Source organism: Hyperoodon ampullatus (genome assembly GCF_949752795.1).
Source record: "Hyperoodon ampullatus genome assembly, chromosome: 15".
Classification (NCBI taxonomy): domain Eukaryota; kingdom Metazoa; phylum Chordata; class Mammalia; order Artiodactyla; family Ziphiidae; genus Hyperoodon; species Hyperoodon ampullatus.
The window spans coordinates 81099547-81231532 of NC_136928.1; the positions used below are offsets into that span (position 1 = coordinate 81099547).

Sequence of the window (131986 nt, forward strand, 5' to 3'; positions counted from 1 at the left end):
TCATACTGTGGTCAAAATTCACTCAGATCATCACCTGCATGTTCCAGCCCGGAGGACAGGCAGTAAGAGGACGGGATGGTGTTCGGGGAGGCACACAATCTCCTAATAAAAATGTGATCTGGGGCTTCCCTGGTGGCGCAGTGGTTGAGAGTCCACCTGCCGATGCAGGGGACACGGGTTCATGCCCTGGTCTGGGAAGATGCCACATGCCATGGAGCGGCTGGGCCCGTGAGCCATGGCTGCTGAGCTTGCGCATCCGGAGCCTGTGCTCCGCAACGGGAGAGGCCACAACAGTGAGAGGCCCGTGTACCGCAAAAAAACAAACAAACCACAAAACAAAAAAATGTGATCTGGAAATGGTACACATCACTTCTGTGCATACTCCATTGGCTACTTCTTAGTCATATGGTCACATGGGCTGCAAGAGTAGCTGGGGAAAATTGCCTTTATTTAGGTAGCCACGTGTGCCAAAAAAAACTTCGTGAGGTTCTATTACTAAGAGGAAGAAATGGAGAATGGATCCCAGGTGTGGAAGTAAGCAGGTAAATAGCCAGACAGCACACATACCTGGTCCTCTGGAGCCTGTTTATTGAGGGGACTCATGGAGCAGTAGCAGGGCATCAGAATCTGGGGGAGGGATGGACAGTGGCCCTTGGGCTGTGAGGCTTTTTAGCTGCATAGTTAGAGGCGTGCTGGTCCCTCTCTAGCCAGATCAGAGACTAGGATCCAACATCAGTATGTCATGGTGGGATTTTGGCTCCATTTCAGCATCCATAGTTAGGAGACCACCAGCCCCTCCCATGTCATTATCAGGGGATGGAGTGGAAGCCCTACCATTACAGCTTTTATGACATGGCCACCTCAGGAATCTACCAGAATTGACTGCCTCAAGCTCTTGGCTTTTGCTAGTCTCCATGAGTTTTGCAGGAGATCAACTTGCAGAAAATCAATCTAGGACAAATTTACTCCTACCTGTAAAGAGGACAATTAGCAGTGAGGGTCACAACAGGCTCACACTCTAATAGAAGCTGTCAACAAGCTAAAGCAAATTCAGCAAATTCATAGAAGCTCTAATGGAAGTCTAGGAGTTCTCTGTATGGAAGGCCGTCAGTGCAGAGAGCAAACACTTAAAGTGCGTCATAAGGAAAGAGGGGGCTTTTTAGTGCACAGGGGAAAGGACATGCATGGCAGGGGCATAGCACGGGCAAGGCAGCAAGAGGTGTGACGGTGGGTATAATAAGCCCCTTAACAAACACACAAACGAGCAAAGATTAACTGTACATAGGGGAAGAAACACAATAAAAAGAACCTTATGGTAACATAGGTTTATTATAGTAAGCATTAAATTTACCCGGCTCTAACTTTCCTGGAAGTCAAAGCATGCAGGAAATTCGCCAGATTATATAACTTTCAGTGCCTGATCTAAGTAAGGACACAAGCTTGTCAAGAATTATATCTTCCAAAATTGCTACCTGGCATATACTTAGTTTTAACATTAAAAGGAATTCAAAATTATAAGCAAGATGGGTAGAATTTGTCCACTGTGATATCTTAGGAAGTCTTTGCAACCTACGTATGTTAGGGGTAGCAATAAATAATATAATTCTAAACAGCATCCAGCATAGAACCATATTACAGATAACTAGATGCCTAACCACACCTTAACTCTGCTAACATGTAAATTATTTTGGGTTTAGTCTATACTGCTGTGTCAGAGGCCCCCAAATACAGGGACTTAAAATAGACATGTGTTTCTCTTTCACATAACGGTCTGAATGCGGGCAGTGGGCCAAGACTGGCAGGTATCTCTGCTCAGTGAGGTCCTTTAGGGACCCAAATTCCTTGCCTTGTGCTCTGCCATCCCCGAGGCTGTCATCACTGTCCACGTGGTGAACCCTGGCTCCTCAGAACCCCCTCAACTTCCCAGCCCAGGAAAGATGGAAAGAGTGGGCAGGGCAAGCAGCTTACATACTTAAAAAAGTACGTTGATCTTCTAGATAATACAAACTATTAATATAAAAATAGTAATCTGGTTTCAAAATCATAATAATTTGGAAATGGCACGCACCACTTCCTTTCCCATCCTATTGGCCGAAAGTTAATCATATGGACACAGTTAGCTGCAAGGGAAGCTAGGAAATGCAGTCTGCGGTTAGGGTTAGGGTTAAGGCTGATGTATGTCTGCTTAAAACTCAGGAGCTCCTGTTGCCAAAAGAAAGAAGGGCATCTTGCTGCCTCTGCCCCAGCGTCTAAATACAGGTGTTCACAGAGATAAAGTAACGAAATAGCAAAGGAGTAAGGAGCTCACTAAGGCAGCAAGCTCACCAGTCCCAGGGCTTTTTTTCTATTTCTTTCAAAGAAAAAATCTGTTTGTTGCTGACCCTCACTTACGGGTAAGGAGGAGAGAGTATCAGGACAATTCAGGGAGGCCTCCGTAAACTCTCCAGGCAACGGTTCAAATTTCTACTCCATTAAGCCCTCTGCCAAGATAAAGGCCAACCTAAGCAGGTAGTCAAGGTGACAAACTTATGTCCCCTTTTCTCAGTTTTGCCAAAGCTGGGTGATGCCAAATCTGGCCTCACACCACCTGACCCATCCCTTGCATTCTGCAGACTATGAGACCCTCAGCGCCACCAAGAGGGTAGAAACTTGCAATCATTGTGCAAAGGTAGTATCAGTAACCGAGGATCCTCGTTCCCGGGAACGTGTTCTTTATAGATGGAATGCTCTTCCTCACTGTGAGCAGGGTGACTCACGGAGACCCGCAGTGGCTGCCCCGAAGACACAAAAACAGGAGACGATCGATCGATCGAGAGGGCTCGCATAGCTGCAAGCTGAGCTGGCATGTGATGAGGTGCCACGGACTTAGGGCAGGAATGCCGGCACTCTCCCACCCGGGGCCCCTCCCCTGGAAGGGATGAGCCCGAGGGACCTAAGGGTGACCCCTCTGGAGGACGCCGTCTATGCCGCAGCAGGCCCTCGCCAGGTGGGTCCGGGCCCAAGACCAGAGACACAAGCCTTTGTGATAATCTGGTTCACGTCTCCCTTCTCCCCAAATACTCTAAGCTCTGTAAGAGCAGGGGCCATGCCTGTCTTTTGCACTGTTATGTCCCTAGTGCCTGGCACATAGTAAATGCTCAATAAATCTTTGTGGACTGACATCCTCCCAACTCAGGCCTCACCTGGAGCCACGGTGCAAGAACATTTATTGGGTATCTTCTACCTGCTGAGAACTGAATTAGGTATTTCACCAGGTGGTATCTTAGCTCATCTTAACAACCTCGACAGGTATTATTACCCTCATTGGGATGGAACAGAGCCTGGGGCCCCTCCTAGACACTGTGTTCTCGTCTCAGGATTACAGGCTTCCAGAATGGGGAGCAGAGGCAGACTCTAAAGATAGCTCAACTTCTTCAACGTGCAGTCAGTCCCTTGCCTAATCCTTACACAAGCCCTGGGAGCTAGGATCCCATTTTCCACATTTTAAAGAAGAGGAAACAGGCTCGGAAGGATTAATAACTTGCCCAAACCCCTCAGCTACAGGCACTAGAGCTGGGTTTGAACCCAGATCATTCTGACTCTTAAGCCCCAGCTCCTTCCACTTACGTGGACTCAACACTTGTCCTTGGCTGTGGACTGAATTGTGTCCCTCCCCCAGAATTCATGTGTGGAAGCCCATGTAACTGTACTGGAGACAGGGCCTTAAAGGAGGTGATGAAAGTTAAATGAGGTCATAGGGTGGGCCCTGACCAGATAGGATTAGTGCCCTAGTAAGAAGAGGAAGAGACACAGGCACCCTCTCTCCATCATGTGAGGACACAGCAGGAGATCTGCAAGCCAGGAAAAGGGTCCTCACCAGAAACTGACCGTGCTGGCACCCTGATCTCAGATTTTCAACCTCCAGTACTATGAGAAAATAATTTCTGGTGTTTAAACCAGACAGTTTAGGGTATTTTGTTATGGCAGCCTGAGCAGACTAATACAAGATTTTTCTAACACCAGATAACTCAGAGTTCAGTGAAGCAACCGCATAAGGATTCTCTTCCTCATTGTTCAATATTTTAGGGGAAAAAATTGCTTTAATATCTCCCAAGGACATCACAGAGTGTATAAAAGAACTGGGAATTGCTGTAGCGCCAGACCTGCTGGCTTAACTTCCTCATAAAGAATTTATGGGGCACAAGTACTCCCCAGGAGCTTCCAGAAACTCTTAAAGCAATTCTTCCCAGTCTGAAGATCCTGCCTTGTAAACGCCTGGCCCTCATCACTCCTCTCCAGGGGGCAACTGCCCTTTCCCTCTGGAAGGCATCTGTTCTACCAAGCACCCCTCACAGCTTCCCAGTTAACACAGAGCATTCAGAACGCCGAGGAGGAGGATTGGCATCTCCCCATTTCCCAGGAGGGAAGATGGAGTTCGATGGGGGGCAGGTCCCCAGACTTACTGAGTAACAGTCCTTGAACTCCATCCAGGGTCTTCCGACATGAAAACCACAGCTCCCATGTCAAAGTACAATGTAAGAAAGTACATCTGAATAAACTGTGTTAAATACGTGAATCGATTCACGGGCAAACCTTTACATTCAAAATGACAACTAAATAATTAGAGCTGTTTGAACACCATGTCAGCCAGAGAGAGAAGTAACACAAAGATAAAGAGGAGTGAGGGATGGACGAAGGAGGAGGCAGAAAAGGGGAGATGTGCATTTTCCTCTCTCTGTTCCTCTGAGGCTCCTTCAGTCCCCCTTCCAATTCAGTCTGTCCGGCAGTTATTGACGGAGGCCACGGGCCAGGCAGGGGGCGAGGAAGGGCTGAGACTCAGAAATAACTCCACTGAAGCCCCCTCAAGGCTCATTACACTCTGTCACATCTCCACTAAATTGTGCGGAGCAAAGCAGCCTCTGGGAGTGGGAGGGTCTTGTCTCTGGGCTAAGCCAGCAGTCTGTCACCATCAACACGTGACATGAGAGTTCAGGGTCCTCCAGTGCTCTGATAGCACCCCCTTGGGGACACGGCAGGTTTGCTAGTAAACTCCAAGTTAGGGCTTCCACTGACTTCCTATGTCTTATTTATGCCTCCTAACACCCTTAAGAAGAAGGTATTGTAACCAGCTCTTTTTTACAGGAAAGGAAAATAAGGCTCAGAGAGGCTAATTAACTTGCCCAAGGTCAAGTATCTAGTGAGTGGCCGAGCCAGGTTTGAACTCAGATCTTCCTGGCTCCAATCCATTGCTCCTGCCACCCTTCCAAGTTGCCTCCGGTCCTGTGTCTGATCCCTCATTTATACACGCATACGTAGGTCTAACTTGGCACTTAGAGTCCAGACAAATTGGAGCTGGGCACAACTCAAATTCACCCTCACTCTGAGTGTGTGAGCAATGCATACCCTTGGAAGGAAACTATTTGCACCTGTTTCTGAGGGGGATCTAAAACCAGGGAAGTAATGCCTGAGAATGAGCCTGGTAAATTTCCGAGCCACCCAAATGTGGGTTGATGTCAAGGTCAAGGTCCCTCGCTCTGTGTCTGCCAGCAGGAAACAAGACTGGGAGCCCAAGTTCACACCACAAGGCCTCCTTGAGCTCTTACCAGACCCTTCCCTGGGGGAGAGTCCCCCACCCTGCTCCCTTCCACATCCCACCATAACCAAAAGCCTCCACTTCTCCATCAACAAAAACATAACTTAAAATACATTTGATGATTCACAGCACAGAATAGAAAGGCATCCCAGGGTCCTAGTGGGTATTGGCTCTGCCAAAGCAAATCCTCATGGCTTTCCACAGCATCACATGCTTCTTCAAAGGCGAAAAATGATTTTAGCCTTCTCAGTAGATGTTGAACCAGAAATGGAGTTTCAGATCTACATTTTGAAGTGTTTCATAAGCATTCCTCTGGAAATAGAAATGAGTTTGCTTTTTACCACAATGCATGAACTAGCTCGTTTCTGAGCTCTTTGAGTGATCCAATTTTTTTCATGGATGTGGTACAAGGGGGTAATGCGTGAGATTTATATGTAATTCTCTTACAAATGTTTTTCTCCCAATATCTAATTATCCCATTCAAACCCAAATACATTGTCTTCTAAATTTCTAAGTGGTTTCATTAACTCTGATACATGCTCAGGAATCAAGCAAAAAAATTACAGAAGAGATAGAAAAACATGCAGCTGCAGACACGTGCACATCTGGGTTCTAAACACTCATGGACTCGGCAGCTGAGGCGTGCTATCGAAAAGTCATTAGTGGGAGTCCTTTGGTTGCCAAGGTCTTAAAAGGATTGTCCTACTGTCTCTGCCTCTTCCCTTCCTTACAAGGCCATCCTTGGGAGGCCATCTGGTCCCTCCCATCCATTCTCTCCTGCTTTCTTCCCACCGTGAGCAAACTGGGGCTCCACTCTCCTGGATAATAAATGCACAGAACCGGGAAGACGTCTTGGAGGCCTCCCTCCTGCCCCTACATCCTGTCCGTGACTATGACCCGTTTAGATTTCTTTTCCATCTCATGCATAGAGGCCCAGGGTCATGGGGATCGCTGTGTCTCTCCACTTTGTTTGCAATGAGAAAATAAGAACGTGGAGAGGAGAAATGACTTGACTAAGGTGACGTCCACGAAGGGGTCAAACCAGGACTAGGATGCAGGCACTTCAGCTCCGCACCTCCTTCACTCCCCGGTAGCCCTCACGTGGATGCCCGCAGATGCCCGACTGGTCTCCCGCTTTCACAACTCCCTCAACTCATCTGTCCCACAACAGCCTCGACAATGATGTCTCAGCCTCCCACTGGAACCCCTTCAAAGTCTTCCCAGGCCAAATAAAGTCCCCAATCTTTCACCCGGCATTTGGGGACCTGACGATTCACACTCACTCTACCATTCCCACTACTTTGGAAACAAACTTCCAGATGGGTGATCCTCCAGCCCAACCTGCTTTTGGCCACCCCCAGTCTCATCCCCTTGCAACTCAAACAACCAGTCAACATCCCACCTCCCCCCCACCTTCTGTGGCCCCTCCCCGGCCAAGTCGCCCCGACAGCACAGTGCTGGACACCCCTCACAGCACCTGTGGCCCTCTGCTACCTGGCAGAGCCCTCTGTGGGCATGCATCCTCTCCGCTGGGCTGCCAGAGTAGGAGCTACATCCTAACTATTTTTGTATAACGCTCCCTTTGAGCCCAAAGCTTAGCACAAACCAGACATTTAACAATCAGGCACTTAATAAGGGTGAATAGAGTGCCGGTCCTTTTTAAGAGTGATAGCTTTCTTTCTGCATATTAACTTCCTCCAAATCGGGATTATGATCATTGTCTATACTGTGAAGGATTTCCAACTGAAAGAGTTTCCGACACAAGTCTACCCTCCGAAGGTGCTGAGTTGGACAATACTTGTGCTTCAACGGTAAGACCCAAGCTGAGGACCCAAGCTAAGACCTTTTGCAGAGAGTCACCAGGGAGTCCCCCACGAAAGGGGGTACAGATAACTCCCACTAGGGATCCCCAAGTCAGGAGAACCAGCCCTGCCCCCAATGACTTCCCCACCAGCTCTTCTACTATGTAGAAACTGGACTGGGGGTGGGGGAAGTTGAGGGACAAACGTCCAGGACCAGGGGGCTCACAGCCCAGCGGAACTGGAAGGACACATCTGAAGAGAGCCTAACTGCAGAGCAGGAGGCCATAGGTGCAGTCAAAGGGATGCAAGATGATCCCTTTGACTGCACCTAGATGAACAAGATGCTACCAGATGGAGGGGGCCTGGCTTCGAGAAGAGGAGACCTCTCAGAGCCAGACCAAGGGATTTCCACCCTTCCACTTGGCCATCACCAGCAACGTACCTCCTCGTGGCCATCAAATAGGCTCCATCCCATGCAAAGGGACGCAGGCCTAGAGGAGGGGCATTGCCTCCTGGTAATTTCGTTCCTTAGAGAACTACCGCCCCGCAGACTTATCCCACCTCCACTGGCCGAGGCTGGGTCACATTCTGCATTTCAACAATCACTAGCAAGGGAGATAGAATTACCACCACAACTAATCAACCTCAACTTCCTGGGAGATCAGGGAAGCATGGAGGCCCCCCACCTGAACAAAATTGGGGTTCAGTTGGCGAGGAAGAAGGGGGGTAGTGGCCGTATCAGCTACAAAAGTAGAACCTCAGCCCAACACATTCAAACCTTCCCAGTTGACTCCATCTCACAGCCCTCTCTTGTAGGGTAACAGGACTTCAGCCGGGAGAGGCAGCATGTGGGCCATCAACGGCCTCAGAAAAATCTGGACTTTCCATTCAGTTCTGAAACCGGAGAGTCATCTGGCATTGGGCAAGTCACTTAACCTCTCCGAGAATGTTTTGTCGTCTGAAAAATGGGGATCACCCAGCTATGGTAAAGACCTGCTGAGGAACGGTTGGTGTGCTCTGTAAAATCTTATTCCATGAAAAGGGGCCTCCCTGCCTGCTCCTCAAAACAGTGTAAAAGATGATTGTGATACAGGATGCAGTTGGCTGGCTGGCACCAATGGTGGCTATTTTGGGAGGAGTGGTTACCAAGAGACACGAGGCTCTGGTAACCTTGGCAACTATAGGTAAGACAGCACGATGGTGCATCGACTTTCTGGATCCCATTCTTATCTCCTCCTCACCAAGCTTGGTATCTGGTGATTTGTCTGTCAGATGAAGCATCTGCCAGGGCCAAGCAGGGCCTAGCATCAGCTTGGCTAGGCTACTCTCAGACAAAATGGTCCAGACGGGCTCTGGAAGGACACAGACAACTCCCCGCTTCTAAGGTCTTTGTGGAAAGTGCCCGTTTTCCGCCTCGGTCCTTTTGCGGTCCTTGACACCATCCTCACTCCAGAAGTCCAGACTACACCAAACACTGTGTGTGGGAGCAGAGATCGTACAGAGTAGACGCTGGTTAGCAATTCCAAGCTCAGACAGCAGCTATAAGGTGCAGGCACGGCCGCCCAAGAAGAGGCAACAGTGAGACTCCCTCATAAACTCAAAGTGTTTGAACCGCTGCTTTCATTGAGTAGATATAGAAGATATTAGTAGATATAAATAGACATAGAAGCATATTTATAACCTGTGTGTAGCATGTAAAGACTACCAGGGCTACAGGCACCCACATACCCACAACCCAGCTGAAGAATCAGAATGTGGCTGGCACCTTGGCAGCCACATGTGCCCTTCCCCATCACGTCCCCGCCCCCAGCATCTGGGTACCTCTATCATGAATTGTCTGTTTACATTTCCTTGCTGTGCTTCATAGTTACCGTGTTTGTATCCCTGAAAATGTATTTAGTTTTGCATATTTTTGAACTTCACATAAATGGAATGATATAGATTAATATAGACTCATTCTTTTCCCACCGCTTTTTTCTTTTTTTTGGATGCACCATAAATTCCTGAGACTCGCCCTTCTTTTTTTTTTTTAAGATTTTTTTCCCTTTTTAAATTAATTAATGAATTAATTTTATTTTTGGCTGCATTGGGTCTTCGTTGCTGCGCGTGGGCTTTCTCTAACCGTGGCGAGCGAGGGCTCTTCTTCATTGCGTTGCGCAAGCTTCTCATTGCAGTGGCTTCTCTTGTTGTGGAGCACAGGCTCTAGGCACGTGGGCTTCAGTAGTTGTGGCACACAGGCTTGGTTGCTCCGCGGCATGTAGGATCTTCCCGGGCCAGGGCTCGAACCCATGCCCCCTGCATTGGCATGTGGATTCTTAACCACTGCGCCACAAGGGAAGTCCCGAGACTCACCCTTTTTGAGACACACTTATTTGTAGTGCACTTGTTGTCATTGCAGTATAGTGTTCCATTGCATAAACACACCAGGAACTTATTTATCCCTTCTCCTGACAATGAACACTTAGGTTGTTTCCAATTTTATGCCACTAGGCACAATGCTGCCGTGAGCATTCTTCATAAGATTTACTCTAGAACACGTACCTAGGAGGATGACTCCGCTGGGTCCTAAGGTATAGGCATCTTTAGCTTTGCTAGGTAATGCCAACTTGTTTTCCAAAGTACTTGTGCCAATTTACATTCCCGCCAGAAATGGACAGATTCATGAATTCTCTTCAAATCTCTTTAATGAACAAAATTTTTTATTTTTAATGTTATCTGATTTATCCATCTTTACCTTTACGATCTGTACATTAAGTCCCCTACATACAAACAAGTTCTGTTCCAAGAGTGCATTCATAAATTCAGTTTATTCATAAGTCCAACAAAGTTAGCCTAGGTACCAAACTAACACAATCAGCTGTATAGTACCATACTGTAATAGGTTTATAATACTTCTCACACTAATAATACATAAAAACAAACACAAAAAATAAAGAAATATTTTTAATCTTACAGTACAGTACCTTGTAAAGTACAGCAGTACAGCACAACAGCTGGCATCTAGGGGCTGGCATCAAGTGAACAGGCAAGAAGAGTCACTGACTGGAGGAGGGAGAGGAGGTGGGAGGTGGTAGAGCTGAGGGATCGTCAGCAACAGGAGATGGAGGGCGAGCTGCCATTTCACTCACGCCTGATGTTGATGGCACAGGTTCTGGTTCCTTGCTGGATTCAGTTCTATCTACCCTCTTGAAAAAACGATCCAGTGCTGGCTGGGTAGTAGCATGTTCACATCTTTGAAAGTTCTCTACTTAAAGGTTCATATAGGGGACTTACTGTACTTTTTTGTATATTGTATCTTGTTACTTCACTTCAGGTCATAAAGATAAATACCATATTATCTTCTTAAAATTTTATAATTCTGACTTTCATAGCTAGGTCTTTAATCTGCCTGGAATTGATTTTTGTAAATGGTGTGGCAAAGGATTCCATTTCATTTTTATTCTATATTGCTATGTTTTGCTGAGCAACGTTAATGAAAAGTACATTTCCCCCACTAATCTACACTGCCTTGTTTAGTCATAAATCAAGTTTAAATGCACATCTGTTTCTGGGCCTGCATTTTGCTCCATTGGTTTATTTTTATATCCCTGTGCCAATGCCACATCATCTTAATTACTACAACTTTGTATAAGTACTGTTATGTCGTAAGGCTAGTCCCCATCTTGTTCTTCTCGGGTATTTTAGTTATACTTGGCCAATTGCTCTTCTGTATATATTCTGGAATCAGCTTGTCAAGGTCCACACACACACATACACACACACAAAATGGTTGGGGCTTTGAGTAGCATAGAATTGAATGTGTAGGTTAGTTCACAAAAAATTAACATCTATATGATTTTGACTATTTTGTATCAATAAACATGATACATATTCCCATTTCTTTCTTAATGCTTTTCAGTAAAAATTATATCATTTTTCTCAACCTTGCCATTACATACTTTTAAATTTATTTCTATGCACTTATTATTATTTATACTCTAAGTGCTATTTTTAATATCATTCTCTTTAATAGACTGTTGGAGTATTAAAGTGCATTTGACTTTGTCCTGCCTTTCCTCTACAAACTGTATGCCTGGTTGGTGAGGACAAGTTGATGAGGATAAGTTTATTTTTACACCCGTATTCTAGCTGATAATTGAGGGAATTATAGAATTAAACTATCAGCATTTCACAATTCCTAATGGATTAATGGATATAAGTAATGATCATCAATAGCTACTAACATCCCCCCAAAACAAAGAACCAGTCATTATGTGCCTCTTAATTGAAGAATACAAGAATACCCTATGAATGAAAAAAAAATGAAAAAGAAAAAAATAAACAAACAAAAATAAAAACTTAAAAAAAAAAGAATACCCTATGAAGTAGCCTTGCCTAAAAAAATTCAGTCTAAAACTGATCAAGCCTTTAGATCCAATTAATAATTTACAGGAAAAACAGAGTATAGAAGAACATGTTAAACACCATGGGCATGCAATAGGCAAAATCCACAACAAACAAACCAGTTTGTTCAACAAAGAATTTGCAAGGAAAAATAAGAAACCACAGAGACGTATCTATAGATTACAAGAGACCCAAGAGACACATTAACAAATCACACTGTGAGTCGAACAAACTATATGTATGAGAATTGGAGAAATTTGAACTCTGACTACATAATAAGGATTCATTGTTAACATCTGTTTTTAAGTGTGATAACGGTATTATGATTATATTTTTAGACTGTCTCTATCTTTTAAAGGTACATACTGAAGTACTTATGGGTAAAATTGTAAGCTGCCTGGGATTTGCTTCAAAAATAATCCAGGATAGAGGAGTGGGTGGGGATGTATGAACAGGACTGTTCATGAGTTCATAAATCGTTTAAGCTGGTGATATGCACATGAGAGCTTAATAAGCTATTTTCTCCACTTCCGTACATTTAAAAAATTTTCCATAGTATAAAGCTTTTTTAAAAAGCTAAAAGAGGGCCTCCCTGGTGGCGCAGTGGTTGAGAGTCCGCCTGCCGATGCAGGGGATACGGGTTCGTGTCCCGGTCTGGGAGGATCCCATATGCCGCGGAGCGGCTGGGCCCGTGAGCCATGGCCGCTGAGCCTGCGCGTCCGGAGCCTGTGCTCCGCAACGGGAGAGGCCACAGCAGTGGGAGGCCCGCGTACCGCAAAAAAAAAAAAAAAAAAAAAAAAAAAAAAAAAAAAAAAAAAAAAAAAAAAAAAAAGCTAAAAGAAAATAATGTCATTTATCCATTGGATGCAATTTTCTATATATATTACATCAAGCTTTCTAAATGTATTTTTTCAAATTTTCTATGTACAGACTGAATCTTTTATCTGCTTTCCCTATCAGTTAATGAGAGAGGTACAGTTAAATCTTCCAATTTGATGGTAGACTCGTCAACTTCCTCTTATAGTTCTTTTCTTAAACCAACTTTTGCTTTATATATTTTAAGGCAATATTACTAGGTAAATACAAGTTTAGAGTTATAATATCTTTCTGATGAATTTTTTTATTAATATGCAATAATCCTCTTTATCTCCAGTAATTCCTTAACCTCTATCTTGCCTGCAATTAGATTATATTGTATACCTGCTACTTACATAATATTGTACATCAACTATACTTCAATAAGGATAATCAAAAAAAGAAAAACAAACAAAAAATCTAGTACACTAAAAAATGCATACTTAATAAAACCTGAAGATAATAATTGTATCTTCCTTCCAAACAAAAGAACCTTATAAATCATATGCTAAATTTTCTAGTATATTTGTTCTAACTCATTTCTTTAATCTTGTAAATTAGTAATTATTATTATTATTGCTGTTGTTGTTTTGGTATAACCAAAGGCTGCTTGGATTTACATACTTACCAACTTCTTTGCCCTCCACCTCTTTTTACATTTCAGATCTTCCATCTAGAATGAGCCCTCTGCTTTCAGAATTTCCTTTAATGAGATCGTGTTTGTGATAAACTCTCCATTTTTGTCTTGAGATGTCTGTATTTTACCCTTATTCTTGTAAAATAATGTTTCTGCATGTAACACTCTAGATTTCCAGCTATATTTCCCAGTTATATATTACAGATATATAGTGCCCTTTGAAAGTACACTCTCTTCTGGCTTCCACTGTTGCTATTAAGAAGTTAGCTGTACTGCCTTTCTACGAATAGTACTGAGAGCGAAAAATGAAAGCCCTACACCTCCAGAAAAGGAAGTCAAAGCAAAGCCAAGAAAGCAAAACAGAAAAGGTGCCCATAGTCACTAACAACAACAAAAAAATGATGAAAGGAACGAAGGAGAACTTGTTCCACGTCACCCACATTCGGGCAGCCCAAGACACTGCAACTCTGAGGTAGCCTAGTACCCTGAAAAAAATGCACCCTGAATAATCAGCTTGACCCACATGCTGTCATCAGGTTTCCCCGGCCACAGAGTCCGCCATGAAGATGGAGAAGAGCTGCACACCGGTGTTCACCACGGACATCAAGGCCAACAAGCATCAGATCAGATGAGCTGTGAAGAGGCTCTCTGACGCTGCTGTGGCCAAGGCCGTGCCCTCACCTGGCCTGACGGAGAGAAGGCGGCACTGGAACTGGCCTTGACTTTGGCTTTGGGTGCGGCCAACGAGATTGGGGGATTATCTAAACAGGGCAGAGCTGGTAAGTTCTCAATAGAATAAGCTTTTCCACCATCCACAAAAGGAAGGGGGCTTCCCTGGTGGCGCAGTGGTTGAGGGTCCGCCTGCCAATGCAGGGGACGCGGGTTCGTGCCCCGGTCCGGGAAGATCCCACATGCCGCGGAGCGGCTGGGCCCGTGAGCCATGGCCGCTGAGCCTGCGCGTCCGGAGCCTGTGCTCCACAACGGTGAGAGGCCCGCGTACCGCAAAAATAAATAAATAAATAAATAAAAAAGGAAGGAGGAGGAGGAGAAAGAAAAGGAGGAGAAAGAGAAGAAACCTCCTAGTAGAAATTGTCATTCCTTTGAAAGCGATCTGACTCTCCGCTTGTTGCCTTTAATGTCTTCTTGTCCTTGATGTCCTGTAGATTCAGTCTGATGTGATACCAGCTCTTTTTTATTCTTTACAACAGCCCGTTGAGGCAGGCAAGACAGTTACTTGGGAAAAGCCCAAACAGACTTTTTGGCCAGCCCAATATCACTTGAAAGATGCAGAAGCTAAGGCTGAGAGGTCAAGGGTTACAAGGGAGAGAAAGACTAGAAGGCACTTTCAACCATGAAATGTCCTGCTCTTTATAATAAAGGATGAAGAAATGGCTAAGTTAGATGTAGGTTCTGTCAGAACTAGAAGCAGAGACCTCAAAGAATGTCAGAAATCTCCCTGAGGGAGTCAGGCTGGCCCTTAGGACTGCACATGTGTGACAGGAAGGTGGTGAAAGTAGAGAGGCTAGTTCTCAGCTTCTCAGACCCAGAAGCTCCAACCTCCTGATCTCCCAACTGCTAGCACCCAAGCTCTTGAGAGGCTGATTGGGATGATAAGAAAGGATTTCTGAGAATTAATTTGCAACTCAAAATAGAATGACCAGAGGGCTCAGACAGTCCAGAGCAGTGATCTCCCCATTTTTTTAATGTGCCACCCACCAGTAAAATATTTAGAGTATGCATCCTCAGTAAATGCGCTTTTATCTTTTATAGATTGTTAAGTAGTGAATAAGACTAAACTACCACATTATGTACACGGTAACAAGTAAACTGAAAATAGAATGGGGGTGGAGGTGGTGGGATGAACTGGGAGATTGGGATTGACATACATGCACTAGTATGTATAAAACAGATAACTAATAAGAAACTGCTGTATAAAAAAATTAAAATAAATTAAAAAAAGAAAATAGAATGTCAGAAAAGGTGAAATATAAATACACATGGAAGTTCTAATATTTGTCCCCAGTCTCCAGTGAACCATCTTGTCTCTCAAAGCAGCCATAACAAAACAATAACAGCAAGGTTCCTGCTGAATACCTTATGAGCTACAAATGTTTTCTTTACATCTGAGGAAACCAAGGATAAGTAAGGTCACAACCTTGATCTGCATCACACCAAGTGGGGGACACAGCCAGGACTTGAACTTGGGTCTGCCTGGCTTCACGTCCTGAGTATGATCTTTTCCCCCATTGTCTTTGCCCCAGTTTCAGGGGCAAGTTAGCTAAGACAGGAGCCTTAGCAGGAGTGGAATCAGCAGTGCTCTCGTGGTCAGTAATTACAAGCCAAAACAGCCGTGACTTCAATACCATATTTAATTTTTATAAATACTTGGCTTTCTGACTATATATGACTAAAAATGCCCATTACACTAACCAGATACCCAGAATTAGAAAATAAGCCATTTTTAAACCACCAAAACATCTAGCGGTATATAATTATTCACTGCCTACAGACTTTATATTTTTAAAAGAGTTGCAAAGAGCAGGAATAATGAAGCTGGCATTATTATTCCATCATTAGATCACCATTGTGTTTTAGTCACGTGATTAACAAATTTCCCTCCTGATTGAAACTGAAATGCCAGTCAGGATTAGCTGGATTTCGGGGTCAGTCATGGGAAAATATAAAATGGAAGTGGGGGTTTTGATTACACAAGCCTAGAAACTGGCAGGGTGCAGCCTCAGACACTGGTCTGCTGTCCTGGACAATCTACCAAGTAACAGTGTGAGCTCCCTTTGATGCCACTGATTTGATGCAGCTGGAAGGAAATTCCTGTCAAGATGGCAAACTGTCACTGCCTGGTGCCCCCTCCCCTAAAATCGACCTGGAGAAATTACAAAGCAAGAGAAGCACGGGTCAGAGGAGCAAACACCAAGCAACAACGAGATCAGGAGGTTCCGAAAACCAGAGAACGGCGTAAGCAATGCCCGGCATCAAAGGTGCCTCCCAAACGTCACCCACACAACCTGCTGAGATGACCGGGCTTTGCCCACCACAGCCAAGGGGAGCATCACCCTCCCAAGGTCTGGCAGCGTCTCAGAGCGGGCAGAACACCGTCAAAACTAACTGAGAATTGGAAGCTGGTTTCAGGCGGGTCTTCCGAATGGGGAAAGCTTGACTAGGACCACGCAGGGGCCATGACTCTGATTCTGAGGCCCAGGGTTCAACGAATCTGAGGGCACAAACCAGCTGCTGATGTTTTCCATCGAAAAGTTGATAGTCTTTCTGGAAATTTCTATAAGAACAACCAAGCAATTACCTGGAAAAATAAAGTTAGTGAAGACAGAGAAATAACACAGGGTCATACTAGTGTAGGCAGTAGGTGCAGTCCAGGCCTGGTGTGGGTAGACCTCTGTTCTTACTGGTTGGAGTGGGGCTGGCGCTGGGGTGCTGGAAGACCCCCAGAGATGGCAGTGAGAGGGAAGGTTAGGGCACTTTTAAGTTCCGCTCCGGCCGCCATTCTGCCATCCTTAGAACAGTCATTGTGGGCCCATCAGGCTAGGCCCCTGCCCCTAGTCTCTGTGAAATAAGCAGAGCAGTACGTGATCCTCGCTGGGGTGAAGATATGAGAAAAACAGGTGAGGACAGACCCCCAGCCCCAGGCAGCACCCCCAAGCACCTACAGCATGGGGGCCTGAGGAGACTGGCTCTTTCCAAAGCTGCTGAGGGTCAGAGATACAACCCCGACCAGAGCTTCAGGGAGGGAAACCAAAAATGGGAGTGAGTCTCTGGGATCTGGGTTCTATAGACAAAGGGAGAATTCCTTTTCATTCTCTCCTCCTAGGTTCTCCAGCTGCACCTCTGAACCGGACAGGTTGACAAAGAGGAGAATTTATTAGCTTGTGCATCACGTATACACATGGGAGTACCCAGAAGTGAATAACTCAAAGGGGGTTAGAATTTGGGGTCTCTTCATCTAATTTAGTAGGGGAAAGGGATGGGGAGAAAGGACATCTTGGGAAAAGCAAATGACTTTTTGGAAAGATAAATGGGCCTTTAGGGGAATAGATGGAGATATGACCGTTTGTGACAGTGTCTGGATGGGTGGTGCAGACTCCGAGAAAAATAATCCCGGAGGGGATTTATGACAACTGAGTTCTTTTTGGAGACTCTGCTTTCAGGCAGATAAGGGATTTCAGGAACTCAAATGCCTTCAGCTCAAAATAATTCTTATGTCTACATGGCAGATTTCGGGTGGCAAATCCTGATCCCTTGAGCTCCACCCCTCCCCTCCCGTTAGACTCTGGGATTGACACAGGCCTGGCCTTTGACATTCCTATGGGGTCCTGAACCCACAGGCCAAAGTAGCCAGATTCCTGAGAAGGACAGCCATTCTGAAATAAAGACGGCCGAATAAACATCATTTACACCCTGAAGCAGAATGATCGAAAGAGGGGGACAAAAAATTTTAAAGAGCATAATAATAAAAATACTTAGGATAAGGGAAGAATTGGCAAAAACCATCTGTAAGAATAAGAAAACATTTTTTTTAAAGAAGAGGAAGGGCAAAGAACTTGAGGAGACATTTCGCCAAAGAAGATAACACAGACGGCCAGTGAGCACAGGAGAAGAAGCTGAACACCATTAGTCATTAAGGAAATGCAAATCAAAACCACAGTGAGGTACCACTTCACACTCATCAGGATGGCTATGATGCAGGGGGAAAAAAACAGAAAATAACAAAAGTTGAGGAGGTTATGAAGAAATTGCAACGCTTGCTGATGGAAATGGAGCACCTACTGTGGAAAACGGTACAGCGGTTCCTCAAAAAGTGAATCATAGAATCACCATTTGACCCAGCAAATGAGTATAATCCCGAAAGAACTGGAATCCGGGACTTGAACAGATATTTGTACACCCATCGTCATAGCAGCATTGTTCACAGCAGCCAAAAGGTGGAAGCAGCCCCAGTGTCTACTGACAGATGAATGAATAAACAAAACATGGTATATACATACAACGGAATATTATTCAGCCTTAAAAAGGAAGGAGAGGAGGGATAAATTAGGAATATGGGATTAACAGATACAAACTACATAAAATAACTAAGCAACAAGGATTTACAGTGTAGTATAGGGAACTATATTCAATATCGTGTAATAACCTATAATGGAAAATAATCTGAAAAAAAATATATAACTGAATCACTTTGCTACACACCTGAAACTAATGCAATACTGCAAATCAACTATATTTCAGTTACAAAAAAGATAACTAAAAAAAAGAAAAGGAAGGAAATCCCAGCACATGTTATAACATGGTTGCCAGAGGAGGGAGGAAATGGGAAGTTATTTTCTCAGTTTGGGATGATGAAAAAGTCCTGGTGGCGGCGGTGATGGTGGCACAAGAATGTACTTAATGCAACTGAACTGTACACTTAAAGTGGTTACAATGGTTAATTTTATGTTATGCATATTTTACTATGATTTTTTTAAAGCTTCCATCCACTTATCTCCATTGAGACAAGACTCTTCTCTCCCTGTAATCTGAGCATCCCTAGGAAGCTGCAGTGTCCCTGGCGGGGACATTTCCTGGCATCCTGAGCCTCAAGCCACGTGTCCAGAGGTGTCGCTCTTTAAGGAAGAGACCAACCGCACGCCGGCCCTCTCTCCACACCTGTCTCATAAAGCAGTTTTGAGGATAAAATGAGTAACGCCTCTAATGTGCCTAAAACCACAGCTGGCTCACAGTAACCCCCGATATTTTAATTAATACTACGATTTCGAACATCTTCACAGAACTTAAAGTGTTTTAGTTTCTCGTTTAAAGTAGAATTGCAGATCTTTTGTCTTGCTTCTCCAGAATCGGCCTCATCCCCAGCGCAGATGAGAACCATGCTAAGTGAAAGCCCCAGAGCATCCCCAGAAGCTACCAAGAAGTTGCCCTTATGCAGTTGGTCTTTATGCTTCCCTGAGAATCAGAAACTTTAGCTTACATCCCAGGTCCACATTGTCGGCGCCGTGACCCCAGTCGGGCAAGTGGTTGAGCCTGCTGAGGCCTCAGCTTGTGCGCGTGAAGGTGAGCTGGGCCCAGCAGCAGAGCTCTGGGCTCGGATGTGTTGTGGGTCGCGGAGGGCGGGGGGTGCCCAGATCAGGGCACTCGGGCTTGCTCGGGGAAGCATGTACGCAGGCGCACTGGCAGATGCAGGAGGCCTCAGGTCTTGGGAGGGCTGACTCGGTCATCAGATGGAGCCAGCCTGGCCTCACGCCCAGAGAGCAGCTCGGGGCCAGTAGCTCAGGGTTCAAGGCCTGAAGAGCTTCTGGCTCCAGTAGAAGGGGCTGCCCGGAGGCCCAGGTGCAGCAGGAAGGTTGTCACACAGCCAGAGGCACCTGGCAGGCCACCAGGTCCCTCGCCTGGGGCTTCACTGGGCCCACTCACTGCCTCTCCATTCCTGGGCGACTTCCTGAGACCAGCATCCAGGCTTCGCGGGTCCATCTCCAAGCCCTCTGGCCACCTGCTCTCACCACCAGGCCTCCCTCCACCTCCTTTAGCACCCCACCAGCCTTACCACACCACCACTGCTGCCCACACCCCAAAATCTTGCTTTTTCACAGTACACCTTAGTGGTGCAACTGAAATATTGGTTCCTCCTCCTTCCAGGACAGAGACAGCTTAATTTCCTGACTGTGTTATAAGGCAGGGGATAATTACATCCCATTCTTCTAGCACAGAAAAGATAAGATTTTTTTGTTTCCTATTAAAACAGGCTGAATATTTATATTCTGCCATAATTTCAATGCATCACCTTCTAATGAGCGAGCTGTGGCCCCTGCCTTGAGATTCTGGTCAGCCAGCAGCAAGGTGTCAAGGACAGCGCCCTCTGGTGAGAGAACTGGGGGACAGTTAGGGTGGCAGCAAGCAGTGCAAAAAGATGTCCAGATAGCAGCCTGGGCGCGGGACTACTGTGACCTAGGACAGCCACTCGAGAATCAGGGTTTGGGCTGGGCAGAGATGGGACTGCAGAAAGTGTGGAGCATTGTAAGAGCAAGCTGGCAGCAGAGGGGACATCTGGGTGGTCTGGAACCAGCTGGTGCTTCAGGGCCATTTCCCAGGAGCCCTTTGACTGGTCCGAGGGGGCTCGCTTGGAGGACTTGGAAAAAGGCAGGGATAGAAGGGCTACAGTAGTCCTAGGAAGCAGGATTCCCATCAACTGAGGGAGTCAGTCAGTGCTGCCTCGAGCCTCTGAATTCAAGCAATGATACCCAACACTGCGACAGACCCAGAGTGCCCTGACAAGGAACGTGTAAGTTTGCAAGGCACCCTCCTGGCCAGCAGCAAGCTGCTGCCCAAGTCCGCTGCTAGTGTAAGTGGAGTCTGGGATTTGGGGCACAGAGCAGCTGATGGACGATGGATGGAACACTCTTGTCGACGGTGGGCAGCTCAGAGCATCCTTTCTTCTCTGTATCCTCAGGGCACAGGTAGGCACCCTCTAAGAGTCTGCTGATTGGAGCAGACTTCTGGCAGTCTGTCTTTGATGCATGCTCACCTCAAAACAGGCTTTGCTTTCTCTTTTAGTTCCTGTCTCTCAGAGGTCTGGCCTGAGTCCCCACCTGCCAAGCCTGGACAGGAACTAGTTGTGTGTTTACGTGCTTGCTTGCTTGTGTTTCTTCCTTGCCTCCTTCCTAAAAGGATCTGAGATAACTTTCCACGATATGAACGAGATAGAAAGTGGATACGTTTGAAAATCAGGGTGTTGGATAACAGTTGGTTAGTTTCTTACAAACTAAATATATTCTTACCATATCATCCAGCAATCACAGTCCTTGGTATTTACCCAGATGAGTTGGAAACATCCCCACACTAAAACCTGCACACGGATGTTTATAGCAGCTTTACTCATAATTGCCAAAAGTTGAAAGCAACCAATATCCTTCAGTGGGTAAATGGACAAGCTGGGGTATATCCAGGCAATGGAACATTATTCAGCACTAAAAAGAAATAAGCCATCAAGCCATAAACAGACATGGCAGAAACTTAAATGCATATTGCTAAGTGAAAGAAGCCAATCTGAAAAGGCTACGTATTGTATGATTCCAACTACATATATGACATCCTGGAGAAAGCAAAACTATGGAGACAGTAAAAAGATAAGTGGTTTCTAGGGCTTGGGGGGAGGGAGGGATAGGCGAGAACAGAGGATTCTTAGGGTAGTGAAAACTATGCTGTGTGATGCTATGATGTTAGAGACACGTCAGTATTCATTTGTTAAAACTCATAGAATCCACAGCAGCAAGAGTAAACTGTAAACTATGGACTCTGGGTGATGAGGTGTGTGATGTGTGGTCATCATTTGTAACAAATGTACCCTCTGCGGTGGGATGTGGATAGAGGGGAGGCTGTGCGTGTGTGGGGCAGGGCGTGTAGGACAAATCTCTGTACCCTCCCCTCAGTTCTGCTTTGAACCTAAAACTGCTCTAAAAACAAAAATCGATTTTTTTAAAATCTGGGCAATGAAAAATACTAGTAAAGTGGAAAGATAATGCCTGGGACGTCCCTGGTGGCACAGTGGTTACGAATCCGCCTGCCAGTGTGGGGGACACGGGTTCGAGCGTCTGCGCCCAGCCCTGCCTCGGAGACCAGCTCACTGTCTGTCTATTGGGAGATGGTGTTCATAGAACAAATATCAGACCTCGGGTGGGCTAAGTGCTCTCCCTGAGGTGTGCGAGGTGCCCAGAGGGAGCACCCGCAGGGGAACGGCAGCCTTGGAGGTCTAATACCCCTCCCCCATTTTCTGCTCATCAGTAAAAGCTGCTGAAACTGAGCTTTGGGTCGCATCAGCCACCACTGCTGCAGGAGGATCCACAGGGGGAGGGAAAAAGGGCACCGCCAGTGTCTCAGGGGAGCTTACGGCCCCACAGAGAATTCGTAAGAACACTTAGTGACGTTCAACTCCCGAGGTGACAGAGTCCAACGCGCAGCTCACTTCCCTGCTGGGACCCTGCTCTTATCCTGTTCCCCCGCTCAGGTTAACTTTGCATGCAGGGAGGTGACCCTGGCAAAGCACTTAAGTTCTATTAGGCTGTAAGAGCCTAATAAATGCCTGTCATCCACTACCTGGAAATTTAGAGGAACGTTGGGGTAATTTTTACCAATCTCTAAGTACCTCTAAGTAGGAAATTGGCTGACAAACCCATGCAGACATTCTAGAACGTCGTGTTCTTGTGTAATTTGGTCTCACTTTCTAGAACACTTATCCCTGTTGAGAACACGCTGTTGCTAGGTTACGACCAGTGAGTAAACACCCTGACTTTCTATTATTGTTTCATAGAATCCCAGCCCCTGTCGCTTTATTAAAATGGCTCTGCTAAGGGCGCCCGTGACCTCCGACTCGGTCTCTCTAATGGACACTTTCTAGTCCCTACCTTGCCAGACCTGTGGCCCACGAACTTGGGTATTTATCTCTGTGGCCTCTGGAACATTCCTTGGGCCTCTCTGCTCCTTCCCCTGTGCCCCTCCCCGCAGCCTGCCCCTTAAATACGGCTGATCCCCAAGCTCCTCCACCACGGCCGGAATAGGGTGAGGCGACAAGGCCCAGGCAGCAATTCTCAAGAGTGCAGAGGGCTTCCCTGGCGGCGCAGTGGTTGAGAGTCCGCCTGCCGATGCAGGGGACACGGGTTCGTGCCCCGGTCCGGGAAGATCCCACGTGCCGCGGAGCAGCTGGGCCCGTGAGCCATGGCCGCTGAGCCTGCGCGTCCGGAGCCTGTGCTCCGCAACGGGAGAGGCCACGACAGTGAGAGGCCCGCGTACCGCTAAAAAAAAAAAAAAAAAAAAAAAGAGTGCAGGGCCTGTGCCCGAGATGGAGGGCCTCCTGCAATCTGCATCCCAGGCCCCCAGCTGGCCTCTTCCCTCTGATGCTGTCTCCCCAGGTACACTGGTCCAGGCCGCCCCATAGGCACAGGCCTCACCTCCCACATCTACTGGGGCTTCTCCCCGAGCTTTTCCCCAGCCTCAGGCCCACGTGTCCACCTTCCTTCTGACGTCTCCACCAGGATGTCCTCGGCTCCCCCAAAGCAACCTCCCTCACCTTCCCAGGAGACTGCAGCCCCCATCGCAGTGAATAAGGTCACCTTTCTCCTTCAGTTACCCAAGCTAGGGAAGTGAAAGTCATCCCCCCACCAAGAAAACCCCACATCTCTATCACCTGGGCACGATGACTTCGTGCGTTTCTCCAAATCACCCCCCTGTGACTACCTTACATCAGACCCTCACGTCTCTCTCCTGGACGGTTGCAAAATTCACCTAGTCACTCGCCTTGCCTCCACCTGGATAACGTACCTCGCCCAGTCATCCGAGACTCAGTGCATTCCTGCCGTAATCAATAGCCTCATGCACAGGAATTTGTGCGTAGAATGAACTCCCTTCCAATAGAGGACAGCTTGGCAATATTTGTCAAAAATTTAAATGCAAACGCCCTTTGACTTAGCAATCCCACTTCAGGGAATTCATGCTCCGCCCACATTCCTATGTAGGAGGATATTAATTGCAGCCTTGTTTATCATAGCGAGACACCGGAAACAACCTCAATGCCCATTCATAGGGTAAATGTTGAGTACAGCATGCTGGGTCCATGGAACATTTTACAGCCCACAGAAAGGCCATGGCAGCTCTACGTGTACTAATACAGGATGACTCACAATGCAAAGAGTAGAACAGTGTTGTATCACGTGCTACCGCTGTGCTCAAAGGGGGGTATATCTATATACGCTCTTATATTTGGATTCTGTCGGGCATAAAACACCAAAAAGGGGCAGTGATTGCTTTTGAGATGAAGACTCGGGGATAAAGTCCAGGGGAGACTTGTCACTACATACTTTTTGCACCGTCAAAAATTCTTTACGCTGACCATGTTTTACCTTTTCAAATAAAAATACGTTCAACGCGTCTTGCACGCTGCAGTCAGCAACCTTTGCAAAGTGCAAATCTGATCACGTCACGCTCCCGCTTCAAACTCTTCAGGGGCTCTCCACGATGGGGTATCTGGGACGGTCACAGTTGATACCTGTCATAGAGTCATTAACATCTGTAAGGTATTTTTAGCACCTTTTCACTCCCAAAAGTGTCCTGAGTGGTTGATACATTATATCCTTTCTCCATCGGTGGCACTAAAGATATAGTCTACCCTCCATAACTGGAGTTGCACATCCTCCTCATCTGGCCCATCTCCCCAGCCCCGCCCAAGGTGGCCCCTGGATAGCTTTTTAAACTCCAGAAACCATTTACTGAAGCTCCCCTGCACACAGGCTATTTTTAGCCCCCTTTGTACCCTCTACTGGGGAAACCTAGGTCCCCACCCAGCCCCAGGCACAGCCAGCCACTCGGCCCTCCAGCCTCGGCCCCAGGCATCGCCTCCTGTCACTGCACTGTTCTGAAAGCCACACAGAGCCCAAAGCCTCCAGCACAGCATGAAGCTTTTACATTCCTGATTTCTCTGCTATTCTTGAGGGCTCAAACTGTGTCCTGTTTGAAATCAAAGAAAACGGTAAAGCACTGAATTCCAGCCCAGCTCCAGAGTCAGAAACACTTGATTTGAATCGGGAGTCTGCCACTTAGCTGTACATCCTTGGACCAGTTACTTCAACTCCCTGAGTTTTCCTTTCTTCATCTGTTTTTCCACTCAACCTCCAATTTTTTTTTGAGATCTATGAATGTGGATGCATGTAGTGCTAGTTGGTTTATTTCACCTGGTGTAGTAAACACGTTAATTGATGGAGTTTCTCTGTTTTCGCTCTTAGGAATCTCTGCCCTGACTAACTGAATGTACACACTTTAACTTTCCTGTGGGCATTCTCTTTCTACTTTACCTATTTTTCTTCGCCCAGATTTTTTAATGTATCCACTTTTCATCTCGTTTGTATTTAGGTACACTGTCTCAAGCCCTTCTGGGGATGAGCAGGAAGGACACATAAGCAAGAAAGCACACTAACAACACCAGGCCAGACCCCCCCCGGGGGAAGACCCAGAAGAAAAGGGGAGCCTGTCATGAGGTGAACAAGCATCAAACAACAGACAACCAGAAACTGCTAGAATGGAGTCTCCCCACAGTGCTGCTGAGTGGCCCATGAACATACTTGAGCCTCAGTTTCCTCATCTGTAAAATGGGGGCAACAAGGGTTCCTACTTCACAGAGTTGTAAAGATGAAATAATTCAGGGAGTTCCCTGGTGGCTTAGTGGTTAGGATTCAGAGCGTTCACTGCAGGGGGCACAGGTTCGATGCCCGGCGGAGAAACTAGGATCCCACATGCCGTGTTGTGCGGCCAAAATAATACTACTAATTCATGAAAGACCTTACTACAGTGCCTGGCACATAGTAGGGACAATCAATGTTGGCAACACATGAACTGATACAGGATGTGGAAGCACTCTCAGAGCTCACCTAGAGAAATCCAGTCCCCCTCACTCAGGACTCAGAAAGAAGTTACTGGAGCTGTCCTACCATGCTCGCAGGCTTTCCCCATGGAACTCTGACTCCGTCTAGGAAGATCATCTTCCTGCCTGGAAGACAGGACAACTGACCCGAGCTGGCATGTAGCCGGGTCCTGTCTGCATCGGGCAAGCTTGTCCTCACTCGTTCCTGCTATCAAGAACCCAAAGGAGAAGGCATTCTGCGGGAAGGGGTGCTCAGGGATGTCAGAGGTTTTCTCTTCAAAAGAGAAAACCTGCCATTTTTAGAAGGCAGAAAGATTTTTAAGTGGTAGTTGAGAGAGTCAGTTGAAAACCAGACTGTGCCCTCTTAGTGATGAGACATCTGCTCTTACATAGCCTGTGTGCACAGGGTCACAGGCTTTCGCAGACCTGATCAAGGCCGGGTTCTAATACTGGCGCTTCTGAGGCCAGGGCATCCCTGGGGCCTGGGGGTACAGAAGGCAGTGTTTCCATGGCCAGGACCCACGTGGTCAGCAGACGGCTAAGTGGTGAAAGAAGGACAAAGCGAGGGTGAGCACTGAGCTCTGGGAGCAGAATCCAGCAGGGATTCCAGATCTCGTGAGGGATGCGCTAGAAGGAACGCAAGGGGCAGATGAATACCTCTTACTAGCAGCGTGACTTCAAACATGGTATTTAACGTCTCTGAGCCTCTTATTTACTTACCTGTGCAGCAGGGGTGATGATAACCGTGTAGATTAAGAATACGGATGACAACGGGGTGGCACAGATGACACAGTTAAGTAGTACTGGGTTTCATCCCTCTCACAATACTTTTTAAATGCAGTCTTGCAACATCACAGAACTTTGAAAATCTGTGCGGGAGACACACTCTTACCCCTCACACAGCCCGCCATCCTTCTGGCCCCTAACTGTGTCAGCTGTCACTTTATTATCTCTCAGCTCCAAATTCACCCTGTTTGCCCGCCTTGGGGATACGGGAGCTGGACCCTGGAAACATTTCCCCTTGCCAGCTGGTGCAAGGTTAGGCTCTGTCCCTAGAGGGCGCTGGAGGGACTCTGCAAGGCCACTCGGGGAAAGGGCTTCCCTCCCGGCTCCCAGGCCGCCAGGAGGACTGGTGTGCTGCAGTCGTGGAGGCATTCCTTCTCTGGCAAACCTCACCACCACCCAGCAAGCCACTTTCACTTTCGAGGACTAGCTCCAGCCTGCCCTCCCAGCCCAACAGCTAGGCCCTGGAGACTGCTCTGGCCCCCATTCTGGCAGGTTTTGTGTTCCTGCAGGGGCCACGCCCTCTCCTAAAGGTCTGAGTCCCATCCTGGGGACTCCAAGTCCACAGTCCCTTCCTTGTCTACTCCCCGTCGGCCCCCACGGGGGCAGCGGCTCCCCGCACCTGCTATTCCTGTGTGTGTGTGCCCTCGAGGACTCTTTTGCCCTTTTAGTGGTGAACCACATGGATAAGTGTTCTAGGGCTGCCATAACCAACTGGTGGCTTTAAACAACAGAAATGTATTCTCTCACGGTTCTGGAGACGAGAAGTCCAAAAGCAACGTATCCACCAGGGCTCATTCCTTCTGGAGGCTCTGCGGGAGCAGCCACGCCACACCTGTCTCGGCTTCTGGTGTCGCCAGCCATCCTCCGCATCCCTTGGTTTACAGCTGCACCACTCCAATCTCGGCCTCTGTCGTCAGATGGCGTTCTCCTGTGCATCTGCGTCCAAATTTCCCTCTTCCTATAAGGACACGAGCCATATTGGATTAGGGCCCATCCTCATCTTAACTTGATTACATCTGCAAAGACCCTATTTCCAAATAAGGTCAGGCTTACAAGTACCATAGATTACGGCTTCAACACATCTTCTGGGGGGAGATACAATCCAGCCGATAACACCCCCTTTTGCTAGCTGATCATTCCTTTTATGACATTTCCCCCATGCAAATTACTGCTGTGGTCTCTGCTTCCTGACTCACTCAAGTCACCGTGCCTCTCATCTCTACCCCTCCAGCACCCTGACCCGCTCACTGCCTCTGCGCTCACCCGCCTGCAGCCCCATCCAGAAGGCAGCACACAAGACCACGTCACTTTGTTGCTGACAACCCTCCAGAGACTTCTTAGCCAGGATAAAATCCATGTCCTGCCCCGGCTTGCTGCCCTCACTCATTCTATACCTGCAGCTCCCTGCTCACTCGCCATGCGCCAAGCCCACTGACCTAGTTTTAGGCCTCGAACCTGCCAACGCCATTCCCATCTCAGGGTCTTAGCTGTGCTGCTCCTTCGGCTGGGCCTGCTGTCACCCCCCAAGACATTCGCCCGCTGCCTCCTGGTTGTTCAGGCCTCTGCTCAGCATCTGCTCCAAGGAGAAGCCCTTTCTGAGCAGCTGGACTGTCCTCCTGGTCACCCTGTGCCACAAGGCCTCATCTGATAATCTTTCCCACATATATCTGTACCTAAGATCACTGTATTTGTTTGTTCTGTGTCTGTAAAATGTAAACCCCTGGGATGAGGACTCTGGCTTTGTCCTTGCCTACTGTCTCCGGCACCAAGTATGTGCCCAGCACATAGTAGGTGCTCACTAAATATCTGATGACTGACTATTGACATTTTAGAGTTTATTAGGACTGGAGTCTGAAGAATACTGTTATTACTCACCCAGTGTTTTCAAAAATCAGACTTTTACAAATAACAACAACCTAAAAGAAACTTTGCATTTTCTGTTTCCTTCTTAAAACTCAGCACCTTTGTCCTCTCCCCTTGGTGCTCTGGAAAATGCCGTATGGTCAGGCCTGCAGCTGACTGAGGTCATATTCCGCTTTAGTGACCTTTAGTGACCCTGTGTGACTTCCAGGTGGACAAGGCCCATCCTGCCAAGAAGAACTTCCACACAGGCCTGTCCAGAAGCAAGGCCAGAAACTAGAAGGTTCTCCGAGTACAGGTGCTGATTTCTGAGAAGCAGTACTTTCAAGTACAGAGAAGATGGACAGTCGGTCGTGGCTAGGGCTTTGTTTCCCAATTTGTCACCTCTGTGTCCTTGGGGCACACCTTTCACCCCGGTCAGTCATAGATCTCCTCCTGGAAATAAGTCCATATTCTCCGTCTGGGTTGGGTCAGGAGACCCTGCTTTGAGGGAAATGTACCCAGTCAAGAGATCACCTACAATCTTGCAGTGTTCCAACTGTGATAAATTTACTGCCAATTAAGCTATTTTCTAATACAAACCAACATAATCATTAAGAGAACAATCTTGATGGAATTAGCATTTGCTTAAACTCCTGGGAACTGTTCACAAGATAAAAACCTACAAATGATTAAAGCAAATTGCCTGGAGCCTGCTTCCTCGGTTGGGGGCCTCCACCCAAATCAGCCTCCTGTATGAAACCTGAGAGGTTTCCAAATGGAGCTGTCTTGCCTGGAGGCTTGGCATGTGTGTCAGATCCCAGCAGACACGGATCCCAAGGAGATTCCATTCCTGCCTTCTCCACTTTGGGAGCTCGAGAGAAGCACATCCAAGTGGTGGGAGAGTGGCCAGTTCTGGGCAAAAGAGCCTCCGTGTGGACCTCGGCACCGACTTTCACACGAACTTTCTGAGCCTCTGTTTTTCCTTTGTGAAATGGGGGTTCTAATCCCTACCTTTCCGGAGTATAAGGATTAGCAGTACGATATGCAAAGTGCCTGGCACAGCGGGGGCTGCCATCAGCGGTGCTGCTACATCATCATCTTTAGGGCCCGCGCAGGGGAGGGATCAAGGCCACAGCCCAGCGGCCGCCCAGCTGTCCAGTCAGAACCCCTCAGCCCCTTGCTTCTCACAACCCCATTCCTGGAACACAAGGTGGGCAAGGCAACCTGTTTGTTCTCAGCCGCCTCCCTGGCACCCAGAACCTGTGTGCGCATGCTGGGACCTCCATAAACATCTGTAGAATGACCACGTGAGTGAACGAGCAGCACCTCCCAACACTAACCACCATCTTCGCTGATATGCCTCTCACCTCGAGAAGTTTCTAGAGGGTCTCAGATGTCATCCCTGGGTCCCTCCGTTCCTGAGATCCATACCAGTCTATCCAAGTGGTCCCCTTAGCTCTCAAGAGAAGCTCCTGTACAGTCTCTACCCCTCCAAACCCCTAGAGGTGATGACACCCGCACCAGTAGAGCAGGTCTGGGCTCCCGGCAAAGATGGTCCACTGACCTCTTGCCCTTCGGTCAGCATCCTTCAGGGTCTCAGTTGAAACTCAGACAGAATAAAAGTCTAATTCTAAACATCCCTTTGCACAGATATAGAAATATTATGAAATAAAACGCAAAATGCACATGATTTCTGAGACAAAATGCAAGACTTCAAAGATATTCCTTGTTTGTCCTGCTCCAGCTCGGGCAGCTCTGCCCACACCTGTGCATGCCTGTGACATCAGGAAGCAGCAGAGGCTGCACGAGCTTGCCCACCAGGCTGCCGGTTCAAATCCCAGGTCCGATACCCGGTAGCTGGGAGTCCTTGGGCAAGTTACGTAACCTCCCTGTGCCTGGGCTTCCGTGCCTGTAAGGTGGGGATAATAATAGTACCTGCCTCACCAGGTTGTCATGAGGGCTAAATGAGTCTATATTTGTAAGACACTTCCAAGTGTTCCTTAAATCTTCATCTGTGCTTTCTTTCCCAACCTCACCCTGGCTTCATCTTATTTTTTCCTCTCCTCGTTTTATTTCTCTCCGATTACCCACTTCTTAAAAATCTTGTCATATTGAATTATCTTTACACACTGCCTCAAATACTTTGGGGAGCTAAGCAGGGCACAAATAAATAATATACGCTCTGTTCTCCTCTCTCTGCTGCGCTCCTTGGATACCTAGTAAGTCTTTATGGGAATGTCAGTCCTGGAGAGGGGGTTGTACCCAGCATGGGGGAGGGGGCAGTGTGCTGGTGGCAGAGCTAATGCACTAGGAGGGGGGTGGGAGAGCGGTGACGCTAGGAATGGAAGCAAGGGGCAGAGTCAGGGCCTTAACCAGGCTGCTTCCAGAAGATTCTCCTTCTCAGCACCAAACCCAGGCAGGTTCGGTGTTCTATTGTTTAAGAGAGGCAGGATTTCCTTGTTGTAAGGGGGACATATCATTATTAGCCATTATTAATTTTTAAAGATGGGGAAACAGAGCCTCAGAGAGATGCTATCCTCTCTCCGTGCACACAGCTTGCTAGAGTGGGTGGAGGATCAGGGCCTGGTGGGCTAGTTAGTTCCAGGTGGGTTTCCCTGGCCCTGCCTGCTGTACCGAGGGCTTCTGTGCAAGACACACGTCCCTTCCTTGTTATATAGAGTAAGCCGTTTCTTTCTTTTTTTAATCCCCATAGAACACAAGTGGGAATAAAAAGGCACGATACTGAGAAAATGTGCTGGAATTAGACAGTGGTGATAGCTGTACAATCTTGTGAATATTAAAAAAAACAAAACAAAAAAAACCCCACTGAACTGGACACTTTTAAAAGGTGGATTTTATGTCATGTGAACTATATCTTAATTTTTTAAAAGCCTAAAAAAATTCTGTTTAAAATCGCAGAGCCCCAAAGCCCCAGTTCTATTCTAGACAAGGATGCTGCAGGCCTGATGTCGAGATAGTGCCCACAGCTGCAGTTGTAGGACGAGACAACCTTAAAGGAGTGTGACCATCTGTAACTGAACTACAGGAGCCTTAGCTGATATCTGCTCCCTGGGAGAGAGACCCTCAGAAAAAGAGGGCTAGCTCCCCACTTCCATTCCGTTCGTGACCAAAGTAATTTTAATTTATCAAAGAGATATATCAATGAGTTTAATGGTTGAATGAGTTCTTGGTGCTGGGGAAGAGCTAAGGTATTTGGGTACCAAAAAAGATGTAACTTTACCTCCCTGAAGGCAGCAGATGGAGGTGTGTCTTCAGCTGAGCTGGGTAAATGTGTCCTTCTTTCAGGCTCTAATTTGAGTCCCTGGGATACAGGATGACCCAAACACTGGTGAGAATGGCCGCATCACCCCCCACCTCAGAGGGTCCACAGCGCCTGCTCCAGTCCCCCTGGAGGGGATTCCGGTTTGTGGGACAGAAAGCTGACCCTCCAGCCAGGGTCTCCACTCCCCAGAGCAGAGCCATTGGTCCTATTCAGAGTGGTCTGTTGAATTCAGTGTGGTTGATTGTGCTGGATGTGGTGACATAAATGCCTGGAGGGAAGGGGAACCCGGGCTTGGCCCCAGGTGATGCTGAGGTGAGGGTGAGGGGTAGAGAGCGGAGGAGGGGTGTGGACTGAGGGTGTCCTGAGCATCCTTTACCTCTAAGATGAGGGTTTGGGTTTTAGGGCCTCAGAAGTTCCTTCTACAGTAAAAGAAGACGATTTCTCCATCCCCACACACAGAAGGTTCCTGGGCTGCAAGAAACAAGCCCAGGAATCTGGGGACTGCTGAGTCTAGGCTAACTTCTCATCCGGCTGCCAGGGTCCTAGATTGAAAGTTTTTTAAAGAGACAGGCCTTTCTCTTCCAGCCCTGAGGGCAAGGTGAGGCCAGCAGTGAGGAGGGTCTCCTTACCCCCAGGGTGGACACATCCCAGCAGACAGCTATCCGGGGTGTTAGTTCCTGGGGCCGCTGTGTCCCCTCTGCCATCACTGTGGGTCTCTCCAGTCAGTCTCACCTCTGAGGTAAACAGGACCAGAGAGGGACACCCTGTTCTGTTCCCTTCGTAAAGAAAAGTCACGCTTACAAGTATCCATATTACTTATGAGGGCTTCACTGGTGGCACAGTGGTTAAGAATCCACCTGCCAATGCAGGGGACACGGGTTCAAGCCCTGGTCCGGGAAGATCCCACATGCCGTGGAGCTGCTGGGCCCGTGAGCCACAACTACTGAGCCTGTGCTCTGGAGCCCGTGAGGCACAACTACTGAGCCCGCATGCCGCAACTACCGAAGCCCACACACCTAGAGCCCGTGCTCCACAACAAGAGAAGCCGCCGCAATGAGAAGCCCGCGCACCGCAACGAAGAGTAGCCCCTGCTCGCCGCAACTAGAGAAAGCCACCGCACAGCAACAAAGACCCAACGCAGACAAAAATAAATAAATTTATTTATTTAAAAAAATATATTACTTATAAGATGGGGGTGTCGCCTCTCTTTCCAAATGCCAGATTTGAGATGTTGCTTCCTGATTTTGCCATCCCTCTGTGCGAGAATTAGACCAGGTAAGGCAGGAAGCAAGATTTTGTTTCAGCTACTGCAGTCACTGTCCACATTGACACATGGCCACTGCCACTTCATGCAGAACTCTAAGAAGTTCTGTCACAGAGAACCAGCCAAAACAGGAGGAAACAGGCCGAGGATCAAGTAACACATTTCCCTCACCTCGGTTAATAGAATCATCTCAGGCTGGAACATCACTTTACAGTTTCCAGGCAAGGTTGCAGCCCTTACTTCACTTGAGGGCTGAGGCTACGGTCCCGAGAAAAGGTGACACTCGAGGGTGGAATCCAGGCCAGCGCTCTGCACCAATGTCCTCCCGGGTCCAAGTCAAACTTCGTTTAGTCTTAGTCCAAAACAAAATGTTTTGTTCACGAAAACAATGGCTTGATTTCGCTCCCCCAGAAAGGGATTCAAATGCACTTAGGAGCCCTACTTCCTGTTCCCCGCCAGCCTCCCGGCCTCCCGGGCCGCGGCGCTGCCCCCCGCCCGTCCGCAGCGCCACCTGCTGGGCGACGCCGGCCGCGCGGCTCCCCTCGCGCCGCTGTCGTCCCGGCCTGAGCCGCGGGCATCGAGAGCGCGGAGGACGCGGGGCTGCAAGAAACGTGGGTGGACCTAGAGTCTGTCATACAGAGTGAAGTAACTCAGAAAGAGAAAGACAAATACCGTATGCTAACACATATATATGGAATATAAGAAAAAAAAATGTCATGAAGAACGTAGGGGTAAGACGGGAATAAAGACACAGACCTCCTAGAGAATGGACTTGAGGATACGGGGAGGGGGAAGGGTAAGCTGGGACGAAGTGAGAGAGTGGCATGGACATATATACACTACCAAACGTAAAACAGATAGCTAGTGGGAAGCAGCCGCATAGCACAGGGAGATCAGCTCGGTGCTTTGTGACCACCTAGAGAGGTGGGATAGGGAGGGTGGGAGGGAGACGCAAGAGGGAGGAGATATGGGGACATATGTATATGTATAACTGATTCACTTTGTTATAAAGCAGGAACTAGCACACCATTGTAAAGCAATTATACTCCAATAAAGATGTTAAAAAAAGAAAAGAAAAGAAAAGAAACAAGCCCAGGAAGGAAGCCCAGAAGGTAATGGGTGGGAACGTGGAGTCGCATTGATTCACTGCGGGCCTGTAAGGTCAGGAACACGGGCCCTGGAGTCCGAAGGTCTTGGATGTGCCGCCCGCCGCCCTTACCTTCCAGCCCTGTGACCCTGAACCTCTCTTGCCTTGTCACGTCTAAAAGAAAAATAACGTGTCTCAGCTCACAGACTGCTTGTGAGGCCCGCAGGACCTCAGGCCTGCAGGTAAAATGTGAAGAGGCGGCTGACCCAGAATAAGTGCTCGAGAAACACAGAAGTATTGTTAATTTCATAAACACATGCTATAAAATCAATTCATTCGACAAACATTTTCTGAGTGGCCACTGTGTGCCGGCCGCTCAGTGTCCAAAGGGAAGGGAAGAGCCTACCTCTCTGTGTTTATAAAACGAAGGACCCGGCAGAATCCCTTAGGCCACAGGAGCTCTGGTCCTTCATCCAGTCAAAACCTGTTCACTGAGCACCTGGACCGTCCAGGCCCAAGGAGAGCACATCCGTCAGAGCCCCAGTCCGGAGGGGCCAGGGGCCAGTGGATGCCCGGGGCAGTACCACAGGGTGGTGCCTGCCAGAGGTCTGTGCCCGGACCCCCAGGAGGGAGGGAAGCCTTTCAGAGGAGGAGGCATACAAATCTAGAAGGTTCTGGAATGTTCTCTTTCCACTGAGAGTCTTTTTCTCTCCAAAGCATACAGCTGTGGGCAGCACCTGTGGCCCACACAGAAACAGAGCTTCCCTTTGATCCAGCTTGAGATTTTTACCTTTTTAATCTCTGCTCAGAAATGGAGCCCGAATGGAAATGGAATTGCTGCCTCCTTTTGAAATCATGCAGCTGCTGCCGCCAGAAAAAAAAAAATTAAAATGCACTGGGGATTTGTCTTCAGCTCTGCATTGTGCTTCCTGTATAAGCTATTGGGATTCCTCAACAGTATTGAGAAAATTCGTAATGCCGGATTTAGATCTTCGTCAGACATTTGGGGGTTGCAGAAGGATGAGGAGTTTATTTCAGAATTCTGTGTCTCTGTGGCATCATCAAAAGATAAGTGAAACACAGAGAAGTACTGGCGAGGCCTGGGAGAAAGGAACATTCTCTACCACGAGTGCCGGCGGCTTCTGATAACCAGATGGGGGCAGCCGCTCCAGGATCCTGGTACCCAGACTTCCGCTCCGAGACACTTTGTAGCTTCTGGCCCTGAGGACATGGTGTAACCTTTCCAGCCTTGATTTCTTTATCCACTTATTATCCTGGAGAGCCTGCTGTGCGTCAGCAATTTGCCCAGGGAACGCTCATGGGCCTGAGTCACTGCCTTACCCTGCAGGAGCTCCAGACCGCCGTCACTGTGAGAAGGATGCGTCACAATTCAAGGGGTCTGTGCTAAGTACACGGACATTCGGGAAACTTCTGAGAAGGGGCTCAGGAAAGTTCTGAGCAGACTGCAGTCACCATTTACTTGACAGAAGTCAGGGGATGAGTCCTCCAAGGGCTCGTGAGGTCCCAGGGCCTTTGCCCTTGTCTGTGACATTTATTTACGCACCTGCAGGACTGATTGAAAACCCCCAGTGCGGTGGAATGCGTGCAAGCGTGGAGAAATAGCAGCAAAGAAGCCTTGAGAAACTGCCCCCCGGACATCCTGATCCCAGGAATCCCAAAGAGGGACAAGGTGGTGGCAGCTGTGTGGAGAAGGGGAGTGGGGGGGAGAGAGTGGGTGGTAGGAGAGGCGGAGACCCTGAAACTCCCTCAGGCAGGAACCAGCCCGGACCAGATTGGGTCTGGAGGCCAAACTGACATCCGCCCCTCCTGTGAAGCTGGCCTGACCACCGGGGCTGGGCTGGGTGGGCTGCAGCCTTAGGTGTGCTCCCAAGGCTGCTTATTGAACCTGGTCAGCACCTGGTGACACAGCCCGTCCAGGCTATGAAGAGGGCTGGCAGGGATCTAGCCCTGCCCTCTGTACAGGGCTGGCACATAAAACACCGTCTTTGCAGCTGGAAGTGAGCGACTGTGGCCACGCTGCCGGAAGAGGCTTTCGGTCCAGGAGGAATTGGTCACCTTCTCCCCAGGCAGCGTGGCTGGTGCAGCATATTCTCAGCACTCCGGGTGACTCTACAGTGGTGGGAGAGCCCTTGCAGGTCAGCCAGGCCAGGGGTTTCCACCGGTCAAGAGTGTGCCCTTTACATAGACTACAGTATAAACGGGGCCCCTGGAATTGGGCAGAGCTGTGGCCCCAGCCACAAGGGTCACGGGGAGGCTGGGGGGGCGGCAGAGGGGGGTCACAGAGCCAATCAACTCGAAGCCTCTCTGTCCCCTCCTTGTACCCCTCGTACTGCAGTAAATTCACCTCTGGCTCCAAGTATTAAGTTGAAACTAACCCAAGCGAACTGTAAGTCAAAGGAATCCCAGAAAGAAAGAAATTGGTCGAGGGATCCTTTCAGCAGGGCTTGAAGCAGAGTGGAGGTCCCCGCACTTCCCCAAGGGCCCTCTGAGTTTAACAGGTGGTTAGGACCACCTCGTGGCTCAGGGGCAGGGAGAGGCCGGTTGATGTCTGTGCAGGACAGGGTCCTTAGTGACCAGAAGAAGGGGGCTGAGAGGTTAGCTGGGGAGAAATGAGATACTCTCCCGAAAGGGCTGCTCTAAGCGGTTCATGCCTGGAGGAGGCCACACCAGCCCATCCATTTACCTCTTGAAATATCGGCCGAGGTAACACTGGGGACTGCACCCGAGTTCTAGTCTGTTCTGTGAAGTCTGTCTCTAAACTGAGGCTACTTCCTTGGACTATTTTCTCCATTTAACTGAATTTAGGTATCTCTCACAAATTTCTTTGCCTCCCTGGGCTGGATTTGGGATTTCAGAGTGAGCTCATGGACGCTCCTTCCAGAAAACAATCTGGAATCATCTAGTCTCTTAGGATGTGCTCCCTTGGCCTGCAAAGGAGGCCGTGGGCGACACCGCACAGCACGGGCACTTAGCGCCACCTGGTGAGCCTTCTAATTATACTGGGGCGCCGTAGACAGGGGGCCGGTGAAGGCATTTGGACTTGATAGTGTAGCTAGTGGGCCACTGAAGTTCGATTTGTGTCACCGTTTCACCCGGCCTCTAAGTCTCAAAGGAATCCACAGTCAGGCTTTCGAGGTTACCTCCAAGTGAGATTCAACATTTAGTCACAAGGCTGTACTGGCAGGGTAGAAAAAATGAAACATTCATTAAACTGCTTTGGACTGTGTCATCAAGTCACACCACTTGGGATGGACTAGATAGTATTAACTTTTTTTAATTCTACAAATTATCGTGTGACTAGCCCTCCTGGATAGCATTACATTTTTTAAATTTAAAGCATTGATTCTGTTAAAAGTAAACATGTAAAACCCATCATAACCTTATAACCCTGCTTTGACTAGTCTTTGGGTTTAGTGTGTCAAAGAATAAAATAAGGAAGGGGCCTGGGCCTCTCTCAACCCCTGGAAGTCTCTGGAAAGCTCTGGAAAGTTCTGGGGAAGGATGGAATGGAAGAGAACCAGAAGAAGGTGAAGCAAGGAGGCACTTGTAATAGTTCAGGCCTGAGATGCTGGAACCTGAGCTGGGCCAGGATCTGTGTGGATGGAGGGGAGAGATGCTGCTTAGGTTTCAGGTTTGGCAGGATTTGGTGATTGATTCTGTGAAAGGAATGAAATGGTTTACAATCCCCTGCCTGCTAATGAGGGCAGATCCTGGTAACCACAGGACCTTTTGTTTGGAGAGCAGAAAGTCAACACCCTTGGTGTTAACGGCTTTGGGCAGTATCAGGCAGGGGAGGTGGGGGAATGAGAACTTGAAGAAACAGGAAGGGGCCAAACTGCTCAAGCAGGAAAGGGAGCAGGGATGTGAAACGTGGACATTCCAGAGGCTTCAGGAGCCAGTGGTCCTGGGGACCGCCCCGGGGAGGGTCTCCACAGGACAGGGCCCTGGGTATCACGGGGCCCAGAAGACCCCTGGAGAGATTTGGTTCAGTCAGATGAGAGGCTTCAGGGAATTCTGAGACCTGCTGAGGTCAGCTCAGTAATGGGAACGGCCTGGGACCCAGGCTTAGGACAGGGGAGGGAGGCGTCCAGGATGAACCCCCAGTTTCTCTCTCTGATGACCTGGCCTCTGAAGACCGAATTCTTGAGGAGGAGCCAGCTTGTTGGGGAGGTGATGCAATCAGATGTCCCCAGATCACACCAACCTGTGGGTTTGAATGGAGTTGTCCTATTATAACAACAGAGTGCTGAGATTCTCCCTGAGAATTGCCCCAGGGAGCCGCCGGTGCTGGGGGGACACTGCCTGACCCGCAGAGCCAGAGCGGGAGGTCATTTTGCCTTTGTGCTCCTCTCTGGAGGAGGGATCTCCCAGGAGCATGCTTGTGCCCCCAGTTCTCAGAGGTCCCCATAAGAATCAGACCAGGGGAAAAACAGAGCAAGACTGGGCCATGCCCAGCGTCGCCCTCCCCGGCAGTGAGCGCGTGTAAACGTGGCTTCGCCTGTCCCCTCTCCTCCCAGGGTGCTGTCTGGATGTATGGGGAAGCCTCCTGTGTCCTGTGCAAGCGGGGGAGGGAGACGGAGCCTCAGTGGTATCTGCTGGGGGTGGGGGACCAGTACCTGCTAGTCCCAGCCCAGATTAGAGCAGGCTAATCAAAGACCCTGGAGAATTCTAAGGTCAGCCCCAGACAAGTCCCAGGCAAGCAGGGCATAAAAACAGTCCATGACCGATACTAAAGATCCAGCTGGAGATCAGGGAGATTCCGGGAGATTCAGAAAGGGGAGCCCTTGTCTCTGTCCTCAGGAAGCTCTCCTGAGACTTGCTAGAACAGCAATACTTAATAACTAAGGCTCAAACTCTGAAATGACCACCATATTTTTCGGTTTTAGCTTTGCCTAGAAGCCCCACACATTGTTTAGGAAGATAAAGCCAGGCCAGAACATTAACCAAATGCCACTGGGTCGATATCCAAGCCTCCTGTTTGACTTGTGACAGGCCATAGAGGGTGGAGCTATTGCCGTGCTATGAAAGGCCTCCTTAGAGGGAAGACTCCCAGATAAGGAGGATATGCCCAGTTATCTCTGTTTGCTGAACTACGATGAGAATCACTGATTATTGCCCTTAGCTAGGATCCTCACAGCCGCAGAAACAATTACAATGCTGCAGAGGGAAAGCACTGACTTCTCAAGAAAGGCTTCTGCTTTCCGGATGTTTGCTTAACATCAGTTCAGATACTGCTGAGTAGGAGGTGATACCCAGGTGCGCAGCCAGAGGCCTCCCCTCAGGGGAATTGGGGACCTGGCCTTCCCTGATCCCTTTCTCTTCCCTCTGCTGCTGCTTCCCAGGTGTCCTGCATTTATTCAGCCCTCATTTAGTGGGGACTTGCCTTGCAAGGGGAACTCTGTCCAGCCCCACGAGGAGGGATAGTTGATTGACTAAATCCTGCCCTCCACTTCTTACAGGGCAACTGTAGAGACGGAGGGAGCCAGACGAAGCGAGTTGGGGATGCACTGATACTTCCAGCTAAGAGGAAAGGCCGGGGGAGTAGGCAGATTTCATCAAGGCTGTAAAGGACGGGCAGTATTTCATCAACAAAAAAGTGAGAAGAGGGCATTCCAATCTGTGAATAAATTTCCAGCTCTGAATAAAATAAATCTCTGAAGCCATTTTTAGAACATGGCCCTGAAATGCTTTGCCACTCTTCTCATTCAGAGATGGGTCTAGTCCCCTCCCCTTGAATCTGGGCCCTATGACTGCTCAACTAATGTCAGTTTCCTGGTCCAGGCCTTAAACTGGCAGCTTCCTCTTCCTACCTCTTAGGATACTCACTCTTGAACCCAGCTTCCAGACCAGAAAGGAACCCCCAACTAGCCCATGCGAAAAGACACAGGGAGAGGCACCTGTAGGTGTTCTGGCCAAGAGCCCCGGCGGAGGTCCCAGCCAACAGCCAGGGTCAAGGTCCAGACACTGAGTGAGGCTGCAGGTGCTTCCAGCTCCCAGCCCCCGAGCCACCCTGGCTGCCACCGTGCAAAGAACTGGCCTCCGGTAAAATGAGAATAGTGATTTCCAACCTGCAAGGTTTGCATGAGGATTAAATGGAACAAAATATGTGATATATCCCATCACCAGGGACAAACCAGCGGCAACAAAGTTAGGCTCGGTGGCTTCCTGCAATGTGACGTGGGCTGGGGGCAGGAGGGACTGCACAGAAACTGAAACTGGGAAAACTCTCATCAAAGGGAGAAGTAAGATTACTATATGATTTTGGAGAAGAGTAGAGTTTAGGTAAAACTTAAGTGAAGCAGTGTATCAACAGGCTCAAAGCAAAACAGAATTTTGTATAAAAGGATCACCATCAGACCAGGGCTACAGAGTGGACTCAGGGTCCTATTTCCTTAGAAACTACCAAGTTGAGATAAATATGTTCAACTGTGCCCAGAAAGCCCTGGGTTGGAAATAGAGGCGACTTCTCACTGTCACAATGACTCAGACCTTCCAGGCAAGACAGGGATGTTCCATACTTGCTGTACTGATCTCAGAACAGCAAAGCTTCTGATAATCTGTGCCTTTAGGGAACTGGGTTTTTCAGCACTGCATCCTTTTGTTGATTAACCAGCTTTTACAGGTTCACATATGTGAATGCCAGGCACACTGCCTACATATAGTGAACGCTCAGTAATGGTTTCCCTGTTTCCCCACCTTACCTCCTCTTCTCTCTCACTTTTCAGCCTAAGCTGCTTCTCTGGCCCAACCCCTGTCAGGGAAAAACCCCACAGGTGTCCAACCACCATGGCCACTGCGCCCGATAAGCAGAGGAAACTCCCCACGTGAGAGCCTCCATCTGATTCACGATAGCCCAAAGGCGTAAGCATCTCCAGCGCCCACAGATGGATGAAAGGATAAACAAACTGTGGTCTATACATGCGATGGAATACTACTCAAACTTGAAAAGGACAGAAATTGCAATATAGGCTCTAATATGGATGGATCTTGAGGATGTTATGTTAAGTGAAATAAGCCAGACACAAAAGAACAAATGTATGTGTGATTCCACTTACATGAGGTACCTAGAGTAATCAGATTCTGGGGCAAAATAGAAGGGTGGTTGCCAAGGGCTGGAGGAGTGGGGAATGGGGTTATTATTTAATGGCTACAGACTTTCAGTTTGGGAAGATGAAAAAGTTCCAGAGATGGATGGTGGTGATGGTCCAACAATGTGAATGTACCTATTGCCATTGAGCCATACACCTAAAAGTGGTTAAAATGGTTAATTTTGTTGTGTGTATTTTACTACAATTTTTAAAAAGCCTCTCCCCACTTTTCCTTACTGAGAGCAAGACCCTGCTCTGCTATATTCTGAGCCTCAGAATGAATGAGAGGGACTTTCCTGGGGGCGCAGTGGTTAAGAATCCGCCTGCCAATGCAGGGAACACGGGTTCAAGCCCTGATCCGGGAAGATCCCTCATGCCACGGAGCAACTAAGCCCATGCACTATAACTACTAAGCCCACGTGCCACAACTACTGAAGCCCGCATGCCTAGAGCCTATGCTCGGCAACAAAGAGAAGCCACCGCAATGAGAAGCCCGCGCACTGCAACGAAGCCCCAGCGCAGCCAAAAATAAATAAATAATTTTAAATACATAAATACATAAATAAATAACAATTTTTAAAAAAGAATGAATGAGAAATTCAGACAGGAGCATCCCTAGGGAGAAGCCAGTGTACCCTGGAGGGGTCTGCCCCAGTCCTCTCCATTCGTACTTTTGTCAAAGCAAAACTAAGCCGTGTGACGAATTATTTCAAAATACAGTGGCCTAGAGCTGTAGGGTCTCCTTTGTCTCTAAAATAGCAGCCGTGTGGCACTGACCTTCACAGTCCTTCTGGACTCACGTTCCTTCGCATCACTGTTCCTCACCCCAGGGGCACTGCGGTGGTCTGCATGGTGGAAGTTGAGGTGCCCCACGGCTAAGTAGCAGCTGGGGAAGAGGGAAGGGAGTGCCTGGCTAAGTCGTTGAGACATCACCTGCTCTTTCATTCCATTGGCAAGGGCTTGCACAAGTACAGGGCCGCTGGGCAGCCACACACCCAGCTACAATTCTATTATGATGAAGGGAGAAGAAGACAGATTTTGGCGCTAAACTAGCGGTCTCTACCAAGAGTGACTCTGAAACTAGAGTCACCCTCAACACTGGTGCTTGAGGAGAGTTCTTTGCTCCAATCCAGAAGGATCACGAGGGTGTCGAGAACTCGGAAGTAGTGCCTGGAGACCGTTGGACCCCAATGGAGGAGGTTTGCCGCCATAACTCTATCCATTCTGTCATAACCGTGTCACCATCAGCTGTTAAGGGTGAGATGAGTGACTTGTTGCTAATAATAAAGTACACATGGCTGCAAACCGTTCACTATTTTATGTAGAGAGTAACCAGGTTAGCCTCCTAATGGCATCACTGTCACTCGAGAAAAACCACATGGGCTTCCTGAGTGGGAGGGAAAGGCAGAGTGAAGCCCAGCAGCCTGGAGTTGCGTGACGTGTGTTTGCATACGTGAGTTTTACCCCTCAGGAACATCGGCAGGGCGCTCCCAGCGTGAAGGGCTGGAAAGGCAAAGAAGTCTAAGAATAGGCAGCACAATATAGGGGCAAGAGCATGAATCTGAGACTCAAGGAACTTGGGTTCTAGTCTTTGGTCTGCCATTAACTAAGTCAAATGAGCACATATCCTGAAAGCCTGTAACGTGCCAAGCACATGTGCAGAAACGTCCTTGGGCAGGTCACGTGACCTCTCTCCCTGTTGGTCACTTCCACCCCTGCCCCCATAAAATTAAAGGTTGAATTCAGTATCTGCTGAAACCGGTGTTTGTTGCTGCACGCAGGCTTTCTCTAGTTGCGGCGAGCGGGGGCTACTCTTCGTTGTGGTGCACGGGCTTCTTATTGCGGTGGCTTCTCTTGTTGCGGAGCACAGGCTCTAGGGGCGTGGGCTTCAGTAGCTGTGGCGCATGAGCTCAGTAGCTGTGGCTTGCGGGCTCTAGAGCTCAGGCTCAGTAGTTGCGGTGCATGGGCTTAGTTGCTCCGCAGCACATGGGATCTTCCCGGACCAGGGCTTGAACCTGTGTCCCCTGCATTAGCAGGTGGATTCTTAACCACTGCGCCACCAGGGAAGCCCCTATTTTTATTCTTGCAACTTGTCTGTGAGTTTGAAGATTTTTCCAAATAAAAAGTTATTTTAAAATTTCTTTCTCAGTCCTTAAATATCTACCCAACTGTGGTCAGTATCAGAAATTCCGACGCTTGGAAATATATTCCTCTGAGAACTTTAGAAATGAGTTGTAGTGAGCACTCTCATATACTGCGGATAGAACTGTAAACTGATTGAGGATCTGTCTAGAAGACAGTTTACCGATATAAATCAAGAGCCTTAAAATGATCATGGATGAATGAATAGTTGTGAGATACAGCAAATACAGTAAAATATTCTTGTAGAACTTGGGTGGGTATGTGAGTGTTCACTGGAAAATGCTTTTGACATTTCTATATGTTTGAAATTTTTAATAATAAAACATTGGGAGGTGGAAGGGCTCATGATTCACTAAGGGTGAAGCCTGAGGAAATAGTCTGGTGATGCAATTTAAAAACCTGTATTGAAGAATGCTTGTGATGGACACCAATGACCTCTCTTTTCCTGGAAGCTGCCCTTATCTCTCAGTCATGAGAGAGGGTCTCTGTAGCCACGCTCCATCCCCCTGGGCACTGTTGACTTAACTGGGCATTTAACCCACTCCTATCAGGTTTCTGTCTCCAGAAAGTTGGAATTTGGCTTATAAATTTGTGTTCATTCTTGGCTGGTCTGTTAAATGGGAAAAATGTCACAATTTAAGAGCTATACTGTGGCTGTTATGGGATGAAGTGTATCCCCTCAAAAATATGTTGCAGTTCAAACCAAGAACCTCAAAAGTGATCTTATTTAGAAATAGGGTCTTTGCGGGTATAATTAGTTAAGATGAAGTCATGCTGGAGTAGGGTGAGCCCTTAATCCAACACGACTGGTGTCCTTTTAAGAAGAGGGGAAGAGACACAGACAGACAGGGAGAACTCATGTGATGATGGAGGCAGAGGCTGGAGCGATGCATCCCCAAAGCCCGGGACACCAAGGACTGCAGAAAACTTCAGTACTAGAAGATGAGAGGAGGACTCCCCCTACAGGTCTCAGAGAGAGCATTGCCCTGCTGACACCTTGATTTCAGACTTCGAGCCTCAGAACTGTGAAAAGATAAATTTCTCTTGTCTTAAATTTCTGGTCCTTTGTTATGGCAGCCCTCGGTGACTAGCGCAGTGGCCGTCCTCCGCCATGTGAACTGAATAGAAGAAGGAAGCAGATGCGTTAAGAGATCGGTGAGGAGTGGGCTAGCGTCTCAGTCAAGGACAGTCACTTTCTGCTTCTAGTCTCTTCATGAAGACAGGCTACATCCCTGCCCTCAGGCTCTGAGACCGCCTGTCCTTCACTTACAGAGCCCTTATTCTATTTCAGCCAGCTTGAGTCGCATGTGGCTTATAACCAAGGTCTAATAACGAGAACCATGGTCAGTGCAGCCTCACTTATAACAGCAAAACAAAAAGGGGAGCGTGGGGAGACCAACAGAATGGCTGACAACAGAGAACCAGTTAAATACGTGGTGGTACATTCATAAGAAAGGCTATTAAGCAGTCCATCAAAAGTCACATTATTGAAGCGCATATACTCCTGCACTTTACACCTTTTTTCTTTAAACATTTTTTCTTTACGCATTTTCCCCTTAAATATGCTGCTGCCTCTGAATTACAGTGAGGTCCTTTTCCTCTGGGCGTACAAAGTCATTCTTTTCCTCCCCAGATGTAGGAATTTAATTCTCCTCATTTCCCTTCACTCTAAGTTCAAGGCCACTGCCCTGTTTTGCCCCCTGGGAGCACCTGCGGCCATCACAGCTTCCGCAAGGAGAGGATGATGGAGTTTGTCGCCTTCCAGGTGGAGAGCTGACACTATGTGTCTGGACAGCAATGGTGCTGAGAGGGGCCCTTTTTAAGAAAGATGGCCCTCCATGACCCTTGTGCTCTCTGTTCTAATTTACCTGGTCCTCTTGGAGAAACAGAGGCAAGGTCATCACTCCCTGCTAAACATCGCAGAGCCCTGGCTGTCCTCCTGGGATGCGGAACGAACACGAGGCTCCCCACAGACACGCGCCCCTCCATGGAGCCTGCTGTAGCCGAGCAGGCTTCCAAAAACGCACTGGCGTGAGGGTTGCTCATTTCTTTTTTATTAAAATAAAATACATACTAGAGCCCTAATTATGCCAGGTACTGTCACAGGTGCTGTCACTGGCCCCCAGGAACACTCGGCTAGCAGAGGGGCCAGACAAGAAAATGGCACATTATACTGTTCTGATCCAGAGAAGCCTTCTGGGGGCCCAGAAGAATAGTTTCTCTTTGTGTTTGTTTGATTACGGTGGTAAAATACACACAAAATAAAAGTTATCATTTTAAGTATACAATTCAGTGGCATTAAGTACATTCACATTGTTGTGCCATGATCACCACCATCATCTCCAGAGCCTTTTCATCTCCCCGAACAGAAACTCTCTTCCCGTTAAACATTCCCCGTTACTCTGTCCTCTGGAAACTTCTGTTCTACTTTTTTTTTTTTTTTTTTTTGCGGTACGCGGGCCTCTCACCGCTGCAGCCTCTCCCGTTGCGGAGCACAGGCTCCGGACGCGCAGGCTCAGCGACCATGGCTCACGGGCCTAGCCGCTCAGCGGCATGTGGGATCTTCCCGGCCTGGGGCACGAACCCGTGTCCCCCGCATCGGCAGGCGGACTCTCAACCACTGCGCCACCAGGGAAGCCCTGTTCTACTTTTTTGTCTTTATGAATTTGACTAATCTAAGTACTTCATTCAAGTGGAATCATATAACTTGTCTTTTTGTGTCTGGCTTATTTAATACATATAACTATTATACAGGTGTTAGCATAAGTGCTTTCAAGATTCATCCATATTATAGTGTGTATCAGAACTTTATTCCTTTAGAAGGCTGAATAATACTCCATTGCATGGATGTATCACATTTTATGTATCCATTCAACCATCCATGGACACTTGGGTCGTTTCCGCCCTTTGACTACTGAGAATAACGCTGTAGTGAACAGTGGCCTACACTGTTTAAGAACATTGGCGCGTGTGTTTAAGTCTGTTTTCAGTTCTTTGGGGTACACACCTAGGAGTGGAATTGCTGGGTCATATGGTAACTCTATGTTTAACTTTTTGAGGAGCTGTCATACTACTTTCCAGAGCAGCTACACCATTTTACATCCCTGCCAGAAGTGCACAAGGATTCCACTTTCTCCATGTTTTTTCCAACACTTGTCATTTTCTGGATTTTTTTTTTTCACAATAGCCATCCTAACAGATGTGAGGAATAATGTCTTTGCTGAATTTGGAAGAATGCATAGAACTAATTAAGCAACAGTGCAGGGAGAAGAATGCCCACAGCAGAGCCAGCAGTATGTGGGATGTCAGGACTGCATGAGAGTTCTAGGGGCTGTGAGTAGAGTGGGCAACTGGGGAGACCAGAGGGGAGGCTGGGGCTCCAGGGAGAAACCAGACGTGGAGGGCCATGGGGGCTGGGCCCAGGCACCGAGACACTCCCTAGAGCATCTGGAGCCCCAGGATAACGTGGATTGCGGTGCAAGGCCTGGAGGCATGCAACCTCGGTGGGGACCTCCTGGTCCTCTTGTCACTTGTGGGCCTTCAGGCACGGTATTCCACCTACCCAGACTTCCATCTCCTCCACTGAAAATGGGGACACAGTTGTGACTTCATCACAGGATGGCTGCCAGGCTGTAATGAGACAATCCAAGTAAAAGAGTCACACAGCCTCTGCCCCAGGGCACTCGCTCCCTGAATGATAGCCCTTATTATCAAGAGGAGAGAATTATCCTAATAGTAAAATGATAAAGGTGCAGACATTTGAGGAAGGCACTGAGCATAACATGGAGTCAGCCCCAGCCGGGCCACATGGAGGATAAGAGAGGACTAAGGCTCCCTCCTCAGCAAGCTCACGACCCCTTGCAGGAGGCTCTGAGCCAGGCCTTCTTACTGCACTTTAGAGCTGCTGAAGCCAGGTGAGAATCTGTGGTGGACTTTATAAATTTTCTGCCAAATGTTCTACTTACCCTCCCCATTTCCCTATGAGAAAATGATCTGTCGCTGTTACCAAGTGAATTGTGTCCCCTCAAAATTCATATGTTGAAGCCCTGGCCCTCAATGTGACTGTATTCGGAGATGGGGTCTTTAAGGAGGTAATTAAGGTTAAATGAAGTCATAAGGGTGGGGCCCTGAGCCAGTAGGACTGGTGTCCTTATGAGAGGGAGAGACACACAGAGGAAATGCCCCTGAGTACACAGACAGGAGGCAGCCTTTCTACAAGCCAAGGAGAGAAGCCTCAGAAGAAACCAACCCTGTGGCACTCGATCTTGGACTTCCAGCCTCCAGAATTGTGGGAGTATAAATTCCTGTTGTTTAAGCCACTCAGTCTATGGTATTTTGTTATGGCAGCTCTAGAAAACTAATACAATCCCTCCTAGTTAAACTCATGTGTCCTGCTTGGTCCAATAAATGTGAGATGTGTGACTTCCAAACAGAAGATGTAAGAGCCTGTGTGTTGTTGTGTCAGGGACTCCTTTGACCTCAGCAACATTCCTGGTAGAAGCTACTCCGACATCTGGGTCCCAGAGTGAAGCTGATGTAGAGCAGAGCTGTAGACAGTCCATGGTAGACAGGTAGGATGACTGAGAAATAAGCCTTTATTGTTTTAAGCCACTGACATGAGGGTTGTTTGTTACTGCAGCATCACCTAGCCCATCCTGACTGTTGTAGATGCTAAGATCCATAGCTCTGTGAGCTTGCATGAGTTTTTTTTTCACCTCTCTGAGCCTCTTCTTATATATAAAAGAGGCATGATAATACCTGCCTTGTAGGGTCATTATGCCTTCACTCAACACATATTCACTGCGGGCTCCTGGGTGTCAGCCCTGGGCCAGGCATGGTGGTACAGCAGAAGCAGCAAAACACATAACCTGCCTTCATGGATTTCACAAATAGGACAAAAGGAAGTGAACAAATAAATAATTACGAACGGTGATAACCTCTTATGGTAGGCAGGATGATGGAGCCCCGAAAATGTCCATGTCCCAACCCCCAGAACTGGTGAATATGTTACATGACGTGGCAAAGGGGAATTCAGTTTGCTGATGGAATTAAGTGTTGCTGATCAGCTGACCCTAAAAGAGGGAGATTGTCCTGGATTATATGGATGGGTCCTGTAATCACAAGGGTCCTTAAAAGTGGGGGATGGGGACAGGAGAGAGGGTACAGAGAGAAGTGACACGAGAAGGACACGGCCTGACGTTGTTGGCTTTAAAGGTGGAAGATGGTGCGGATTTTAAAGGTGTGGTCAGGAAAGGCCTCTGAAGACTTGAAGTGTAAGCAGATCCATGAAGGATGAAAAGGTGGGAAGAGCTGTTTGGGGGCAGATTTCATAAGTTAATGAAGGTTGTGAACTTAACCTCATGCTTGACCCCTAGGAAGCAACCGATGTATAGTGACTATGATTATAAGACTTGCATGTGTACAGTTTTCAGAAAAAATCCAGCAGCTGAGAGAGAAGGTCATGCACTTTCCTGCCCCCATGCCTTTGCTTATGCCATGCCCTCTGCCTGGAACACCTTTCTCTTCTTTCCCTGACTGGTAAGACCCTCCACTGGTATATATATGTGTATAACTGAATTGTCTTGCTGTACACCAGAAACTAACACAACATTGTAAATCAACTATACTTTAGTTAAAAAAAAAAAAAAAGAAAGAAAGAAAGAAAAGAAAAGAAAAAAAAAAGACCCTCCCCCGGTGTCAGAGGAGGCAAAGTCAGATGGTATTCCGGTTCCTTCCTCAGGGCTTTCATTTCATTAACTTCTGAGCAAATGTGACACACACATGAGAATGTCCCCTAGAGGTACTTATTCTCATCCAGCCCCACGGCCTTCCTCTCCTCTCCTTTAAGGATGGAAAGGGTGCTACAGGAACTTGGGATTGACGGACAAAGGCAGACAAGCAATAATGACAATAACTGAGTGTGCGGGGCTGGAAATTATAAGGAAATGAAAGGAAAAGAAATGTCCAGTTTATTCATCAACATCCCCACCCCTGCTTAAAAAAATTCTGGAGCAAGCACATACAAAGTTATCACCTATTCCTTATTTATTATTATAATAATTATTATTAACTATATGAAGCATGGTGGGAATTTGAGTTACTAATTCTGCTCATTGTCCTAGAAAAAAATCAGGGTTTCTGGACAGCCCTCTCTTGCTCCTTAAATCATCTGCTTTATTCTTTTCTGGTTGGTGATCAAGCCTTTGAGGATAGAACAAGAAGAGGAGCCTGCTGTACTTCAACAATATTATTGCTGTCCTTTCTGTCTTTTCCGGGAACAGTGGCCCAGGGCTGGTGTTTGATCAGCTCAGCCTCCAGCCAAAGTCAGCAGGACTTTTTGAAATTGTCTCCAATCTTGGTCACCCAATGCTGAATGCTCCATGCTTATTTGCTGAGCGCCCAAAGAGCCACACAGAATGTGGGCTCAAAGTTCTAGAATTCAAGAAATTTAGTTATATAAAATGCTTTAATCTTTTGTTCTTAAAATCACAGTGTTGATAAAAGTGTAGCTGTTGAGACTGGTCCCAGTCAACCTGCAACGGAGGGCTGGTCAGGTTTCTCCACACACCATGCACTTCTCCACTTCTGTGCCTTTGGTCATGAACCTGCCCTCGTCTGGAACATCTCCTTGCCACACCAGGAACCCTCTTCCACATCAGACTCCCTCAAGCAGAGCAAATTGCTGGCGTATTCCATGATCCCAGAGGACTTACTGTATATACCTTGTATATACCTTCACTATAGCTTTTTATTGACCTGCCTCCCTCATTGGACTGTGAGCTCCTTCGGGCAGGGAGCATCTCTTCATCATGTTAATACCCCCAGGACCTACCACTGTGCCTGAAATAAGGGGATATTCAGTGAATATTTGTCAAATGAATGAGTGAAGGAAGGAATGAGGGAAAGAGTGAGTGAACAGTGAATTTTCCTTTGTTTACACCTGTAACCAAAGCCTTCTTTGTACTTTAGCTTTTAGATTCAAAGCCCTAAGAAGAGCCAGAGGGACTTCCCTGGTGGTGCAGTGGTGGTGAATCCACCTGCCAATGCAGGGGACACGGGTTTGAGCCCTGGTCCGGGAAGATCCCACGTGCCGCGGAGCAACTAAGCCCGTGCGCCACAACTACTGAGCCTGCACTCTAGAGCCCGCGAGCCACAACTACTGAAGCCCGCGCGCCTAGAGCCCATGCTCCGCAACAAGAGAAGCCACCGCAATGAGAAGCTCGCACACCAAAATGAAGAGCAGCCCCCGCTCGCCGCAACTAGAGAAAGCCAGCGCGCAGCAATGAAGACCCAATGCAGCCAAAAATAAACAAATAAATAATTAATTAAAAAAACAAAAATCAGGCATCTACATCGCTCAGTCTATATATGATCTTAATGTCTCACCATGTCACACAGCCCCCAGCACCACCCCTTCATCTGGCTTTTGTTGCCAGCTTCCTTTTCATGGTGCCAGTTCACCCCACTGTGCCCTCTTCACTCCCTTTGCTCTCTGTGCCTTGAATGACTTTCTCCTCCTTCCAGACTCAGCTCTAGTGCCTCTTCCTCCAGGAAGCCCTACCAGTCTCCACTACTCCCAGACCCCATAAATGCTTTGGCCAGAATCAGAGCTGTTTTATGCATTAAGCACTACAGAGAAATAAACCATTAGTAATAAAAAAGGAAAATGCTCGAGTCCGCTCTAAATGTCAGAGAGGAAATCACAGTGGAAAGATATTGAAGTTTTAGCCTGCTGTGCTTAAAATATTTCACTTTTGCACACTTTGCAAAACACATGACCGTGTGAACTCATTGCTAGGGCCCCTCTCGGGTGAGGAAGTAAACCCTGTACGTTAGGAGCTCTGAAGCTTAAGCCCCACAGGGTTTCTACAGAGAACTGAGTGCCTGTCTGTGAAAAGCTTTGCAGTCTTGTGCCCTGGTCGTGGGAAATTTTAAAGTAATTCAACAAAGTAAATACTTGTTGAATTAGGTTATATACAGTATGTGTTTAGCAAGTGTTTTATGACTGAATACTCGTTCGGGCACAGGAAAAACTAATATGTCATTTGATAAGGTCGTAGATGCACTGAGGGCCCAAAGAAACTTATCCTCCCTAGGGACAAAGAGGATAAGGGTCGGGGGGAACAAGGGATGAATGAGGGTTGGAAACGGACTCGTTAGAAACAAGTGGGAAAAGAGAGAATCCTAAGGATCCGAGAGGTAAACCAAGTACTGTACTCCTGGAGAGAAAAGCGCGGAGAGCCCAGGAGCCACCGTAGGTACGTTAGGGACATGCGGGAGGGAGGGGCTGGCCTGCCCCGCCCCCAGCTAGTCCCTCCTTCCGTCGCTCGCCCCGCCCCCTCAAAACCCAAACCGGTAACCTCTACCCGGCTGCCTCCCATTGGCTATGCAAATGAGAGAAGTCTGTCGGGACCAATAAGCCGCGGCCACGGCTTGGGGACGTCTTCCGGCCCGCCCCTGCCGCACCGCCCCGCGTTTGCCTCACGGGTCGAGGACTGGACGTGGGGCGGCGGGAACGCGGTACGGCGGAGGGGAGGCGGTGGCTGGACTACGCGGTGGCCCCGGCCCTCGGCATGGCTCGCCTGGTGCTTGGTAGGCGCAGGCCTCTTCGTCCGCGGGGGTGGAGGGGCAGCCTGGGAGATCGGGAACCCCCATGGCGGGCCGCGGACGGGGGAGCGAGCGGGTGCGTGGCCTTGGCCGGGCCCGCGCTGGCGGGGAGGGTCGCTGGCCCGGCGCACGCGGAGGACGCAGTAGGGGAAGCCCCTGGGGCGGTGGGGCAGCTCCGGGGACTGGGGCTGCTCTTGGCCGGAGCCCCCTGCTCGGGCCCTCGGGCAGAAGTGCGGGGCGCGTGGGGAGGTGAGGGCGCCCTTGGCGGGGGCGACTTCCTCCCACCCGGGAGGAGCGTGTGCGCGAGCGCGGCCGGAGGCGGGAGCCCCGAGGCCGGACTCGAACCCAGGGCGCCTGGGACAGCTCCGAGCGTGGGGCCGAGTGGCCGGTGCCGGGCTCCGGTGAAGGGGCGGCGTCGGGCGGGCCGGGTGTGAGCGAAGGCCGGGAGCTGCCTTTGAGCCCAGAGACCGGCTATGGCTGATCCCTGGCCGAGGTTGGGTACTGGGGGGCCACCTAGCAGGGGGACCTTGTTCTGGGCCTCGAGTGTGTGCGGGAGAGTCACGGGCTCCTCACACTGAAAGTCGTCCTCACCACCTGTTTTATGGAATTCCCACTTCTAAAAAACCTGAACTATCAAAACCCGGTCCTGAAATAAATCAGGAGAGTTTCCTTAAAAGGCAACAGTACCTTCCTAAAGCGGGTCTTACGATGCAAGACCACTTTAAATGTGATTGCACGTCTGACAACCAAATTGAACCCGGACTTTCTGGACTTAGGTAAATGTCAGTTTTAGAGACTACAGTAGTGAGGTTGAGGACCCCGTTCCTTCCTGGGCTCCCCTTGGCCCCAGCCAAGGTGCTCTGACAGTGGATACCTGAACACTGTGGATCCAGATTAGCAGGGTTTGAGTCCCACCCCTCCGTCCCCCTGCATCTATTAGCTGTGTGACTGGGAGCTAGTTACTTAACCACTCTGGGCTAGTACTCCATAGGGTTGTTCTCAGGATTAAGGAATTTATATATGTCTAAAGGGAGTAAACAAGATAGAAATATTTGCCGTCTTACCGTAGAGAGAATAGATGATGGGGAAAGAACTTAGTTTCTGTTTAGTTGCCTGCGAGTGAATTCAGACAGGGCTGTGAAAGAGTGTAGGATTCTTACAATTAATTCATTATAATAATAAATGTAGTCAGCCTTTTGGGGTGCCCTCTCGGTTTCTGGATGAGTGCTTTGGGACCATGTACTCTTGCTAGCAGGTGTGGGACAGAGATGTTAGTGATGTGGATTTATACCATCCTTTACTACCCTGGAGGAATCATGGGAGGCCACAGATGGCAAAATCATCTGCTCACATAGATTCTAGACCCTGGGATGTTCCCGTTTCCCGTCGGTGCTCGTTATCAGCGAGTGGAATGGCCATGTGAATTTTAGAAACAGAACAGTGTTGGTCAGCCTTGACCTACTTTATCATCTTAAGTGGGCTGAGGGGTTTTGTAGGGGTAGTTACTGACTGCTTTTCTGCTGTTGGAATTTGTACCTCTTCTAATGCTTTTCTGAGTAGCATGTTCGATTTCCTTGTAACCCTACTAGGTCTTACTGCCTTTTAAGGAGCTTAGGTCTTGAACCTTTATCAAGACATTTCCACTGACAGCCATTTATGAGGAGAGAATGCTCCTGTGAGAACCAGGCCACTTTATAGACAAGTAAGAAAAGTCCAGCCCCCTTACTAGGGGGGAAAAAAAGCTCAAGTTCATGTTCTACTGAGTGTCATTAGGCATGACCGTCTTTGTACAGAAAGGAGGCACATTCCTGAGGTAAACAGTCACGGTTCATGCTTTGATGACTCCGGCCTGCTTGACACAGCATGAAGAGGAGAGTACCTTCTTTATTGCTGTCCCTGATGGGCATGAGGAGGGAAAGAAGGGAATTCTCCTGCCACCGGCCATAGAATGCCCCACCTGGGGTTATACTTCTGCAGGCTGCAGTCCCTTGGTTAAAATTTGGGGTTGCATAGCAAGGTACTCTTTCTAATTACGTGGCCTTAGGCAAGTTACCTTTTCTGGTTTCCATGTCCTGTGCTAAAAATGGGCCTGATGATACACACCACATAGAGTAAATGAGCTAGCGGTACATAGTGCTGTGTAAGTGTTATTCTTAGTTAAGATGTCAGTTTTTGGAGGGTAGTTGGACAGATACATACATCAAAATGTTAGCCATACCCCATTCCCCTTGTAAGATTTTCTCTTACAGAAATAATCATATTTATTTGAGGAGGGAAGAAGTATTAGAATTCTTAGCATTGGCCTGTTAATAGAAAAAAAATGGAGACCATCAAATTATGTCAGTAGTGGATTAGGAACATGATGCGGCCATTAAAAATGGTTACATGGGGCGTAATGGGTAATCCATAATTACTTACATAGAAAATGTAACTTATTTTGAGTGAAAAAAGGTTACAGAAGGGAATGTATTGTATAAATTTTTAGGCCTCTGTATAGTGTAGAGATACGTAAGTTAGGAGTACCCACCAAAATATTAATAGTTCATTCTGGTGGGACTGTTGATAGTTTTTCTTTTTTGGCTTTTCTCATTTTTGAAACTTTCACAAGGAGCTCAGTATATTGAAAAACTAATAATTCGTACGGATTTTTTTTTTTTTAAAGAAGATAAACGTCTTTAAACGTAGTAGATCTCCATAGAGGATTTTCTAACACCAGTCTTACTCTCAAGCTTACTCAGAATTAGGACTGTCTCTGCTTAGGTTCTTGATTTACTTGCTTTATTAAATATGTCAAACTCTGTAATCTTTCCTGCAGCAGCGAAGAGATTAAGCAGCACCATCCAATAGAAATATAATGCCAAATTTGTATGTAATTTTAAATTTTCTAGTAGCCACATTTAAAAAGACAAAAAGAAGTAGATGAGATTAATTTTAATATATATTTATTTATCCAGTATATCTAAAATATCATCTCAAGAGGAAATCAATATCAGAAATATTAATGAGATAATTTACTCTTTTCCCCTACCAAGTCTCTGCGATTTGGTGTGCTTTTTACACCTACAGCACACCTCAGTGTCAGGTAGCCGTGTGTGGCCAGCGGCTGCCATGTTGCACAGCAGTTGTCAAGGGAGCCTCACTTTGTTTGGCTTGACCTCCATCCACACCCTTTCCCACCTCTTGAAATGGAAGACGAGGTCATTCGGTTGCAAGCTACCCCCCTCACTGACTCTGGGTTCCCTCCGGCCTCCTAATTCAGGCATTTTGTTACATTATTCCCTGTACTTTAGCCTCTCCCTCCACATATTTCTTCACTTTGTGCTCAGCTCACTCCCATCTTTAAAAAGAAAGCTTCCTTCTATCCCCCATTTTCTTACTGTCTCCTGCTCTTTCTAAGAAACTTGTTTAAAGAGTTACTGCATGATTTTCACAGCTTGTCCGCTCCTGCTCTCTCCAGCCTTGTGCAGCCTGACTGCTGCTTACTTCCACTACTGTACCTCAACTGCCCGGGACCCCAGTGACCTCTCTGTCATTGTATCCAGTGGACAGTTTGCAGTCGTTCCTACTTTACCTCCCAGTAACCTTTGTTACTGTTGCTCATTCCGTCTTTCCCCTGGTTTATGTGAAACCACTCTCCTGATAATTCTCCATCCACTGTCCACACTGCAGCCAGAATACTCTTTATAGAAAGCAAATCTGATCATCCCCGCTGCATGATAACCCTTTAGTGGCTTCACATCACCCTTAGTAAGGTCCACGGTTAAGTTCCTGCGATACTAGTCATGTCTGTCATTCAAATGCAGTGTTCTCGAACAGTGTCATTGTTATTCATGCCCATGGCATACTGAACATTTTTATCTTTAACACTAAAAAGACAACATGGTTTAATGGGTAGAGCTTGGAAGTAGAAGTCAGGGAGCTGCTCTACCAGTTATATGTGTTTCCTTATTTACAAAATAGGGATGATTCCCACATTCCCGTTAGTAGTGCTGTGAAAAATCAAGTGGATCCAATGCATTTGAAAGTGATTTAAAAATTCAAAGTGCCTTGTAAGTATAAGGTGGAGGATTGAGCAGTCGAACAATTAACACCAGTATACACTTATTCCAGAAGAAGTTTACCATTGGGTTGTTCAAAAAGTTCCATTTGAAATCTTCCACATTCTGTTTACAAAGTAAGCATGTGAAACTGTGACTAAGATGGCATATACACACATGCTTTCTTAGAACACAGGTGAGTCTCTTATAATTCTTTGCATCAAGAGATTAAAAGAAGGAAATTATATGGTTATCTTCATAGATGCTGAAAAGAAAGTAATAGAAATTTCTTTAATATCATTAAGGTTATCTGTTTCAACCCAAAAGCTAGCAAATGGGAAAATATACCTATTAAAGTAAAAAACGTTCTGTTATTTAGCATTATTCTGGAGATATTAGACAATGCAGTTAGAAAACAAATTATATATTTTATAAAATTTCATATATAACATATGTAATTTATGTTGTGTGTCTGTGTATACATACACAGACAAATTTAAAGGAGGTAAAATTCTGATATTACCAATTCAGAAAACGTGGGTTTTTAAAATATTCAGAACTTGTTTTTCTGTGTAATTGTTATAATCTGCATGTAAGTTCCCAGAGTAGCAACAGAAATACACTTGGTCCACAGGGTGGCTAAGCTATGCTGTTACTAATACAGACTCTCTCTCCTTCCTTTATAACATTGTCCACATGAACTTTCTTTCGGAGCTCATCCTGCAGCACTGAGTGCCCGATGATGTGCCACGGGTAGTGTTCGTAGAAAGAAAAATATTTAAAAAGCAATCATTGCCCTTAAGAGAGTCACAGTCTAATAGGGGAGGCAAATAATTATTTTTCCCATCAATAAGCTTTAATAAAGATAGCGTGCTAATACTGCAACTGAATAACACAAGAAATACCACGTGGATTATCCGGGGTCGCAGAGCTAGATGTAACTTCCCCATTTTCCAGTGCCCTTGCCTATAAAACGGTGACAGTAGTACTGCCTCATAGAATGTGATTGTACAGAATGAAGGTGTCAGTGTAGGAAAAGCACTAAGAAGAGGATTTAAATCTGGTCCCAAGGCAGCTCGAGAGATGAGGGTGTGGGCTGTCTGTTCCCTTGTTAGCACGGCACCAGGGGGGACTAAAATTCCAGGGGCTCCAGCAGCAGCCAGGCTGGGGGTGGGAGTTGGGGAGAAGAGGGTTAGGAGAGAGCTGACCCAGGCTGTCCTCTGTGAAGGGCCTTGGTCAGTTGAAAAGGACTTTGGTGGCCCAGGTTTCCTGTCAGAGCAGGAACCCTGATGCTAATGGTGTGCTTTTTGTTGTTACTCCAGGTCTGATGAGCTGTACCCTCTTTATAGCAGTTAATGGTCTGTATTCGTCTAGTGATGATGTAATCGAATTAACTCCGTCAAACTTCAACCGAGAAGTTATTCAGAGTGATAGTTTGTGGCTTGTGGAATTCTATGCTCCATGGTAAGTATTATAAAATAGTTGTCAGTTACTTATGGTACTTTATAAAATTAAGAAAAATACTACATAAAAATGTAATTTTATTCAGCCATCTCGTTTACCTAGTTTACTGATTGTTTAAAAGAGGTAGAGGGCACATCCATATAATACTAATAAGAATAGATCTCATAGTGGCAAAATATAAATAAGTAAAAGAGGTAGAGGAGAGGGAAACTGTTGATTGGGTCTGTTAAAGGGTGCAGAGATTAAACCAATGACAAAACAAATGGTGGAACTAGCTAATAGCTGCAAGAAAGAAGGAAGGAAAAAACCCGTATAATTTTACGAAGATACATCTTTATGATGAGGCAAGTGGGGTGAAGATGGAAGGGAAATTGATTTTATGCAGAGAGAATATGGGGCAAAGGAAAGGGAAGAACCAGTGGTTGACTCCATTTTGTTTCTTGAAGAGGGTTGCTTCCAAAAACATGTAATTAGAAAATTTGGTTTGATTTAAAAGCTCTTCTCTTGCCTTACGTCTATTTCTGGGGGGGAAAAACAAACTTGTAATTACCATTGAAATTAATAGTGCCCAGTTCCATACAGCTGACCCTTGAGCAGCACAGGTGTGAACTGCGCCAAGTCCACTTACATGTGGATTTTTTCTTTTTTTTCCAACAAATTTGTACTACAGTGTTACACAGTCCACTGTTGGTTGAATCCATGGATACAGAGGACTGACTGTAAAGTTACATGCGGATTTTCCACTGCAGAGGGTCAGCACTTCTAACCCCCATGTTATTCAAGGGTCATCTGTGCAGTCAAAATACAGTATTGTTTATGAAGTTAAAACCTTTAATGGAAACAAAACAAAAAACCAACAAATACACATGTATAAAATAAAGGCTATAGGATCACAAAGGAAACCTAAAATATTGGAATAACATTATTAAAATATCAAAATAAATCTTGATATGATTATATAGTAGTCATTTACTGGAACGTAAATACCAACATCTAACAGCTAGCTACCATAATTCTGAAACAGTGATGAACATAAATGATGTTTAAAGATACCTGCAACAACTATAGTGGTGATAAGAATATAGCTGTGATTTTTATTTGTGACAGAGTCACAAGTACTAACCAACTATGATATGTTGTTAATGTTTATAACTGAAGGAAATCCTAAATTTCAATTACAGGCTAATGAAAATAGAGGATTTTTTCTTTCCCCATCACAGTTCACAGAGCCCCTCAATTTTTATCCACCAGTCCTTTGGGGATTCATAGACCCCAGCTGAAGAACCCTTGAGTTACAGGGTGTGCTGCTATATTTATATTTGTGGCATTTTGATCTGTCTTTACATTGCTTCACATTGGAATTGAAGGGGGTATATACTCTGACAATCTCTGATTTGAGTCCTTATTTCATTAGAATAAATTGAACTTAAAGAGGCACAAAGTCCTGTAAAATTTTGACTCCTGGACTTCTAAGTAGCTCACCTAAATAACAAAACATACTGTATATGTAGTATGTAGGATCAGCATTTTAGGACGTTTTGCTGAAAGATCCTGACTTTTAAAATATTGGATTGGACTTCCCTGGTGGCGCAGTGGTTAAGAATCCACTTGCCAACACAGGTGACATGGGTTCGAGCCCTGGTCCGGGAAGATCCCACATGCTGCAGAGCAACTAAGCCCGTGCGCCACGACTACTGAAGCCTGCACGCCTGGAGCCTGTGCTCCGCAGCAAGAGAGGCCATGTGGTGAGAAGCCGGTGCACCACAACGAAGAGCAGCCCCCGCTCGCCGCAACTAGAGAAAAGCCCATGCACAGCAATGAAGACCAATGCAGCCAAAAATAAATAAATAAAATAAAATAAAATAAAATATTGGATTAAGCTTAAGCCCCTATGAAAGGTGATGTTACATAGAGATTAAGAATGTGGGATCTGGAGCCAGGAAAACCTGTCAGGCAACTTTGTCACTGGGTGGTATTGGGAGGGTTTCTTAACTTCTCAGGCTCTGTTTCATCATCTGTAAAATGAAAATGACAAAGCCTGCTTGCAGTGTGGTTGTGCTGATTAAATGAATCCTGTATGAAGAGTGCTTATCGTGGTGCTAGCACGTGGCATTGGCCTATTAGATCCTTAGAGACTTAATTAGAAGAAAATTTACTTGTTTAAAAAAAGGAAAAAGTCACCTATATAGATAAACTAGCTATGCTGTCTTCATACAATGGGTATTATACAATGATGAAAATAATGCAGCTACCTATAACCTCGATGACTGATTTAAACGTAACAGATTTCTGTATATATAGTGTTTAAAAGCAGTTTTCTGTGTGTGTTATATTTCACGATAATTCTTTTCAAGTACTGGTACCTAAAAGATTAAGATTATTTTTCCTTGTGTTCATGTGTCTCTGTCTCTGTCACTCATTCGTGTTCTTTTATCACCATCTTGCGGTATCAAGTGCTTTTCACTTGTTAACCATACTAAATTGGGACTACATGTGCATTTTTACCTCTGCAAGCTGCTTGTGGGAGCCAAAGAACGTTGAGATTTAGGCACTGGAGATCTAGACTCTAAAACAGTTGCCTCATCTATAAAATGAAAAGTCTGGACTAGATCAGGGACTATCAAACCTTAATAGATTTAAGAATCACTAGGAGAACTTATTAAAATACAGGTTCCTGAACCCCCTCTCTAGGAACTCTGGTTTCTTGGGGCCCAAGAACCTGCACTTCGCTAAGCCGTACAACTGGGACCGCACGTGAGGCACATTTGACCAGATAAACACTAAAGTTTCCACTCAGGGAGAGAGTTATGAATGAGGGTGTTTGTTTAAACTCTTCAAATACGCTTTAACTCAGCAGTAATTTGGAAGCTTTTTTATTATGATATGAAAGAGGATCATAGTAAAATCAGGACAGTGAGTTCCTTCAGGTCACCGATCCTGTTTTTTTAGCGCTGTTCTCCCTGCAGGTCCCCACCCTCAGTGCATGTCACTCAGTGGACTGTTGGTGAATGTCTCTTGAGTTGGGAATCAAGGACTTAACTGTTGCCTTCTTTGTGTTTTCATCCCCTGAAAGGTGTGGCCACTGCCAAAGGTTAACACCAGAATGGAAGAAAGTAGCAACTGCACTAAAAGTGAGTCTCTGAGATGTCCACATTCACCTGTGTATGTTAAAATAAGTTTAATTAAGCAAATGGGCTTAATGTACAAAGGAAGTTAATTTGCATATTGAAGCCCAATTCTCTTGTTCTGGTGCCAAAATTATGTAGGGAGCAAAGGGATACTGTACATTCTAATTTTGATCTTGTCTACTTTTGTTAATTCTGTTTCCCAGTTAAATGGCATAATTATGCTTAGTCGTGCTAATTCTGGGAGCTGCACAGTTTCCTCACAGGCTGACTTGCATGTTTCCCAGCTCTCCATTTAGGAATGGTTTCCCAGGCTAAAGTTCTCATTGATTCTGTTGGCAAATGGAACCCGGCCCTTTGTTATCTTGTCTCTGAGTCTACATCATCAGATGATGGATTCTTGTGGAATCTGCTCTGGTTGAAAGAAAAATAGATATTTCTTTAATGTTTCCACAGGATGTTGTAAAAGTTGGTGCAGTTGATGCAGATAAACATCAGTCCCTGGGAGGTCAATATGGTGTTCAGGGATTTCCTACCATTAAGATTTTTGGATCTAATAAAAACCAACCAGAAGATTATCAGGGTAAGGACTTTTCCTAATTACTTCATTCCATTGGTTGGAATTTTAATTTGAGCAGGTAGGTAGAAAGTAGAGAACCTGGGATTCTATAACCTGTTGGCCCTGCTACCTGCAAGTTTCTCACCCTGTTCGTGCCTGAATTTCCTTATCTGTCAAATGGTATAGAGTAACTCCTACCTCTTCTGGGTTGCTCTAAAGATTAAATATGTGTCAAACAGGTAAAAGTTTTTTTATTATTGTTTATACTAGGTTAGGCCCACACGGGCTTAGTGATGGTAGAGTAATGATGTTTTGTGCTTCCCTCTTTTTCATTACAGTTTTTAAAAAATACTAGTTACTGGATATTTTATAGTTAATTAATATTTAATAAATTTCTGTAATTACTTAATATTTGAAAATATCTACAAGTGTTTTCTTGCTCTCATTGCTCGTCCCTTCACTGTGGGGCGGGTCTAGCATATCAGGGTGGAAAAAGAAGAGTCCTGTAATTTGAAAGTCAGTTTAAACTATTGCTATTACTATGGAGTATTTTGCCCATGAATCTTTATGCCTTGTAAACATGTATAATATCTGAATATTAAAGCTATTATTTAGTCTTTTAAACTATTGATAATAAAGAAGTACCACAAGTTCTCCATTTTATAGGTAGTGGTAAATTGTATGTGCTGTGAGTCACTGAGGCGAGTGGGGAGAGGATTTTGGCTCAGACTTCCTGTTCTTTTACAGAATCGCCTGTTATTTAAGATGTCACAAACAGAGCATCATATTTAAGACAGTCAGAATTGCTAAGTTGGGCCATATCTAGGGTCTAATAAAGGTATTGGGCGTAATGTATTTAAAGTTTAAATTATGGCTCATTTGACCTTTTTTTAAAAAAGATTTTGTTACAAGGGGCATATAAGTGACTAAACTTAGAGTCTAAAATCTTAGGTTTTGCTTTATGTGAGAAGAACTAGTTTTCAGGGTTGGAGGGGGAGGAGAATCAGCATCACGATAAAAACAAAGTGACTGTTGTCTTATCTGTACTTGGTGTCCTGCATTGTATCCAGCAGATTGAGAAAACATTCTCAGAAAAGGGAATGTGAAGGGAGCAGAGAAACTATAGAGTGAGCTTTGAAGACACCCTGGCCTGGGTTTAACTGCTGGCTAAACAGAATACCTTATCTCTCTGGATCTGCTTCTTGGTTGTAAAATGGGGATGTGAAAACCTATTTTAGGCTACTGGAAGTTTCACTGAAATAGTACATGTAAAGCAGGTAGCTTGGTAAATGTCGGTGTGGTTGGTACCTCACCAAGATGGGGGTCAAAATACTTGGAGATGAGGCCCTAGACACATCATTTCTCCTGGACTCCCCAGCTCTAAAGTTTCTTAAAATGATCAGTTTCATTTTTATGACTAACCACCTGCTTTTCTGCTTTGGAATGTAATTTGTTCATTTTGCTAACTTGTAAAAATGGAATGTTTACAGCAGGGGTTAGCGTTTGTCCTGCTGCTTGTTTTTGTAAATGAAGTTTTTCAAAACACAGTCACACTTGTTCATTCATACGGTCTATGCCTACTTTCACACTAAAACAGCAGAATTGAGTAGCTGCAGCAGTATGGCCTGCAAAGATGAAAATAATTACTGTTTGGTCTTTTGCAGGAACAGCTTGCTCACCCTTGGTCTAGAGTGAGAAAACCCTCTCTTTTTCCCTAGTGTATTTCTTTTTTTTAAATTTTTTTTTTATTTTCACTTAAAAAAATTATTTAATTTATTTATTTGGCTACGTTGGGTCTTCGTTGCTGTGCGCGGGCTTTCTCTAGTTGCAGCGAGCGGGGGCTGCTCTTTGTTGCGGTTCACGGGCTTCTCATTGCGGTGGCTTCTCTTGTTACGGAGCATGGACTCTAGGCGTGCGGGCTTCAGTAGTTGTGCCACGTGGGCTCAGTAGTTGTGGCGCATGGGCTTAGTTGCTCCATGGCATGTGGGATCTTCCTGGACCAGAGATCAAACCCGTGTCCCCTGCATTGGCAGGTGGATTCTTAACCACTGTGCCACCAGGGAAGTCCCCCTAGTGTTTTTCTTGATTTGGTATATTTCCAGGTGGAGATTGGTGGTGGAAGGGGCACTGGTTCAGAAAGTGGAGGTGTCTGCAGTAGATAGGGAGCAGAAGGCTGTTTTTATGTTGAGGTCTTGCCTTTCTGTCTTAGGAAGTGACATACTTGGTAATCTCAGCCAGGATGTAGTACAGGATGATCTGAACACACACTCCGAATGCTGCTGTTCTGTATTTTCTTTCTAATGTCAAGTCTGAAGCGTTCTCAGAAGTTTTTATCTCTTCCTGGGCAGTTTGATTAGAACACTCTATTTTTAAGAAAGGAGAAGAAAGAAGAAACTTTCTAAAAAGATTTGTTAGTTTTGCCTTTAAACTCCAAAGATAGTCTCAAGGCATATATTATCCATATTCTTCTGAGTCAGTTAATAGTCCCCTGACTTCTTCTTGAGCACATGGTTTCTGGTAAACTTCCAAAGGCTCTTGTCACTATCTTTAATACGGGGCTTGTTACTTCCTATATTAGGAGTAAGTTCAGCTACAGAACCTAAAAGCCCAAAATAGGTGTTTTAAGCAAGGTAGAAAACAGTGGATTGCTTTCCAGTTTCTTAGCTTCGGACCCCTTGTGCCCTGCTTCTTCTTATCTGATAGAAATCGTTTTTCCATTTGCCTCACTTGGTGCTTTGTGTTTAGAAATTTCCCCTGCTCTCTTAACTAGGTAACCTTCTTTTTCATCTGTGTACATGTTATACATCCAGTAAACATCTGGGAACTGTTCTCAATAGTAGATGGTATTTATGGGGGAAGAGAATGTCCTCGTTCACACTAATAACCTAACACTGAAGAAGAGGATTTAGTTTTCCCGGCGTAAAGTCTAGCAGGAAACACATTCTGGAAGAAACTGGCTCTGTCTTAGAGATACACGTGGTGTTAGGTCTGTTTGAACATCCGGTGACGCTGACAGGTATGTACAGGTTCAAGCCTTCAGGTGGCATCAGGTGTCGGCTCCCAGCCCGCCCGCCCCTCTCACCTGCTGGCCCGTCGTCTCCCCGTAGGTGGCAGAACTGGTGAAGCCATCGTGGACGCCGCTCTCAGTTCTCTGCGCCAGCTCGTGAAGGACCGCCTTGGGGGCAGGAGTGGTGGATACAGTTCTGGAAAACAAGTAAGGCTGCGTGTAATGTCAGTTTTTAATGTGGCATGATTTTGAAGCCTGACTGTAAACTCCGCCTAGAAGATAATTATTCCTTAAAATGTTTTAAATTGGTGGACTTTCAGTTAAATAATAATAGGAGGTTGAGTCAGGCGACTCCAAAAGGGAGTCAGACACCCAGCCTACTCGTGTGGCCCCTCAGAATCACTGTCGCCATACCCAGCCCTAGGGCATCCGCCACAGCCGCCGGCCAGGAACCACACCCCGAGATGGCTTCCTTGGCCCAGGGCCGAAGTACAGGAGTTTGGCCTACAGTGGGAGAAAGAGCCCCAGGCCGTGGGAGTTGGAATCTGGCTTCCATGGTGTTTGTAGTTCCAAAGTGGAGAGAGGGAGACCAGCTCTCCTCCAGGTCAACTTTGGGCAAACGTGGATGAAATTTGGATGACCTCTTGGCCCGTGTCTGTGGCAATCAGGCTGAAATCCCTGGACATCTTTAAATGGATAGGGAAGAAGATTCCTGTTCTCTGGATTGGTATTATAGATGCCCGTGTATGAAATGTGATGTAGTTATATTCTTGCAAAAAGGCATTGAATTCTTCCTGGTACACGCAGGCACGCCTCATTGTGTTGCACTTCTCAGATCATTTGTTTTTTACAAAGTGAAGGTTTGTGGCAACCTTGTGTCGAGCAGGCCTCTTGGTGCCATTTTTCCAACAGCATTTGCTCACTGTGTCACATTTGGTGATTCTTGCAATATTTCAAAGTGTTTCCTTATATTTTCGGTGATCTTGATCGGTGATCTTTGGTGTTACTATTACAAAAAGATTATGATTTGCTAAAGGCTCAGATAAGGGTTAGCATTTTTCAGCACTGAAGTATTTTTTAATTATTGTATGGTCATTGTCTTTTAGATATAATGCTATCGCACACTTAATAGACTACAGTATAGTGTAAACATAACCTTTATGTGCACCAGGAAACCAAAACATTCATGTGAGTTGCTTTATTGCGATGCTCACTTTATTGCAGTGGTCTGGAACCAAACCTGCAGTATCTCCAAGGTCCGCCTGCATGTATAAACACAACCCTTCACTCTTGGGCCAGTAAGACTAGCTTCTTTATACAGACTCAGAGCTTACCAGAGATTTCATGATTTTGCCTTTTATTTCAAACTTAGACATTTAATGAGCACAGTTGTCTTTCCTACCCCCATGGCTTTTGGCCCAGGCAACAGAAAGCATTATATCGATTCTGACTGCTTTGTAGGTTTAGTACTGAAGAAAATTCTTTGAAAGATAAAAGGATTAAATGTTATTTTTAGCTTTCTTAAATGGTAGGGGCTTTATGAAGAGGCACTAACTGGATGTCCTGGGGTGAACCAGCGCTGTTCCGAATTAGAATGGTGTTATTCAGGTGGTTCTTTGAGCCATGCTGCGGTTTCTTTTAATGAAGATAGCAGAGGGGTGGAGTTCAGATCCACGTTCCATATTACACTGAGTGTACTGCTAATTGTTTGAAGGTAAATACTGTTTGCCAAGTAAAAAGAATAATATTAAGGAACGTCCCCAATCTGAATAAAATAGTTTTCAGTTGAAAGAAGAACTCAAAACTTTAAGTTGTAAAAATGATTATTGTTATACATATATTTAGAATAGGATTAGTGTTCTTTTTGGCCAAGTTGTAACTTAAGGTTTAATGTAACAAATGACAGGGTAGAAGTGACAGTTCAAGTAAGAAGGACGTGATTGAGCTGACGGACGACACCTTTGATAAGAGTGTTCTTGACAGTGAAGATGTCTGGATGGTCGAGTTCTATGCTCCTTGGTGTGGTCACTGCAAAAAGTAAGTGCTTTGTACCAGGTTCTTTTTTAAGTCAGGTGCTTTTAGTCTGTCCACGTGGCTCGCTTTGAAAGAGCTGAACCAGGTCATAGGTAACCTCCAGGATCTCCTCCCCAGAAGCTCCGGCTCTGAATGAATGTGAAACATCGGCATTAGGGCCGAGTGTTTCCTCTGTCATATTTTCAGTGATTAACAGGGAGCTGGCATCCAGATTTGGGGGGCGCGGTGGACAAAGGACCAGGAAGTGAATGTGAAGCGGGGGGCATCATGCCTTTCGTAAAGCTACACACAGAGTGTTTCCCAAGTGTGATTTAACCGGATTGGGCAGAAATGCACACACCAGTTAAAGTATTTGTGCTTACAGTAAAAATACACTTTCAAAGCGCAGGTATTTTTCTACAGTCTAGAGCCAGAATGGGCTGCGGCAGCTACAGAGGTAAAAGAGCAAACGAAAGGAAAAGTGAAACTCGCAGCTGTGGACGCCACCACGAACCAGGTTCTAGCCAGCCGATACGGGGTGCGTGTGCTTACAAGGCTGATGTCTTTGTGAGGTGCCCTGTGTTTTCACCTCTACACCATCGAGTACTCCTGGGTTCTCTAGGACGTGGGAGGTGGGAGGCTAGCCGTTTTGTAATGACGAAATTAAATCATTTTACTGTTGTAACAAGTAAATCTGGCACTCAAGACTGTTGGGGGCTTTTTAGTTTTGTTTGTTTTGTTTTCAGTATCGCACTGCCTATGTGTTTAATGTGAGGCCGAGCTTTCGCAGGTTGTTCGTACAGCGTTTGAAGTTGGTTCCTTTGTTCTAGAGCACGTAGACTGTGTTAAGTATACATCCAGGGTTTGAATAAGGTTCGGCTAAGCCTGGCAGTGAGACTGTTAAAACCCCCTGATTAACAGACCTCTGTGTGCTATCCCTTACACATCGATGCAGGCTAGGGAATGTTTTTGTTACATTAAATTACCTATAAGGTAGTTTTAGAAACCATAAAGATCTTACTTCTTATGATATGGTAATTTGATTTGTACTCTGATATTTTTTAATAGATTAGGGGATTTCCTACAATCAAGATATTTCAGAAAGGCGAGTCTCCTGTGGATTATGATGGGGGGCGGACGAGATCCGACATCGTTTCCCGGGCCCTTGATTTGTTTTCTGATAACGCTCCGCCTCCTGAGCTCCTAGAGGTAATTAAACCTCTTCAGTCACTTGTAGTAAGGGAAGCTTTTCCAGCCTGATGATAGAGGATATTAAAGCAGTGATAGCTTGCTGTCTTTTCAAATAAGGTCTTTCTCTTCTCTTTTAAAATGCTCTCTTTAGAGTGTTTTTGTACTTTCAGATGGGGAAAACTTGTCTGAAAATGGCTGCCTTTCATAAGTTTTAGTACCAAAGTAATCGCACTGTGAGCAAAAGGGTACCTCAGCGTCTTAAAAATAGAACGAATCCATTCTTTCATTTATCGTTCTCAAAACAATAGCTAACATTTATTGAGCACCTGACCATGTGACAAGCACTGTTCTGGTACTTTCATGTGGATTTTTCTCATTTAATTCTCCTGTGAACACTTAGAGGTAGATACTGTTTTTAATCTCCATTTTAAATATGGGGACACAGGCACAGAGAGCCTCAAATTCATGTAAATATATAATACGTGTAAATGTCTCTTTTTTATCTGTCTAAACAACTAAATGTCATAGCCAGGCTATGCCCAGGTATTCTGACCGTGTGTATATACAAATGCCTCACCACCACCGCGGATAGATGGCTGAGGGATGAAAGCAGAAATCTTCACAGAACGTTCTCGGGGTGTTTCTGTAATGCTCACAGAAATGTTATCTGGCTCTTGAATTGCTTTGCTCTTAATGAGAGTGACGATGCTCACGCCGGCCTACCTCTGGGTTTTGTGTCACGTGGCCTCCCAACACCCTTGTCTTCTGGGCCCCGCAGATCCTCAACGAGGACATCGCCAGGAGGACGTGTGAGGACCACCAGCTCTGTGTCGTGGCTGTGCTGCCCCATATTCTTGACACGGGTATGGCGCACCGCTTTCCATTCGTTGTTCTGTGTTCCTTGCTCTGAGAACACTTAATTAACAGGTTAATTTTACCCATTCCTTTATTTTCACCTTAAATTTTTTTTGTCCATTTACATCAGGAGCTGCAGGCAGAAATTCTTATTTGGAAGTTCTTCTGAAGTTGGCAGACAAATACAAAAAGAAAATATGGGGGTAAGTTATCGAACTGTCTCAGTGTCGTCCGGGCGGGAGAGTGCAGTGCTGTGCGAAAGCGGCTCCCTCTGTGTTTTCTGTAGGCTCTGTTCCTGTGCTCACTTTGGCATGTTTTTTTTATTTAGGATATAAAAACACTGACCACCTAGGAGGAAGTGAAGTCATGCAGGACTCTTATTTAGAACACACTTATTTGTACCCCAGCACACTTTTTCTTAGAGGAATCGTGTTCTGATGGTGGTTGGGTTCTAGGCTAGCAGGCAAAAAACGCCATTAGTGACAGAGCTCAATTCTAGCACAGCCTTGAAGGCCAGATAAAGAAAGCAGAAGCAGAGGTGTGTTTTTTTACCCTCTTCTGAGTGAGGGCCGGACGCAGGCAAATGTTTAAAACAAGTCTTGTCTCTGTTTCCACTGTATTAATAATCTTTTTTGCTCCGTGCCGTCCGTATCCACTGCTGTCCCAGGTACCACGTGTCCCTGCCGTCCCTCTCACGGTGGCCTCACCCGCCTCCGTTAGTCCAGCAAGTGTTTACTGTGTGCCTGCAGAGGCTGAGTGCCCAAGTTCCTTATTCTTCTCCCTTGTACGAGGGGAGGGAAGAGGTTTTTTTGGTTTGTTTTTTGAGGGTTTTCTCCTTTTTTTTTTTTGGCCTCGCTGCGGGGCATGTGGGATCTTACCCGACCGGGGATCGGACAGCCCGGGAAGTCCCAGGGGAAGAGATGTGGTTGAGCATTGTTGTGTGTGTTAAGTAATGGCACATCCTTAACTTTTAAAAAGAAGTTGTTACACTGCTAAAGGATGTGCTTGATAACCTAAAGGATGTGCTTGATAACCCAAAGGATGTGGGTGGGATTTCAGATAACACAGAAAATTCCTCAGGTTTGTCAGACAGTGTTTTGGGGACTGAGGGGAAAAGCAGTCCTATAGATAGACCAGTCCATTTGGGAGACTTCTGGTGTTAGGGTCTAGGGAACATAGGAGAGGAACTGTAGTTACTTCAGAGCACATCTAGAACACATTATTTTAAAAACGAATCTAGGGCTTCCCTGGTGGCGCAGTGGTTGAGAGTCCGCCTGCCGATGCAGGGGACACGGGTTCGTGCCCCAGTCCGGGAAGATCCCACATGCCGTGGAGCGGCTGGGCCCATGAGCTATGACCGCTGAGCCTGCGCGTCCGGAGCCTGTGCTCCGCAACGGGAGAGGCCACAACAGTGAGAGGCCCGCATACCACAAAAAAAAAAACGAGTAATTTTTCATTTATTTTTTCACCTATTTCATTCAGAAGATGTGTAATCTTTTGTTCTTTAATTGTTAGTCGGGTTCTGACTAACTCAAAAAGGGATCTTTGCCCTAAAAACCAATCTGCTCTTCTAGGTGGCTGTGGACGGAAGCCGGAGCCCAGTCTGAACTTGAGAATGCGCTGGGGATTGGGGGGTTCGGGTACCCAGCCATGGCAGCTATTAACGCACGCAAGATGAAATTTGCTCTTCTGAAGGGATCGTTCAGCGAGCAAGGCATTAATGAGTTTCTCAGGTAATTTCTTGCTTCTTTGAGTTGTTTTTGTTTTGTCTCTTTGTTTGCCTCTATTGTAGTAATTGGTTCCAAACTAGATTTATGTAGACTAGGCAATAAATGGAATAGTTTTGTATTTCACGTTTCAGAGAATTAACGTTTATAAATTAGAGCTTTGGAGCCATCTTCCTGTGCCATGGAAGTCTTCTACTTAGTGAGTGATACTAGTACATTCCTCCTCTCGGGCCGCCTTGCCATTCTGTGCACTTGGCACTGGGCTTGTCCTCATTCTCATAAAGGTCTCATACGGGCTACCAAGCGGTCCCGTCTCACCCACTCCCGCCCTAGGACGCTTTGTACCCCTGACTTCAGGTGATAGAAATCCCTGGGCATTGGATTTAGAATGTAGTTATTTGAAAATGCGTGCACTTACTGAAGTGACTCCAAAACGTGCAAACAACATGATAGGTTCTCAAACTCGAAACCCAATTTACAAAGCTCGCTAAGCTGCCCTGTTGTTCAGCTCATCCTAAAACTGACTTAGTCATCATTTAGGCAAATACAAAATGTTAACCCGTACTTTTCCTTAGATTTGTGGTAATTTGATTAATGCCTCTTCCCTATTAACTGTGAGTTCCACAAAGGTTGAATCTTTTACACAAAACTTGACCCCTAGTCACCACTGTAGAGCCTGGCTGGTAATAAGCTCTTGTAAATATTTATGAATGAACGATTGACTTCTTGTCTCTGGAACAGTTTCAGTCAGGAAAGGCATCCCTCCCCTCAGGGACATTGGCAGGAAGACTACTCATCAAGTGTGCTTCATCCTTTTTCAATAGCTAATTCCAATCTAGAAAACCTTAGAGGAGTGTAGGACAGTCGTAAGTAACCTTGAGATGAAGCCTCTGGAGCCACGTGAAGTACAGAGGAGGTAAATGCTTCCAGGAACAATAGCATGTTGTAAACTTGGGACAGTTACTTTTGCTTGAGATCATACAGGTCACTGGTTCTCAAACTCTGTGTCTTGGAGTCAACAGAAAACCTCAGATTACCAGTGGAGAAAAGTCTGCGGTAATGAATAGGAAGGAAACAAAACGTGGCAGTACGCTTGTTTCTAGCCACATGTGAGTCTTCTTTTCTAAGCAGACTGAACTTCTACAGAGCATGTCACTAGTGAGGAAACTGCTTCCAGCCGGCCGGGCTGGGGCCTGGCACACAGCTGGCGGGTACACCTGCTTGGTGGCGAGAGGCACCAGCGTACGTACTTGAAAGACCACACACCTGCCACGTTCTGCGTGGCTATTGGAAAACCAAGGACAAAAACCATCAGTGCGTATACGCAGGTTGTCAAACAACCCTTAGAAGTTAATGGTAACAGTGAAGCTAAACTAACAATTTATAAATGTAGGGGCAGCAATTGAACACTGTGGTCAACCCAAGGTGACATTAGTGGTTTCTGCATCTTAATCCTTAAGAATGTCATGTTATGAGAGTTCCCTGGTGGTCTAGCGGTTAAGATTCCGGGCTTTCACCGCCATGGCCTGGGTTCAATCCCTGGTCGGGGAACTGAGATCCTGCAAGCTGCATGGTGTGGCCAAAAAAAAAAAAGTCATGTTATGTTCTGTTGGAATAGCAGCCAGAAAAGCTAAGTATATAATTGTACATTGTGCCCCCAGAAGTGAAAAAGGGCTTGAGTCATACATTGGCTTGGCCAGAAAGTTCGTTCACGTTTTTCCGTAAGATGTCAAGCAAACTTTCTGGCCAACCCAGTAGATGCGTTCGTGGCCGTTCAGTTTGAAGGCGGTGGCCATGCTTCTCCAGGCTTTCTTAGTTAGAAGAGAGATCTGTTAGCAGTTAGCCTAAAAGGAAGATGGAGCCAGAGGGCAAGTGCGTAATTGAAATTAAAAAACCTTTTTTGTTTTTTTTTAAATGATGATTGAACTCTCTGCCCTCGAGGTTTTGTTCCTTTTTGAAGGTTTGACATCTTTCCTCTAGTCTGTTTGTTTTTGCCGCTGACATTATTATTAAGTAGGAAGCTAGAGGCTGATGTGCGGAGATAATAAATAACCTGATAAAGGACACAAAACTAGTGAGAAGTAGAACCGCTGACTTTTTATTATATACATGGGTTTGTATTTCCCACATAAACCAGAGCCTGGCTTGTCCAGTGCCTTTCCCTAGTAAATGGAGCCATTCTGGCGGAGGTCGTAGCCTGCGTGTGACACGGGTCTGACTTATTCTACACACAGCACAGTTCATGGAATGGTGGTAAAGTGGGGTTTGACATATTTATAATCCTGTTTTCTGAATGTAACTGGTATGTGTACATCAAGGCTGCTCAGCGTGGGGACTCAACATTCTGGGCCAGGTAGTTGTTTGTCCTGTGCATTATAGGATGTGTAGTAGCATCCCTGGCCTCTACCCCCGGATGTCAGCAGCGTACACACACAGACACACACACACACTCAGTGATTTTTGAGTTGTGACAATCAAAAATGTCTTCAGACATTGCCAAATGTCCACTGGGGGCAAAAATTGCCCTCAATTTCAGAACCACTGATACACATTGTAAATTACGCGAAGTAGCCGAAAGCAATGGATAAAATTACCCAGTTTTCCCACCATGCAAAGTAACTATTGTCAGACACATACAGGAAACTTGATATCCTGTTTGTTTTTCTTTTACCCATATTCTTTTTTTTTAATCGAACTATAATTAATTTACAAATGTGTTAGTTTCAAGTGTACAGTGAAGTGATTCAGTTATGCATATATTTATCTATATATGTATTCTTTTTCCAATTCTTTTTTCCGTCATAGGTTATTACAAGATATTGCGTATAGTTCCCTGTGCTATACAGTAGGACCTTGTTTATCTATTTTACATATAGTGGTGTGTAAATGTTAATCCCAAACTCCTAATTCTAAGCACCCTTCACCAAGGATAATTGGAGGCTCCTTTTATAAAGAAGCCTTGCTCACAGTCTGGTGATCGCGTCTGCATCCTTCCAGGGAAATGTTTATCAACACCTGCCAAAGTCAAAACCTAACACACTGTTTCGTGGTACAGCTCTTCTGTCTGAAAGCTTGACATGTGTGAAAATTGCCACCATCACCTATAGATCATTGAGGGGGCCTGTGGTGCCTATGGGCTGGTTCTAAGTGCCTCTGCTTCCTGTTAGAAATCTGAGAAAAGGATTTCAGTTTTAAGGTACCATCTTTCAAAAAGGCTTTCTAAAGTTAGTGTGGAATTTTGTTAATCTAGTGTTAGTGTTGGTCTAGACCATGTTCTGGGTCAACTTGGATCGTTTTTACACACTTAAATTGTATTTTAGCAAGATATGTTTGCTATTTAATTATTGGTAGTACCTGGCTTTACCTACTGCCAAGGCCTTAGTCAGGAATGTCATTATATTGGTATCTGGTTACATTGTTGTCCCTGATTGAAAAGATAATACTGTTCATGAAGTGCTTTTCCAGAGAGAGAGGTGAGAAATGCCTCTATGCAGACATAGCAGGGAGTAGGGAAATCGTTATTTTTGACAAGTTGTTTCTTCGTCCGCGTCAGCAGAGAAATGCCTCAATGCAGACATAGCAGGGTGTAGGGAAATCGTTATTTTTGACAAGTTGTTTCTTCGTCCGCGTCAGCAGTCCATCGTTAACACCGTGCTCTGCTTTTTCCCCCCAAGGGAGCTGTCTTTCGGGCGTGGGTCTACAGCACCCGTAGGAGGTGGGGCTTTCCCTGCCATCAGCACCAGAGAGCCCTGGGACGGCAAGGACGGCGAGGTGAGTCCCGGACCGAGCTGTGTGTGAACAGGACTCGCTGTCCGGGCTTTGGTCCAGCCCCCTACTTTCCCAATCCCCGTGCATCTTTGCTACTTGTAAGCAAGACCTTTCCATCAGACCTAAGCCTTGACGTGAGCATAAACCTGAAGAATCAACCTCATGGGCCTTTCGGGGTGTTCTTTGTCTCAAGACCCTTCATCCCATCCTCTCTGTTACAAAGTGCTACATGGCATAGGATATTCGTGACAGAGACACTGAGGTAAATTTCAGTGAGGTTGCTTTCCTGTTACCTGTAAAGTGAACATTTAACCTGGAATTCATTAAGTTTGAGAGAAGCACAAAATTATAGCTTTGAAATTAGCATTTATTCCGGTACACTTCTGCCCACCTCCCTGAAAAGGACCAGTTAAATAGCGGTTAGTTTTCTATCTGTGTAATAATAGGCAAAGTTAAAAGCAGGAGCTGGACTGGGGAGAAACTCGTGACCAGAGCACCTCTGGAAGTTTAGTCCTCGTAAAATGAGATGTCAGACTTTCAGGGTCGCCCTGTCTGTGGTTCTGCATAGACCCTGCAGGGCCTGATGGTGGTTTTCTGTTTTACAGCTTCCCGTGGAAGACGACATTGACCTGAGTGACGTGGAGCTCGATGACCTGGAGAAAGATGAGTTATGAGAGGTGCCGTATAGACTCCAATTTTCTTTTCTTGGGAGCGGATTTTCCAGCAGTGAAGGAACATTCTTTCCAATCAGATGAATCTACCAGTGGCCTTTTTAACCAAGAAGTAACACTGATTGGTCATTTGAAAACACTGCAACGCTGAACTTCTGCGTCTCAAGAAAACAATGAAAAATTCTGTGAATTGTCATAGCCGGTGAATTGGGTTGTATTCTGTCAGAAAATATTTTGAAGAAAACTGATGGGCTCTTGAAGCGTTTTTCCCTCCCTCTGACTGCTGCTTGAATGTTCTTGGAGGCTGTTTCTTACATACAAGTTTTTTAATGTGATCCTTTCCTTTGAATATTAATGGCTTTTTTCCATTAAAGAATAAAACTATTTTGGACAATGCCAATAAATGTATGAAATTAGTGTCCACATCGTAAATTCAGTAAATTAGTATTATGAAGGGATGACCTTGATGTCTCTCCTCCCTGTAAATCTGTGGTTCACATGACACCGTCTGGATGCCTGCCACCACACAGATTTTACACGTGTCCTGCAAGGCTGAGTTTCAACTATAAGTGTGAAACGTAAAGCGAGCTTATATAGAAGGATGAAAAACAATGGTTTGTCAAGTGAGAACTGCATTCCACCCCCACTATTTTGTCTTTGGGCCATCACCAGCGACTACTAGGGTATACAGCTGGTTATACAGTTAGCCCAAGGTTTTTAATACGCTATTATTAAACCCTCACAAAATGTCCATTAAGACGTGAAATAAGCGGCAGGTTAGCAATTTATAGGAAGTCCCCATTTATGTAAAACATTCAGAAAAGTGAAGTTTTGAATTATGTTAGAATGTAAATGAAGAGACAATTCAAAGGATTGAGAACATTTCTTTATTGTAACTTAAAAAAAATAAATACAACTGTAACTAATTTTTGTGAGCAATTTCTCTAAAAATTTAAAATTCTGTAGGATACTTAAACTCTTCTCTGGCTAAAGGAAGGAAGCGTCTGTGGTAATTTGCACAAATATGCAAGTTTAGCGGTGCCGGCTCATCTTTCTAGTCAAGAAGACCAAGGTCGATGTGGAAATAGACATAAGGAAAGTAGTCTTGGTTGCTGAGTTGCAATCCAGGGATCTCCACGGATGCCTACAAAAGACATGGTCACGTTCTAAGTGCATAAACTCGTTTCTTGTTTTACTTTTCTGTTTGAGGAAAGCTCTCTAGGCATCGACTGTATTGTCTGCCCCACAGTCCGCCCCCTACCCCAAACACACAGCCTCTTGTTAAACTTTCACATTCGTGAAGTGTAGATTTTCCTAACAGTCTGGCAGGTACCACTTTTGGAAAGTACCTCCCATGTGGAGAGGCTGACCTTACTGTAGAAAGGCAGCTCTTTCTGGATAAAATATACCTACATCCAATATACTTGCGGCTGCGACTTCATCCAGATGTCTGAAGACGGAGTTCAGAACCTCTCTTAAACGTTTGGTGGATGACTTCTTATGAGGCTGGAGGAGAACCGCCTGGAAGTTCACTGGCAATCCATACCTGTTCAAAGTGTAGAGGAGTTACTGCAGATATGGGTAAAATGAACCTGACACTCCAGTAAGAATGAAAAACGAGGCAACAGCTCAGGAAAAGAAAACTCGAGTGGAATGTCGGGGGTCAGAGGTGAGACTACTAGATCTTTGTGCATGGAAAAATCTCTAGAATATGCTCACCCACTTCTGATAGTGACAGTTTTTTAACTAAAGAGCTAAGGGGTCTCCGGGGTGTATGTAGTCATCAGGTGGTGAGGGGTCAAGCTGAATGGAGGCTGTTTGACTAAATAGTCTGACTCCAAAGGCTTCGTCTAAAGCCCAGCTTAGCTGACATACTTTTCTCCACTGAAAAAACCAGCACACGCACACACACGCAAATCTGGTTTATCAAGGTTGTGAATTCCTTTTGCTGAGTTTTGGGTGGACAGAAAGGATTTAAAATGGACTTTGTATGCATGAGTACCTTTGAAACCACTTGCAGCTATTCCTGTGGTGGTATCTCAGAACACTTAAAATATTTACACTGAGTACTACATAAACAGTAAACATGCATTTTGTGATTCTCAATGTTTTTAAAATACATATATATACTACCAGTGAGCAAATGCTTGGATGTTCGATACTTATCACCTGTGCTTCATGCCCGAGCCCAGCATGTGAAAGCTGGCCTTAAGATGCCCTTTTACTGCCTGACCTGTTGGTATTACTTAGTTTTAATTTCACAGTCAATGCCCATAAACTAGCCCCTGGCTTTCCCGTCCTCATTTCTGGCTGCTAATGGTGCAAAGTGTTCACTAAAGTCCCGAGGTCTCCTAGTGGATCTGCAGAAAGGTGAAGTAAATACGTGAAAGGGCCATTTGTAATTGCTTCACTGTAACCAAGCATAAGACGTACCTAGTCCCGTTGCCTTAGAACACTGGATGAGCGGGGCCCCGCCAAACCCAAGAAACGAGGGCCACAGAGGCCGGCAGATGCTGGCGGGGATGGCAGGGGCACTTGGGCTGGATCGTGGGTGAGAGGATGGCCCAGCTGACCGCCCTCATTCCTTCTTTGTTCCTTGTCACCAAAGCTCCGGTCACCCGGAGGACACTGAGCACAGGGTCGTAGTGCTTCTGGAGAGCCCCTACTACCCGCACGAGCAGTTACCCTCACCCTGCCTTCCCTCCTGAACTCCCTCCCCGAACTCCCAGTGCCCTGGAAACCCACCCCACACCCTCGACCTCACCAGCGCAGCTCTACCCGCTTACTACAGGGAAGTCTGCAGCCTTCTCAAAGGGTGACGGTCACCAGTCTCACAGCCCAGGCAACCTGTATGCCAGGAGACGGCATTCCAGCTCCCAGATGCAGTTGCTAGACCATCACTCTGCTACCTGGACACAGAACCTGCCTCTGCCATGCTCCAATCTGGTCATCCCATCGCATTCATCAGCAGGTTGCCCTGGAAGATTATTCTTCTCCTGAACAAAGACCCCGTCTTTTGAGCTCTCCTCCCCTGACCAGCCTGCGAGCTCCTTGCAGGCAGCGGTATGCATCTGTCTTGTTCACTCACGGATCCCCAGCGCATGCCGGGTAATAGGCACCCCCTCAGTACTGGCTGAACGAATCTCCTAGCCCCTCATCCAGCCTCCACGCCCTGGACCCCCTTCTCAGCCCACTCCCCTCTTGGTTTCAGGGTTTGCACATTCTTCCAGATCCTTCCAGCCCTTTCCCTGCCAGCCCTCCCTCCAGGTCAGTTTAGTGAACACCTCATCCTGCTCAGAACCTGCTTTCCAGGAACAGCGGGTCGGCTCTCTGCTCCTTCCTCCTCCAGGCCGCCCCCCTGCTGCCCCCTCCTGGACGCCTCAGTAGAGGAGCCTCCTTCCCCTCCGGGCCCCCTGGTGGGGAGCCCTCCACCTGCACCCTCTGTGCTGAGAATGCTGCAGCCACCACCCTCCCCTTTAACATGGCACCATTGCAGCTCTATTTACAACAGCCAGGACATGGAAGCAACCAAAGTGTCCATCAACAGATGAATGGATAAAGAAGATGTGGCACATACATACATTGGAGTATTACTCAGCCATAAAAAGAAACAAAATTGAGTTATTTGTAGTAAGGTGGATGGACCTAGAGTCTGTCCTACAGAGTGAAGTAAGTCAGAAAGAGAAAAACAAATACCATATGCTAACACATATATATGGAATCTAAGGGGGAAAAAAAAAAGGTCATGAAGAACCTAGGAGTAAGACGGGAATAAAGACACAGACCTACTAGAGCACAGACTTCCGGATATGGGGAGGGGGAAGGGTAAGCTGTGACAAAGTGAGAGAGTGGCATGGACATATATACACTACCAAACGTAAAACAGATAGCTAGTGGGAAGCAGCCGCATAGCACAGGGAGATCAGCTCCGTGCTTTGTGTCCACCTAGAGGGGTGGGATAGGGAGGGTGGGAGGGAGACGCAAGAGGGAGGAGATATGGGGATATATGTATACATATAGCCGATTCACTTTGTTATACAGCAGAAACTAACGCACCATTGTAAAGCAATTATACTCCCATAAAGATGTTAAAAAATAAAAAAATTCTACATGTCCAGAACTAAAAAAAAAACCAAAACATGGCACCATTGTGCCCTGTTTAAAATAAAAACTCACTCCCGCTCTCACCCCACATCCGAGAGCATCCAATGTCCTGTGTCACCCAAGCATCCTTCAGCCACTACACTCGAGCTGCCCACACCAATGACCTCCCAGCGGCCCCATCCCAGAGACAGCTAAAGCCTTAACCTTCTGTTCCCTGACTCACCCATCTCTCCCTCCTCCGGCCTCTGACATCCACACAGGCTTCTTTGCTTCCACTCCTTAAATGCTGGTACATTCCCTCTAAGCGACTCTCTGCAGGTGAACCCATCCACACACATCAATCATCACTGGTGCTCCCCTAATATCCATTCCCCACTAGACCTCTCCCAAGATCCAGACTAATGACCCAGCCACCAGCTTCTCCGGTCTCACCATGGTCCCACCACTCACCCAGGGCCCGTTTCCATCCTCACCTTGGGTGACATAAGCCCCTGATTCACTTCACCCTGAGAATGAACCAGCACTTCCTCAGCTGGTCCACTTCTCTTTGATTTGCTTCAGGCCACAAACGTGGGGCACCTCCTCTTTGTCTGACTCTGGGCTGGGTGACAGGCAGAGAGGCCAAGTCACCCCAGCCCTCCCCTCCAGCTCTCAGGGTAGGGAAAAAGGGCAGAACCAGCTCTGAGAAAAGACACAGCAACAAGTGCGAGCTGGGGGAAGAGACCTACGTGGGGTCGGAGGATCAAGAAACAGGCGAACCTTACCCGTCTGCTCTAATCAACTTGTTGCTTTAACATCTATTTTCTTAGCTTAGGCTCTCTCCATACGATGGAATACGAAAAAGCCATTAAGAAGGAGCGAGTATCTCTATGCATACGGATAAGATTATAATGCAAAGCAGATGAAAAAAGCAAGTTGCAGAACAGTAAGTATAAATGATGACATTTGGGGGATGAGAAGAGTCTTGAAACCATTAACTGGGATGATCTATGGGCAGTGGGGCTGCGAGGAACTTACTTTCCACAGTACATATTTCTGAACTTGATTTTTTTTTTTTTACAATGTTCATGTATTACAACTATTCAGGAGAAATAAAAAGTACAGTTTTTGAAAATGTCATACATTGATAGTTTTGAAAGGAATTATTTTCGCATACACTGTTTTACCGAGATGAAACAAATATTAGGGACGTCCCTCTCAACCTCTCACGAGCAAAATGGGCATCCTGTAAGGCTGGGCAGGCTTTGCCACACTGGGCCTGAGAACCCGTGATTTCCAAGGTGAGCAGGGCCAGACTGGGCCTGTCTACACTGTCGATGGCTGGAACACTCCGGGGTATCTTGAGTGTGCCCTTCAGCCCAGCGCCACAGTCCTCGCCACTACAGGGGTCTGAGATGGTTGGGAGGACGAGGAACCACCATCAGACCCGGTCTGTATCTGGACAAAACCACACTGGCAGCCACGAGGAGGATGCACTGGAGGCAGGGGCCCAAGCAACAGCTGGGCGGGAGACGGCGGGAGAGAAAGCAAAGGCAGGATGGAGGGCCGTCAGGGGTGCGTGAGGTGCAGGGAGGCGGGGAGGGACGTGAGGATGAGGGAGAGGAGGTGTCCAAGCGGGCCCTGAAGTTTGGGGAAGGACCCTGAGGCCACCGGGAGAAACGGGGATCAGGAGGAAGGGACGGGGAGGGAAGATGAGTCAGGAATCCAGCGAAGCCGGTCGGGAAGTGCACGGCAGCGGAGACCTAGGAAGCCTGGGCAGGAGAGAGAGCGCGGGGCAGTCAGCCTGGTGGAAGGGGCCCAGCAAGACCACCCCAGAGGGGCCGAGGGGCCCTGGAGCCTGCAGGCCAGAGCGGGCCAAGCTCTGGGGGAAGGGGGCAGCGGCCGTGAGCAGTGCTGCCAAGACCCCCCACCATAGCTCAGGACACGGGATATGTTCAAACACAGTAGAAAGCAGGCTTCAACAGATATTTCCTGTTTGATTCCATTTTTGTAAAAATGTTGTAAAAAGTATGCATATCTGCGGAATCTAAAAAGAAATGATACAAATGAACCTATTTACAAAACAGAAACAGGCTCACAGACTTAGAGGATGAATTTATGGTTACCAGGGAGGACGGGACAGTTAGGGAGTTTGGGATTGACATGTACACACGGCTCTATTTTAAAGGGATAACCAACAAGGACCTACTGTAGAGCACAGGGAGCTCTGCTCGGTGCTATGTGGCAGCCTGGCTGGGAGGGGAGTCTGGGGGAGAACGGATACATGCATTATGTGTGGCTGAGTCCCTTTGCTGTGCACCTGAAACTATCATCACAACATTGTTAATCGGCTAAAGTCCAATATAAAATAAAAAGTTTAAAAAAGTTATGCGTATCTGCAAATTTAAAGAAACAAACCCCCCAAATCTGAAGGATGCTGGTACACCAGCATGTTAGCAGTGCTTCCTCTTGGTGCTTTTTATTCACTCTTTGGGATTACCTACAGTTTCTACAAAATAGTGAACTTATTTTGCATTTGTTTAGAAAACAAAACAAAGGTAAAATGAGTTTAGCTGTTGTTGGTTCGGTTTGGTTTGGGTTTTACTTTTTGTGCTGCTTGAGGGTTAGGCCTCAAAGGTCAAGGATGGAGACGGTCGGTGCTGGTGTTTCTTCCAGGAGCCACTGGCCCCCGGTGGGCTGCACAGACGGGGTGGGCACAGCAGGACACCAGCCCCATGACTGGCAGGAAAGCACCGGACAGCAGGGGCCTCAGGACTGAGGGAAGGAAACCCTAAGCCTGTTGCCAAGAGCCAGGAGCTGCAGAGGAAGAGGGCAGCAAAGCCAGGGCGTGTCCCCGAGGAGGCCGGAGGGGCCAGAAGGGGGGTGGCAGAGCCCAGGTGGCCCCAGAGCTGGCGACGCCCGACCTCCCACCGCAGGACAGCCCAGGGCGGGCATCTCGTCCACGCACCTGAGCACAGACTCCACAAACACTCTCAGTGCCTTGATGTGGATCCAGGCAATAAAGGCTTCGCTGAAGTTCACCTTGAGCCATCGCAGCAGCGGGCCCTGCAGGGACAGGAGTGCGGTGACCCCTCCCGGCCACTCCACCCGACGCCCGGCCAACAAGGGACGTGGGTTTTGACAGAGCAAGCCCCGAGCCGAGAAGAAACGCCCAGTGACGAGCAGAAGCAGCGAGTCGGTCGGACGAGGCCAGGGTGAGGCCCAGGCCCACGTTCTCCAGGGCACCTGGCGCTGGGGCAGCTCAGTGGGCCTGCCAGCCGGCACACACATGGGGCCATGACCCACCGGGCTGCGGGGGGTGGGCAGCCCCTGACCTTGGGGCTTTCAGCAGGCAGCCAGCAGGCTTCTGGCTGACACTGCGCCTCCAAGGAGCCCCCCTTCTCGAAGGCTCCACCCCAAGTCCCGGCATCATCCACCAGCCGCCACTTCCAGGGGGGTCCTCACAGCCCCACTGCACGTGGCCACAGCCGCTATCGCTAATGCTGGTGTGGCTGGTCCTCCTCGGATGCCCACAAAGGTCACGGGTGGGTCAGGGGCGGGCACGCAGGGGAAGAGAGCTGAGCTGCCCGACCACCATCCCCCAGCCAGGACCTGCCCCATCACCAGCTCCAGCCACCGCCAGCCAGGACAAAGGCACCCTGGCCGGCAAGCACCAATCATTGCTGGGGGAGGGGGAGGGGCAGCTCCCAAGAGACCCTGCAGATCAGAAGGCAGGCATGATTCTGGAATCCTGGAATTTAAGACCTCAGAAGCCATAGTAGATAACAGGAAAAGCAAGGATTTGTTTTCTCCAAAGGCCTGCGCGGGCGAGGACGTGCGAGCCGGGGACCCCAGGGCTCCCGGGGGGCGGCTTACCTCACCCGCACCCTCACTCTCTCTCTCTCTGGCGCTCTGCCCCGCAGCGGGCCTATCGGGGTTCCCTAGCGGGGTTACCTTAACCTTGTGGTCCGGGAAGGTGGATGATCCCTTTTTAAGAGCAACACAGGAAGTTTGCTAAAGGCACAGAAATCATTTATTAATCTTTCAGCAAACATGCATCACAAACAAACAGAAATCACTCTCATGGCCTGAAAAGCACCTGAAGGCGGGCTCAGGCATGCCGGCCCACCCTCGGGACTTGCGTGCTGGTTGGACTGGAGGTGTGCCGGTGCTGCTGGCTCTCCCCCTCCAGGGCGGGGGTGTTAAAGTCCTCGGCTTCCATATTCCACGGGCAGAGCCCACGGCCCCTCCCCCAGCCTGGCCTCGGCCAGGAGCTGCCCCTCCCTGGACCGTCTGTGCGACCAGCTCCGCCTTCCGGGCTGTCTGGGCTGAGTCAGGGTGTCTCTCCCAGGTCCAGCTCACAGTAGGCTCCTTGGCCGTCAGGATGCACTTAAGCATGTTACATGCAGAAAACTGGTCAGGCGTGCTGTTAGGACACATTCGACCCTTTATCATCTTTCTCTGCAGACAGGTGCCAAGAGCGGGAAAATCCCACCCTGGGCTCTCAAAGGGAACTGACACCCACCACCCTAGGACACAGGATGCTGGTCCTACACACCTCCAAAAAGGCTAAAGTGGGAAAGAGATTCTGAAGAAGCTGGGGTAGGGGCTGACCCCAGCTGACCCCTGCTCGCTGGCGCCCAGCAAGAGCCTCCCAGGGAACTACAGGTTTCCAAGTTAGTTTGTCCTTCGGAGCTCCGCTTCCCCTCCATGGAGACAGGGCAGGGCTCCCCGGGGCAGCCAGGAAGCGGAAGTCTACACCACATGAAAAAATGCCAGCGAGCAACCTGAGACAGAGGCGCAGGCGTTGGGCTCGGGTGTATCACCTTGATCCCCAGGGGGTCTGTGCCACCGTGGAGGTGGGTGCCAAAGGCTCGCCCCTGGTCACCTGTGAAAGGTGCCACCATCTAGCTCCCTCCAGAGACACCGTGGGGGGCTCGGGCCAGGACTAAAGCAAGCGGGGAAAGGGCTCAGCTAAAGAGAAGGCTGGAACCTTCTTGGGATATTAGGGTTCTGGGCGAGCTCAGGTGAAGGAGGAAACCCTTTGGAACTCAGCTCTTGCTGGTGAGCATTTTTCCTGCCTGGTGAGTCAGGTCCGAGGCCAGGGGCATAGGGCTCCAGCTCAGTCCTTAGTCTCAGGAAGGGCCCCGGAGCCTTGACCCAAGCCTGACAGATTGTGGATCTAAGAAGTGTGTGTCCCCTTGGCGTGCACACACATGTCCACACACGTATGTGTGTGTGTGCGCACGTGTGCCTTTCTCCTCGGGGAGAGGGCTGAAATCCCTCACAGGCAGTTGTATATGATCAGTTCCCATTTCCTCCTCAGAGGGGGATGGGTCCATCCAGTGGGGCTCTGGGGACCCCATTTCTGGGGCCCCGTGGCTGGTTCTCACTCCTGATTGGGCCAGGTGTCTGCAGTCCCTGTGCAAAGGCCACGGAGCCAGAGAGGTCAGGCGGGATGCACAGAATCCCCCAGCCCGAGGCAGGAGGCCGCCCGGAGCACAGGCACAGCCACACGGGAGGCACTGGCTCTTCACCCAAACACACACTCACAGCTTCACGTTTACACACCAACTTTCCTCACCCCTCCCTTCCTCTCTACTCTAGAGGCTGAACTGGAAGTTTCTCTGAGAACCCTCCCTGGGGGAACTGTAGGGCAGGGGACCTGAAAACATCCCCCACTGGCTCAGCCCCACTCTGAGCTGGAGGATGCTGAGTCCTGAAGGTGCCCATTTTACAGAGCGACTTTCTCAAGGCTACACCATTCACATTTCAAAAATGAAAACCTAGGGCTTCCCTGGTGGCGTGGTGGTTGAGAGTCCGCCTGCCGATGCAGGGGACATGGGCTCGTGCCCCGGTCCGGGAAGATCCCACATGCCGCGGAGCGGCTAGGCCCGTGAGCCATGGCCACTGAGCCTGCGCGTCCGGAGCCTGTGCCCCGCAACGGGAGAGGCCACAGCAGTGAGAGGCCCGCGTACAGCAAAAAAAAAAAAAAGAAAAGAAAAGAAAATCTGTTTTTCTCTCTGTTGAGCTCAGCTGCCCTCACACATGAGAAGGTTCTGAGTGGCTGTGTTTGGAAGTCTCTAGGATAAGCACCCACTCTTTGCTAAAAGCCTCGGGGAGGTAAATACAGGTGCCAGTGACGGGGATGTCACAGCACGCCTGGACATCACACGGACCAGGGCTTCGGGTGACGGCTGGCTGCACTCTGCAAGGCGGTGGCCCTGCCACTCTCAGCACAGGCGCTCCTGCCCGGAGCCCTGACAGCCTTGCTCGACCCCAGGCAGCCAGGTGGGGTCCTCTCCCAGGGCCAGTGCTGGTTCACCTCTCAGAGCCTCACTTTCTCCTCCGCAGAACAGAGCTAAGAGTTCCTTCCCGGAGGGCAGTGCCGGGCTCGGTGAGATCTCCTACAGCAGGGCTCACGGCTCATGTGTCACCTCCAGGTTACCGGTGCCTGTCACCCTCCCCCAGACCCTGTCTGGCAGCCCCAGGAGTGTGCACCGGGCAAGTAGGGACGTTGGGCGTGGGTGTTGGGACTTAGGCGGGGCCCTTCTGCTCCAGGCCTTGGGTGCGTGGGCACCACCCAACGCCTTCAAGAAAATCCTCCGGGCCTGTATCATAGACTCACGTATTGTTGCTTCTTATCCGACAGCAATCTGGTCATCTCTTCCCTTTCCCTTTTAATTTCTTTTTCATCATAGTAAAATTCACGGACAGTGAACCTTAAAACAAGCAAAGGAGAGGCTTCCGCTAAGAAGCTTCCAGTCAGAGCAGAGACCACGCCCCCTGCAGTGGAGAGAAACCAAACCCGGAGAAACCCACCGAGGCCAGCCCTTACTTATTCTCTCTGGCTTTGGTTTTGAAATCGTCAATCACTTTTCGAAACAGAGTCACGGTGAAGAGGCCGCCCTCGTTGTCCTCAGCTATCAACCTGTGGGAGAGAAGCGTTTGTTCACTGGACTCACCACCAGGCCGCGGAGCTGGGCCCAAGGAGCCTGTCCTCTCCCTGGCGGGGTGGGTCGCTTCAGGGGGAGCCTGGTGGCCCTGGCGGCAGCGAGTGTGGAGGAAGCGAGGGCGTCCCTTCCTAGCACCGAACTCCTGGCTGCACGGTGTCAGCTGCCGGCGCCTTGCCGGCATCTCCTCTCCTTCTCTCACCCTCCAGGCTAGGGCTCCAGGGGTGACCCAAACGCCGGAGACCTGATCGGCTCTGGGGTGGGCTCCAGGTCATGAATTGGCCGAGAGCAAGCTGCACGCAGGTCTTAGTCACCTGCTGCGCCGAGCGGGGCGCGCCAGCTCTCACGCGCTGTGGTTGTAACGAAGCAGAGGGCAAAGTTCCAGATGGTGGAGACCATCCCACAATGGGCATTTCACGTCCAACGGCACAATGTTCTAATTAGACGCGGTCTCCCTGGCACACCTTGAGGTAGGACCACTGCGGTTGCTGTCCTCAATGTGGGGGTCACTGGGGCCCATGGTCTGAGCGTCTTTGAGTCCCGCTGGCCAGATGACCTGACAATGGGAGCCCTTGGGCCCAAGCAGGGTCTCGGGTCACCTTTCTGCTTCTCTGAGCCCACACCCATAGGGGCTGACCCGGGTTCCAGAAACCTTTCCAGGTGCCCCCTGACAATGGAGGGCCTGGGGGCTCTGGTCTGAGAAGTCAAGCCACCTCCTGAAGCAGCCTCTCCTGGCGGGACTTCCCAGCACTTGGCCATGGAGAGCCAGCATTGCAGAGCAGTGACCACTCCTGCCAAGCAGGCTGGCGTCGAGGGCCAGCTCCTCTGCCGGCCTGTACGCCCTCCTCCTCCAGCCTCCCCTGGTGACCTCAGGCTGTGACTGTCCTGAGCCCTGCACCCTTCAGTGACTTTGTGACCCTGGGAGAGCCTGCAGGCGCCCCAGGCCAGAGGCCTCTGGGCTGGGATGGGAGTGGGCAGGGCTGCCCAAGACTCATTGAGAAATCATTTAAAGTGCAAGCTATTTCAGGCATGGGAAAAGGTACAGAGAATAAATACCCATGTATTCCCCGCCCAGCTTAAGACATAAAACAATTTTCATACAATAGAAGCCCCACACGCCCTCCCCAACCTCATTCTAATCCCACCCCTAGGTCACCGCTGTGCTGAGTTTGGCGTTTCTCATCCTCAAACACCCATAATTCCGTGCACCTGCATTACCCAAGTCACATACAGTTTAGTTTTGTCCATTTTTAGATTTTAAATAAATGGCTTCGTGCTGTGTGTCCCCTTCTGCAACTTGCTTTCCGCTTAACATCACAGGGTGAGATTTATCCTTGCTCATGCCCGTAACGCTAAACTGTTGATTTTCCCAGCTGTGTGGTATTCAGGGTTCAAACATGTTCCTCTATCCTTCTGCTATCACTTTTCCAGCCCTCACTGGCTGCTCCTGCTCTGACCCCAGCAGGCCACATGTCGAGACTCTTTTCCTCCCCTGCTCGTGCTCTGCGGCCATCACAGCCAGGCTCTTGCTTGAGGTGGGGAAGAATCCAGGCCAAGCTGAGAATGCAGAGCAGAGCACAGCATAGGCCCTGCATGCCCCGAGGGCCGGAAGGTAGTCCGGGAGGGCTTCCCGGAGGAGGGGGCAAGGAAGCGGGGTCCTGAAAGATGGAGGGAGTCTGGCACGTGGCTGAGTGTGTGGCTGTGAAGGCACAAGTGTGGAGGGCTGAAGGCACTTGTGCCCTTGGGGCATGTTTGGTGGCTAGGTGCCCCAGAGCACCCACACATGCCCCCCACACACACCCCAGGCCCTGGGCCCAAGCTGAGGTCTCACTTACTTTGTCGACCGTGGGACCACCATGTCCGAGAGGGATTCGTAGGTTTTTTGCCATTGTGCATAGCTTGGTCTGTGAGAGTACAGAATCATTCAGTGATTTTATGCAGAAAAGATTGTGGGGTGTCCTGAGAGTCCAGGAAGCTGCATGCCCCTTTCCCTGAGGGCCTGAGAGAAGCAGGGTTAGGGGCCAGACAGCGCCCCAAACATCCCCTGAGGCACTGCCGTGGGCTTTGGGACCCCTGTCCCCAGCCCCATCTGGGGCTTAGCCTCCCCATGAGGCCCCAGGCACCATGGAGCGGCTGTGAGAAGGACTCAGGAGATTCCTGCTGGGGGCTCTGATCCTGGCCCTGTGTGAGCTGGGGCAAACCAGCTGGCCGCTCTGATCCTGGCCCTGCATGAGCTGGGGCAAACCAGCTGACCTCTCAAGCCACAGGACGGGGGAACAGTAACAGCCCCCGCCTGACCCCAGGCGTGTTGTGAGGGAAACGAGCTCCTGTGTGTGGCATCGGGCACACAGCAGATGCCCGAGAAATGACCGCTTCTGTCACTATTACCGCCACAAGCACTGTCACCTGCTCCCCTGACCACCCCACAGCTGCCATTTAGGGCTCCAGGATCTGGCCTTGGGGGACTCCCGCTTCATCTCTGTTGGGCGGGACGAGTTTCCTTCTGTGATCACCAGCCCAGATGGAGACCCCAAACCACTCACCTTCCTGGCCCACTTACTTGGGAACAATGACCAGCAGTGTGATCAGATACTCAGAATCCAACACAAAGTCTTCTTTGCTCACAATATCGCTCAGCGTCCGAGTGAAGAGGTTTCCCCTGAATCCACATGGGACAAAGGGGTTGTGATCAGCAGAGAAGCACACAGAGGCATCCCTGGGCCTGTGGGAGGCACAGACCCCAGCACCCCCACGACACGCAGGTGTTGGGACAGCAGGGGACAGGAAGGCTCAGGACGCTTCCTGGGGAGGGGTGGGGGCCCTGGGCTAAGTGTCCCCTGGCTCTGTGTCTGGGCGCCCAGAACTGCTGTGCCTGGCAGGACCCCAGGTCCTATCACCAGTCACCCGAGCTGAATCCAACACCTCGGTCAGCTGCGCTGCCTCAGAACAAGCCACCGGCTGTTGGGAGGGGACCGCTGGCGACTGGCAGCTTATGTTACCCAAATGGAACACAGAGGTCAGCTCACGCCACCAGCTGGGCCCTCCGGGCAGAGACAGGCCCAGAAGAGGGCTCCGTTTCACTTTACACACCTTACAGGTCCAGCAGCCAGGGGACATTCACCTGAAATAGCTTTGTATGTGTGTCCAATGGAACCTGTCTCATCAAGGCCATGGTATTTTTAGCACAGGGATCAAGGCTACTGTATCAGCAAATGGGCCAAAACACAACTACCGAGACGGTCTGTAGCATCAGCACGTAGGTCATGAGGTTACATACCCAAGTGCACGTTGCTTCCCGAGGAAAGAGCTCTTGAGCCCTTAGTCAAGGCCGAAGCTTTAGGTAAAAAGCCGGCCCACAGGGCTCTCCAGACTGCCCCGCCCGGAGCCCACACGCCCTCTTCCCCATGGCCCTCTTCCCCATGCCGACCAGCCATCACTGATAAGGCCCTTAGGGTCTCTCTCCAAAGGCACCCTTCAGTGCCCGTCTGTCCCGGACTCCCTACGCTATCAGACCTTATCTGTCCGGTTTACACCTGCACCCCTTGCGCAAAGCAGACTTTCCATAACTATTTGTTGAGTGAATAACTGTGAGCTCTCCAAGTGCAGAAATGATATTTTATTCTGCTCTGTATCTTTAGGGCCTAGCATAAGGCCTGAGTATGGTGGGTACTTAATAAACATTGATCCGAAGAAGAAAAAGAGAAACATCGGAGGGAGACGGAGACTGTCTGACCCTCCTCACCCTCCCCTCCTGCACTCCGTGTGTGTTCAATCAACCACTGTTACTGCTGGCCCTCCCTGCCCAGCACGTAACTCCTGAAGAGGCAGGAGTGCCTCTGTGTCTGTCTGTCCGTCTGGCTGGCTGGCTGTCTCTCTCAGACACAGACACCCAGCTCACCCAGTGATCTGAAAGGCCCGTGCAGGAGCCCGGCTTGGACGCTGCCCCGGCCAGGCCCTGAGGCCGCAAGGAGCGTGGGACCCCGAATACTCACGTGGATTTCTTCTCCAGGTTCTCCAGATTTGTCTTCAGAGCGCTGTAGGCGGCCGTTCGGGACTTCAGGTCCGTCTCAATCTGTGCCAGTTGCTATTTGGAAAAGCAAAAGAGTTTAAAGAGTTGGCTGAACTTTTCAAAATTGCCGCAAATTGCTCCTGGTGCACTTCAGGAAAACACTGCCCCCTGCCCGTTTGCCGGGATGGCTTACGTTTTTCTCCCCTCTGCTCTCCCAGACCTTCCAGCATTTGACCCTACAGTGAGCTCACCCCAGGAGGCAGGGAAGGGATTAATGTCCCCACTTTGCCGACAGGGGGTTCAAGATATAAATGGCTTTTCTAGGATCACTCAGCAAGCTGAGTCTTGTCCCGATTTCAAGCCCATCTCATACTCTCAGGGCCCCCAGGGCCCCAACTCCACATGCTCTCAGGCTCTGCTAGAGGTCAGCTCGGGCTGACCCCCATCCCGGCTTCTCGGGGGACCCGCTGTAGCCCAGCCCCGACCAGCACCCAGGTCTGCAGGCTCAGCTGTGCCCCACGGCAGCCCCTTGCTGTTCTGTGTAGGTAGGAAGGCTCTTTTCAGTTTGGAGGCAGGTCACCAGCCTGACGTTAGGGATATCCCCCAGTTCTGGAAGTTTCAGGAGCACGTCCGGGATGCCCCCCCTGCGGTGGGCAGGGGAATGAGGCGCAGCTCTCCAGATGCCTGGCCTCAGGTGCCCCACCTGCTCAGCCGGGGTGACAGCTCACCCACAGCAGTGAAAGAAAAATGCTCACCAGGCCCAATTCAACGGAAGCGCTCAAAACTCAGCAGCTGCTACGACGATCACTGCAAATCAGTATCTCGAGGTCACTGAAGCCAGCGGCTCAGCGACAGTGGCGAACCCCTCTTGCACGTGGGAACTGTGGGGATTTTCTGGCTCACACTTTAACAGCAGGGTCCACGAACACAGAACTGGTCTGACAAAGCACGGCACCCACACCACGGAATACTGTGCCAGCGACACGGTGCCTGAGGGCTGGTCCCGTGGCTCTTGGGAGACTGCCCGTTTCCTCCAGGCCACACCGGGAGGAAACACATTCAGGGACACCTAACTGGTGGCCTGCCCTCGGCTGCGGAGGGGACATTTACATCGCACCAACAAACACAACAGAGCAGCACACCACTGCTGCCACGGGAATATCTCAGGAATCACTACACAGAAAAAGGAGGCAATCTGTAGGATATGAGCAATTTTGAGTTGAAATATATATACTTTCAATATAGATGAGAGGATCCACTTTAAACTTGTAAACATTGGTTACCTTTAGGGAGATTAAAGGGAGAGGCAATTGGAGGGGAGGGAACATGTGGGTGATGTCGGCAGGGGGGGCCTTTAACGCTTTCATCTTTCCATTTTGATTGTTTGATTTTTAAAATAAGATTTATAATTTTTTTTTTTTTTACAATTTTTAGAATCTTTTTACCTTGAAATGATTATCGATTCACAGGAAATTGCAAGATAGTACACAGAGATCCCATGTACCTGTCTCACCCATTGGTAACATCTCACATAACAAGAGTACAATAGCGTAACCAGGAAATTGACATGGCTACGAGCCACAGATCTTGATTTTTAAAATAAGATTTATACACTTGTATTTTTTTAAAGGAAAAAATAATCAAACAAAAAATCCTGTGTCGTCTTTATTCTTCTGATTTTACCACAAGCCAAGGAAAAACTAGAGTTTTAGAAAAACTACCATGTTTAGAAACCAGCAACACAATGAGAGGAACTAGGACTTGGAAACCCGTCTGGCCCGAATTTGAACGCCAGTTCCAGCTCTGGCTGTGTGACGTGTGTCAGCTTCTCAACCTCTCTGAGCTCAGTGCCATGCAATTACCATGAGCTGCTACAGTCCTCAGAGCAGGTCATCCAGAAAGGTGAGTCCTTCCTTCAACAGACTGAGCCCCCCCCGAAGGGCAGGCTGGGCCTGGGTCATCTCTGCAATTCCATGCAGAGCGGCCGGCACAAGGCAGTGCTTTGAGAACATGTCCAGAACCGAACGCTCCCAGTGCTGCTCCTTCTGGCATGTGGCTCGCGTGCACTTCCCACCACTGAGGGGCAGGTGCGCCAGGCAGAGCCCTGAGACCCTGTGAACCTCCCTGCACAGCACCCAGAGGTGCTTCAGGTGGTGGAGATGCCAGCGGCTGCTGCCTGAGCGGTTTGGCAGGGAGGCCCCCGCCGAGCACCGTGGACACGCGTGCGGTAGGCAAAGAGACTGTTTGCTGTTATGCCGGTGAGATCTGGGAGCCTTTTTGAAACTACACTGTGACGCAGCCCGTGGAGACGGACACAGCCAGGGGCTGGGTCCCCATTCTAGCTCCTCTTCATTAGGGGAGGCAGGTGGGCTCAGTTCCCAGCTGTTGGGAGGGTCGGGGGCCCAACCCTGAGAGTGTCAGCACAGGGCGCCTCCCAGGTGGGGAGACCTGTTCAGACACCTAGAAGACGCTGGTCACTTTCAGAGAAGGGAGTTCCTCTGACTAGGACGTCTCTAGTTAACAGATTTAGATCTCCCAATGCGGGGAAGAGGCTTCAGCCAGTGCTGAGGGCAGCGCTCGAGTGCTCCTGGGGCAGGACGGGGTGAGGGAGACAATACCCGGAACCTCTGTCTGGCTGGCCTCAAAGAGCTGATTCCTGGCAGTGGAGCCAGCCCAGGGCTTCCTTGGGAAGTGATGCCAGGCATACAGCCCAACCAAGACCTGCATCCCCATCCCAGGGCAATACTTCAATACCTGCAGGTCCTGGGGGATGCCACGCAACCTCTCAGCCAGCTTCCCCATCTGAAAGCAGAGGAAGGCGACACCTACCCCATAGGGGTGACGTGGGAAGTAAAAGCCCAGCGTGGCTCCAGGCACACAGGGAGCGCTTTCCAAACCAGTGCCCTCCTCTCCACCCTGCTTTCCTGCCCAAGTCACTCTCTGGGTCCCCTGGACTAGAGAGAAGCCAGGTCCTGTCCTCTACAGCTGCTCGGCTTCCCCCTCAGCTGGCGCCCCAATGCACTCTGGGAACCCCCCTCACTGCCTGCATCCCCGGGACAGCCATGCCGGCGAGCGCTGTCCCCAGTGGACGTTTGGCACAGCCCTGGCCATGCTGCCTGGCTCTGCCTGGCCTCACCAGAGCAGGGCGGGGAGCGGCCAGGCCCACAAACTACTGTGTGCTTCCAGCTTGGGGGTGGAGGTGCACACACCCTCCTGGATGCCACACCTGGCACAGGTGCTCTGGGGGCCCCTCCTCGAGGAGCCTTCCAGAATCACTGCCCAATCGCCCCAGGAGGGGCTGGGACCTCTGTGATGTAAAGGGTGCCTGATGAGCCACAGCCAGATTCCGGAGCCTTCTGGTCCCACCCGTGCTCCCAGAGACACAGGCCGGGCGCCTGCCTGCCAGCAGGAGATGCACAGGACTGCAAGGGGGTGGGTCCCAGCAGCCCATCACCTTCACCTGAGCCGCCCAGACACACCTGGGCGCTTCTGTCGCCCTGACACAACAGGAAGGCTCTGTTCCCGGTCTGGCTGAGATGCTCCCCAGCCATCCAGCCACCCAGCCACCCAGCCACCCAGCCACAGGAGACGTGACACATTAGGGGCTCTGTGCATCTTGGAGGGAGGGGAGGGACAGTGGTCATGAACCATCAGGCTAAATCTCAGAATCTTCATCAGCGCCCACCCTCAGGGAGACCAACAGGAGTCAACACGCTGCAAGACACCGGCGATGTTCCCAGAGGGCTCCGCCTTGGTGCTCTTGTTAATGCAGCAGAAGCTGGAGGCACCCCGCTCACCGAGACAGTGCAATCATCGGGGCAGCACCCACCGGCCTCCCCACTGTTACCAGGGGTGGCACCCCGGGAGATGCCCCCCAGGAGTTAGGGCTCTTAAGCCAAACTCTCCACGGAAGCAGATAGTTTTTGTTAAGTAAACAATCACCGTCGGGGTCAGGAGAGTCACGGTGGGGCTGACTTCTCCATCAGCATATTTCAAAGGGGAGCGCAGTGAACAGGTGCCGGGGTCTGGGGTCAGAACACCAGGGGCTCAGAGCACCCGTCGAGGGGAGTGTCCTGTAAGACAAAGCCACCCTGCCCAGTGGCAGATTTGGAAGAGGAGTAGGGAGGACAGGTGGTCACCAAGCCGTTTCCAGGGCTGCCCTGAAACCCAAAGGTGTCTGACCTTGCCCGGCGCATGGAAGGCCACAGCTCAGGGCCCAGTCAGGGCTGGCGGGAGCCAGACGGGAAGGGACCCCACCCAGGGCCACTGGGCAGGACGAGAACCCACCCAGCCTCCCGCCTCTGGGAAGTCCCTCCCTGCTTTGCCAGGGTGCAAACGCCGTGTAGCTTCACCCCAGATGGTCAGTGACGCCGGTCACAGCAGTGTGACGTCCCCCAAGAGAAGGCCCTTCTCTTACCTTTGCCAGAGTGTCTGCTATGCTCACCAGCGGCTGCTTTGCAGGATACTTGGCCATGTCCCATTCGAAGTGGGTCACGAAGGACGTTAAGTCAGCTGGAAGAACATAAACACGTTGCGACAGACAGCGGACCTCCCGTCTCTCCTGAGACGCAGGCAGGCCAAGCATCCCCGCTGAAACCGAGGAAGCAGCGAGAGAAACGGAAGGACAGACTCGGGGCGCCCTCCCCCTCCGGGAGAGCAGGTGCTCCCCACGGGAGCAGAAGGCCAGGCCAACATCGGCCAGGACCACGGGTAGCCCTACCCCCAGGGTGCTGTCAAGGTGCGCTCCCGCACCCAGACTCAAACTCAGACGGCTGCCCCAGAGCCCCGCGTGTGGGAGGCCCTGCTCTCCCAGGGGGTGGCCACGAAGTCGGAGATGTTCTGCGGCACCAGACGAATCCCCTGCCTTTTCCAGTTGGTTCGACCACACTCCCGGCTGAGCTGTCCGTTCGAGGTACCCCAGGGAGAGCCCCAAGCCAACCCCCAAGACCCCACAGCCACCATGGGTGCCACCTGCCCAGCAGATGACCATCTCCCTGCCTCTCCCACGTCCCAGCGCTAGACATAGGCCAGGTCCTCACACGCCCGTTTCAACAAAGGCATTTTCAACATTAGCGAAATACGGGAGTTAGTGAAGGTGGTTTTTACCACCTGGTACGGACGTGCATTTGTCAGGGTATGTTCTTTATATAAAAGTGCATAGTGAGCGGAACAAATCGGTGTTTTCTCAAATTTTCTTCTCTCTCTTACTTTCTCCGAAAGCGAGCCTAAACCTGCGCGCTCAGGGCGTCTGTGATTGTCTCTACCCAGCCGCGGGTGGAGGAAGGGGCTGGGAGGTCAGGCGGCGGCGCTTGGGGGCCCTGGGGCGTGTTAGTAACCAACTCTCTTCGCGCCTCAGCCTCCTGACCTGAGAAGTGGGTGCGCGAAGGGGTGTCCGCACACCTCCTGAGGGCCCTGTCTCCTCAGGTGAGCTCTAGGCACATTGAAACGGTGCGACCCGGGGGCCAGCTGCAGGCTACACCCCGGTCCATTACCTCTTCAGTGTAGGACGCGCTAAGGGGGCCCCCAGAATTCCACGAACCCCAGCAAGATGGGCCTTGCTCTCCTGGGTTCTCACCCCAGGTTATGTGGACGCCGGCCCTCCAGGCAGGTGAAAAGGGACAGGTCACTGCTCCCTCGACATTCAGTCACCGCGACTGAAGGCCAGCTCACTACTGTGCTGGGGACAGCAGATCGTAGCCCCCTCGCCTTCGAGGTGCTCGCTGTTCGCTCGGGACACGAGTCAAACATGACACCACATGGGGGCTTTCCTGGTGGCGCAATGGTTGAGAGTCCGCCTGCCGATGCAGGGGACATGGGTTCGTGCCCCGGTCCGGGAGGATCCCACATGCCGCGGAGCGGCTGGGCCCGTGAGCCACGGCCGCTGAGCCTGCGCGTCCGGAGCCTGTGCTCCGCAACGGGAGAGGCCACAGCAGTGAGAGGCCCGCGTACCGCAAAAAAAAACAAAAACATGACACCACAGTGAGCAGTGTAACACAAGGCTGGCAGCGGCTGAGGAAGGAAAGGGAGAGCCCACACCTGCCTCCTGTCCTGGAGGGGCTCCAAGGGCGTCGCGGGGACCCCGTATTCACACAGGGACGGAATGGGACAGAGTTTGCCACGTGGCCAGTGAAGGAGGACGCCGGGCATCGGGCGGGGTGGACTGGTGAGCGTCACACACGGGGCATGAGGACTCCCTGGGTCTCGCTGATGGAGCAGGAAGCGTGGACGGAGGGGGAACAGGAAGGCCGGGCGGGGCCAGGAAAGTCACGTCTGCACCTTCTGCTGTGGCGATACAGACACCAGGCCCACCTCCTGAGCCCCCCGCACATGCCAGGAGTGAGACACGCGTCACTCCCACCTCAACAGCACTGCGGAAAGGTCACCAAGAGGTCAGGACATAGCCGGGCGAAGACACTGGTGCTCTGAGGAGCCTTCTCTGGGGCTCTGAGGGAGAGAGAAGGGAAAGCTAAGAGGGGCCCGTGCCCGGGGAGTGGAGGCAGGGGGCCGACAGCAGCACGCAGGGACAAGTACCCCTGGGGCACGAAGGAGGCTCGGGGCACACCTGCGTTTCCAGGCTGGGTGACTGGGTGAAAGGAGGGGATGCTCACTCAGCCAGGCAGCGGGGAGGCGGCAGCCTGGGCTGAGCAGAGGCGAGCGGAGACGGGCTCAGCCTGGGACGAGCGAAGTCGGACATTCGGGTCCGTTAAGCTCCCACACGGCAGACGGAAATGAAGTGGGGCTCGGAGGAGGGAAGTGGCCGTGGGAGGGAGGTCAGCAGGATGACGATGCTGGTGACGACCATCACAGTAGCTGATGCTGGCTGGTGCTTGACCCTGGCCTGGACGCATGAGTTATTTCAGTTCATTTACCCTTCAACTCTGTTCAATATTATTATTATCTCCATTTCAGAGATGAGGAAACTCTGGCACAGAGGAAGTCACGTAATGTCCACCAGAAAAGGAGACAAGGAACGTGGAGGCCAGGGAGGACCACGCTCCTTCCCCGCCCCGGCCTCGGGCAGGCGCGGCCACACTCTGGGGGGACAGGGAAGCTGCCGTTGTCGGCACCTTTGCAAGAACCACTCTCCGATACTTCTGGTCTCCTGACTTAGAGGGTCCTTCAGATTCCAGCGGTGTTGGGATGGACAAGAGGGCCTCTGAGGCACCAAGGGTGGGGCCCTGACCCCAGTGGACTAGTGCCCTTATGAGGAGACACCAAAGAGCCCCCCCGCCCCCCGTGCTCCCACCAAGCAAGGGCCGTGTGAACACACAGGGAAGGGAGCAGGTTCTCACCAGGAACCACGTCTGCCAACACCTTGACCTTGAATTTCCAGCCTCCAGAGCTGTGAGAGATAAACATCTGTGGTTTAAAAGCCTCCAGTCTGCAGTAGTTTGATATGGCAGCCTGAGCTAATACGGATTTTGGTATTAATTGGGTTATTAATATGGATTTGGGGATTGCTACACTAGGGCGAGGAAATGACTTTGTAGGAAGGATCCAGGCCTCGGAGGAACTGCACTGAGGTCTGGATGACGGCAGGGGTGCAGTCAGAGGCAGAAGTGACGGTCACAAAGGGCTGTTCGTGTGCCAGCAGTCACCCCGATCCTGCTACTGGACCCTACTGCGGGCCAGGCCCTGCGCAAGCACGACGGTCACACACCTCCCATGCGGTCACATGCTGCACGGTGGGAGCCATCGCCCACCACACAGGCCGGGGAACAGCCCGCCCCAGGAAGGTGCCAGGCAGATGTGTGCTCTACAGAGTCCTGCCTCTGCCCCCCCAGACCCCATGGGCACACCACCACCCGAGCTCAGCCACCCCGACCCCTCACCCTCTCTCTCACTGCTGCTCTTGTCCTAAACATCAGGCTGGAGACCAACTCCTGAAAGCCTGCCCAGCCCTCCCTCCCCCTGCTGGCCTGAGCCCTGGTATGCTCGCCAGCCTCATCACACTAATGACGCTGCACGATCACCCCTGATTCCCTTGCTCCTTCAGCCTCCTTGAGGGCAGGTGATTATCTCTGTGTCCCCAGAGCCTGTGACACTGCCCAGCAGGGAGCAAGTACTTCGTCTGAGAATCTGCCTAATAACCCTGATTATTGTACTAACGCTATCCGGGTTGCTTAGACGAGGTACATTTCAGACAAGGTCTCGTGTCCGTGCATTTTCACAAACTCCAGGCTTTTACGGCACTCAAACCAAAGAGAACGCGTCCCTCTTTTCTACTAGAATGTCTGTAATTCCTTTAAGGCTCAGCCCCCCTCCTCGTGGAGGCTCCTAAGCACTTGGTCTCCATCACAGCACGTCAGGCACTGTGGGTCTGATCCCCAGGCCGTGAGCTCCTGGAGGGCAATCATCGCTGGATGCCCAGCACCCAGCACGCTGCCTGGTACTCGATGGCCAGGCACGAGTGTCTGATGACTGAGGAGGTTAGATAAGGAGACGGCGAAGGTCTCCCCGCAGAAACCTCCAGAAACCTCTGGTTTGTGACTGTGACTTCTCCCACCTCCTCCTCCAACACCTCCTCTTCCAGGTGGGGAGCACCAGCCCCAGCTCCAGACGCTGCCCCGTCCCCCCAGCCCCAGCTCCCGCATCCACGGGCCCTGCCCTCTCCGCCTGAGGACGGTCCTCAGCCTTGGAAAGCGGCAGCCCCGGGCCCTCCTGTGCTGCCCGTACCGCAGCCTCCGCTCCGCCTGCCCCGGAAATGGCAGGCCCCGTCCCCGCCCCTCTCCCTGGCTGACGTCCGGAAGCCTGGTCTTGAGGGTCAAGGGCCTGTGAGGTCAGACCACGGCCCAGGCAGGCTCACTTTGAATCAAAACACGCTGTACACAGGCGGCTGCCCTTGAGCGACAATGATGTCATCTAAGAACCAAAACAAGGCCTTCCCGGCAGCAGCAGAAAGAAGGACCTGTGACCACACAGGCAGCGGCCTGCTGCGCGGGCAGCCAGACGGGCCTTCGGATGGTTCTGACGCCGCGCACTCAGCCTCTGCTGCAATCAAACGCGTCTGTGTCCTTCCACGCTCCAAGCGCAGCGGGAGGCAGAAAACCAACAAAAACAAAAGGTTCCCCGGGCAGAGCAGACAGCCGTAAAGGGATTAAGTCCATTGACAGGTGAGAAAACCGAGACCCAGGGAGGTGACCTGCCAAGGTCACAAAGGACCAAGCCTGACTCTTCCAAGGCCAGTGCTGCTGGCCCTCCAGGAAACACAGCCCAGAAGACTTGGGTGTACCCTCAGGGACATCAGATTAAAATCCCACCTGCTGGGGGCAACACTGAGTTTCTCCAGCTAATTCTCTCAATCACTAGCTCCCTGGGTGCCCTGCAGAAAAAAATATTTCCCCATCCGAATAATATCAGGAAAGCCTGAGCCAAACTGTCTCAAAGGTCTCTTGACTGCAGTACTTTTCAGAGCCTTTACTACACGTGCATGAGCGCTGCCCTAGCGTCCTTGACCTTTGTGTGCACAGGGCTGGGGTACGGGACCAGCTGTGGAGGCTTTAGTCTGGAAGTTGTGGGCACCCAACTCCCAGGAGGCCTAGAGATAATGAAACACATACGAACAAATGAAGCTGAATTTGCACCTCCTGAGAGGAGAAGCAGCGGCTCTTAGAGTCCTGCCATTTGGACTGGGAATGGATACGATGTAATAATAACATCTAATTTTAATTGACTAGAATGTAAGCATTTTGATCATTATTGTAATGTGAGCTCAAATCCTAGAATCCTCAAGACCAGGTTTTTATGTAGAAAAGTAGCTCTAGGCCCTAAGTCCGCACTTCAGTCTAGGGCCCTATGAGTTACCTGCTGGGAAGTAAGATCAGTTCATCAATTGAACAAAATAATTTTTTTGATTAGCCTCGGCAAGAAATCTCAGTGTAACTAACAGATTGCATTTGGGAAGGCATTTTGGTGACTTCTAATCTGTAAAGATTTGTATTCGTCCTAAGGGGATTTGCTGGCGTCAATTCCACCAGTCTGAGCAGGCTGGAGAAAAACCAAAGCAAATGACACCTTCTAACAGGGAAACCAGAAATGGCCTGTTTGAGCATAGGGACTCTCCCAGGAGGGGCCTGAGAGAAGAAGGCTCCCTGTATGAGCAAACCCCATCAAGGCCATACAAAGCTAAGCCTGGCATTTAAGTTGTCAGGGTCCACAAAACAGCTAGCCCCCAAGAACAGGCAGGAGGACGCTAGGGAGAGCCGTCAAGGCAAGAAGCGAACCGCAAGCCAAAAGATGCTCAAGTTGATCTTGAACTCCAGGGTCAAGCCATTCACCACTCCAGGAGGCATGCAGGGCTGCTGCTCGAGGCAAGGGAGATGCAAGGAAGAGTGGGGAGGGAAAAAACAGTTGCTATCTGTGTTATATGGATATCGTGACCACGCTACGAGATTGTCACTTGAGAAATCCATCGTCACCTGATCACTGTATCCCTACAACCAGACTGAGATTCCACCTTCCCGGGGACATGCGGGTGGCACACAGAGCACACACACGACAAACAACACACAACCTACTCTTTAAACATTTCATTTTTTCCTTCAAACCTGCAATGTAATAAGGTGGAGTTATTAGACTGCATTAACATACGAAACTAAGTTCAGATTTGGGAGTACGAACATTTCCATTTATCAGTTAAAACAAGCAAAGAAAAAGCTTTCGAATGTTCCCAGGAGGGAATTCCCGGGCCATTCAGTGGTTAGGACTCCATGCTTCCACTGCAGGGGGCATGAGTTCGATCCCTGGTCGGGGAGTTAAGACCCCGCATGCCACATGGAGGCCAAAAACAAGAAATGTTCCCCAAAGGGAAAAGACTTTAATTTATATGTAATAAATGATATAAATAAATATTAAATATAGAATATATGTTCTCATTTTCAGTATACTTATGCATAGAGTCATAGGTTTAATTATCTCTACAGATGCTGAAACACCTAATTCTAAGGTTTCCAAAGCCTCAAAGTTTTTGTCTTGCACACTTTAAGTGCACTCAAATTGTTTGTACGCTAATTCATGGACCAAAACATCCTTGGAATCTAAAGATTTATCCTGTTCGCATAGGGAAGACAGAATGCCAAAGGCAAACATGCTACCCAAAGTGTTTTTGGTCAATCTCTCCTCTACCTACTGGGCACAACTAAAGAATTCAGTCTGAGGCGTTCCCAACAATGAAGGCATTTTTCAGCCTCATTTGGGGAAAGGGAAAAATCGGTTGGGCGGTGGGGATGGAATACTCCATGCGGGATAAAGTGGAGGCTGATAGACAAGGTGGGTGAGCCAACCAACCATTAAACCTCACTGAACCCATTTTCATTTCAAATTTCATTGAGCAGTTCAGCTACAGGTAAGAAATGCCAGATGCTTTAGAAATGAGACAGCAGGATTATAAGCTTGTAAAGGGGCACGTCTTCCAAACAGCGGTGCCGATGTGTCAGTTTGGAGCCTCCACGGTACCTGTATCATTTCAGCCGCTACTGTGTGACCACATCCGAGGCCACTGATGGACCAGAATGAGCTGGGAAAGCACCGTCATAAACGCACTTCAGGAACCTACCTCCATTGGCCAGAAGGTTCTCCTGGACCTTCCCCTTTGCATCTTCCATCACTTCCACCACACTCTGGGCCATTCTCTTTATGAGGCTTTGGGGAAAGAACAAAAAACCAGTTAGAGTAGGAAACTGCCCGCAGAATACTCTCAACTCTGCTGGCGGGAAAAGGACCAGAGTCACCCTTTGGGAGAACAATCCGGCCATATGCATGAAGAGACGTAAAATGCTAACCAGTATTTAAACCAGTGTTTCCACTTCTGGGAAAGTATCTTAAGGAAACAGGACAAACAGAAAAAGCCTTCTGAGTAAAAGATGTTCTTTGCAGTAACGTTGCTGACAGCGAAAAACTGGAAGCCACTGAAAGGTTTGACAATAGCGGATTGTTTAAGTGAAGGATGGTATACCCAGCTGAGGGGTTATTAGCAGCCACTGAAAATAGGTTTACAAAGAATTTCTAATACCGTGGAACAAGGCGTGCATTATAATGTTACGTGGAGAAAAACCAAGATACAGACTTATACAGACAGTATGGCTGCAGCTATGTGAAAATGTTCTTCCTACTTTACATATTTTCTATTCTAATCCAGTATTACTTTTATAATTAGAAAATTAAAACTTTCTAAGTCTTCAGAAAACAGACTGAAGGCTCCAGAAAGTCTGAGAAAGGAAAGGGAAGTCTGAGACTTGGAAGCAGAAAGGGCTCAAGTTCACTGTGGCTCTGCCAAATGTATGACTCTGGCCAAATTTATTTAATCTCTTTGAGCCTCAGTTTTCTTTTCTGTAAAATGGGATGATACCCATTTTGAGGGATTGTTGTAAATATTAATAGAACTAATCAGGCAGGAGTGTCTGGTGGCAAAGAGTGTCCACTCCTGGAGGCCCATCAGTTAGAAGTCCAGCTGGCAGCAGGCCAACCAGGATCAAAGTCTAAAAGCTCTGATGATCTACATCTTTGCCTCAGGCCCTCTCTCCTCATTCTCCTGGCTCCCAGGAGGGAGCAGGTGTTTGCAGGGAGGAAGATGAGGTCACTGAATTCCAAATGGAGAACCTGGTTTTCTGCTGAGGCAGGCACTGGCCGTGTGGCCACTCAGAGCGTGGAGCCCCGGGGCCTAGGGCCCGACACAGAAGACTGAGGCAGAGGGTACTGAAAGGCCCCAGATTAAAGAAAGAGAGGGAGAGAGGGAAAGACGGAGAGAGGGAAGGAAAAAGTGACAGAGCAGGCGGGGAGAGCAACTTGTTTTCGGATCTAACTAATGTATGTTCGTGACCATGAACTGAAAAATACAAGCATAAAGCAATTAATGGGCTTCCCTGGTGGCGCAGTGGTTGAGAGTCTGCCTGCCGATGCAGGGGCACAGGTTCGAGCCCTGGTCCGGGAAGATCCCACATGTCGCGGAGCAATTGAGCCCGTGCACTACAACTACTGAGCCCATGCGCCACAACTACTGAGCCTGTGCTCTAGAGCCTGCGAGCAACAACTACTGAGCCCACGTGCCACAACTACTGAAGCCCGCGTGCCCAGAGCCCGTGCTCCGCAACAAGAGAAGTCACCGCAATGAGAAGCCCGAGCACTGCAATGAACAGTAGCCCCCGCTCGCCGTAACTAGAGAAAGCCTGCGTGCAGCAACAAAGACCCAATGCAGCCAAGAATAAATAAAATTAATTAATTAATTAATTTTAAAAAATGAACCACCACACTCTCCCACCCAAAAGGAAACACATGCTTTGCATTTTGGCATATTTCCAAATACTTAACACTTCCACAGTTTATATTAAGTTGAGGTTCTCTTTTGTTTACCAAGTCCTCTATCACTGTTATTGAATCATCCAAAACTTCTCGAATTTTTGTGATCATTAAGATCCCATTTTACAGATGGGAGACTGTGGCCCAGAGGAGTAATTTGCCTCCCAACTACCCGGTTTGTCTGTGGACCCCAAGGCTCTAGGCCACCTGGGCTCAAATCACAAATGTGTTGGCATTTCTTAGGATAGTAGTTTTGCATCTTACTAATGACAACTGGGGCAAGTTACCTAGCTAATCTCATTCTGTTTCCTTGGCAAAATGGGGGTGATGTTGCTCATCTCACAGAGTTTGGTGCAATGCATATCAAGAACCAGGCCCGGGCTTCCCTGGTGGCACAGTGGTTGAGAGTCCGCCTGCCGATGCAGGGGACACGGGTTCGTGCCCCGGTCCGGGAAGATCCCACATGCCGCGGAGCGGCTGGGCCCATGAGCCATGGCCACTGAGCCTGCGCGTCCAGAGCCTGTGCTCCGCAACGGGAGAGGCCACAACAGTGAGAGGCCCACGTACTGCAAAAAAAAAAAAAAAGAACCAGGCCCCCGGGAGCTTGTGGTAGGTACCTTCAGATGAGCTCCCAGCAGCCTGATGGAGGCGTCTGGGCTCTCTGCCCTCTGGCTCCCCAGTAGATTCAGATTCGATAGGAGACGGTGAGGGCAGGGGTAGGGGGTACAAATCTCTTTCCCTCCCAGTTCCAGTAACCTATCTCCCCTCATCTCCTATAGCCTAGGGGTGTGGCAACCTCTCTGAGTCTACCTGGGTTCCTGTACCCTTCCTTGTGCTTCTCAACAGCCCTCATACAACTATATATGCTCCTTTATGAATAGACCTTTCTCAAATCATCCTAATTGGAGTGTGTCTTCTGTTATTTGTTAGAACCCTGACCCTATAAATTCATTCGTTCATTCACTCATTCATTTAGCAAATTCCAGACATTAATCAACTGTGTGCCAAGCACGGATGAGAGTGCTGTGAACCTAGATGCTATGCACAGAGCAGGCCCTGCTCTGAGAGCTTCTTTCTAATGCTGTCAAGGGATCCTCTTTATCATTATTATAGTGACACATTCAGGTGGCTGTCTCTTATTACCATATCCTCTGTCATATTCCGAGTAATTTCTTTACATGAAGGAAGTAGTAACTGCAGCCCCAATGGCAATGCCTGAAGCACAGCAGCTGTTCAGGAAATGTTTGCTGAATGAATAAACGAATGTCATAGCACCTAAATAACACACATGCTTCCTTCCTAATCGGCCTAAAAGCAGAACTCCCTCGTCATTCTGTTAATGACTCTTTGCTGTTCCCAATTCTAGCCTCCAAGAAATGTTTAACTATAACAAGCATGGCGGCACACCTGCCCCTAGGTATGTACACCACCATGGAACATCTCAGAATAGCACGGTCTGACGAAGCTTAATTGCTGGAAAAATTGCTTGTTGCACATAACAAAAATTCCCTGACTTACTGTGATCATTAACTACAGTCATCCGTGAATTGTGGTATGACAAAATCAGAACATTTTTCTCATTGAAAGGAATCTAAGGGTCTAGACACTGTTTTAAATTTACTTTTTTCCCTTTACAGTTCATTGTGAAAACCTTTACACATCACGGTAGCGCTTCCTCATTCCTTTCATTGACTGCATAGCATTTCATTGCAAGGTTGTATCATAACTAATTCTCTCGACTGAACATTTGGGTTGTTTACGCTTTGAATGATTTTGCAACAAAACGCATATTTTGCCCATTTGTGCAGACACATATGTAGGATAACTTGCAGAGGAGTAACTACTGGAATACAGGGTGTGAGCATTTGCAATTTTAACAGATAAGGCCAAATTATCCGCCAAGTATACAGAGCCAATGTACCCTCCCACCAACAATGGATGAGAGTGCCTGCCTCCTAAATCCTCGCCAACGTGATGGATTATGGATCTTTTTAATCCCTGCCAATCTGATAGCTGAAAAGTTCTATCTCACTGGTGCTCCGACTTGCATCTGTTTGATCATCGATGAGGCTGGACATCTTTTGATAGGTTTATTAGACTCTACCGATGGCTATTTTCTTCTGGTAATAGAGTGTTCATATCTTTCACTGGTTTCTCAACTTTTTTTTTTTTAAAAAAAACATCGATTTGTAAGGACTCTTAGGTGTTTCGGGGACTCAATTCTTGAGATGCTCTTTTGAGCTAGGTAACATCCCCACTCAGAAGATGAAAAAATTAAGACTTAAAGAGCTAAAAGTCACCCTACAGTGAGTTATAAGTGTCAGAGCAGAAGTTGAGCCCAGATCTACATGACTCCAAAGCCATGCTCTTCAGTGCTTGTCTAAACTAAACTCTGGCTCCCTCCTCTAACACAAAAGCTTATACTAACCCACAAGGGAAGATATAGAAATCATATTTTTAATTAAAAAAGCAAACTGCAGATGGTGTGTAACCTTGATTGGGGTTTGGTTACACTGAGGCACCCAACAAAATTCATCAACCTGTTCATTCAAGATGTACACATTTCACTGTATGTACATTTTACCTCATTAAAAAAAATTTTTGATGGCCAACAGGCATATGAAAACATGCTCAATATCACTAATTATTTGAGAATTGCAAATCAAAACTACAATGAGGTATCACCTCACACCGGTCAGAATGACCATCATGAAAAAGTCTACAAATAATAAATGCTGGAGAGGGTGTGGAGAAAAAGGAAACATCCTACACTGTTGGTGGGAATGTAAATTGATACAGCCACTGTGCAGAACAGTATGGAGGTTCCTTAAAAAACTAAAAATAGAACTACCATAAAATAGAACTACCAGCAATCCCACTACTGGGCATATATCCAGAGAAAACTCTAGTTAGAAAAGATACATTCACCCCATTGTTCATAGCAGCACTGTGTACCATAGCCAAAACATGGAAACAAACCCAAATGTCCATCGACAGATGAGTGAATAAAGAAGACATGATACATATATACAATGGAATATTACTCAGCCATGAAAAAGAATGAAATAATGCCTTTTGCAGCAACATGGATGGACCTATAGATTATCATATTAAGTGAAGCAAGTCAGATAGAGAAAGACTTATATGTGAAATCTTAAAAAATGATACAAATGAACTTATTTACGAAACAGAAACTGACTCTCAGACATAGAAAACGAACTTATGGTTACCAAAGGGGACAACGGGGTGGGGAGGGGAAAGATAAATTAGGAGTTTGGGATTAATATACACTTACTACTATACATAAAATAGATAAACAACATGGGCCTACTGTATAACACAGGGAACTATATTCAATATCTTATTGAATAACCTATAATCACCATTATAATAACCTATAATGGAAAAGAATCTGAAAAAGAATATATATATATATATATATATATCAGAAACAGACAAATATTTCCACCTTTAGAGGAATGCCACTCAGTTAAGTAACCCCACCCCCTGCCACCGTCACTCAGAACGGAACTGGGTTCTGGCTAGGTTGGCTTTGTGCAGCTCAACTTGCCCACAACACAGCATAGAAATTCTTGGTCCTCTCCAAAAAGCCAACCTGCCGGGACTTCCCTGGTGCTCCAGTGGTTAGGACTCTGTGTTTCCACTGCAGGGGGCATGGGTTCGATCCCTGGTTGGGGAACAAAGATCCCACATGCCGCCACCAAAATAAAAATTTTTTAAAAGCCAACCTACCCCCAGAGAAAATTTGCCCCCTAGTGGAACGTGGAGGAGAGGAAGGCTACTTGTTCTGAAGCGGTACTGAAATGCTCTGGTGTCTTTTAGGAATAACCGGGCAGTTAGTCCCCTAAGTATCAGCACACATTTGTCTACGTTCTGGAAAGTTTGCCAAAAGTCAACCCACCAAGCAGCCCGGTCACCACGCCCAACGGCAGGGGCCCCAGGGCTCACAGATGAAGGGTGCCACCAGAGTGGTACCACCCGCAGCCTTCCCAGGGGATGGAGGGGTCAAGGTCAGAAATGGCAGATCACAAAATGGGATGACAGGTGACTCAGGAACACCCGAAAGTGTGCTTGCTCATGCTGGTGAGCCAAGAAATCCACATTCACACAATCATACATCATTTTCATTTTGCCAGGGACATGAACAACGTTTTTTAAAGGCACTGAATCGATGAGGGTCTGATGAAACTGCTGCACGTTCTTGCAACCTCGTTGGAAAACGATTTAGCAATGCGTACAAGCAACTTTAAATATTTCTACATCCTTTGAACCTGTAATTTCACTTTCGGAAGTGCAACTTCAGGAGGTAACCAAAAATGAAGACAAAGATTTATGCTAAGATGCTAATTAGGGTGTTAATTATAGTAGAATCATCTGTGTTTTATTACCATAAAAAATAAAACAAAACAAGCCCCCCACCCTGGCCATTAAAAAAATCTTTAGCATTACTTTAGAGCCATGGAAGTATGACCATAACATAATGTGCCCACCCAGAATCATCATATGGGGTCACAGCTGGAAGGGCCTTCAGGGACCAAGGCAAGGTGGGGACTTGCCTGAGGTCACGCAGCTCCTTGGGAGCTGACCAGGACCAAAACTAGGCCTCTAGGACAGCTTGGTGCCCCTTGGGAGGGGACGGCAATGGGTACCAATCAGCCTTTGGGGATGATGACACCATTCTAGAATTAGGTAGTGGCAATGGCTGGGCTACTTTGTGAATATACTAGAGACAAATGAATTTTATACATTAAGGGGATGAATACTGCAGTGTTGAATTATATCTCAATTTTATAAAAAAAATGTCTCAGCCTTTTTGCTGGCTTCGAGGGTGGAGACCCAGCGTGGAGAATGTCAAGGACTGGTTTGGTCATTTATGCTGGATGTCGCCAGCTCCCCCAAAGTTCCTTGGCTCTATGCCCTTTTTTCCCATCACCACTGTATTTTACAGTGACCAGAAATCTGTCCAGGCCCCGCCCTGGGTCGCTGTCCTAGGCAGGTCATGCCATTTTTGTCCAGGTTTCCCTCAACAGCCTCCTCTGTGCTTTCCTTGCCTCTCCCAGCCTGGCTTCCTCCTGCCTCTCCCTCCCATGGCAGCCAGAGGGATCTCTAAAAATACACATCTCAGCATGCCATCAGTATTGCTTCAACTCTAGCACTGGTTTCCCAAGAAGTTCAAATAGTGACGTTCCAACTCCTTAGCAGAGTTTACAAGGAACACCCCTCCCTGTCCGGCCTCCTCTTTCTCCACCCTCTTCCCTTTCCTTGCCCTTCCCAGGCCAGCCTTCTGAAGCTACCTGGATGCTACTCACCCTTTACAACAGCCCAAGTGCCCCCTCCTCAAGGCAAGTCAACCCTAACCAATATTGTACAACAGAGCGTTGGAGAACACCTCCACCCACAACACGTTGCTTCCTCTGCTGCACACCTGAAACTAACACAACATTGCAAATCAACTGTACCTCAATAAAAAAAAAAAACAAACTACCATTAAAAAAAAAAAATCGTTGCTTCCCGCACTCAGCAAAAACATACTGTATCCGTTATGCACCAGGCGATGTTATGGGAAACGGCAGTGAACAAACAGACCACAGTTGTTGCCCTCAGGGGGCTTACACCAGGACCCTCCCTCCATCATATAAATTATCACACTGCTGAAGTGCTGGTTTCCTCATCTGGTCACCACTAAACAAACGGATCTCTGAAAATTTATTAATTGAGCTATCATCAGCTCAAGCAAACATATAGTGGCTCCTAGAAAACACAGAGACGCTCAGCAAATCCTGGCTGGCTCGCTGGATAAGCGCCTTAGGATGTGAAGCAAGAAATCAGCCCAATGCTCCTCAGAGCCACCATGGTCCCCAGTCTTTCCTGCTTCACTCACGTGCCACCTACAGGATCCAGATGTTTGCTTTACTCTGCTGCCTCATCGCCCAGAATGTGAACTTTTCAAAGAATGGGCATTTCTTTAAAAAAAAAAAAAAAATCAGTATTCCTGGGAATTCCTGGCAGTCCAGTGATTAGGACTCTGCACTTCCACTACAGGGGGACAGGGTTCAATCCCTGGTCAGGGAACTAAGATCCCGCAGGCCACAGCACGGCCAAAAAAAAAAAAAAAAATTCAGTAGCCCTTATGTCTACAAAATAGTAGTACTCAATGCAGCTGTAATATCAAGCTTAGTCCATGGCAAGAGGGCCGTGCCCTGGGACCCCATGCTTTAGAGGGTCCTAATCTGGCCCTCATCTAAGCCACTACCATCCCACAGGGTCAGGAAGCAATGCAAAGGTCTGAGGGTCAAAGGGGAGGTATGCAATCACACTTCGGGTATCAGGAGCCTAGCTGCCTCAAGGAACAGGTATTTACCCAAAAGAAATGAACGCTATGTCAATACAAAAACGGTACATGGACATTCATAACAACTTAAATAGTCCAAAACTGGAAACCATCTAAATGTCCTGTAATGGGTGAATAAATTGTGGCTTACCCATAAAACGGAATACTACTCGGCAGTAAAAAAAAAAAAAAAAAAAAAAAAAAAAGACTATTAATATACACACCACAACATCGATAAATCTCAAATAATGATACAGAATGGAAAAACCAAACCAAAAAAGTACATACTATATCATTCCATTTATATAAAAGTACTAGGACTTCCCTGGTGGCTCAGTGGTTAAGACTCTGCCTGCCAATGCAGGGGACACGGGTTCGAGCCCTGGTCCGGGAAGATCCCACATGCCGCGAAGTGGCTGGGCCCGTGAGCCATGGCCGCTGAGCCTGCGCGTCCAGAGCCTGTGCTCCGCAACGGGAGAAGCCACAATGGTGAGAGGCCCGCGTACCGCAAAAAAAAAAAAAAAAAAAAAAAAGCCTACACTACACTGAGGTACCATTTCTTACCTATCAGGTTCATAAACCCCCCCCAAATTTGACAGCATACTTGATTAGAAAGATTGTAGGAAAATGGGGACTCCTTAATTTCATTGCTAGTGGAAATGCAAAATGGTCAGAGAAATCTGACAACATCCATTAAAATTACAAAGGCATATGACCCCGGGATCCAGCAATTTGCTTCTGAGAATTCATCCTGCAGATACACCTGCACAATTATATGTGCAAAGGAATGATGTTGGAGCAAGATTACACCCTGTAGCACTGTTGGTAACGGCCCCCTTCCCCATAAAAGTAAATAAGCCAAGTGTCCACTTCTAGGGCTGGTTAATAAACTATGATACCTCCCCCATGTGGAACGCAAGGTAGCTTAAAACCAAGAAGGCTCTCTATGTACTGACAGGGAAAATCTCCCAGGATATATTGTTAAGTGAAAAAGAAGCAAGATGCTAAACATGTGAATTACTACTTTGTATTTGAAAAGGGGAGAAATAAAAATCTATGCTGGAATTTGCCTGTATTTGCATAAAGAAGGACCAGAAATGTATACAAGCAGCTTCCTAAGTGGGGGCTGAGGAGGGAGTTGGATGGGGAGAGGATAAGGGAAACTTCTCATGTGGAGCCTTTTATATTGTTTTTATCTTTGATGCATGTGAATGTATTACCTGTTCACAAACAAACAAACAAACAAAAAACCACACACACACACACACACACAAAAACAAGTACAAAAAACTTTGTTTTAAGTTTTTAAATATAAATTTAGAATCCCTGGCCTTAAGACATACTTCCTAGAAGTACGTTAGGATCCAGTGGGCTAAATAGCTGTGTAAGTGCTATTACTAACACCGGTCCTCAAAGTCGGAAGCCCACCTGCCTCAGGATCACCCAGAGGTCCCGTTTAAAATGCAGATTCCTAGGCCCTGCCCCAACCGGACCCCATCAGCAACCCTGGAGGTGGTGCCCCAGGACCTGTAATTTTTTTTTAAGTTCCCCAGGAGATGGTACAGGTGCTAGAAGAGGAGGCCCACTACTGTGAGATGGACGTGTACCCAGTAAATATGAATTCAGCACACACTCTGAGCCAGGCACTGCTCTAGGAGCTGCGCACAGAAATACTGTCCCTGTTTCCTTGGGGCATATATTCTACAAGAGACACACAAAGACAAACAAGGAGAGTGTTAAACAGTGGTGTGTGGAAGGCAGAGAATTAAAACAGGGTGGCCTAGAGGGGCTCAGCTGGCTGCTAGTCCACAGAAGGCCTCTGGAAGGGGTGACATTCCAACTGAGATGGGATGACGACAGGGGGCCCACCCTTCGAAGGTGAGGTGGCAGGTGGGGGGCCTGGGTCAGGATTTTGGTGCAAAAATACGGAATGAGAAGAAGGTGGTTTGGATGAAGGCAGGGAAGTGGACGGAAACGCGACAGGTTTGGCAGGCGGAGGCCACCGGGCTCGGTCCTCACTGGGGTCTCAAGCGGAGGGTCAGGAAGGAGGGGCCCAGACCGTTTGCTCGGTGCCTGGGCCCCGGGAGCCTTTGACTGAGGTGGGAAAGACCATGTAAGAGGACAATGGAAACATATAAGCTGTCCGCTGAGAATGATATTAACTTTGGACATAAAGCCAATGCCAAAAAAGAACCATTTAAAGCTGCCCCTTAAGCCTCTGAAAATAAGTCTAAGTGGCTGACATCTATGTAAGGCGTGAAGAGTGCTGTGTGGACAGGACTGGGCTGAGGTCTGGAGAACAGTGGAGCCGTGGCTCCCAGGAGCTGATCCAGGTCTAAAATGGAAGGGGGGACTTCCCTGGTGGTCCAGTGGTAAAGAATCTGCCTTCCAATTCAGCGGACGCGTGTTTGATCCCTGGTCGGGGAGCTAAGATCCCACATGCTGCAGGGCAACTAAGCCTGCGCACCACAACTACTGAGCTCATGCGCCTCAACTAGAGAAGAGAAAACCCGCATGCCACAGCTAGAGAGAAGCCCGCAGGCCGCAACAAGATCTGACACAGCCAAAAAAATAAAGATAATAAATAAATAAAAAGGAGGGGCCTGATACTAAATTTAACCTCCAAAGAATCGCTCTGAGTTTCACAATGTTGCCTGAGGCTGGCGCTGGCCTGTTGCCTCCTGCACAGAAATCAACACCCCCTCCTTCCCTGCAGGTGGGACTTCTGCTTTGGTGAGAACTGCTGGAGCTGGTTGGGGGCTGTCAAAGCAGAGACTATCCCAGCAGGGCTTGAAGGAGGGGATGAAGGCAGGGCGGGCGGGAAAGAAGTTAACCGCCATCTGCCAGAAAGGGAGAGAAGCAGGGGGACCAGTGAAGGCCTGACACACATCAGCCATGATCCTGTACAGTGACTTAACTCTGAGAACATCAGTGTTCTCATCTAGAACGTGGGGATAGTCACCCAGTTCCTGGGTCTGTGGTGAAGATCTCATGAGGAAATAGAGGAACGGAAGGCGCCTAATACAGTGCCTGGCATACAACGGGCTATCAAAGAATAGCCCCTAGCAAAACAGGGACGTGACAACCAGCAGGTGGTGTGGACTCAAGACAGGGAACAATATAACAGAGACTCTAGAGGACATCCAGGGGCGACCCTCAGTGGAGTCATAACTGTCACAGACCTTTATGATCCAGCAGTAAGAGCAGCAAAGTGCATCAAGATTAGAAACATGGACCCAGCAGATATGAAAGTCATTGATACTGTGGGTCCAACAGACATATATCAACTCTATACAATGAAAACGAGAGACCACACCCATCTCAGGCACCCATGCAACACTTAGAAAAAGCAGCAAAGAAAACTTCAAATTCCCAAAGGTAGAAATAGCACTCATTTTATTCTCTAACAACAAAGCAATAGAATTAGAAGTGAAAAACGAAAACAGAAACAACAAAAAAACTCAACAGCCCAGAAATTTAAAAAAGCATTTAAGGGCTTCCCTGGTGGCGCAGTGGTTGAGAGTCCGCCTGCCGATGCAGGGGACGCGGGTTCGTGCCCAGGTCCAGGAAGATCCCACATGCCGCAGGGTGGCTGGCCCCGTGAGCCATGGCCACTGAGCCTGCGCGTCCGGAGCCTGTGCTCCGCAACGGAAGAGGCCGCAAAAGTGAGAGGCCCGCATACCATAAAAAAAAAAAAAAGGAATGAGGACTCTGGCAGAAACTAACACACCATTGTAAAGCAATTATACCCAATAAAGATGTTTAAAAAAAAAACAAAGGGTTACATTTCAGGAGACAAAGCTTGAGCTAGAACAAAGGAATGAGATTCAAAAAGAGAAAAAGAATAAAGAATGAGGACTCTGCAGCCAGACTCCCTGGCCTCTAACTTTAGTTTCATCAATTATTGAAATCTCCGGGCTGTCACAGAGTAGGCATTCAATAAATGTTAACTATCACTATGTTATGATAACATTATGATGTTAGTATTGCTGTTATTCATGATTACTGATGCAAAATCTTACAACCTTAGCAAACAGAGTTCAACGTCCCAAGTAGAGTTTCTCCTTGGAATGCAAGGATGATTCAATAATTATGATATCTATTAATAAATATACCATATTAAGGTCAAGGAAAAAGAAAGAAACAACATAGGACCAATTCATTATATGCCACAAAAGGAATCTGAAAAAAATTACAGTACTTATGCCAGATAAACTCTTGGTAAAACAGAAACAGATACTTCCTTAGCATGATAATAGTGCATTTAGAAACAAGAGCTCAATGATATTTAATGGTGAGCCACTAAAATTATCCAAATTAAAGACAGGAACGAGAATACGATGTCCACTACCATCACTGACAAATTAAACATTTTTCTGGGCTACTACCCTCTGCAATTAAGCAAGAAAAGAAAATGAGAGAAAAGCAGGGAAAACTGTCATTTACAGACAACATAATCACATGCCTAAAAACCTTAGAAAATAAGTTGAAAAATCATTAGAAACAACAAGGAAATTCCATAAGTTGTCACGTCATTAAGTTAATGTGAAAAATCCCTATTTACAAACAATAAGCATTTAAAGAAAAGATCTCATTTACAATAGCAACAAAATAAAAACTGTAACACTTGGGAAAAAATAAGATATTTTGCTGGACCTTCTGAATAGACCATTAAAGCTTTACCAGAGGAACAAAGAAAAAGAACTAAGTCAATTGAAAGATGAACGGTGCTCATGGAAACACTCAAAGTTTTCAGAATGTTAATCTCCACTAATTTCAGTGCAATCCGAAATGAATCCTGAATAGGATCTTTGCAAATCTGTTTGTGCTAAGTAGATATCTCAAAATAAAATTTGTAAATATTGGGTTGGATCATGAATGTGCATGCGTGTGTGTGTGTGTGTGTTTCATTTTTGTCTTTTTTCACCAGGGAAGAAATCACACAAAACCCTAATAATGGCTACCTACGGGGAGAGCGACTGGGGTGAAAGTGAAACTTTCAATTTTCTTTTTGTACCTTTTTATATCATTTCATTTTTTAAAATGTGTAAATATATTACTTTTTTAAAGTGTCAACAATAATTATCTGAGCAATGAATAAAACACAAGTAAGACACCTTTCAAGGTCTGTATTAAAAAATACTATTAAGTGTCCTGTTGGCTCTGGTGGGAGCCACTGAGAGGAAGGGTAGGCACAGATGGACACATGGGTGAATTAGTGAATCTGGTTCAAGGGTCTATTCCCCCTCCACTGCCCCCAGCCCACCCAGCTCTTTCTAGGAACTTCTCTCTGGGCATGTTTCCTCATCTGGAACGTGAAGGAGTTCGATTAGATCTCTAAGGACCCGTTCAGCTCTAATATTCCAGGATTCTTTCTTCCGTTCATTCATTCGGCTGGTCTTCTGGAGCTTACAGTCCAGCTGGGAAGACAGACAGTCATCAAACGATCCCATAAGAACATGTATGTACAAGGCCACCATGGAGGGTGTTATGAAGAAGCAGGCACACTCAGTTGTCCTAGGAGAGGGTCCATCAGCAAGTCCGCAGGCAGGGGGTGTGGGTAAGAGGAGAGTCTGGGGGAGCTGAACAGGATTAGCAGGCAATAACAGGGGCGAGTAGGGTATAGGGAATATTAGTCATTCCAGAGAGCAGGAGGTCAGCGCACACACAGCGGGACTACCAAGCAGCCCTGAGGACTCACAGCACACATAAACAGGCAATCGACTGACATTTCTCCAGTGACTCTAAACTGCGTCAATGCAGGTAATCTCATCCTGATGTTCTTGCAGTGACAGAGAAGAGAAGCTTGGGTAATTTTTTTTTAATTATAGTTTTGCTTCTCTTTAGAATGCCCTTAGAAGAACCGACTTCCTAAGACTTGCATCACTAAGCAGACAGCCACACTCGGATATGGAATCTTTGATCGGCCAACCCTCAGTCAACTTCACGGAGCCACGTGGATAAAGAAAAGCCACCAGCTATTCCGCAAGCCAGGTAATGCACTCAGGGGCAGCTGACGGTCGCCAAAGTACCAGAGAAACTCATGAGGTGCCTCTGACAGCCCAAGCGCCAGTGAAATGTAATATTTTAACCAGCACTGAAAACAGGCTAAGACACTGGGAAGGACGCAAACGTAGAAGACAAAAAAAAAGGGAGGGAGGGCTCTTCTAAAGGTAAAATCATTTGGTTTCTCAAAAGTTCCTTAATTACAGTGCAAATACAGAGTAAATTACCAAAGACAGCATGGGGGAATAAATCAAAAACAAAAGGAAGGCTCCAGTAAGCAAAAGCTGCCTTCCAGCTATGTGGAAAAACACTCTAGTGCACCGAGTAAATAAATAATAAAAGGATGTGGAAACAATACACCTTGAAAACTCCTGATCCTTCTCTGTTCTCCTGTCCAGTAGCAGCGCTGACAGGTTTATGCTGCCTGGGTTACATACCCAGCTAGCATTTATTTATCCAATAACACCTGCGTACTTTTAACTGAAGCTGATCTCTGTATTTTATTAGTGTATCCCATTATTTTACCCCAAGCTCCAGCATTAACCCCCAAACAAAAGTTATCTGACCCCTAGACTAGATAAATGCTAGAAATAAGAATTTCAGCGTGTTCAGACCACACCGCTTTTCTCCTCCCCCTGAGAGGAAGGCTCTTGGGAATATATACCCACAAGGAAAAAATAAAACAATGCACAGTGATTTTCATTCTTCCATACCTCACCCTGTTTAAAAAAAAAACAAAAAACTCTTTAATTCATTCGGGTGTTATCTGTTTCACAATTACAGACTTAATTTGGCTTACTCACGCATTTTCTTAAACACAAGTAACTTGTGCAACCGATAGGTACGGGACAAAACACAAATGCTTACTGAAAAAAAACAAAGAAACAAACAAAAAAGGAAAGTGGAAGTGATAATAATCCAAGATCACAGAATTTTATTAGAGGTAGAGGGGGCTTTGGTGAATAAGAAAGAGGTTAAGGACTTGCACCAGGGAAGAAAATTGGTAGCAAAGAAAGGTCTAGAAAAATAAAAATGCTGACTAGCTGTCATTTCTGCAGCAGGCCTGAGAACAATTCACACTTTTTTTTTTTTTTTTTTTTTTAACAATTCACTCCCCTGAAGCCAACACTGCTGCACCTCACTGCATAGCCTCCTCCTGTGGTTTGTCAGGGCTGCCGAGGAAAGGCATCTCCGGCCCAGGACAGTGGGCTGGCCTCCACGGTATCTGTTAGACCCACCTCCCCATGGGGGAGAGCAGCCTAAGAAAGGAGCTGATATTTAGGCATCAAGCCACTTTTTCTTGGATGTTAGTTTCTCATAGAACACTTCCTGGGGTTTGCTCATTCTTGATTCAACATGATTTCACTCCCCTTCATTCTTCCCTGAAAGCACAGAGATGATCACTACTGTCCCATTTCACAGATGAGAAAGGCGAAGGTTAGGTTTCTTTCTCGAGGACTGTGAGCTACAAACTGCTTGGTGATTAGGATTGCCTTTATGTGGTTAGTCCAACATCCCACATAGAGCAAACCGTTACTAACAAAGGATTCTTTTTATTCTTAGGCGATGGGTGGCTGAACAGCAACTGGAACACAGAAAACTTAATTTCTAGCCCATGGCACCAAGCTGCAGATTAGACACCTCAAAGTATGATCACTAGAACTCCTAATTATACAATTTCCATAAAAATGCATCAGAAAAGGCAGTAGCATGCACATCACCATTCCACTGAGAAGGTAAAAAGCACATGTCCACAGGCCCTGAAAATAGGAAACCCTCTACTTAGGGTCAGGCAGTCAAACCGTGGTCTCCCCTGGTCATGCAGATTGGTAGGTGTATGCCTTGGCCCCTGAAGTCTCTTTCCTCACCTATCTCACCTGTATTTTTCTTAAAACCAAGTGAAAACACTTGTTAAACAACAGTTTCACCAAGACAAGGAAGTATTATTATTTAAAATCTACCTAAAAGGTAAATTATGGCAAATCCATATGGTATAACATTACAGTGGACTAGGTAACGGTGAGATCCAAAGAACAAGCTATAAAGGGAAAAGCAAGTTACAAAATATGTGTAATATGGGGACTTCCCTGGTGGCACAGTGTTTGAGAATCCGCCTGCCAATGCAGGGGACGTGGGTTCTAGTCCTGGTCCAGGAAGATCCCACATGCCGCGGAGCAACTAGGCCCGTGCGCCACACCTACTGAAGCCCGCGCGCCTAGAGCCCGTGTTCCGCCGCAATGACAAGACCGTGCATCACAATTAAGAGTAGCCCCTGCTCGTCGCAACTAGAGATAGCCCGCGCGCAGCAACGAAGCTCCAACGTGGCTAAAAATAAATAAATAAATTTATTTTAAAAAAATATGTATAATATGAAGTCACCTTTATTAACATATGTATGCATAAATAATACTTATGTATAGAAAAAGTTGGATGTACATACTGCAAATAAAACAAATATAACATATCCAGTTATCTCCGGATGGCATATTTACAAGTGATTTGTATCGTATGATTTGTATTTTCTTTTTTATGCTTTTCTATGATCTATAAATATTTTCCAAGGTTTATGTACCAGATTTGTAATAATTTTTTTAAATAAATGATTTGAAGACTAAAATATCCTCATACACTTTTGGTGGGAGTACACATAGGAACGAATTCATGGAGGGGTAATATGGACATATCTGTAGATGTTTACATGCAATACTCCTTGATGCAGCGTTTCAATTTTTAATTATCCCACTCCTATGTGGGCAGAAAGAAGTACAAAAAAGGACAGTCATTACAGCATCGTTTGTAATAGCAAAAGACTAGAAAACGTAAATGTCCATCAATAAGAAAATTCAAATAAATTAGGTTACATTTATTCAAGGTAATGCAGCCAGTTTAAAAAAAATGCAGGGGCTTCCCTGGTGGTGCAGTGGTTAAGAATCTGTCTGCCAATGCAAGGGACATGGGTTCAAGCCCTGGTCCGGGAAGATCCCACATGTCGCAGAGCAACTAAGTCCGTGCGTGACAACTACCGAGCCTGCGCTCTACAGCCCGCGAGCCACAACTACTGAAGCCCGTGTTCCACAACTACTGAAGCCCGCGTGCCTAGAGCCCATGCTCTGCAACAAGAGAAGCCACCGCAATGAGAAGCCCATGCACCGCAACAAAGAGTAGCCCCCGCTCGTTCCAACTAGAGAAAGCCCGCACGCAGCAAGGAAGATCCAACACAGCCAAATAAATTAATTAAAAAAATTTTTTTAAGATTAAAAAATTAAAAATAAAATTTTAAAAAATTAAAAAATGCAATTATGGACTGACATGAAACTATCTCTAAGAAATGTGATTAAGGGGGAAAAGCAAAGTGCAGAATATATATGCTATCATTTGTATAAAATTATTTTTAAGAATATGTTCATATTTATTTGTACATGTACAGGCTGTCTCTGGAAGGCTCTCCTAAAAATTATAATAACGTTGCCTTAAAAGAGGAAAAATGAGGGGACAGGAAACTGAAAAGTAGGTGAGAAGAAAACAATGTTCACTGGATAGCTTTCCTTTGTACTTGAATTTGTTACTACGTGCATATGTTCCCTACAAAAACAAAACCAAACGAAAAACTTAAAAAGCCTTGGGGGGAAAACTGCACCAACTGTTTTTCTAAGTGTTTCAGTACCTTATGCCGTCGCCCTCTTCATTTTGAAGGCAGCCCCCTAAAAAAAACTCTGCCTCAGCAAACAAAACTACGCAAGGGACCCCACGTGCAGCTATGGAGCTGGCACCCTCACGGAGACCTACCCGGGCTCTTCCTGTGACTTCCAGGGCCGGGTTTAGGCAAGCACGGCCTCGGCCAAAGCAAGAGCACCGTGTCCTCTGACAACAAAGTCACATTCTCACTTGTATGTAGTAAATAAGAAATATTTTACCTTTCAGCAAAGATATCGAGTTTCCCCAACTCATCAGAGAGGCCAACAAGGGAATCCAAGGTCCCCACCTAGAAAGATCGGAGAGAAGTTAGATGCTCAGGCTTTGTAGCTGGTGGGGGGCACGGGGTTTCAACTAAAGCGCAGGGAATTCTTCTATCTTGACTCAGTTGTTCTTGGTCAATGGTGAAACTGGAAACTGAGACGAGCTCTCAAGGGAAATCAGTGGATTTTTGGACGATGATTAGTATTACTATTATTATTTTTTTGGCCAACAGAATAAAACTGTCATTTCTGCCATAGAAAGGAGTGACTATGTGTCGTGGTCTACCCTCAGCTTATTTTCGTCTAAGAATGGCAGTCTGCTCTTCGGGGGATTAATCAACACAGCCAAGGAAGCAATGAGACAGAAAGCAAGTCAAGGAAGTTATCATTTCTGAAAGCCTTTCTTCTCCAAGGTAGTCCAGCCAATCCCTATCTCTGGTCCTCTGTGCCGTTATTAACAGTGATCTGGCTGGGGCAAGGGCAGCTTTTCCTCCTGCTCCCATTCATGAAAGTCCTTTTCTTTACAGATTACTCAGGACAAGCTGTTTCTTGTGTCCAAAATTGTATTTAAAGGTCTACTCACAGAATCAGAAGGAAAAAGTTTGTTATCACATTATCAACCACCCATCAGATGTTGAAAAGTAATCAGGGAACTATGAAGTCTGGATATTCCTAGTAAGTGTTGTTTCTTTTCAGACAATTTAATTTTAAGCAACTTTTGGCAGAAGTCATGTCTTTTTTTAATCTTTGTACCCTCGGGTCTGGCACAGCGCTTCACACGTAGTAAGCAATGAGTGGATGCTTAATTTGCTAACCTTCACAGTATCTGACCCTGGACAAACCATGGCAGGTTTGAAAAATCAGCAAGACGTGGGTTCAGAACCCAGTGTTGCCACTTACCAGCTCCACAACCCCGGTCTCCTTTCTCAGCCCATCCTGACCTATAAAGTGGGAGTTGTGAAGATTCAGGAAGATGCGCTTAAAGAACCTGGCCCCCAGCATACCGCTCCATAAACACTAGCAAATGTAGTAGCATCATTAACAACTATGCAGAAAAGCCAGAGGGGCAAACTGAGGTTTGAAAGAGGATTACACAGCAGTTTACTTGAAGAGCCACCTTTGGGCATTTAGCACCATTCCTCCAGAATCCATGACATAGTTGTAGGGCAGAAAGACTGCCTTAGGCTTCTTCCCCTTGGAGGAAGCATGGCAAAAAGTCCACTCTTTTTGAAGTAAGAAGATTGCACGTATCCTTGCTCCTCTTGCTCCTCTTCCATGTTTGTTTCATTTTAAAATCTCTTTCTGGGACTTCCCTGGTGCTCCAGTGGCTAAGACTCCGCATTCCCAATGCAGTGGGCCTGGGTTCGATCCCTGGTCAGGGAACTAGATTCCACATGCCACAGCTAAGAGTTTACATGCCACAACTATGAGTTCGCATGCTGCAACTAAAGATCCCACGTGCTGCAACTAAGATCCGGCACAGCCACATAAATATTTAAAAAGTAAATAAATAAAATAAAATCTCTTTCTGCCATCTGCCCAGTTGTCACTAAATCTCCTTCCTTCTCTCTCCACCAGAACCAGAGGGATGCTGGATTGCCTGCCCTGCTCCCAGTTCAAGAGCACAATCAAGGATGAACCTCTTGGGCTTCCCTGGTGGCACAGTGGTTAAGAATCCACCTGCCAATGCAGGGGACACTGGTTCTAGCCGTGGTCCGGGAAGATCCCACATGCCACGGAGCAACTAACCCATGCACCGCAACTGCTGAGCCTGCGCTCTAGAGCCCGTGAGCCACAACTACTGAAGCCCGTGAGCTTAGAGCCTGTGTTCCGCAACAAGAGAAGCCACTGCAATGAGAAGCCTGAGCACTGCAATGAAGAGTAGCCCCCGCTCGCCACAACTAAAGAAAGACCACGTGCAGCAACAAAGACCCAACGCAGCCAAAAATAAATAAATTAATTAATTTTAAAAAAGGGATGAACCTCTCCTGGGGTGGCGCAGTGGTTAAGCATCTGCCTGCCAGTGCAGGAGACACGGGTTCGATCCCTGGTCTGTGAAGATCCCACATGCCGCGGAGCAACTAAGCCCTCAAGCCACAACTACTGAGCCCACGCGCCGCAACTACTGAAGCCCACGCACCTACAGCTCGTGCTCCGCAACAAGACAAGCCACCGCAATGAGAAGCCTGTGCACCGCAATGAAGAGTAGCCCCCGCTCGCTGCAGCCAAAAATTAAAAAAAAAAAGGATGAACCTCTCTCCAAGCCTGCACATTTAAAGTATACTGTTGGTCTTCTTAGATGTTGAAGATAAAACAGGAAGAATCTGAGAACTCAATGAGGACCCAAGTGTGTTTAAGACACTCTTTCCACTTTTTGAAGACACTGCTAGCTGCACCCTTGTCTCCCTCTCATTCTGTCCTGTGGCTCTAAGTCCACAAGCATCACAGTTAATTTGGGGCTATTCGTGAAGTCCCATCCAGACCAGTCCCCCCGTACAGCTTCACAGCCAGGCTGATCCTCAGCATTGGCGCCGTTGTCCTGTTGTTTTCTCCTTGGCTTTTCAGAAGACACCCACACCACCCCAGCCCATCACCTCCTTCCTCCTCCTGGGGTATTTTACCTTAAAATCAGGAATCGTGAATTTGGTGTTATAAGACAGGTTTGACTTGGAGGTTACTGTATTCATCCTCTCCAGCGCTTGTAAATTTTCCTTATCTCCAGGGGCAGAAATTAACCAAAACTCGGACATGTTTCCAGTCTTCTTTTATCCAGTTACTGACCAGAACCACAGCAACATACACAAACAGAAACAGGAGAGAAGTGTCAAATACCTCTACCTGTTCACCACTCCCTTCCCTCAGAATTAATCCTCTCCACTTTTCCCATTTCCCATTCCTTCCCCCCTTTGACCTTCCAGTTCAGATTCTACAGTTCCAAGGACAGCCATCTGCCCAAAGCTTATCTCCACTTGGAAAGCCCTCAGGTCTTGTAAAGACTCCCAAAGACCCTCCTTCCCAGGGTGGTTCTGACTGGTTTTGAGGAGAGAAGGAGGGGGAGTGTGATTCCTGTCCCTCCGACTTCAGCGAAAAACCCATTCCTGGCATCATAAAATGGGGGCCAGTAAGCTGGACTTGGGCACAAAACCCCTTCCTGGCATCATAAAATGGGGGGCAGTATGCTGGACTTGGGCACCTTCTGGACTGTTTCTCTCCCTTCCACGCTGCATCTCCAGGGATGTAGGATTGGGGGGTTAGAGGGGTGGTGAGGCAGGAACCAGACAAGGAGGCACTTCCACAGTGGGCAGGCTGGGCAAACCCAGATCTTAACTGACCAACCTTGAGATTGGAGCTAGCTTTACAACGACTTCAGAAGAACCCCTTTCTTTATAAAATCAGGAGGGGAGAGGGAAGCTAAGGGGGCTATTAGAGTCGTTTTTCCACGGGACTAGGTGTCTATTCTGCAGAGGTGGGTAACGCGCTGGGTCCGGCTGGGAGTTTCTGTCCAGCGTCTAAAGTCGATTAGCTCTGCTCATTCAAACGTGTACACACCCACACCTTTCTCCCCTCGGCCTGTTTCTCCCTTCCATCGCCTCCCAAAACGTCTCCGGGTGGCTACGAAAAAACCAGGATAATAGCCAGAGACCCATCGTGCAAGCTCTTCTGGTTGGCCCCCGTCTCACCCCCTCCAAGACAATCTTAGCCCCTCCCAACCCTGCGCACGCCGGACGCAGCTCCTTTCGCGCTTGACCGCTGATGGCCTGGGGACAAACTGGCCCTGCGCAGAACCTGGGGAGATGCCACCTGCCCGGCCCCTGGGAGGGCGCAGCAGAGACGCCGGTTCCCTGGTTCCCACGGAGAAGGCTCGGCCCTGGACAGCGCCCCTGGGCCGAGGCGAAGCGGGGACCAGAGCGACGCGGGCGGCTCGAGCTGGGCCCCCGGTTGCGACGCGCGACCTCTCCCCACGCCGCCTCGGGCCCCCGATCCGCCGCGCGTCCTTACCGGGAGCCCGCGGGCCTCGCGGGCTGGGGGCGGACTGGCGCCGGGCCGGAGCGCACGGCCGGCTCCCGGGAGGCAGCGGCTTCTGCGCGACGCCCCGCCCCGAGCTTTTATCCGAGCGGGAGGCGGCCGCCCCTCTGGACATTTGCATACCGGGCCGCCCGCCTCCAGCCGCCGCCGGGCAGGGGGCGCCCGCCGGGCCCCTGCGGCCGCTGTGCCACGCGAGAGGCCGGCGGATCCAGCCCTTCGCGACTTGGCCGAGATCCCCGAGCCCCGAGCGGCTGGGTTGGGTCCCGGCGGGATTCTGGGGAGCATCGGACGGGGTCCCTAACCCCACGACGGAGCAGAGCGGACGACCGAGAGAAGCGGGGGAGGCGAAGCACTCGGCACCCGGACACCGCCGCCTCGAGTCTGTCTACCTCCACCCCATCCCCGGACAGTGACAGGGAACAGGGTCTCAAGGGGAATCACCGAGAGACAGAACTGACCTGTGGAAAATAACGCAACAAGTTCGCATAGGTTTTGGAACACACACCTGGACAGAGGAATAATCCTCCTGTTGACGTGGGCGTGAGCTTGCCCTTGGTTGCCAAGGAAACTCTCCCCTGCAGGATACGCCCACCTCACCTTACCCACTTCCTAATCGCCTTGACTTACTATCTAGCACCACGGTGTGAGTTTATGATCCGTGCTGTTTGGAAGAGAGGGAAACCCCAGAAATTAACATTTGACGTTTTAAAAACAAAAACAAAAACAAACCTCTAAGAATTCATTTTCTCTGGAGTCAAGGAGGAAACTTTACTGCATCCTTCTCCGTGGACGGTATTTTCAGTGATTTCTGGGAAAGATTAAAATCTCAGAATTATTCTTTAGGGGGCAGGGGGTGTTGAAGAAGTTTTGGTTGCTACCCTGAGAATGGGGTCCCCCTTACTGTATGAAACTAGCCAGATGGGCAACCTATTATCAGGAATGCTTTTAGATCTTTGGAAAGAGGTGTAAGGTGCCCTGTGCTGGGATGGGAGGCCCCAGGTGCGGGACAGAAAGGTGACTTTTTTTTTTTTTTTTTTTTTTTTTTTTTTTTTTTTTTTGCGGTATGCAGGCCTCTCACTGTTGTGGCCTCTCCCGTTGCGGAGCACGGGCTCCGGACGCGCAGGCTCAGCGGCCATGGCTCACGGGCCCAGCCGCTCCGCGGCATGTGGGATCTTCCCGGACCGGGGCACGAACCCGTGTCCCCTGCACCGGCAGGCGGACTCTCAACCACTGCGCCACCAGGGAAGCCCAGAAAGGTGACTTTTAAGGTCACAGCAGGATCGCACTGCAGTCCTACTGTGGATTTGGGATTGGCAGATTGGAACTCCCTGCACCTGCACTCTGCCTCGTCACGCTTGGGACACTCATGCATTAGTCAGTCCTTGCAGTATCTTCCTGAGGGAGGACACCTGAAACGGAGGGATGAGGAAATCCAGTGTGTACAGGAAGGTTAAGTGGCAATTCCAGGGAAGGAGCGGCCCGGTCAGACATTGACGTGGGGTCTCCGATTTTGGACTTTATCTGGGAATACCATTCTTTCCAGCCAGGGAAAACAGAATCCTAGAGCTGGGAGCAGACCTCGTTTATGAACAAGTGTAGCGATGCCCACAGATGTTGCTTGGATTGTCAGGTGTCACGCAACTGATACATGGCAGAGCTATGAGTGGAACTCCGGCCTCTGACCCAAATCCTGTGTCCTTCCCACTGCTCCCAGCAAGCCTGCAGGCCTGGGTCCTAACCCTAAGAACCGGTGCTTTCCATTTCAGTCCACGTTTCTCTAGCCTTCTTTGTTCAGAGACCTGGCTTCCCAGAGACTGGGCAACACATTTAGAAGTGTCCCCAACTTTGCTTATGAAACCTCTTCTTTCATAAATATGGTTTCCTCCAACAAGCTTTTTTCATGAAATAAGAGTCCAACACAAAATAACTCCTGGCCATCTGATTAAGAAAAGAATAAGAATTGTAGTGTTCCTTGTCTTACTTAAAAATCTACAATCTTTCTGGTCTTTCACATCTTAAGTTTCTTCTTAAGTATTAGAATTTACAGTAGTTGATATCTACCGCTTTAGGGGTAGATATCAGCTATTCTACCCTTAAGTCTGCTTGACTTTTTTTCAAATAACCTCTTTTTTTCCCCACTTATAAGTAATTCTACGCATCTCATAAAAATTTGCAGAACATAGAAAAGTATAAAGAAGAAAGTAAAAATCACCTGTACTTCCATGATCTGAAAATAATCACTGTTAACATTCAAATTGCCTTTGTTATTTTTTAATGTATATTCATATGTACAAATATGGACTTCTGGCATGACTATACATGCTATACATAAAGTTTGGCATCCTGCTATGGATTGTTTTTTGTTCTTTTTTCTTGTTTTTTGGCTGCATTAGTCTTTGTTGCTGTGCGCGGGCTTTTTCTAGTTGCGGCAAGTGGGGGCTACTCTTCATTGCAGTGCGCAGGCTTCTCATTAAGGTGGCTTCTCTTGTTACGGAGCACGGGCTCTAGGCGCATGGGCTTCAGTGGTTGTGGCATGCGGGCTCAGTAGTTGTGGCTCACGGGCTCTAGAGCGCAGGCTCAGTAGTTGTGGTGCACGGGCTTAGCTGCTCTATGGCATGTGGGATCTTCCCGGACCAGGGCTCGAACCCGTGTCTCCTGCATTGGCAGGTGGATTCTTAACCACTGCACCACAAGGGAAGCCCCCGGATTGCTTTTTTTTTGTTTTGTTTTGTTTTTTTTGCGGTACGCAGGCCTCTCGCCGCTGTGGCCTCTCCCGTTGCGGAGCACAGGCTCCGGACATGCAGGCTCAGCGGCCATGGCTCACGGGCCCAGCCGCTCCGCGGCATGTGGGATCCTCCCGGACCGGGGCACGAACCCGTGTCCCCTGCATCGGCAGGTGGACTCTCAACCACTGCGCCACCAGGGAAGCCACCCTGGATTGCTTTTTAAATATCAAAAAAATATCATTCTATCTTATCAGTAAAGGATAACCCAATGTCATCAGCAATTTACCACAGCTCAGAACTTGAGTCAGATACATTTGATTTCAAAGGCAAATAAAGAGATCTTGTTGGACAACTTACACCTTGAAGAAAAAAAAAAAGAGAGAGAGAGGGAGAGACAAAAACAACACTGTCTTGCCCCCGGGCTTTTTGACTTGCAGTTTTCAAAGAGAGTATATGTACTTACCAGTTTTGAACTGATGCGTTATTCTCTTTATTTCCCTATAAAGTGAGACCAATCTTTATAACAGAGAAAGAGGGAAACATCAACCAAAAGTTGTGGAGCTAAATCCTTTAGGCTATTAGGAGAATATAAAGCAGCATTCCCACCCCATATAGAACAAAACAGGTTTCCTTCCATGTATCAGCCTGAAGCAGCATTTAAGACCCATATTCAGTGTCTCCGCCCCTCCCAGAGTCTCTGAAAGCTGCAGCTAAGTTTAAGTGCCTTGACCACCACTTATAAAATACACCCAGGTTATGAAAAAAAGTTCATGGACACAATCCTGAAAGAACCCAGGTCATAAAGAATGCTATTTCTTCCTGGAAATAAAGGCTGAGGAGGAAATGCCATCAGCCCTGAATCATCTCTAGCTTATTATGAGTTTGGCTTCAGCTAGATATTCCAGAAATATTTCTGCAGCCGGCACTGGTTGGGCACTGAGCCAGTTGAAGTCTGTGCAAGATGGTACAGTCCCATCAGGTTTGGGAACCAGAAGGACGAGGCTGGCCTAGTTGGACTGTTGTCCACCGGCCTCTCCCAGATGGTACCCTTTTGGACCTCTTCATTACTTCACGGAGACAGCCCTTTCCAAAGATGCTGTCCCCAAATTAGCGCAGACACATAATTCCACCTATGATCAGCTCAGGTGGATTTTTCTAGGCTTTGCTGAGAAGGACCCAAGGAAGTTTTTCTGGAGGGACAGGTCTCTAGTAGAGAAAAATGTAAGCCGAATTGTCCCTTGAGTGTCCGCCTGGTGTTGTAGAAACAGATTAGGCTTTAGAATCAGATAATCGGATTAGCTGCTTAACCTCGCTGAGCTGCAGTGTTCCTATCTGAAAAGAAGAGGGCAATTATGCTCAACTTTAAGGCCTGTTCTGAGGATAAGAGAGAATAGCATCTGAGGCACCAAAGTCAGAGCCTGGGAACCAGTTGTGCTCAGTAAATGTTCCTTTCCCCTCTCACTCCCTCTCCTTTCTTAGACGGTCTTTATGGTTTTACACTTTACGTTTGGTACATTATTATAATCCCTTGTTACTGCCCGGCATCTTTCTCCAAGGGCCCAGAGTACTTTGATCTACATTTTGTCATCTGGCCAATACCCTTTTGATTTAAGGACAGTGTCCTGATGGTGTTCATTTTTTTCTTGGAGAAAATAAGACGGAGGAATTCTCATGATTCATTTGCTCAAGTGCATAGAGATAAGGAGAAGGCTTCTCTGTTCATTTCATTTAACAAGTTTTCTTGTTTGTTTTCTTTTGGTTTTTTTTTTTTTCAGTATCTTCCAGCCTCTGGAGTTTGCAAAAATAAATCAGAGTTTTCAGACTCGTGGTAGAGCAAAGCAAATATGGTAAATAGAATTATGAGCAGTCCCAACTCACAAAGGTTTGAATATAAAACACTGAGTGGGATGTGATACACACATAAAAATTAGATATAAATATTCAAGAAATGCCGTGATCCTCATTTCACAGATGAGGAAACAAGCCCATTAAGTGAGCTGATTGAGAGCACGGTTAATGGTAAGCCTCAGATTTGAACTTCATTTTTCTGAATATTGCACACCAATATCTAAACTACTGCTCTACTACCTGGTCCAAAGAACCAGCTACTGGAGCGCTACGTGGAGTTAAATTCCTGGCTTTCCCACCATCAGCCAAGTGTACTTGCACAGCTACTTGGGTTCAGAGGGCTGTAAAATGGGGATAATAATAGTTCCTGTTTAATAAGGTTTTCCTGGGTTTCCTTGGTGGCGCAGTGGTTAAGAATCCGCCTGTCAATGCAGGAGACACGGGTTCGATCCCTGGTCTGGGAAGATCCCACATACCGCGGAGCAGCTAAGCCCGTGAGCCACAACTACTGAGCCTGCGCTCCTTGAGCCCGTGCTCCGCAACGAGAAGCCACAGCGATGAGAACCCCACGCACCGCAACGAAGAGGAGCCCCCGCCTGCATCAACTGGAGAAAGTCTGCGCGCAGCCATGAAGACCCAATGCAGCCAAAAATAAAAAAAATAAAGTAAGGTTTTTCTGGGGATTAAATGATATGGCACAGCGACCGGTCCCTATTAAGTCATCAAAGTATGCTCTGAGTATCAGCCACCTTAAAAAGCTTCACTCTTCTCTGCTTCTTTTTCTCCTTTTGCTTCTCATTTCTAAGTTCCTTTTTCCCCTCCCAGGGTTCTTTTGGAAGATACTGATCCTGCCCAGTTATAAACACGTGACCCGTCTGTCACTCTTGCATTCACCTCTTCAAACATGTCTTTGATGGAGTTAAGCTGGAAAGAAAGAGAGGGCAGCAAGTGCCTGGGGAGGCGTCTCCAGCCAAGAGAACCCGCAGGCGCTTCGAGCTCTGCTTTGGAGGTGGGCGGATCTGACCTCCAGCCTCAAGTTCTGTCGTGTATCAGCTGCGCCCTTTCCAAATACAAGCTCCCCATAGCCCAGTTTCCTCACCTATAAAATGGTGAAGTCAAGGTCTTGTTAGAGAATTACAGTAAAAGTGGAATGAGATAAGGCATGCAAAACGTCCAAACGTGCCTGATGCTGCTCGTATGCTCATCTTTCACCCTAGATTATAGCCTTCGGGAAGGCAGGGACCACACCTGCTTCATTCACTGTCAAATTCTTAGTGCTGAATACTTTTTGCATCACCTGAAGCAAGGAACCTAAAAGCTGGAGACTGCCTGGCAGATCCCGGGAAGCTGAGTGAGAATTCTTTCGCTCTTCTAGATCTATTCTGTTTTAGAAGTTTTAAGCAGTTTCAGAGGGTCATGAAGATATAAGGCTGTATGTAAGGATTGGCTATGTACGTTAAACGTGTGTGACACCCATGGTCATTCAATTCTGTTTATAAGGCTGAAAACTGGAGACAATATCTATGCCGGACAAAAGGGATTGGTCACGTTACTAATGGTAGAATCATGCTGTTGTTAAAAATGTTTTAGAGGAATATTAAATGACGTATGAAATAATCATAAAATTTTAAGTGGAAAATCCAAAATTAAGGTACCAGTGTTGTAAGAAATCATGTATAAATAGAATAAGTACATAGTATATATCTATTTTAAAAGGGAACAAAAATACATCAAGATGTTGCTGGAAAGTGGGATTACAGATGTTCTCTTTTCCTTTGACCTTTACAGTTTCAACTTTTTCATAATACAAGTGACTTTTAAAGTAAAAACAAGGACTTCCCTGGTGGCGCAGTGGTTAAGAATCCGCCTGCCAATGCAGGGGACACGGGTTCGAGCCCTGGTTCGGGAAGATCCCACATGCCACGGAGCAACTAAGCCCATGTGCCACAACTCCTGAGCCTGCACTCTAGAGCCTGTGAGCCACAACTACTGAGCCCGTGAGCCACAACTACTGAAGCCTGCACGCCTAGAGCCCGTGCTCTGCAACAGGAGAGGCCACTGCCTCCCGCAACTAGAGAAAAGCCCACGTGCAAAAATAAACAAATAAATACTGTATCTTGAATCTGCCCACTTTCTTCTTTCTTTTGAATCTTCTAGGTCATTATCACATTTACTCCCATCTCCTGTAGTGGGTGGAATAGTGTTCTCCCTGCCTCCCCACACCCCCAGTCTCAGAAAGGACCTTATTTGGAAAAAGGGTCTTTGCAGATATATTAAGGATATCAAGATGACATCCTCCTGGATGTATTAGAAGAGGAGAAGACACAGGGACACATGGGGAAGAAGACCGCGTGGAGACAGGCAGAGATTGGACTGATGCAGCTGCAAGTCAGGGGACGCCCAAGACTGCTGGGAGCCCCCAGAAGCTAGGAAGGGGCAAGGAAGGATTCCTTGCTAGAGCCTTCAGAGGGCGCGTGGCCCTGCTGATACCTGGATTTCGAGCTTCTAGGCTCCAGAGCTGTGAAAAGAACAGATCCCTTGTTGAAGCCTCCCAGTTTGTGGTACTTGGCTAAGGCAGCCCTAGGAAACTAATACATCTGCCTACAACCCAGAGTGGTAGTTTGTAACACATATCAGATCAGGTCACTCATCTGCTTAAAATCCTCCAGTCATTTCCCTTTGCTCTTAAATAAACCCCAAAGCCCCCATTGTGGCCTACAGATGGGTCCTAACTTCAGTTGGTTTAGACATACCACCCACCACCTTGCTTTTTATAGCGACCTACGGACCCCAAGCCACTCCCTCTCATTCCTCAAAGATTTTAGTTCCTCACTCACTGTCACTCCATCCCTACTCATGTCTTTTTGTTTTAATTGAAGTATAGTTGATTTACAGTATCGTGTTAGTTTCAGGTATACAGCACAGCAATTCAGTTATATGTATATATGTATGTATATATATATATTCTTCTTCAGATTCTTTCCCTTTATAGGTTTTTACAAAATATTGAGTATAGTTCTATGTGCTATACAGTAGGTCCTTGGTCCTATTCATGTCTTTTTTTTTTTTTTTTTTTTTTTTTTTTTTTTTTTTTTTTTTTGTGGTACGCAGGCCTCTCACTGCTGTGGCCTCTCACGCTGCGGAACACAGGCTCCGGACGCGCAGGCTCAGCGGCCACGGCTCACGGGCCCAGCGGCTCCGCGGCATGTGGAGTCTTCCCGGATCGGGGCACGAACCCGTGTCCCCTGCATCGGCAGGCGGACTCTCAACCACTGCACCACTAGGGAAGCCCTGTCCTATTCATGTCTTAATGCTTGGTGACGGCACCATATACCAAATTGATTCTGGCCACTCCATGGTCTCTCATTTCCTTGAACCCTTCTTCTTTTCTTTTCTTTTTTGAAAATATTTATTTGGCTGCACCAGGTCTTAGTTGCGGAACACGAGATCTTTGTTGCCATGTGCGTGATCTAGTTCCCTGACCAGGAATCGAACCCGGGCCCCCTGCATTGGTAGCGCAGTCTTACCCACTGGATCACCAGGGAAGTCCCAAACTCTCTTTCTTCAGTGATGGTGTCCATCTGCCCTTTACTCCATGGTCTTACCTGGACTCTACCGTTACCACCGACTGCGACCCCTCACTGGTCCCAATGCCCTGCATCCCATCCTCTGACCACAGTAAGGGTAAATAACAAAAAGATTGAACTTTCCCTGTTGCCCAAAGAGAAAGACACCTTTCCCTCCCTCCCTTTCCTTCCTTTTATTAGAGCATTTGCTGGAGAAAAGAATATTTTTAAACCCTACCTCTGTCCCTTTGATATGTATATAAATCTTCTAAAAAGTTCTGGTCAACGGTACAACCCAGAGATGTTCTTCTTAAAGGCCTAGGAGCCACGTCTTTGAAATATAAACATCAAGGACGAGATGCCTTCCTGTTACTGCTTGTCATAGAAATCTGAGAAGTTTTCTTTTTCCTCCAGATAAAGGCAGGTAACTAACACAGGTACCTACCCCATTTACCAGCTGAATTATTTTTGCCCCAACACGACCACTCCCATTTTTCCTCCTCATTTCCCTAGTACCCACTGGGACCAAAACCCATCGACCCTGCCATTGTCTATCTGTCTGTCACACCGTCATGCCCTCACTTCCCTCCTTAAACTCCAGGGCCCCTCATTTTGTCTACTTCCTTGCCCCTCCCTTCAGCCCTCTTGTCCTTTACTTGCTTGGTTTTACTTGATGGGCAAAAATCCAACCCTCCACCTGCCTCACCTTGGTCATGCACCCACCGGCTGGAGGAAAACATAAGACTATGCTGATTGGTCTTGAAGGAAACTAGAATATTTCACCCCAAAATAGGCCACTTTGGCATATTGATTATTTTGAGTTAAAGACACTCAAGAAACATCAAGAAGGACATTGACCATGTTTTTCTTCCTAAAAGCAGGAGATAAAGCTCCCAGGTGTCTGCCCTGTCCTGGGAGGAAGGAAGACATTTTTATCACCAGAGACGGGAGATTGGAA

At 47.9% G+C, this 131986-nt stretch overlaps 2 protein-coding genes across 4 annotated transcripts; one reads left to right on the forward strand and one right to left on the reverse strand.

Moving 5' to 3' along the window:
- Positions 1–51718: 51718 nt before the first annotated feature.
- PDIA6 (protein disulfide isomerase family A member 6) lies at positions 51719–74608 on the forward strand. Its single transcript, XM_079720451.1, has 13 exons — positions 51719–51778; positions 57153–57294; positions 60368–60425; positions 60876–61002; positions 64086–64192; positions 65892–66022; positions 66422–66536; positions 67067–67207; positions 67968–68052; positions 68175–68247; positions 69619–69777; positions 73446–73542; positions 74145–74608. Exons 1-13 carry the CDS (start codon positions 51760–51762, stop codon positions 74211–74213), a joined length of 1323 nt encoding a protein of 440 aa, XP_079576577.1. The 5' UTR covers positions 51719–51759; the 3' UTR covers positions 74214–74608.
- A 475-nt stretch (positions 74609–75083) lies between these two features.
- Positions 75084–121612, reverse strand: ATP6V1C2 (ATPase H+ transporting V1 subunit C2; the record flags this gene model as incomplete). 3 transcript variants are annotated; one of them, XM_079720885.1, is made up of 14 exons in its annotated part: positions 75084–75354; positions 75624–75756; positions 81262–81359; positions 82170–82307; positions 84922–85015; positions 85132–85224; positions 87082–87150; positions 87807–87905; positions 89239–89330; positions 93673–93767; positions 99773–99802; positions 100810–100895; positions 118821–118888; positions 121484–121612. In XM_079720885.1, 14 exons carry the CDS (start codon positions 121610–121612, stop codon positions 75265–75267), a joined length of 1314 nt encoding a protein of 437 aa, XP_079577011.1. In that variant the 3' UTR covers positions 75084–75264. The 3 variants fall into 3 exon arrangements, with proteins under 3 accessions (XP_079577011.1, XP_079577012.1, XP_079577013.1); XM_079720886.1 differs by lacking the exon at positions 99773–99802; XM_079720887.1 differs by lacking the exons at positions 82170–82307; positions 99773–99802.
- Positions 121613–131986: the final 10374 nt, after the last annotated feature.

Excerpts from the sequence above, each read along its gene's own strand:
- PDIA6 (XM_079720451.1), top strand. Across the intron at positions 57,295-60,367 it reads GTGGAATTCTATGCTCCATG|GTGTGGCCACTGCCAAAGGT; the intron begins GTAAGTATTATA and ends ATCCCCTGAAAG. Across the intron at positions 60,426-60,875 it reads AAGTAGCAACTGCACTAAAA|GATGTTGTAAAAGTTGGTGC; the intron begins GTGAGTCTCTGA and ends ATGTTTCCACAG.